Here is a 144,179-nt window from a genome sequence, read left to right on the forward strand (position 1 = left end):
ATCCTTTCCTTTCCCCCAGGGCATCCTTTCCTTTCCCCCAGAGCATCCTTTCCTTTCCCCCAGAGCATCCTTTCCTTTCCCCGAGAGCATCCTTTCCCCAGGGCATCCTTTCCCCCGGAGCATCCTTTCCCCCAGAGCATCCTTTCCTTTCCCCCGGAGCATCCTTTCCTTTCCCCCAGAGCATCCTTTCCTTTCCCCCGGAGCATCCTTTCCTTTCCCCAGGGCATCCTTTCCCCCGGAGCATCCTTTCCCCCGGAGCATCCTTTCCTTTTTGCTCTCACGGAGAGCTGAGAGCTGCAGCAGCAGCTGCTGAAGAAGGAATGGGCCGGCAAATCCCGCAGCTGTGGGTGGCAGCAGCTCGCAAACAAGCCGGGTAATGCCCAGCAAAAAGAGGAGCTGTGCTTATTGCACACCAAAGCAGAGGTGCAGCCTGCGGTAAGCTGCCGCTGGGCAGTCAGAGGGGAGCGGCTCTCTCCAAAGGCTGAGAGCGGATTTAAAGAAGCGATCGGTCGGGAAAAAATATCCCATGGGTGCTGTGAAAGCTCCGTGCGAGCCAAGCACGAAAGTAATGAGGTGTGCAGGAAAGGGAGGGGAAAGGAAGTGAAGACAGGAAGGACTGGAGTTGTGGGAAGTGTTAAATAGAAGAATGAGCCATGTAGATGTGATTTAGGCTAGAGTGGGAAGATGTCAGAAATGTTGTAGGAAGGCTCGGATTTTCTGAGCTCTGAGAAGCACTTGAGAGTTTGCTGGCTTTCGGTGCTTCTCACAGATTTCCCTGTAATTGGGGGGAACTCGGTGAAAGAGGATCATTGCATCCTGTAAAAGGCAGCGTCAAGAGCTGAGTGGGAATATTTTGGAAGGACTTACTGCTTTTACTGGTTGGGTTCTACTGCTGGCTTTAATTGGGAAAGCTTCTCCTGGAAGGATGTCTCGGGAAGCTGTCTGCAGCTCTCCCTTGCTGCTGTACTGCTGGGCAGGAGGGATCTGGGGAGCACTTGTGTCCCCCACTTTCCACCACCGTGTGCTTTCCAGGAACCTGGAGCTGACCAGGAAATGAGGTTATAGCATTCAATTCGCTGGAAAGAAAGCATATAGACATTTGACCCTTTGCTGTATTTTGCTCAGCACAGAAAGCAACAAAAGCACAATTAGGAAGGAAGAAATAGCCTACATGGCATGACCAGGGTGCTGATAAATAGCTTTGGAAATGCAGTTCTTATTGCAAGTCAAGATAGAAAATCCAAATAATAATTGTATACATTGATTTAACAATGCAGCTATATGGGTTTACAGGATAGTATTGGAGAATATGAAATGAAAATCCTTGACCAGAATTCAGAAAATTATAGCATCATCAGAAGTCCTTTATCTACAGAACTGTAATATATAAACCTGTAAATTTTAGTGCCCCTTTTTAGAATTTTCAGCAGGTAATAAATAACCACCTTATGTTGTGGTCTCGGCAGGAAGAAGGAGAATAATACTTGATGGCACTCTAATCTGAGAAATCATAAAAAATGGGCCTAGGAAAAAAAATGTATATAACTGTATTTTTTTTTTTTTTCCTGCCAAAATGAGCTTTCTGGGTAATAAAGTGATACTGCAAATTTCTCGAGGTGATTGCCATAATAAAATGGCTTCCAGAGCTTATGTGCTTTTAGGGAATGACAGAAACTATCATTTGATGTAGTACCAATGTTAGAAGACAGGATTGTGCTCTTGCTTTGCTAGTGGTGGTGACTTAGAAGAACTGCCTCAGTTGTTATATCTGTATAATGGGCATAATATTTCTCCCCTATGAAAAAAAGTGAATTAAGTCCATAAGAAAAAAGATTCCATACAGGAATTGGACTTCATTATTGCTCACAAGCCTATTCTGAGAAGGTTTCTCTTTAAGCCTCCCTACTGAAATGGGATAGAAGCAGAAATGTGTGCTTTGGGCATCCTAACAGCAGAAGTTTGGGAGATTTTTGCAGTAACTTGGTGTGGTTTGGCAGTATGAAAAATGCAGTGTTGGAACTCCCAGTGCTGCATCAAGAAGTCTGTGGCCATGCCAAAATGCAGCCTGATAGAAACACATTTGGCTTCTTACAAATGTCTTCAGAAAACAAAGAGGAATGAATTTTGCAGTGGCAGTTGCACTGCTCGTTCCCTGCATGCTGGATTGTGGCTGCCATCTGTCCTGAGGTGGCAGAAGTCAGGAGATGTTCCATGTTGCCTGATTTGTCTAATCTGCTAAGGCTGGGACTGTCTGAGAAGCTGGAACCTGATGCAGCTCGTCCAGCTTTTTATTGCTGGGTGATGAGATAGCATGTCTGTGATCTTTCTCTCCATGTATAGAGGATGCTAATCATATCTTAGCCATCTAAAAAGCCCAGCATAAATTTCTTGAAATACTTGTGACGTTAGAAGAGAGGTTTTCTTTGTACCATTTGGTTGCCAAGTGTGGCATTAAGCAATAATAGCTTTCAGTCTATGAGAGTGGTAAAAAAAAATTTATGAAGTGGTTTAACCTTTTTGGCTATAAAAGCATTGAGACTTTGGCATCTGTTCCAGTCCCACTTAAATCACTGGAGTTTTTGAAACAGTAATTTTGTTGTTGTTGTTGTTTTTTTGGGAGGGTATGATGAGCTCCTGCTTGTAGCCATGGCTTCATTTGTCCTACAGATCTCCGTGTGTTTGACAGCCAGTTGACAACCATTCTTTGATCACGATTTTTTGGGTTTTGTTTTTCATTTTTCTCATGAAAAATGAAAAACAGGGACAAAAAAAAAAAATGTATTTTCTCTGTCACTCACAGCAAAACAATAGAAGCCTTGCCTGAAATTAGGAATAATCAGTATCCAACCAGTATCCATTGTAGTTAAAACGTTCTGGAATCATGTTTCTTGGGTTTAATGCTTGATGCTATATTCATTTTTTAGCCTTAGTCTACAATATAGGCACATGAACACACACACACACACGTGTAAAAATGGGAGTAAAACTCTCAGTTACACAAGTCTGATCTTGCATTTTGTGAACATGTGGAATGATGATGAAAAGCCCATAGGTAACTGGGATATGGACAAAATGCAGAACCAGTACTCTGGAACTGGCAATACAAAAAGCATTTTCTGGAAAGAAAAAGCGTGTCCTATTCTCACCCCAACTTTTGGCAAATAATTTTTGTTTCAGCATGAAACAGAGGGATAAAATAGTACTTATTTTCACTGTGAATAATGATAAATCTCAGGATTGGAAACAACTTCTATGCCTTGTTTTATCTTCACTTCCTCAAACCAAATTAATTTGATTATATTGTGGAGCAAAATGCTGAAAATGTCCTTTTTAAAAATATATGGGAAGTAAAGTAAATAGAAAGCAAGCATGTGTTCCTTTTTATTGTATTTTTATGGAGGTTATAACCACAGCTATTTTCCCCCAGATTTAATCTGAGTTCTTATAAGCAGTTACTCTTATGGAGTCAGTATGGACCAGATCCAAAGCTGTTCAAGTAAAATAGCAAGATTTCCAGTGATTTCAGTGTTCTTTTGATCAGGACCTTAATCTTTTAGAAAATGTTAAGCTTAATAGGACTATTGTATAAATGGTGCTGATGGAATTCTCTTTTGTGCCTGAAGGAGAAGAAGGTGGAGATTTACTAAGTGGTTGTCTGTAAGTACTGTTTTACTTCATTCTGTTCCCTTCCCAGCTGTTTTTGTATATAAAAAGTTAAAGCAAATCCCTTTTTAAAGGTTCGCTATTGTGTTAAGGTACTTAAAGTTTAATGTCTTTGTGTCAAAAAGCTTTTATGAAAGAAGATTTGTCCAGGCATATCCTGTAATAAACATCTGGAAACTGCAGGGATTGGCCTATGGTGGCTGTATAGCAAGAATAGAGTTTAACTAGCTGGCTTTACATCATCATTAATTTCCCCTTGGTTTTTTGTTTCGTTTTGGTTTTGTTTCTTGCTTTGGTTTTAGTTTGTTTTATTTTGTTTTGTTTTATTTTGTCTAGTCATTTATTTATTTTTTAATCTGAATATATATGTCCTATCTTGGTCAAAAGGTCTTAAATAGTCTTCTGACTGGCACACAGCAGAAAATTCCTCATCTGGGATTGATGCTGGGAGGGCTGTATGAAAGCAGATTACATCTCTGCATGATATTCACTGATTAATTGTTTGAAGAGCAAAGTTTCTCATCTCTAAAGACAATTTCCTTTAGTACAAAATATATATGAAAATGATTATGTCTAGATTAGTCAAAAGAAAAAGCGGCCACAGAGGTAATGGGCAACATTTGTATGTGAGCCAGAAGTTTAATTAGGATTTAGCAAAACAAAAAGTTAGAGCTTTAGCCCATCTGACACAAACCAGAAGTGAAAGCCCTTAAACAGTTTGGGGGATTGGGGGAGGGAATTTCAGGTTTTTGCAAAATGAAAAAGGAAAGACAATGAATAGTTTCAGTAGTAATGATGAAGATGGGAAAAATTGCAGAAAATACCATAAAAGAATAAAGAAACAGAAGTTTGCAAAAGTCTCAGAGGGAAAATTAGGTAAGGGAAGTTCTAGCAAAAAAGAAGTAGAATATGAAGTAGTAATTCCTTAGCTGCATTTATAGTCCTGTGAATGAACAAGCAAAACCAAAATCCATATTTTGGATGTGATGATGCTGAACAGTAATGATCTGTAATAGCAACAGTCAACATCAAAGTTCTCAGATGACAATAGGAGGCTTTAGAAAATAATTTTAAGCGTATGACTTAATCGGTAATTCTTGGAGAATTATTATCACTGGCAGTCCAGGAACAGATTAATTGAGTGGACAAGCAGAAATAGAGTTCTCATCTCCCCAATTTAGCTGCACTTACCTAAAGTGCAGCTTGACTCTTGCAGACGAAATGGGGCTAGGTCAGTCAAGGTGAAAGAGAGGGGAGTGAGTCAGCCCTTGGACAGAGGCACACATCTGGATTCACACACACAATCACACAATCACACAATCACACAATCACACAATCACACAATCACCAGGCTGAAGAGAGCTTCAGGATCATCGAGTCCAACCCATGCCCTAAAACCACCCCAGCTAAACCCTGGCACCCAGTGCCACACATCCAGTCTCTTTTTAAGCACACCCAGGGGTGGTGACTCCACCACCTCCCCGGGCAGCCATTCCAGTACTTTACCACCCTTTCTGTAAAAAACTTTTTCCTAATATCCAACCTGGATTTCCCTTGGCACAGCTTAAGACTGTGTCCTCTCGCTCTGTCACTTGCTGCCTTCAGTCTTTTGGGCAATGGAAATGGCATTTCCATGTGCCAGCAGTGCTTGCTGAAACCATAAAAGGTCTCCCAGAATCCCAGCACCACCAAGAGTACCGTGGAGAAGATGCTGACCAAGGACCCAGGGGAAGGTGGTTCACCTCTGGACCTCACTGTCTCTCAGAACTCCCTGTGACTATTCCCCACAGGCCTTCCAGCAAAAGGAAGATTTTAATTGCTTTGAGAAAGAAAATAAAGATGGAAATGAGAAATGCAAGTGCTTACAGATACTTGCAGGTATTCACTCTAAGTGCCTTTGTTCAAAAAGTCCCCAGCCCTATTTCAGTCTGAAGGAGGAAAAAATTTGCTTCTGACACATTTAAAACTAATTTTGTTCTCATTTGTGTGAGAAGATAAATTGTGATGCTTATGAAAGTATTTCATTTTAATTGTGTATGTTAAAATATGTTAAGCATACAGGATGGTTAGATTTAGTCCTTGGAAATTTTATTTTATTTCTCTATGTGTTTCACCTGTACTTCCCATCTGTATAACCCACATATTATGAATCTGCAAACAAAGCCTCACTGTATTTCTCTGCTGTCTCACCTCTGTTTTTACTGAAGAGGCCTGCCTTAGGAGGTCATGCTTTCTAAGCCCATAGACTCATTAGCTCAAACTGCTAATAAAGCCAACTAACGTTAATGATGGTGTTGGTGTGTGGTTCACAGAGTGGATGCAGTCTGTTGCAGCACTATGAGCAGGTAGCAGGTCTTCCCAAGTAGGGGTCATCTATAAATAAAATTTCTCAGACCAGAACCATGCAGGCCTGTGCTCAGTGCTCACATGGAGCTTCTCATCCCATCCATCATAAATCTTCTAACAGAAAAGGGCGCAAAGGCATCATCTCAGTTTGGGTTGTGTTTACCCCTGTCCAACCTATGGACTCGTGCTTTTTTTTATATCCAGAGTCCATAGTGGGAGAAGACTGCAAGAGGCATTAACAATGCCCTTTTTCCTTTTTCCCAGCATAATTTAGAGGGGATTAGGGGTGTGCTCAGGTGAGTTCCCTGCTCTGAGCATGTGGGGAGCTGCCATCCCTTGTCTCTCCCCTTCTCTTTTACTGAGGTCCTTCTAAGGCATTTTCTTTTTCCTTCAATTTTCCAAATGTGATTGTGCCATCATTTTATTGTGTCCAGAGGTGACTTCAGACTTACATGGTTTGTGTTCTCCTCTCTTTGCTGGCTTGACAGGTTATATGGAAGCCACTTGTCCACACAAATGCTAAAATCAAGTGCCCTGGCTTAGCCAGTGGGGAATAGGCTTTGAATCCTGTACCACTTCCAGGTGCTAGAGCAGACATAATGCATGCCTCGGGTTTGATTACATATTATATTATTGATTATATTTGATTAGATATATGCTGTAGGATCAAATTCTTAAGAGAATTTCATACTTAAAATCAATTGATCCAGACAACTCTTTTCATTAAGGAAAAAAAAAGTCTAAAATTCCTATTTGAAACTGACTGAAACGAAGTTTAGTTCTGGTTTTCACAGTTCCTGCAGTTATGTGAAATAGTGGAGTTCAGTTTAAGTGATCATGCACAATGTGTTTGCACGTTGTTAATTTCAAAATCCAAGGCTTAATGTTAAATTTAGAATTTGAGTGACCTAAATAGACAAATACAAATTTTTTATATACACCAAATTTTTCACTTGCTATGATGCTAATGCTTAGATACCTTATTTAATGATAGCTAATACAGTGATACTGATTTTGTCCCTGCTGTGTTCATTATTAACCCCAGAAGGCAATGGAAATTTTATTAGAGTATAATATATCAGTACTGGATAGTAATACTGTGCCTGACTATGTTGTGAAAAAAAATGAAGAAGGAGCCTGCAAATATTTGTAAGTTAATTGCCTGACTTGGAAACTACTAATGTACATGAATAGCATTTACTCACAGAGATTGTCTAGGTAAATTCAAAATCTGTCCAAGGAGTAGTTGTGAAACAAAGCCATAAATCACACCTTTATGGCAAGTTTAAGAAATGTTAATGAGAAGGCACCCTCAAGGTATTATGGAAACTTGAGAAGTTTTCATGAACAGTATTTTAAAGTCATGTATCATTAAATAAAGGAACTGGTCAAAATTTAAAAAGAAAGACCCAGAAGTTAAGGTTAGTTTGCCTATATTAAAAAGAATAAATCTGGAGCTGCCATCAGCTCATGGTGGCTATTTACATTCTACCTGACAACAACAGCCACAATGTCCACGTTCCTTCAAACCTAGCACACCATACTCAGGGGCTGAGTTTTACATGCCCACACATGGGGTTTCATTTATTTTTGTGGCTGGAGCAGAATCAGTGGGTGGGCCATCACCTGAGCCATGAAGGAGCCTGGCACTCAGCAATATGGGGACAAATGTTATTGGGCCTGCCTTATGGCTAAATGAAAATTATCCACCAGGGTTTCAGCTGTGCCTTGGTTACCTGAGCAGTGAGTTGGGATAATGGCACTAGAGTGAGTAGCAGAAAATGATAATCTGATGGCCCAAAAAAAATTCCTGTCTCAGAGAAGGTGATTTTTTACATCACCTGCAGATCATCCCGGTCTGGGATGGTTAATTGGGGTGCATATAGCCAGGTGCAAAGAATTTCTGCAAATTGAGGAGGTCATGGCCGAAGGAGTCTTCCAGGAGGGTGACTGTGCTTTGGAGGATGCAGCAGCCTACGTGCAGTTGCAGTCCTTTGTGGACCCTGGTGCAGTGAAAGAGGTAATCCCAGTGGCCCTAGGGAATAGGAGAGGATGAATGTTGATTTTTGAGCAGGGTTAATTTCTCCTGTGACCTGAGGTGGGCCTCTCCAGCCCCATTCTGCATGCTCAAAGCCTACCAGCACCAATTTCAGCACCTTCTGTGCAGCCAGCCAGGGAGGATGAGTTGACATGTGTGGCAGGACCATCGGGGGTGCCCAGTGGGGCTGTCCTGCCAGTGCTGCAGCTAAACCTGGGTGAGGCTGTGTGGTGGCAGGTTCCATGGGCCTGTGTCCCATGGCACGATGTCACAGAGGGACACCCACAGCAACAGCTCCTGCTGCATCCAGTGTCTCTGGAGAAGCCTGGGTGACACCAGGACTGTTGTCACCAGCATTCTGCCCTGCAGGAGCTGTCCTGCTGCCAAGGAGTGGAAGGAGGCTGTGGCAGAGACGCTGCTTGAGAAGTGTTGAGGAGGAGGAGAGGAGCAGAGGGGTTTTGCTGCAGGAAAAGCACCTCTTCCCCAGCTGCTGCAGTGCAGCAGAGCGAGGATGCAGAAGTACCTGCTCTATAACGCCGTGGAGCCAGGCGAGCTCCCAACCCTCAAGGAGCTCAGCACCATAGGTAAGGAGCACTGCCAGTGCCAGGATCACACGGAGACAAGCTGTGGAGTGCCTGAGGATGGGGCCATAGGTGGGACCCCTCTGGAAGGCACAGACTACTGCAAGGAGAGCCCTGCTTTGTTGTGCCTTGGAGCTCGAAGGTGCCTTTGGTAGCTGTGATGTGCCACCCTTAAGGAGAAGGCAACACCTAAGATTAATAGATGTGTATGGTAGAAGTGATATCTAAAGACCACTTGCTTTTTATATATTTTTCATATGTATGTAAGTCTATAGATTACTATTACATAGTTATATAACTCCCTTTCTCTTAAATTTTAGAGTAATAAATTAACCACATAACAGATTCCTGAAAGACTGTTTAGTCTTATTTTCAAGAAGAGAATCTAGAAGTAAATTTTGTTTTTCAATCAGAATCTGAGAAGACACAACAAGAAGTGGAGCAAAGAAGCCCTGGACCAACTCCAATGGGGCACTGTCCAAGGAAAACTTACATAGCAAACTGCTCTTCTAATTGGACAAAGTTTGTTAAATGTGATGAATTTATAAAATGGTAGAAATCTGATGCCAGGTGTGTCCGTGACCACCGGGACATCTGGAAACCTCCAAATAAAGGCCTGCTTTTTATTTTACTATTTTAACAGTGTTGCAAGGGTTTTTCTCTTATAATATCAGACAACAGCAGGGAACAACAAAAATCAGAGGGTTCAGAAGAACTCACCATGTTTTATTTAAAAAATTACACAGTTGGCATGGAAATGTCTATGTTAGTCCCTGACTTACTGCTTTATAAGCACATGGATATAATTCCAGGGTCCTGGGGGCTCTGACCAGGATTGGTGGGGTACCTTTTCATAGATAGGTTTCTTGCTTTCTACACAAATTAGTTGAAAAAACGTGTGCATTCTTTCACACCTTTTGGGAAATGGGTCAGAGGGCTTTGGGGGATTTTGTGGTCTTGATTCCCGCTGTAATTCATGCCTATTTCTTGGCCTCTTTCCTGCTCTTGTGCTGTACTGTGTTGTGCTTATCTCCAGGATCCAGAACAGGGGTGTCTGTCCCAGGAAAGTGCTGCTCAACTTCCACATGGCCCATTCCTCCAGCCCCCTTTTGTCCTTGCCCACAGGGTGTTGATACCAGCAACCCTTGGTTAGCTCTACAGCCATCAGCTATTTATTTATTTACTTATTATGTAAATAAATAATGTGTATTGTGTAAGTACATATGTGTATGTATTTAGACATACACATTTTATCCATCCACAGTAGCCCGGGCAGTGTCTAAAAGTGGAAATCACCTTTGCAAATACAGCCTCCCTTTCCTCTCCAGGCCTGTCTTGGACACAGGGCAGGCTTTGAGCCTGGGGCAGTCCAGAACACAGCTGGGCAGCCCCAGTCAGTGAGAATGCTTATTCCCAGCAAGAGAGAGCTTGAGAGCACTCCACTGTCACCTGCATGGGTAGCAGCATGGGGGATGGTGGCCTGTGCTGACTTCAGAGCACGGTATGGCTTTTGTTTGCTTTCCAGAAATCTGCAAAGTCTGGTCTGGAATGTCTCGGCACATCTACAGACAGCTCTTGAAGAAGAAGGTGAGTCTTGCCTCTGGCATGTGCCTCATCCTGCCTCCCTGGGGCTCTGGGGCAAGGCTCAAAGTGCCATCCCCAGGGCCATTCAAGTCATCTGGCAGCCTCCTTACCTGTGGGCAGCCCTTCCAACACTTGCTCTTGCTCGTGCTTTCAGGCAGTGGAGATTGGAATTGGGAGCTTTGCGGTTATCCCATCACATGCCAATGTGGCAGAGGGCAAGGTTTTGCCTGTCGAGAGGCCTATGTTCATTATGAGCAAGACTCTGAAGATGTTTTACAACCTTGAGGGTGATGAGACCAAAATTCCTGGTAAGAGGATGGGATCCTTTCCTTACACAGGCCTCACATTTTGGCTCGGTGCCAACACCTCTAGCATAGCAAACAGACTCTTCCAACCTACAAAGTACTGGGTGTGGGCACAGATGTGATAGCACAGCACCCTGCTCCTCCCTGAGGAGCCAGCCTCCTCTGCTCAGCTCCCCTGTGCTCCAGCTGGGTGCTCACAGCAGGAGGCAGAGCGTTGCTTGGCCTTTCCTGTCCTGTGTCCATTCTGGAGATGCTAATGAAGGCAAAAGAGGAGCTCTGCCTGAGAGCTGGGTGCTGATGACCTGTAGTTTCTGAGTTGGCTGAGCTGGTGGTGAGAGAGACGCCGTTCCTTTGTGCTTGTTCTCTAGATGAGATGCCTGTTGTTCAGCCAGACTTTGAAGAGATTGCTGCAAAAACCCACTTTCGCCAGGAAGTTGTGGAGCATTGTGTACAGGAGACCCTGCTTTACTTTGCTGAGGCCCTCCGAGACAACAAAGAGGTGGAGTTCACCTTCAGGAGCATCGGTATCCTGGCTGTGAGAACAAAAGCAGTGAGCATGACCTTCTTCGACAGCTGCCTGCTGGAGATGGATACAACAGGAAACATGCTGGAAGCCCTTCTCGAGGTGAGCTTGTCATTTCTGTGGGATTCCTCCTCGTGCCTTTGTGGCAATGTGCCGTCCAGACGTTCCAGCTGCCTTGTCTGGGCTGTTGTCACCTGGCTTACCACACTCCCAGTGAGCTAGCCCAAGTCTCAGGAAGGAGTGTGAGGCTTTCTGAGAAGCAGCCTTTGTGTCTTTGAGCACCCAGGTGGTTTGCTGCCATTCTGAGCAACCAGCACATGTTCTGGATTTCTGCTGATGTATTGCTGTTCCCTTCCAGGACCCCAACATGATGAGCATTGTTGCCTTTCCAGGCCAAAACAATTTTAGTCGGGTCAGTCAAGATGAGGTTGTCATGCTGCCAAGGTGAGCAGGATGGCTGCTACAACCCTTAGCTCGTCAAGCACCTGCTCAGACACTGTCCTGGGGGTACCCTCCTGCCGAGGCTCCTTTCCAGCCAAACTCAGGCAAGAGCAGCCATTTCACAGGAGAGCTTCTCTCTCCACTGCTCACTCCTCCCTGGCTTTGGAGGTTGCATGTCAGAACTCAAAATGTCCCTCAGACATTTTTGGATGTTCCGGGCCCAGGTCAGAAGCATTTGAGACCCTGGCAGGCAGCTGGAAACAGCTGTGATTTTGGGTTTGAGCCATGGAATGATTTACCAACATTGCAGAAAGAACAAGAAGTCACAAAAGTTTAGATATTATAGTAGAAGTAGTCACAAAGTAAAAGGAAGAATTTTTGAGTGCTGTACAGGGGGTTTTGGTTTTGTACATGGGGGTCAGAGGGTTTAAGATGGATTTGGGATTTGGGCCTGCCCTGTCCTCCCTGTTTCTCCTTCCTCACCTCCATGTTCTTGGTGATGTTGGCACTCACAGATTGGTTTAGAGTAGAAAAGCACCATTTAATATAGGTAATAGGTATTGGGAAAAACTGTAAACATGTAACACGTAATGTACCATATAAAAGATAGAAAAGCACCATTTAATATAGGTAATAGGCATTGGGGAAAAACTGTAAACATGTAACACGTAATGTACCATATAAAAGATAGAAAATCACCATTTAATATAGGTAATAGGCATTGGGAAAAACTGTAACCATGTCACACGTAATGTACCATATAAAAGACAGCACCAGCCCTGGCGGGGAGAGAAGAAGCAGTCGGGGTCAGAGAGGATGTCAGGGTGTGTGTGTGTGCCTATGCCTGAGCTGTGAGCAAACCACAGCAGCCCAAGGAGAAAATCTTTTAGATAACTTGCAATAAACTGCCTTGAGACCCAACAACAGAGACTGCTGAGCCTTTCTTTGGAAGCTCGGGTGGGAGGAGAGATTTCTCCACCACACAGAGCCACCCTGAGCTAGGGATTGCTCCAGCAGTTGCAGATGAAGTGGCCATTCTGCTTTCAGTGTGCCCCAAGAGAGGCAGCAAGGATCAGCATATGCATTCTGTCCTCCAAGGACTAGGCAGTGCCCCCCAGAGCTGTGTGTCAGCCTCCAAGAAAGCCTGCTACCCCAGCTTTACCCAGCTGGTGCCTTCTTGTTCCCAGTTTTGTAGCCGAGACCCCGCACCAGCCATCGGCCCCGCCGGTGTCCCTGAAGCCCAGAAGAGAGTCGGCACCTTGGGGTGGGGGTTATCGCAAAGGTATGTCCCAGCTGTGAGGAACCTTTTCTGGAAGAGGCTTTGAGCTGTGGGGAGCCCTTACAACCCCAAATTCCCTGGGATTCCTCAGTACCTCCCAGTTCTTCCCTCCTGCTGGAAAGGTATAAGAGGGAGATGAGAAAACCATGCCCGAGGTGGTGGGTGGCTTGGTGGGATTCAGCTCTGGAGCAAATCCAGTGTGGACAAAAGAAAAGGGCCTGCCTGGAACTGTGACTCCTAGGAGTGGCAAGGATTGTCAGTCAGCCTCTGCCACCCATGCTGCCCCATGGTCTCAGAGACTGTTTGCTCTTCTCTTGCAGTGAGTGTGCTGGACCCAGTGTTCCTGGCTCGGCGGAGGGTTTCTCAGGCCAGTCAGCAGTCGGTGGACGTGGATCACGCTAGAGATAAGGAAGCTGGCCACGGCGGGTGAGCCTTGTAGAGGAGTGGTGGGGCTGAAGGCACACCTCATTATCACTTGTGATAATGGGTGATGATACCCTTGTCTGGAGTGCGTGTGCTGATGGCAAACAATCCTGGAGACACTGTCCTGCTGGACAAGTTACTTCTCTACTTACTCTTCCTGAACTGCTGGGTGGTGCCAGAGGACAGGCTGCCATCCCACAGATTCAAGCTCACACTCGGCTCTCACAAGCCCTGCCTGTCCTTTTTAGGTACCTGCCCGTAATCCATGAGAAGACCGAGATGATGCTGAAGCACCCTGCATCTCCAGTTCAGCAGGGGCTGAAGGTCTCTGCAAGCACTTGCCAACGCCCAGAAGCGGTAGGTGCATCCTAGGGTTTTGCCAGTCCTGTATCATGGCTGGGGGTGGCTAACGCTGCATGTGTGCCTTCAGAGGGTGCATCCCCTCTACACTGAGAAGGAAGAGAGAGAGCTGCAGCTGCTGCTGGCATCCAAGCGCCATGAGGTGGAAGCAGAAGTGTATCACAAATACTTTGGCAACCGAGCGACCACCAAGCGAGGACAGGTATGGCACACCCTGCACAGTCCCAGGCAAAGGACGTTTTGCCTTTCTGCTCGGTGGGAAGAAAGTGGCCTAGCACAGCAGTGGTGCCATGGCGGGGGCTGCACGGGGGTCTGCTGCCTGCAGGGGAATTGTCCCCAAGGGGGAATTATCCCCGAGGGGGAATTGTCCCTGAGGGGGAATTGTCCCCAAGGCTCGGGCTGGAGCATGCAGCCAGAAGTGGCACGGGCTCTTTGCCCTCCTTGAGCCCAGCCCTGCAAGGCTGAAGTGCTGAGAGGAGCCCCAGGGACTGGTGGCAGCGCTTCAGCAGAGCCTCCTCTGCCTCTGCAGACCTCCTGCCCCTACGTGTTTGAGGATCCCTATCGCCCTTCCCACGTCTTGAGGAAGGCCTACGCCGAGAGGCTGGGTGCCTCGGGGCGGCAGGCAGAGCCCCAGCTCTCCAGGAAGGCTCTGGAAGAGTAAGTGAGGCGGAGCGAGGAGCCCCAGCAGCGCCTGCAGAGCAGCGGGGTGGCCTGGAGCACCACGGCCACCAGGCTCAGGGGCACTGGGAGCCCGTCTGCCCAGCCACAGAGCTGAGCTCTGCTGGAACGTTCCCCCCGCAGGCTAGCCCGGAGATCCCAGGCTGTGAGGGGAGGAATACCAGGAAATGGCAAAGATTCCCAAAATACCCCTAAATACGTTGGTCCAGCTCTCTTTATTCTGTGGTGTCCATGTGGAGAGCGGGGCAAAAGAGAGCAAACAGGAAATGTCAGGGGTCTGTACAGACTTTGGACAGGGTGGGCTTCCCTGGCTCTCCACCAACGCCATTGGGGCAGGAAGGAGGGTCCAGGATTATCTGATCAGAGCCACAGTGCCCATGAGCTCACCGTAACACTCTTCCTGCTGTTTCCCTCAGCAAAGGTGTGCAGACGGGCCTGCAGGAACGCTGAGGAGGAGACTTCCAGCCCTGCCAAGAAGCTGCGAGCAGCCCTGCAGAGACCCCTGGCACAGCCTTCATCCCTTCCACCAGGAGAGCTGCCAGGAAGGGGTGCCAGGGGCAAGAACTGCCTTAGCTAAGGAGAATGTGCCAAATAAAGGTTGCTGGCTCCTGAGCTGCGCCGGAGTGACCCTTATGATGCCTTCATCCCCTGTCTTTGCAGCCAAGGGGCTGGGAGAGCCCACTGCAGAGCCCTGGTCAAAAAGCAAATGGGCTGGAGGTGCCTGGCCCTGCCAAGCAGTCGTGACAGGCTGTGGGACTGAAAAAGTGGTGTCCTTTCCAGGGGAAGGGGCATGGGGGCTGCAGAGCACAGCTCCTCTGCATCCAAACCTGCTCTGTAGGGATAACCACAGGCCTGTGCCTGGCCATGGGACTGCCAGGGCACCTTTGTTCAATCTGGCAAAAGCCAACTCGGTGCTACTTGAAGAGCTACTTTTGCACAGAGAAATGTGCTTCAGTGAAGACACTCCTTATTTTAGTCCATGGCTGACCCTCAGGAACAATACAGTGCCTTCTTAGGAGAAAGCTTATTCATGTCAGGAAGAGAGAAACTTTTGAAAGTGGGCAACTCCTTTTTATTGGCAAGGTAAACTGCAGCATGAACAAGGAATCTGCAACCTGGAAAGGTAAAAGAGCACTAGCAGCAGCATTTGCAACTGTGCCAGACCTGTCAGACCCTGGGGTCTGCTGAATATCATCTTCCTTAATGCCATAGCTAGTGAGATTAAGTGCAGCCTCAGCACATTCGCAGGTCTCATGGGAGCAGGAGCCAGACTGGCAGGTTTGGAGGTAGATCTTCACTCTGTGGACTTTATTACAGGACTTATCCAGGCACGGAGCAGACAGAAAACCTTTTGGGCTTCCTTCCCATGTTCCCAGGCTTCCCAAAACATAATTTCCTGACTCTGCTACTGTCTGGCAGCACGTCCACAGTAGCTGGTCTGTAGCCAGCAGTCTCTGGTGGCATTGGCAGCTGGCTTAGCTGGCTTGACAGGGACAGAGGTGACACAGGGCTGTGAGAGCAGGCTTAGATATTTGAAGTCACATTGCATTTTGATTGCAAACTTAGGTGATTAATTGGTTATAGGTGTAATTTTTCTTTTTATTTCATTTTTTTTTAACTACCAGGGCACCGTTTCTGTCAAGAGGCTGAGGGGAGCAGGAGGTATTGGGCAAAGGTGAACTGCTTCAGCAAACAGCAGCTCAGAAGCAAAGCAGTGGGACTGGGGAGCTGGGAGCACTTTCCTAAACCTGCCCTGCCCTGCAGAGGGGCTTGCCCCCAGGCAGGATGCGCTGGCACTGGAAGGAGGTGGCTTCCTGCCCTTCCCTGTCCCCCTCGCTTTCCCACCAGCGTGGGAAGAAGAAAGCCATGACCTGTAAAAGAGAACTAGCAGCTCCTCAGACCCACCTTTCCTAGCTGAGGAAGGAGACTTCAGATCCCATTCATGAACTTCCAGCAGCTGTGTGGTCCTGTGTGCCAGTCGCAGCTGATTTACAATAGTGGTGTGAAAGACTAACAGGTTTGCGTTCAGCTAAAATGATGGACGAGGTGTAAGGGCTGGCCATTTGCCTGCTGCTATCACACAGTAGAACTTGTAGAATTTTCAAGTGTAAAGATGGCCAGATTTGTTGGTTTTCTAAACCTTTTTAGCATAATGCACCCAAGTTCCTCAAGTGATATGTTGATATGTATTGTGTATATGTGATATGTATTAATTTTCAGCACAGAGGAGCAGCCAGAAGGAGCAGAAGAAAGCTAGTGTATTTAGAGTTATTTTCACTCTTGTGCCTTGAAAAAGAAATCTGTAGGACCATAAGAGTATCTTAGCCAGCTTTTGCTGGAAGATGCTGTGGATGATTTAAAGTAAGATAAAGGTCTGATAATTGACTGTCGTATTCAGTGAAAATACTTCAACATTGTGGTTTAAAATTGACACCTGCTCCCACAAAACTGAGGCAGGGCTTTAAAGTGAGCTGTGTGTTTAGCCAGAAGTCCAAGAAGGACTAATAGCCTCTGGAATACCTTGGGAAGGTACAACTCTCACTTTGGTGGAATTTAGTGTAGTAAGTTGCTGGTGAAACCAGTTTTGCTTTGATTAGCATTTTGCTTCTGATGATCAGCTCCTTGCTAGGGGGCACAGAGTCTCAGACCCTGGCCTATAAAATATTAGATTGTCCTTTCAGAAAGGTGCATATTATTCTGCTTTCAAGCAGCTAATGTATAATTAGCATGCTTACCTTATTGGCTCTTGGTTTTTCATGTCAAGTGATTGAATTATTGCCTGAGAATGTTACCTGTTCACCTAAACAAAAGCCTTGCGCAGTTAAAAGGCAGGCATTCTTTCAAGATGTGATTGCATTTTAAAAAAAAAGTAGTCAAGTAATCCATTACCAATAGAATATGGAGCAGTAACCCTTGCTCCTAAACACAGACAGTAATCTAACCAGAGCTGTAAAAACTGACTTCTTGAACAACTGGTGAAACTTCTAATCCTTCTGGGGAAATAAGTATGTGTTAATTAAGAGCCAGGATTCCATGAGGCTTATTAGCTGTCTAGCTGGATCTGAGAAGCAGAAGGCTGAGCAGAGTTTAACTAAAATTTAGAACTGTTAATTAGCCTGCTTTCTTTCTAGTCTCCTTTCTATTTTCCTGGTTTTGGTTTGTGTAGCACACTTTGAATGACCCGTGAGAAGCTCCTGCTACTGTGCTTCTGACATGATAGCTCCCAATTGTAAATGCTGTACTTTTCTAGCTGTGAAAGAATAAAGCTTTAAAAGAGCTTGGCTGCCCTCAGCTACAAGCTGGCTTGTTATGGATGAAGAAATGACAGAAAGTGGAAAAAGCAGGCTGGCTAATCTTGTTAAATTGGCTGAGTAATGTTGCATTCACAATATGTGAACTCCATGCTGCAAGGCACAGATGCTTTAATAAACTTTACATGACCTGTCTTACTTTAGCACTCTTTACAGGGCTCAGAAAATATTTGATAGGTGCATGGAAACCTAAAAATGAAACCGCCTTCCTTACAGACCTCTGTTTTGGGAGTTACAGATATGGGAATTTGTGACTGTGCAAAGGTTGTGCTTCTCTGAGGCATGCCTGGGCAAGATAAGGAGGGAAAGGTAAAACCCGAAACCTGTTTTATTAGGCTCAAAAGTTTGTTAAACAGCAATGTGAACTCTTTCCTGATTTTTGCACTAGGATATTATGACTCAGTTTCCATTTTGGTGGGGTGGGGTGAGGGGTGTGCTGGCATGCAGTGCAAAGCTTCCAGCGATTCTGATGTGATGTGAGATGAACTGAACAGCTGCTATTTAACCTCAATAGCCCCTGAGAGCCCCAGTGAAACAATTTTGAGCCTGATGAGTAGGAATGGTTTGAAGGTCTATTGTAAAAGAATTCTACTTGAATTCTATTTGTTAATTTGTTAATTAGAATTGTCAGAGCCTGCTCTGTATTTCTTACAATGACTACCACTTCATTCTAGGGGTGTAATGAAGCCCTTGAGCTAATTTGACTTCTGGCTTCAGTCCTTTTATATTTTAATGCCCCACTTTTAGACGTTTTGTTGTTCTACTCATTGCAATGTTTATATCTTCCTTTCAGTTTGTAGTGTGTCTCAACTAAGACATTTGCATCAATATAAATTCATTTGCCTAATACAGATGCACTGAAAGGGAATATGCATCAGAATGACTAATCCTGGTAACTTCAATGGGTCCACACCAGTAAGGTGTGCCTGTATTTTAATTCAGAAGTTTGGTGGGTAGAAGCCAAGTGAAAAAGGGCATTAAGTGTGATGTAGATAGCCCTCCAGTTATAAATGGAAATAGTACTTGGATCTGTAAAAATGTTCTAATCATGCAGATTAGAGTAGTTGTGCTGTATGATTACAGCCCTATTGTACCAAGCATTTGAGAGTGATGAGGTTTTTTCTCATATCTTTAGTTCTTTAGTTATTACCTCACTCCTTTAAAATACATGGAAATACATGGGGGTTTTTTTGGGGGGGGTTTTGTTTTTTGGTTTTTGTTTTTTGTTTTTTTATTAGGAGTAGCCTAAGAATATCTCTTAAATCTAAATTTGAGGAGCCCCTGAAACAATCAGATGCTTGGTCCTAAATGGGACAGTATAGGTATGCATTAGTAAGAAACTCAAAAGCTGTTACAGAGAGCACTTATTGTGTGATTCTTTTGCCAGTGTTTGAATTCTTCCACTACTAAATCTTGGGTTTGTTTCTTGCTACTACAGTAGCTTTTCTGTCAAATACACTTCACAGCATTCTGATCTGACACCCACTTGGCAAGGGTTCCTTGCTTGGAACTAAACTATATACCTCTAGTTTAATTTTGAAGGTAAAGGTTTGTTTTATAAAGGGTCATCCTTAGTCATATGCAGATAAGTGTCTTAGTGTCTTAAGTGGTGTTGTTTTGAACAATTAAATCCTCTTATTTTTAATAGAGGAAGAAAACTACCTTTTACAAATATTAGAAGACTTATAAGTCCAAGCATCTTTTAGTGATTGTGATTTGGAATATATATCTGCTGGAAAGAGTTCAGCTTGAAGGCACCTCACCTAATCCTGTTTGCTTGACAAACATCTGTGCATGTATGCCCTATTGCTTACTTTGCAGGATCTTTTTTTTGCTACCTTCCTGTTCTGCCTTACCCTCTGAAAAACTGACACTGAACTTTCTGACATTTTCAGTCTCAGAAGTTCCTCAGTATTGTTGGAATTGCCGGGATATAATTTATTCCCATTTCCCAGTTACAGGCTCCTTTATACAAAGTGTAACTGCAGGCAAAGGTACTGCATTGTTTAGAACTGATGCAGTGAGAACAGCACATTGGTAGGGGCAATGCACACTGACAAAGGTAGTTTTAAGATTACAGCTGGGTCAACAAATAAAGCTACAATAAATTTTAATGTTTTGAAGAAACACCTTTATAGTGGTAACAGCTGAGCTGTAGATCTTGGCAGGAAGCAGATGGTTAGTTTAAAAGATGGCAACAAAAGATTATTTTAATACTGCAGGGGGAAAAAAAGTTCTTTTTGAGAAAAATACTAATAACATGAATGCCTGGTATTGTGAGGCACCATTTAGAATGTGTACAGTTACTTACCAGAATGTAACAGAAGGAGATACACAAGTATAGACCTGAATATGGAATGGGTCTGTACAACCTTTGGGATGATCTTAAGAAAGACAAATTAGGTCAGTGTCCTGTAGTTCTGTTATTTTATAGTCCCCTATGTTGCAGGATAAGCTTGGCAGCTGGTTTGGGTGATAGCTGATGTACTTAGTGAAGAGCTATAGAAAACCATGCACCTCTCTATAAATGGAGATACTGCTTCTGTAATCACAGAATCATATGGTAGAGTGCTTTGGGTTGGCAGGGATCTTAAATATCTTGTTGTTCCAAGACCCTGCCATGGGCAGGGACACCTTGCACTAGACCAGGTTTCTCAGAGCCATATCCAACATGTCCTTGAGCACTTTGAGAGATGGGGCAGCCACAGCTTTTCTGGGCAACCTGTTAAGGGTCTCACCAACCTCACAAGCAAATAATTTCTTCCTAATAATTAATCTTAACTTACCCTCTTCCAGTTTAAAGCCATTCCCCTTGTTCCTGCCACTGCACACCCTTGCAAAAAGTCCCTGCAACTCTCTTAGCCCCTTTGGGTACTGGAAGATCTCCCCAGAGCCTTCTCTTCTGCAGGCTGAAAACCCACAACTCCTTGACCTCATCGGAGAGGTGCTCTGGCCTAATGAGCATCTTGCTGCTGCAAACTTCCATTCTGCATTATTGCCTCCCTTTCCCTTCTGTATGTGCCTGTTTGGCTGTAGGGCCAGCTGCAGGCTGTGCTTTGAACCATCTCATTCTTTCTCAGTCTCCCTGAGCTTCCACTGCCTTCTCACTGCCCCACGCAGCTCAGCCACCTGCAGGTTCTCCACCTGGGCCAAACTTTCCAGGCAGGTTTGCTGCCTCTCCTTGCCCAGGAAAAGGGTCTCAGTGAGGTCTGCTCTGTATCTCTCTCTGGCTGCAGGCATTGACCACGGGAAGGGTACATGGTGCACCTTTCCCTGCTGCTTCAGCCACTCTCGGTGGGCTGGTCTGGAATTGGTGTTTTCCCTACTCAGTGAAAACCCCGTGTGTCCCTTGTGAAAAATTCTGGAATTGGTGTTCCCCCTGCTCAGTGAATCCCCCGTGTGTCCCTTGTGAAAAATTCTGGAATTGGTGTTCCCCCTGCTCAGTGAATCCCCCGTGTGTCCCCATCCCAGACCTGCCCCAGAGCAGTTCACCTCAGCAAGGGACCAAACTCTGACTCAGCTCCAGGCTGAGCTTCCTTCAAGGATCTGGAAGGAACTGTATCAAAAGAACACTATAAAACCAAACTCCTCCAGCTTAAAGTGGGTTAAGGAACACGAGGCTTGCTCTCCACACCTCTCTTACCCACTTCAGCTAACTGCAGTGGAAAAAAGTGTACCTTCAAAGAAGGTATTAGCACAAGAATCCAGACCGACTGTGAGTGTCCTATTCAAAAACCTTCCAAAGACACTGTGACCTTATTTCTGTAGCCCTGGCATGTTATTAATTTGCTTGGGATTGTACCCTGTAATTCTCTCTGCTGAAGCAAGCTGAATTTCTGACTCTTTCCCAGCAAATTGAAAGTGCCCTTTCAGGATGTAAGGTAAGGACTGACCCTGTCTGCTTTTCAGACAGAAAAGAGAAAGACAATAAGTTTCATGAGGTAGCTTTTGAGTTTGGGTTGCAGCATTACCCAAATGAAACCCCCATACTCATCTGAAGAGATGGCCTCGAGAGTGGTGGGCCCCTCTCTGTCACACAGGGAGTATCTCAGAGGTGAAATCTCTCTGCTAAAAGGAGATTAGGACATGGAAGCACACCTTTGTGTACAGCTCCGTGGGGGTGTAATCCAATTTATAAGTGCTCTTCCCAGAAAGAAAGCAGGCAAATCTTTACAGGTTTGGTATACAGAATAACTGAACCTGTGTTCAGGAACCAAACCTGTGTTTGGTATTCAGAATAACTGACCTAACACTTTTTTAACTCTTGCAAGCTGAAGTCAAACTGAATTATAAAACTGGAAATCCAATTAAGCTGTTTGCTTTTTAATGGTTAAATGGCTTAAAGGCTTTAGAGAAATCAGGAATTTGTGAAGTACAAGTTATATACTGTAGTTAAAAAATGCTATATCTCTATCCCAGTTCAGATCAGATGACAGATACATTTAGCCTCTGTGCCTTAATGCTACTGCATATGAATGTGTATGTAATACTCAAAATATGTGTTCAATAAAAATTGAATTTCAGTTAATATCTGCATTAAAATCATGGACCCATGATTGATAAATTGTTCACCTTTCCTGTCCTCGGAGATGCACAGAAGAGAGCCAGTGATGATATGTTGTCAAGGTAAAACGCCTTTGATCAGAAAAGGGGAATTTTGGGAGTTCCTATTGCAATGAATAACATCAGTGGGATGCTCACCCCATCAGGCAGCTCTGGAAAACAAGCTTTCAGAAGGTCAGCAGCTCGTGCTTGTAACCTTGCTGCCATTTGTCTGCGAGGATCTCTCTTCATTGGAAACCTGAATGCATTTATTAGGATTGCAACGAAGAGAAAGTCTGAAGAGAATATTAAAATACTTGCTATTGTGCCAGGAAGAAATTATTTGTTTTGGCAAATAGCAGAGTCCACAGAGCTGTTGAAATGAAAGGTCATTTTCAGCCTGCAGAAGAAAATAGGATATTCTTGTGAAAGAAAAGAGGAGAGATGTGTGTGTGGGGAATTGAACATTGTTTCTGTTGTCCTTGCAAAGAATCAAAATGTTTAGAAGTTAACTTTTAAGTTAATTTTTTTAACCTATAATGACCAAACACGGTGTGCAAGCAATCCTCCAGCCAGACACAAGTGGGGTTTTTTGAGCTGCAGTTTTTTTAGCTGAGTTTGGAGACAGAGGCAGGATGAATGTAAATGCTCTTGTTTTATCTATCAAGTTGATATGAAGTTCACTAAGGCTATTTTTGACTGTGAGGGACTTCTTGAATTGAAGAAGATAAGACACCCCACTTGCACTCTGTTTTAGGACTAGAACTTAAAATTGCAGTGGAGAAAACAGATATAACTGTTGTGCCCAATTTACTTTAATAGGACTGTGAAGTTGTAGAAGTCTGGTCTTTTGCTGTCAGTGGCAGAAAAAATCTCAGAAATGTTCTTTGGAAAATATTAAGTTTCCAAGGAGGAAATAAAGCTGGGTTGTCCTTTTGGTTGACTTATTTTTTCATATATATTTTTACATTATTTCTAAGAGTGTAGGAAAAGTTTTTCAGGTAAGAATGGTTGGTTATAAATTGATGCCTTTCAGAGAGAGAAAATAAATTAATGCATCCTTTTTCCCCATATAGGTGTATGAGGTGTGCCTGCCCATAGCAGGGGATTTGGGACAAGATGATCTTTAAGGTCCCTTCCAACCCAAACTGTTCAATGACATCTGACAGAAGCAAACATATTTTTATAGAGAATATCTCACATATGTTTATTCTCCTAAAAAACCCTTTTGGACCTAATTTCTTTTATCAATGAACAAGGGAGAAACATGCCAGGAAATCAAAGCAAATTTCTTTCTCAACTTTGCAATGAAGTTGAAATATAACAAGAGAATTGCCAAATGCTGTTCTTGTGTATATCAGTCTCTAAACAACAACATTTTGAGCCCATTAGAAAAGTCTTCTTAAGTTTATCTGGGGGGCAGGGGGTGTCCCTAAAATAGTTCAAGATAGTGAAATGGGGCAGTTAGGCACCAAAATTTTCCTCTGAGAAATTTAGTGATACACAGTGTTAGGGGATATGTTGAAATCTGGTGTTGTAGATATATTCTAGTTCAAAAGAACACGGACAGAAATCAACATCGAGACTGTTGATTTCATTGTATGAATAAAAATCAGTGAAATAAAAAAAAAAAATCAGTGAAATCAAAATGGGTGCTAGTTGAAGCACTTCATTTCTTTGTTTATTCATCTGCAGGTGAACAACCTGCTGTTATATCGATTTACTAGATGCGGTTGCCCTAGATTTATTGATATATGGGGTATACCAGAAATCTTGGAATCTTGTAGCAGCTTCCCTTTATGTTTGAGTGCAGTTTTCTATGGGTAAATGTGGGTGTTTGGGGTGAAGGAGACAGGGCTTGAGTCTCATGAGCAGTGCTGGGACGGGTGGGCTCTGCAGGCGCTTGCCAACGTTGCCTTCATGGACTTGGGTCCATCAGAATTAGAATTAGATCTTCCACACTCTGCAGAAGATCATCAGCAAGCTCCTTTCTTTGCTTTGAAATGTAAATCATCAGTGCCTCAACCACCTGCATACTAAACCCTGCAGATCAAATGAGTGTAATGCTGGATTCTCTTTAAGTAACCTGTCTTCTGAAGAGTGCTGTTTTGTTTTATTTTCCTCACCATATACTACTCTTTCTGCTGTTTCTTGATTTATCCTTTCCAACCTTGTGTTGGTGAAACCTGGCAGTCCTGAAAAAGCTTTATTTTGTTAGTAGGTTTTTGTGGGCACGCTATACATAAAGGTCACTCAAACACAGATTTGCTGTTCTGCATTTCAGCTTGACACTGTGTGGGTTCCAGATTTTTTATGTAAATGGTGTTAGGATAGTATATTTATTTCCAGCAAAAAGACAGCACAATCAATTTAAAAAAGCAAATGCTGCTGCACTTGATCACACACTTTCCTGGCTAAAAATAGCAAAGAAAATGCTGGGAGTTGCTAAATGCTTTCAATCCTCACTCTAAGGTAAAATTTCAAATTAGGATTTTTTTTCTAATTTAGATTTAACAATCTACTACTTTCTGGGCTTAAGTATTTTGTTATATGATAAAATAGTTAAATCACAACCCTCTGGAAATACTGGCTGAATATTTCTGAAATTAGCAGTGTATTTTATGAAAGAATTATAGGGTAAGATCACAGGAACTCTTGTTCTTTCTGGTTTTTTTTGGTCCCCCAGAACTGTGTTTTTGTATCACCTGCTGAGCGAAACAGGATCTCTAGGTCTGTAATAGACTTTAAACTCCAACCTTTTGGTATGTAAGAGAACCACCTGGCTAATCTAAAGACATTCTAGAATAAATAATGATTTTTCTCCTGTGGATTAGCAGCAACCTTTATAGAGGTTGTATGCATACTTTCTCTTCAAGGTTATTATGCTAATTTAATTATTACATTATTTTCCTCATACTATAAACACATATAATAATCCCATTTATTTTGTTTATTTTAAAAATACTGAAATGCTCACCACAGGATAAAAAATGAAAAATACATCACTTCCATCATCTTCATTCTGTGTGCTAATGACAATGAATTTGAAGTTACCCATGCTAACTTTTCTTGGCTGTAAACTGCTACTAGAAAAAGGCAGTGGAAGCAGGGTTGGTATTACCTTGAAGTAAAAGAACTATATGTGCTAGGGAGAAAGAAACATTACATAGACTTTTTTTTTTTCTCCTTAAATTAATATTATTTTTCTTTTATTAGGCTTTCCTTTTAAAAATGAGCTGTGTAATCAGTAATGTGAATCTTAATTGAGTATTCTTTTGTCTGCCATGATAATTTTTTGCATGCTGTAATATTGGCTATACTGTTCTGAAGGTTGTTCTGACTTCAAGTCCTAAGTAAAAGAACTTCTTACGGAGGGCAAGATAACCTTCACGTGTACCATAATTGCCCTTGGATTTCTATGCGCCTTAAAACTCTCACTAGAGTAAGATTTTCTTTCCATCTGTCATTTTCATGGGGTTCTGTCAAGTGACAACTTACAAACTGATTTTTTTCTTTTTTAAGTCTGGGAAAGAAAGCTGGAGAAAAGCCTGCACAGGTCCAGGCACACAGGCCTTTCTTGTTTGGCTCCTGCAGCTGCATCCTGAACCACCTGCCTGCCAACTTCTCCAGTAAAGCTGTTTTTGGGGCTGCTCCTTAACTTATTCCTCTGTATTGTGGGCAAATTGGGAAATCTCCTTTGCAATGTGGTGGGTCTACACCAGGCAGTTAGTGAAGATGGAATTTGGGCTCTGATGCTACACACCCTGCTCCCTTGAGATCTTCCAAGATTAAAACAGGATGCTGAACTCTCAGAATTAATTTTTCTTTTTCTTTGATTCTTAATATACTCTTAATATCACCTTTTCAGAAAACCCCTGCAGTTTCTTCCCCACCTTGTGTTCACATATTGGTCTGAAACTTGCTAAAAATTCTAAGAGAAAACAGTGAAGGGAAGCAAAGCATAACATGGTGTTTGAACTGTGATAGCAAACACAAATCTCTAGGAATATTCACACAAAGGGTACTTTGTCCCTTTTTCCATTTGTTGCTTCTATTTTGCTTTTTTTTTTCTTAATTTGACATTGTATTGCTTATGAAAAGATCAGAATGAGTACAAATACTGTGTATTTAGATGTATTTCAAATAAATTTGGGATGAAAATCTTATTTTAAAAAATGTCAGGTACTACAACAGGAAAATTGAGGTGTGGAACTCTGATTATGCCGCTTAAACAAAAGGTTGCTATCCTTAATTTATTTTTTTTAAAAACCAACAGCACAATAGTGGCTCCTATTGATTTGTAGTCTGGTGCCAGACATTATTACTGCTAAAATATAGTCCATGTAAAAATCAATGCATGCATACTATAGTACATTAATTACTGTATAGCTTTTGCTTCCCAGCTAGGTGCTTACTGATTCAATATTAGGGCTTCACGTGATAGAGATCTAATGAACCTTTCTTCTGTAATCCATTATATAGCACTACTGCAGAGCTAGAACTCATTTGCTCACACACTTTAAACTTTGTGGTAAATTGTGTGATATTGTTGCCTCCCAGGCTTTGAAATTTTTCAGCTTGTCCGAAGACAGAATATAAAATCCCAGAAAATAATCACCACAAGATCAGATGAGCAAGTAGAATGTACATGTGGCTGAAATGAGTAGCTACTAAAATCTATCATTAAGAAAAATACATTTGTTTGTGTATATTAAACTGTGCATATGCTTTTTCCTGTATCCATGCTCTATTACAAATTCCACCAGTAAGGATTAGACAGATATACAATTTACACATTTTGGTTTTAAGTGAATGGTATGCTTTTACAGAGGTCTCTTTGTATAAATCCTCTTGCATTAATGCTTGTTTCATACATGATTTTGTAATACTTTTGAAGCAGTTTGTTTCAAATGGGCATAAATAGCAATTCATGAATGTACACAAACTGAAAACATGTATTAAAGAAGCAAAATCTCTTGCTTTCCTGTAAATAGCTGCCCTCTCAGGAAGTCAGAAAATGTGTTGCTTAGGGTTACAGCTGGAGTTAAAACAAGTAATCAAAACATATTTTCCTTTTTCTGAAATAAATGTAGATGGAGGTGATTTTGACTTGGAAATAGCTGCAACTTAAAAACACTCTGCTGCACAGACCCTAAACCCGATGTGTTTAAATCTTGTGAAGCCCATTTTTTTCTGATGTGAGTGCTTTGAAACTCACATTTATTATACATTTTAAATTTGTTTGACTTAACTCTTTGAGCACCTGCCATACTCACACATTTTATGTTACATGAAAATAGTTTGAATGATGCAGCACAGTTCATCATGTTCTTTGTGTGCCCTGATGTGATTATTCACAAACTAGATATTGAAAACATTTTGTGAAGCCTTACTAAAGGGAGAAGCTGCTTACTATGTTCAATTGAATATCAAATTTTTAAGAAGTAGAAAGCATGGATTTTAGTTTAAGGAGTTTCACAGCTGTGTTTTCTCCATAATCTCAATATACAACCTGTCTGGTGTGCTCAGTTTGATATGGTGAAGGCATTCACTGCCAGCATCCAGCACTGAGTATTTCTGTTGTTGAGTTACTGCTATGCACCTTATGTTTTAACTTTCTGGTCCAGCTAATCTTGCTAGGGATATATTTGCAGTAGATTTTGCTTGTGTCTTCCACTAATTGATGCCTTAAGGTTAATATAAGTATGTTGGAGTTTTTGGGCTTTGGGTCTGGGTTTTAGGGTTTTTTTAAGGAATGTCATAATTTTTATTTTTTTCTGGTTTTTTTTTCTTTTTTTTTTTTTTTTCACACTGGCTATAATGGAAATTCCCTACACTTGAAAGATCAGCAAGTCACTCATCAAGTCTTCATTAGGTTATCTTGTTTTGGGGGTTTTTGTACTAAGTTTAGAAAGAGTAGAGATGCAATTTCTAATGGGGAGAACTGACCTAGAATGACACTAAGATCTAGGTAGTGCATATGTGATTCATCAGCACATTATATTATTTTTCTTCTAGAGGTGCCTGCATTTCTGCATTCATTCTCTCAAAGTCAGTGGTATCCTTAGTAATGTCTTTAGTGCAAGCAACTTGTTAGCATTTTCCAACAAAAAAAGTTGTCCTTTTAAACACTTCTTAATTCTGAAAACCCATTTCATAGCTGGATGTTGACCAGTTATGTCCCTAAATTAGATGTGTTAATTACTGTGTTGTCATATAACACAAAAGTAGCAAATGCATTTTTTCAGGAGTAAAATTCAAACTACTTTCCTTGTATTTCAGTCCTTTCAAGTTGTTAGGGAATCAGAATTAATTTGCAAATAGTATTTTCTCTGCAAGGCTCTCTGGGCCTAAAGTCCTTCAGTCCCTACTTGCTCATCAGGAATCATTGTATGAGCAGGTTTCTTCACTCAAGGCCTTGGGTTTGGTCTTGGCAAAAAGGACAGGATCTTCATTTCCACTTCATTAGACTAGTGTGCCATTAAGCCACACGAGGAAGGAACATGTGCTGTCAAATTCTCTTGAAAAAATAAAAAGAAGAGCAGGAATTACTGAAAGGCATCACATTAGTCCTTCCTTATTAGGCATGTAATGAGATGAAACTGCTCTATGAAAAGTAGTAAAGAAGGGAAGAATCTTTAATGTACATATTTAAAAAAATATAATAATGTCTGTATTTTTCTTTTTAATTTATGGCTGATATCATCGAGTATATTCCCATACAAAGCAGACTAGAAACTCACTTGAAATTTCACAGGAACCTTTTTTTTCAGATAACATGCTTTAAAAGGCTGAGGTTTGAGTTTTTAAAAATAAAAAAAATAGAAAACAAAACCCCCTAACATGTCAAGAAAGGTTTGCAGATGAAATAGTTTTTTATCCTTCACATAATGGGAGACAAGTGGGAGGAGCTGTGGTCACCTGAATTGTGATTTCTCTGCAGTGCAGTTGTGTGTCCTCATAACAAGATCACAGATTCAGAATATAAAATTATAGATTAGTTATGCATATTTGAAAGCTGTTTCAGAGACTTGCTAAGCTCTAAATTGTGGTGGAGCTGTTTCAACAATAATTCAGAATTAATTTGCAGAGTTTATGAAAGCTGAGGTTGACCCAGATGCCATGAAAACAAAGTGCAGATATCTGCAAATACCACAGTGCAGGACATTTTTAGGTGGAAGCTTTATAATTTTGACAGTGGATTTAGACTTTAAATCTACATTGTTCAGTGGTTTTCCATGGGTATGTTTGTTCATCTCTACTTCAAATAAATATAGTTACTAAGTAGAGGTGAATTTATTCTAGGAGTAAGAATTAATTTTGGCTCTTTTTTCATCAATGGCAAATAGCAATTGGGGCTTTTTTTTAGAGGAGAATGAATTTGAAGACACTTCTATTATCTGATAAGAGTATAGTTTTGTGAATGGTATTAATCTCCCCACAGGTTCAATATTTGTCTTGTGAGTCCATGAAGACTCTTTATGCATTTTGAATGATGGCTCACATTGATTGCATTAAACTGAATAAAATGACATCCTCAGTATTGTGTCTATCTCCTCCCTCTACCTTTCACTGACTGTACAAGTTTCAATTAAGTTGGAGGTTGATATAAGATTTTTTTAAGCTCCCTTTTAGATATTGCCATAGTGAACTAGATCATTCCCTCTTGTTGAGCAAGGAAAACGTTAATCTGTGAAGAGAGATTTTTTAAAATGTGTATGATTTGAGTAAAACAGACATTGCCTAGCCATATTACAGGCACTCACAGCTGTTTAATTTTTATTATCTTTGCTTTGAATTCACCTATTTTTCTTTTAAATTGCAGTTCAAATGTTTGGAGAATTTGAACATATAGTTAGATTTCTCTCACAAAAGAAAAATTGGATTATAGTTCTTGATGGTAGGTTCTCCATGGAGCTGTATCACAGAATCACAAGGCTGGAAGAGACCTTCAAGATCATCAAGTCCAACCCAGCCCCAACACTTCAATAAACCATGGCACTGAGTGCTGCATCCAATCTTTTTTAAACACATCCAGGGATGGTGACTCCACCACCTCCCTGGGCAGCCATTCCAGTACTCTATCACTCTGTAAAAAACGTTTTTGTAATAGCCAACCTATATTTCCCTTGGCATATTTTGCATTCTATGACTTAAACAGGCCATTGCATAATTGTACATATAATTTAGTGTAAAATCTGAAGTCTGTCATATCATGCCAACACGGCCACAGCCTCTGCTGGCTTGGTCAGGCTGCATGGTCTAAGCAGTCACACCTGAGACAGCGCTGTAGAAAATTACTGCAAAAGGGAAATATAGAAAAAAGGGTTTGACAAACAAGTGGGTAGGCTTTTGTAGTACCTTTCCTTGTTAAAATTTTCCAAAAATCAAAACAATCCACTTATTTTTATCCCAAATAATTTCTTCCTATGTGGTCTTTTTCCTTTCTCCCTGACAACTCCTTTGATATCACTTGATCCACAGGGTTTTGGAAGTGGGCTTTTTTGTGTCATTGTGGCCCATTTTGTTTACTGCATCAATGGCTTTGTTATTAATGAAGTGGTATGGCTAGGGGGAGTTCTTGAATGCTGATTATTCCAACAGGTATCTACACATATTGAAATAATAAAACATCTGGGAAGTTTCACTTTTAACTGGCATTTTAGAATTTATTGATGTTTGTACTCTGTTACTTGCTTGGAAGATGAAAGAATGTAAATTTCTAAGGGGTTAGATCTTTTTTGTGGTTAATTAAAACAGAATAATCGAGTTCAGTTGATATGAAATTGTTCAGTTTAGTTGGTGGTCTGAACACCTCATTCAGGATTTTACAGCCTGGTACTTGGAGCTGTAAGAAAACAACAAACATAAGTTTGCTGGGTCAAAAAAGCATGTGGAAATAGAAGTATAAAATCTGAAGTATGTGAGCAAGTGCTTCCCAGAGAAGTCCCTAGAAGGAGCATTTTGTGTTTTATGAGTCCTGAGGTGAGGATTATTTCTACTTCTTGTTTCAGATATTTACAAAATTTTATACAGTTTCCTCCCATTTTTTTTAGCTTTTTTGTTGGTTCCCCCCTCCCCTTCTGTTCTGATGGCTAACATGTTTATCTCTTGCTGTGTTGGCAAATAACTGCTCAGCAGGCAAATGCCTAATGCAAGAATTGCAGAAATTCAGGCCGATGACTCAGGTCTCCACAGGACAGCATTTTCTCCACTGTCACTGCCCAGTGACAATTGATATTCTGCTTTCAGAGGAGAATTACACTCTCCTGTGACATTGCTGCACGATGGAGGGTTTGGTTTTAATGGGATTCTGTTGCTGTGGGAGAATGGTCATCTGTAACTCAGCATAAAAGGAAAATAGGGATTTCCTGATCAATTTTCTTACTACAAAACAGGGATGCTGCACAGTTTTCCTTTCACATTTTGAGAGATAAACCCTCAGGGGTCGTGGGAATTTAAAAAAAAAAAAAATTGTAGTTCCATAACAGTTTTTTTTTTTTTATCTCCCTCTTTCACTGTTTTTGGCTGAAGACAGAAGATGGACTTGTGAGGGACAGAGCAGCAAACATTTTTTGCACATCTTACTGAGATTGAGAGATTCCTCTTTGACCACTTCAGAAGGAAAGAGTGACTGGGAGAGGCTTCCCCACGTTGGGGTGGAGTTTTCAAGTCTTGCATCCACATTTTGCTCTGGATCTTAAAGAGGGTAATGGAGTAGTAAACTGGCCTGTATTTATCTTGGATTTATGTATTTAACGCACTAATATATACCTCAGGACATCACAGTCCTCTTTTGGAGCATGTCTTGCTATGAATAATTAGTACTATCAACGTCAGGATTTTGTTACAAATACAGTCTTGTTGCATTTGGTCATTGAGATAGAAAATGTTTCCAAACTCATGTTATGATTTGATTTATCCCTGTTCTCGAATTGCAGGCTTTTTCCAGTGGTGCCTGAGGCTTGCTGGGTTAAATGATGTCTGAGGAAGGCTTCAGCATTCACTGCTTGACTGCTTTATATGGAATTAAATGAGCTTAATGATACAGTATTACGAGTAGTGATGAGCAAAATAGAACTACAGTGTACAACAGTGATTAAATTACTGTATTTTTCTTAAGCTAAAGTTCTACATCAAGATTTATAAGTTGATTAATGTTAGTCATGCATGAAAGCCTGTCTGAATTAGATTCTCAATGCTGCTATAGGTTATGCTTAGAGAATTCTGATACGTGTATAATCTTTGAGGTCATCTTCAGTAAGATCTGATGCAAGTAAATTAATATGGAAGAGGTTTTAATTCCACTTTTTTCCCCCACTCTAAAACATTTAGGAAGGGTGCAAATATTGCCACTGTCAAAACTGTGCACGTGTTATAAAAGATGCACTATTGGTGCTCTTCAAATGCCAGATGTGGCTGGTTTATGTGGTTCAGGAGTTGCAGCAAGGATATTAAGATCATTCAGGTGTTGTATGTTCGTGACCTTAATAAACACATGACAGCTTTTATTATCTGAAATTTCAAACCCCAGTGTGAAGAAGGGAGGGATGGTGCTAAGTGAGGCAGAAACTGGAAGGGGTTGAGCTATTTCTTGTTTGGTTTGCTTGTTTGTTACAGCACTACTCAAGCATAACTTTCTTCGTGACCTTTTAAATGATTTGGTACTTGATGATGTACTTCACTTGAGAGTGTGTCTCTAGCCTTGAGATTTAAAGTGGTTGTTGCAAAGGAATTTTGATGTGCAGGCAGTTAATAGACTTTGATTCCATGGAAATGCTGTGGGGCAGCTCAATCATTTGGTTTTTGATACTGGCTGCATTGTGACACTCCAGTTTCACTGGATTAAAGCAGCTGACACTTGTTATGTGTTGACTGCTATTTCCTTTTTTGTGTTACTCCTACCGACCAACAGGTTTTAATTCTGTTAATGCATGGCACTACTGTATTTTGTATTTGTAAATCACTTTCTTGCATCTATAGAAAAACCTTTTTTTTTTTCTGCTTATGAATCTTTTGCGGGTTGAGTCTGACTTTTAAACTTTAGTTCAAATTTTCTTTGAATGTACCTACATAATTCTTGATTATATCTTACTTGCATGCAATTTATTTCAGACATTCCTACTATTAGCATTGGTACAGATAATTATGAGCCAGCTAACGCAAAGAAAGGAATGGATATGTGATAATTTACCTTTCAAAAAAGTCTTCTATTCTTCTCTTAAACCTTACACTAATAATTTCCTCTTTCAGGAAGGGTGAAGTATTCCTTTTTTGTAGTTTTTATTTTTTCTTCAGAAACAATTTCCAATTCTATATCTTAAAGAGCTCCCATTGGGGCATGAACTAATAAAATAAGTATTATTTCTTTTCAGTTGTAGTGCCATTTCTGTAATAAGGTATGCATATGCATCCCCATCTGATGGCCTTTTTTTTTTTAATGCTCACTTAAGAAAGATTTGTTGAGTGGAGGATCTGTTTGTGACGTTCCAGTTGAGACTGAAATTTCAGTAGAGTTATGGGCTCCCGAATACAGACACCTATTAGGAAAATGCTGACAAACATATTGCAAATATATTTAGTAAAGTGCTGAGAATATCCTACATGCTGCTGCATGTTCTTGTTGTTATTTGTACAAATGCAGTATACAAGGAGAAAAAGGAATCTGTCACTGTAAGATATTGCTTCCAAGAAACTGCAATAACTAACCTTTTTCAACACTTGGGAAGAAATGAAGATAGCAGTTAATTCATCTCAACTATGTTAACAATAGAAACACACATAAAAATAAATCTCATTCAACTCTAAGGTGCCTAAAATTGACATTATAGTTTCAGACCATCACATGGACAGCAGCACAGGGCTTAATTTAGTTGGATTGTGTTGGAAAAGGCTGCTACAAGACACTCTGGAGCAGATTGCCCAAGAGCCTTAAACAGCATAATTCCTTTCAGCGAGTGGGTGGGAAATAGCATCACTGCTGACATGATTGTGTTTTACACTTGGCTTGCACACACGCAGGTGTTGGCATAAGGTCCAGAGCAAAACAAAGGATGCTGTCTTGAGAAGTGGTAAAAAGAAAAATAAGATGCTCAGGATGGATCAGGTAAATGCTCAGCTAAGAGTTTAGGACAGGTAACTTTGGTTGAATATAAAATATTTTGTTTATAACATAACAAAGTACATCACTTTTTCCATATTAGCTTAGTGTGCATGAGGAAAAAATGTAGTCCACATGACAACTGACTTTGGTACTGTTTTCTTTAAGGCAGGACATAAGAGATCTGGATTCATACTGGTTCTCCACTATAAATCAGCTTAATCTTGCTCTAATTGTTTTCTTTTTAACATGACTTTCTCGAGGTCATCGGACTTCTGCTGTTTTAAAATCACTGAGAGGGTGAACTGCCTTCTATATTTGTCTCTCAGCTTCTCTTCATTATGGAAACCTTAAAGAAAACATAGCTATATCTTCTACTAAAATTCTGTTAAAACTTTGAAAATATAATATCTAAATATGAGAAATGTGAATGAAACTTTGAACTGGTATGGTGTGGTTTTTAGTTTTTAATTAAAATTATACTTTCACCAAGTTTAAAAGAGTAGGAAAAACAGTACTATATCAACTGGATGGCCAAAAGTGCTAGGGGAAAAAAAAAAGTGTAACAAAAAGATCAATTATATTCTTTGAGGGCTTCAAATTCAGATTATTTGCCAGTAAATGTCGATCAAGTCAGCCACAGCAGATTGCTGAGACTTTCAGCAAGCCTTCCCAGGCAAGCTCCTTGGCACACAAGAGTCTCAAGTCTGGTGCAAAGTAGCTCACATCCCCACACCAAAAATGCTCACCTTGCACAAACCCATATTTTCTGTATGCCTTGCTTCCTTGGTGGTGGAAGGACCATGGAGAAGGTGCAGCCAAAAGGCCTGGGACAAAATGAGGAGTAGCAAACAAGCCTGAGTCAGAGTTTAGTCTTCTGTTTCCTACAGGACTATGCCTTTCAAACAGGCCAGGGGAAAGAAAAATAAAACTGTGAAAGAGAGTTCAGATCACAAGTTCATTAATTATGAGAGGTAAAGAATAGATAGCACACACTTCAGTGAAGGTGCAATGACCAGTATAGACCATTACGTGTGCACAATGCAAATTGCCTTGAACCCTGTGTGAGAAGTAGTGAGCTGTTTCTGAAGGAAAATAATGAATACACTTTAGAAAGGTAGTGACATGCCTATACATCACTGAAACGGGAGGCAGAACACAAAACAAATTAATGATTATTTGTAAACGTAATAAGGAAATGTCAAGGACAGCTAGTGCACCAGAGAGTATATGAATGGGAATGGAAGAAAAGGGAAAGCCAACTAAGGAAATGACAGGAAAATTACTGTAGTAATCATTATAACTGTATATAAAGAGAATTTAGGATTAACAGAAAGACTAACAACTCTTGGGTTTCTAATATTCTGGGATATTTGTCAAAAACTTAAATGTTGTAATTCTCTACTGTCCAGAAAAAAGCACCTTTTAGATGGTGAAAGTATGGAAAAAGAAAAAATATTTTGTGAACCTTGACTGCTTGTGTGGATGTGGGTATAGAACCACCCAACCTGTGCGTGAAAAAAAAAAAATCACAAATGCTAATGTTAAGCCTAGTTTATTAAGGTTTTTTATTTTTTGGCCAGTGGCCAAGGCACTGTTTTAAAGTGTAGGAAAAAACCTCACAAAACAATAGTCCTAGCTTTTCTTCTTCGGAGGAAATGCTGCGTGTTCTGCTACTGCTCATGGTAGAGTATCTCTGATCTCTCATGTCTCAGGCTTCTTGGGAGAAGAACAGTTGCCAAGACTGGAAATCCACATACACTTCCTCCCTTGTATTTTTTAAGAGTCCTTATGTTACTGTGGGTTCTTGCTTTTGGAAGGGGAACCAAAAGATATGCTTTTGCATTGGGAAAACTACATTTCTTTGCAACTATAACCTTCTCAGGGAATGGACCAAGTTTTGCAGTCTTCTAAAATAATATTAAGAAGAAAATGGTATTTTAGGACTGCTTCATTTTGTCCTCACCAGAGAAGAACATTTTCTTCCCCATTTGAAATCACAAAGTTTGTAAACTTTATCTTTTCTGCTGTAATATAAATCTTTAATAATGAGGTAAGAGAATTTTTCCAATTTGTCTGTTTCCAGCCCCAAATTTCAGCTGGCTCTAGTTATAGCCTAATGAAATTCAAATAGCTGGACTGAAGGTTAGAAGGGCGATGACACAAGAAGCTGATATTAATAATGTATGTGAGCAAATAGACTTGCAGTAGCGGTTCCAGCAGTGTGGAACAAGTTACAAAGAGAGGTCTGTCTCAATATGACCTGCACTAGAAAACAGGATTGAAACTCAAGGTCTGCAAGTTTCAAAGCACAGCTTTCCTGTCTGCTGAGCTCCTGTCTAGTAAGAGCCATCCCCCGCTGTGCAGCAAATGCCCACATCATTTCATGACAATCTGGCCAAATAAGCAGTTACAGATTTTCCCCCTTCTGAAGCTGTCAGCCTTACCAAGTGTGATGTGGGACTGAGTCAGGATCTGTGCTTGATCGTTTGTCACAGTGGAAATAACCAGTTTTTGTACTGGTTCGGTGACGAAGCGATAGCAAATATGTGAGCTAAATTACCCCATGCTCCAGAAAACATGAAACTGCCTCGTGTTTTATGCTTCCTTAGCACAAAAGGGTTTGTAGTTCCATTAACTGAGCATGGATTTCCACCTGGCTAAATGATCGTGAAATACAATATCAAGACTTGCATGCTACTTTAGGTTCTTCTTTATTAATAATAATACTAGTTTATTTTCAGATAAGGATTTCCAGCTTCCTGTATTGTTTATGCTGGAATCTGTCAATGACCTGAAAGGAGGATAATCTTGTCTGTCATCTTCTCTTGAAAGTCCAAGAGAAATGAGCGCATCAGATAAAGCTCATGTCTTACATGATTATTTTTGTGTCAAGTTTTGGATATACACCCATGCCATTTTCTGGAGCTATTCAGCTGAGGCTTCATTGGTAACATAGTCTTCAAGTCTTCTTGAACTCCCCTCCTGCTCACGCTGCTCACTCCTTCCCCCTCAGGATTTGTTTGTGTCAATTTTTCTTCCAAACACCTGACAAGTGTCTTACATAGTGAATTAAGATAAAATGGTAATTTTGAAAGTGCTGAAGTAGTTAGCGTACTTTGCATTTTGATAAAGTCCTGCAGAGATTAAGAAAAAATTGGCATTTACTGGGGCAAGCCTAGAAATTAAGTGATGATCTTTATTAGTGGGCAACCATTCTTCAACTGGCTTCGATGCTTTCCAGACTTTATAAAGTGACAAATCAAGCCAATTCTTGCACAAATAACACTTGAACAGAGTATTTAGTCACTGTTGTCAACTTTGATCCATCAGATTTTGATGCAGGTAGTTGATCTGATGGGAAGTACAGCCTGTCTTTGCTGATAGGAAAAAAAATATAGTCTTCCATTGCAGCATTCTCCCAAAAGCCTTATTGGTTCTGTTTGTTGCTCAGTGGATTTATGAGGTCTCTGTTCCTAAACCAACCTCCTGAGTCAGCACTATCTCCTGTAAAGATGAATGATGCTGCACCACAATAGAGACTCTGACCCGAGAACAGCCTTGCATTGTGTGCCACCAAAAGAGCAAGTGCAGTCTCTTAATGCTTTTAGCTGTATAATTTCCTCAACAGTACTCCTGTTACTCTGTGCCCCTGGACAGGACTGGAAGAAGATTATCTGCCTTTCACAGAAGAAAGCATTACAAGTATCAAATGTGTGCTTTTTTTTTTTTTTTTGGTGATGTTATTTGGCTGTTCAACACTGACTGCGAGGTGCCTGCTCCTGTGGATGTAAGTAATCTTTTTCAAACAGTAACAGTTAGATTGCCAATTTCCCTGTACTTGGTTTATCACCAAGTAAGATTTTCTGGAGTGTTAACAGCATCTTATAACAAGCAGCTTGTTCTGGTATGTCTGCTGCTTCTCCCATGCTAGACAGTTCTTTGATAGCTAAGCCACTATTGAAGGAGAGGAGACAAGTCACTCTTTCTCTCATCCCTTTGTTTATAGTTAATTTAATCCAGGAAAGATGTTTGCTTATTTGCCCAGATGCAAAAGGCAAGCAGGGCCTAGCATCTGGACTTGCTCAGACACTTACAAGCAGTCCCCATTTAAAACAAGATGTACATGTCCCCCTGGTCGATCTTCATGGTCTTCTCCTACCAGACTTCAGCACATTTCTTGCCCTCTGGGGAGCTGTGTGGGCAGATGTGTCATTGCTTTTGGCATGGTGGTGTGCTGAGATCATAAATCCTGCTGAGAGGAGCCTTCAAAGCTCAGGTGAAGCAATTCACCTTCTGTCACTATCCAGAATTTGGGAATTTTGCTGGCTTGCACTGCAGCCCAGTGCATGGACAGAGGGAGTATATTAAGGCATGGTTTCAGCTTTTCTTGCATAAGAGAGCTGTTGCAGGGGCTTTTTGGAAGCAGCTCTGGTTCAGCAGTAGCTCCCCAGGATCAGGTGCTGTTTGCAGAGGTGAGAAGCAACACTTGCTTGGGATGTGAGAAACACAGGAACCATTAGCTTTCAGTTGTTTCTGAACCATTCTGCCCTTCACTAGTCATCCTTGATGTTCTTTTCTTATTTATCTTTGTTAACTTGCTTCATTACTCTTGTACTTTTTCACTGCCAGTTGTTTAAAGATGCTTTCATTCATAGAAAATGAAAATAAATTCTGAATTCTCAATGTAAGATTTCCTAAACTGATCCTGGGATACAACTCTCAAAGTGTCTTTAAAGATTTCTCTCCTGCTGCCCTGCTGCTGTCTTTGCTCTGATGTTTATTCTGTTGGTGAGGTTGAAGCCTCATTATCACTAAGGAGTGAATCTCAGAGTTTATGATAAATAATTTTGTGGAAACCTCAGGCCAGCAATAAACAAAAAAGAAAGCAGAACTTTAGGGGTTGTTGGGAAACAAACAACAAAAGAGTACACCATGTATTAATCCCAGGTTTGTCTGCATTTCATTAGATACCATATGTAGCACTGGTTCCTGCTGTTTTGAAAAGGATAGAGTACATCAGCAATAGGTTCAGAGAGGGACAGCAATGAAATGTAAAGCTATGATCTAATTTCTGTTTACGAAACAACTAAATGTGGAAAATCAGTTTCACATTTGGAGAGAGATGATAGACAAAAATTACATATGGGTTCAGAGTATATTTTTGAATCCACAGGTATTTTTTTTTCTTTAACTGAGGTTAAAGAATATTATTAAAGAATAAATTAAAGAATAATAATTTTTTACATGCAATGAAGAAATTCCTTACTATGAAGATAGTGAGGCACTGGCACAGGTGACCCAGAAAAGTCTCATCCCTGTAAATATTCAAGGGCTAGTCAGACAGGACTTTGAGCAACCTGGTCTAGTGGAAGGTGTACCTGTCTATGATGGCAGGCTTGGAACTAGAAGATCTTTAAGGCCTCTTTCAACCCAAACTATTCTCTGATTCTATAATTTTTATTTTTTTTCCTAGAGAGAAAAAAATCTGGAACTCTCAATGATTATTTTTTGTTCCTTTGATGATGTTGCGTTACATAAAGGGAAGTTTGATAGAACAGAAAAAAACTGGCAATTTAAAAATAAAAATACTAACCAATTACATATTGGCAAAACCAGCAAAATTTAAATTGGGTAGCTAGTTGCTATAGCCTCAGGCTGGTGCATCAAGTAGTTTGATAATTATTTTCCTGCTTGTCAGAAATGGAGAACTGCTGAAGGCAAGCTCTGTACCGTGTAACACACATGCATGAGTTCCACATTTGTACCAGCTCACATGCTGACAGACTGCTCTGGAGAAATTAATGATGCCAAACTCTTACAGCAATTGTCTTCTAAATAGGGCTGTTAAATAAGGCAAGCCTTGCCTTGAGATTGATTTGTTTGTTTGGGGAGGGGGGAGTGTGGGGGCAGGAATCAACTCTGATTGGGGTTATATTTAAAAATTTTCCTCTGGATTTCTGAGGAACAATTTTAGGAAAGTAATTTTTCCAGCCTCAGCTTCTCAGCACTAAGTGAAATTTTTTCTTTAGTTTCAGAGTGTGTACAATAAGCATATCTTGTGTTTACATTTGGAACCAACTAAACTAGTTTCAACATATCCCAATTCTGTTCATCTCCACAACCCACGCCATTCTCAAATCTGTCTGGTAGCTTTGATTTACACAGACATTTCTAAATAAATTGAAATTTAAAATCTGTTTTTTTTCCTGTTCTAACTTCTTTTGAAGGAAGATAGTGCTTTTGCTTGAAAAGTAAGTAATTCTCATCGACATAGAACTACTGGAATTGCAAAGCTGTTCAATATTTTTGGGACAGGATTGTCCCTTCAGCCTTGGATTCCTCCTAAAAGTCCTTATAAAGAAATCCTGTTGCACCACTGAGACTCAGTGCATCAGGTGAGGTTTGTTAACAGGATTTAATGCTTTTAACAAACCAAAATTACATTGAAATCCCTAGCAGAAAAAACCCCACGGTGTGTAATGCTGCAGGTCGTGTGATGTTGTGCAGCTCCAAGTGTCAAAGATAACAGCCCCGAGGGCTTGAGATGCAAAAGCAAGACAGAACAGACCTGGGTCTGGGTGTGACCTGCAGCATGCTCCCTGGGAAAGGCTGGGAGCTCTGCAACCAGTCATTCATCTATACTACTTAAAAACTACTTTTTTTTTTTTTAATATTGCTTAATTCATTAATTACTATAATAGCTTACTTAATAATGGGGTAGTGAAACTTGGCCTGTTTATGCCTATGAAATTGAAAATTGCACGCTATGGCATACCTGTCTGCAGCTAGGAAATGTTTTACACTGTTTGTGTTATTGGATTTCAAAGATTATTTATTGAAATGATGATTTAGGTTGCGGCACTAGTTCTTAATAAGGCACTAAAGTAATGCTGCTAATTAGAGACTAAGAAAATGGGATTAGAATCCAGACTAGGGATCAGAGTTTAGAATGGGTAATTTGGATCTGGTATAGCCTGAAAATTGCCAGGCTGTCTCTGTAAGTCTTTAGCTCACGCAGCAGGGTGTTCAGGGTGTGTGCTGGTCAGAAGCAGCAAACAGCGAGTGGGAGGGCTGGGAGGAGGGAAGGGACCCATGTGCAGCTGCTCTGAAACCAATTCTGTGCAGAAGAATCCCCAGCAGGTGAGCCTGGCTGCTCACATCGGCGTGCTCTCTGTGAATTCAGGGAGGGAATCAAAGTCCTGCTGGATTTTACCTGTTTCTACCGTGTTTAGGAGCAGGTGTTGAGGACACAGTTCAAAGGATCTTGTGGACAGCCTAGGTGAAATTTGGGAAGATGATCCCCACCATTGACTTGTTCAAAGAGGCAAAGGTTGTGCAGAGAGAGACCGGAAAATATTTTTTAATGAAACAGGTTTAGGGAGAAAAGGAGAAGGAGAATGGAGATTCATGAGAAAAACATTTTTTTCTTCCTCAAGTAGGATGTAGCATATGAATGTAGCGATTCAGAAGTGTGTTCAATTAAAATGTGTTGTTGGAACTCAAATGATGTTGGAACAGATGAGTTTTTAGAAAATTATTCCAATACCAAAAGTTTTAATTATCTGTATGTGAATAAAATGCAGCCTTTTCTCAGTCTCTTTTATTAAGGAAGGAAGTTAAAAAGAAAGTCGTAATTTGGTTAAATTAATTGAAGCACAACCACTCTGCATCTGCCATGTCTCTACCATTTTCTACTAATATGTTTTTAGGAAACAAGTTAATTTATCCTTTCAAATGTGTAGCTTGTCTAACTTTCCAGGGAAAAAAATGTGTATCGTGCAGTGCATGTACTGAAACAAAAGGCTGTTGAATCATTATGTGCAGAAAAGCATCCCTCAAACCAGCCACCTAACACCAAATCCTGTTGACAAAACTGCTGAATAATTTCAAGGGACAGTAATAATTTCAAGGGATGACAGTAGCTGTGGAAAAGTTGCTCCAATCCATGGTGAATAGCTGCTGGTTTGGGCAGTACTTTCCAGTGGGAGGTCTGGAATTGGATCTCAATTTCCAGTGTGATGTAGGTGGGGAATTGGACACCTGTGCCTGCAGTACTGGGGCAGTCCAAGGGATGCTGACCAGCTGCTGCTGAGCCAGAGGGAAATGCTCACTGTGGGAATGGGCCTTCACACTCCTGTAAAGCTAAAATTCCTCCCAGGGATGCTCTTTCATTCTTGTGACTGACAAAACAGAGATATTTTCTGGATATTGAGGTATAGTTTGTTTTGTCTCACTTTGTTTTGTGTCTTTAGTAGATTGAGAGATTTAGGAATGCAAGCATCTGCTCCCCTTCCTCTTTTCCACCCTTTCCCCTGCTTAATTCACCAAATGTAGCTCACTGGTTAGCATGCTTTTGCAGGATGTGAAATCAAGGTGCCAGTTTCTTCAGGAAGGGAGTTATCCATTGTTTGTTTGTTTGTTTTTAATTTTTTTGCATTCTGAACTATTTTGCTGAGTTAGTCTGTGGTGTTTCCTAGCTCTTGAATTTAATTTTGTTATGAACAGCAGAGCAACATCAAAGATTAATTGGGCCAAACACACATTGCTCTCCCTTCCCAGGGAAGTGTCCTGATTATGAAGTATTAGTCTGCTTCCTTCATTTTGTTCTTCAATGATTACTTATTAATATGACTGAAATTACTTATTCAATATGAAATGAAATGCATGCTTTAAGATGCAATCCTACATAGCTACCAAATGACAAAGTGGTTGGAGCTTTCTCCCTCTGGCCTATTGCTTCTTTAGTTATTAGACATTATAATAGTTTTAATAATAGGGTTAGGCAATAATTCTGCCTTAGAGACGTCCATTGTTTAGTTTTTAGGATGACTTCCCAGGCTGAGGGTCATCTTTACATTGGTTTCCTCTAGCAGAGGATAATCCTGACAGTACAGCATCAGGATGAAAGTGTTTCTTGCTTTTGTTCAGCTGTGTCCTTCACAAAATGAAATCATGGGTGAAGTATCTGTTGACAATAATCAGGTTTCTCAAGAGCAAAGTGAAAAAATTATGCCTGGCTTATGCTTAGCAGAGGAAGACATGAGAGCTCAGAGCAATTAATGGGAAAACATGAGCTTCCTGCTGCAAGAAAAAACAATTTATGGCTTTTTTGGGGGATGTTTCAGCTGATCAGGCTTATCAAATAAATGTTTTACTCTTTACCTCCTTAAGGAGATGACATTATATACTTGAACACCATTACATTAAAATGTAGCATTATAGGTTACTTTGAGTACAACTCCTTGTAGTGTTTTCATGGAAATGACCTTGCTGAGTCATATCTTTCTCTTCAAATATCACCAAAGAGACAGAAAAGCTCCTATGAAAATTTGCATGAAATTTCAATTCCACCAATGAGGTCCATTGCCCTTAAGAGTCACTGGAATTACAAAAATTCTTTCCAAACATAGTAATGGTGGAAGCTATGAATCCTGTCCCCTAAATATCTTACATTCAAAAGAAATCAATTAATGCATTTCTGATCCGGAAGACATGCTGTTTTATTAATTAGTGTACAAGGAATTGTTAGGTTAGATGATTATGTTTAATTAAGCATAATGAAAGTAATTAATATAGGTTCTGGTTTTAGGTGGTTGAGTTAATAATGCCATTAAATGCTTCTGTTGTGATACTGCTTGTTCTAGCAGAGAAAAAAAGTTTAAAAGGAAAGAGGCAAAATTGTTTTTTCTTAGTTTCTCTTTCAGTGAGCAAAATAATTTCTCCGCCATTGTAGCATATGCAGAATAGTTTACATTTCTTTTGTAATTGCTAATTCTTATAAGTATTAAAATACATTTTAAAATTTTGCAACATATCCTTTAAAATATTTAATTACAATGCGGTTGCAAAGTACTAGTCGCAATAAAGGAAGTGTTCTTCAAAGTAAGCAAGATTTATTTACCAAACACCTCATGCTCTGTTATGAAGGTCTAGAAAAGGGCCAGTAGCCCACAAGAAATAGTGTTTGAAAGGAAGTGGTTCCAAATAAGGATTTCCTCTGGGTGTTCCCATGTCTTTCTGGCTTCTGTTTTGTTTTGAGGAGGTGGCACTGGAAAGTTGTTTCTCATGGATTCACAGAGGGTACTTTTATGCCTCAGAGCTCCTAAGCCACCAAATAAAGAAGAAACTTGTGATGAACCAGCTTTGGAAGTATTTAATTTCTCTAGTTGTATTTAAATGAGACAAAATGAAATTTTGCAGCATAACCAGTTGCTGTCATAACTGTTTTCTGCAGGGCTTTTTACCTCACAGAATGGACTGCAGGGGTTGTGGGGGTGATGTGTTCACTTCCCTTGGATGTAAGTTGTACTCCTAAGGTTCATAAGGCTACACTGATCCAACACCTGAGAACACTCTTAGCAGATCAATCTCTTCAGAAAATGCACTGGGCACAGTCTTAGAAAAGAGTTGGCAGAAAACATTTCCCCGCCCTATATTAAAAAGCAATATATTCCTACTTTAAAAAGTCTGAGCAGCAAAATCTTGACTTAAGGAACATACAAATTTGAATTTTGGGATGTAACTACATTGGTATGTAGAAATAGGGTAGACAAATATACCAGCCAACAACAAAAAAACCCCAAATTTTTCTCATGGTGATTAATCCTGCAAGCAGCCTGTGCTTTCACAGACCCAGTAAAATGCAGACCAAATGCCACTTGAACAATTTCTATTTGTTTGACATTTTAATGAGAAATATTTCAGCCTTTTCTGCTCTACAGATAGAGGTACTGCATCTCTTATCACTAATACATAAAATCAGACTTGATATACTTTAAAATAGAAGATAAAAGTGACCTGCTATCCATGCTGATATGAGCTTTGTCTTCAGCATCTGCTTTAAACATGCATCTGGTTAGAGCAGTTGCCTCTGTATTGGCTTAGAAGTGGCAAACGACTGGAGCTTTCCCTTTGCCTTCTTGTGCTGTGCAAGAATGAAATTTCAGCCTCTGCTAGATGGATTTTCCCACAGCTGTTGCCAGCTTGCAACACATCTTTGTGTTGTTGCTGCAGCTGTGGGTGTCCTGTCGCTGGCTCAGTGCAAAGCATCACTTCAGTTTTTCTGTGAAAGGACAAGAAGTGCTTGCATGTACTTTCTTTTTTTGCTTTTGCTACTTGAGGAGGACTTGTGATGCATGAACAATAAATGTCTCCAAAAGCAACCCTATCTCAAGCGAGCTGTTGCTGGAGAAGTTCTGGGGTTTTTTTTAGGAATGATCTGTAACATGAGCTAATCACTTTGTTTGTATGAGGTCTTTTCACAGCAAAGCCAGAAAGATAAAGCCCTGAAGCAATTATTGTACATTTTGCTGCTTCTATTCCCTCTACATCCTTGCTCTCCCAACAGAGACCATATTATGCTCTTTTTCCTTACTGCTGAGAAGCTCAGAACTATGATACTGCTCTAACTTTATGAGCTTAAAAAAGTGGCCAAAAGACATGCAAATGAGAGGCAGAAAATCTTTTCCGTACTGCACAAAGTGTACAAAATTATTCTGCTATAATTGGGTGGTTGAACCGAAGGAAGAAAGTGGTGATTCAGAGATAAAAGTGGCAGAAGCACACTCTTGTAGATGCTGCTACTTCCATTTTTTCCCCATCCCAGTCAGGGGGAATTGGCAGCAGAGGGATGGAGCTCAACTTTGTGCTTCACGTGTGATATTTCTGAGCAATGCCAAGATAAAGTGCTGCAGAGAAGTCTCTTTTAATGGCACTCACTTCTCTGATGCATCCCAGATTTCATAAACGTCGGATTTGCTGTCTTCTTGGGTTTACTTTGAAATGGTAAGACTGGAAATCACTATGCAATGTCTAATTCAGCTTTGAGGGTTTTTTTCTTTGTTTAAGGACACAATAAACCTGTAATTATAGCAAAGATGTTTTTGTTATTAGGGAAAGATGGGGAGAAAGTATTAAATTGTTGTACCAAACGAAGAGATAACAAGAAAAGACACTGCTGGAAAACCTACCCAGGCTGTTATGTTATAGAACTGCTTTTTTTCCCCTTGAAAGATATTTGATAAGCTTGTGTCTTTTACACAACTAAAACACTGCAAATGCAGAATTATAGTATTGATACTGAAATGCTTAATATCAGATGAAGATACTGATTACTACATGAAACTTAATTTGGTAGTATGTATACTGGTGGGATCTTAAATGGATTTTATTTTAATGCTGTCATAAAAAAGATATAGATCAGTGTCTTTGATCTAATCTCTAAAAATTCCATCCTCAAACTCTGTGTGTGTTGCACACTAATTTTTTACAGAGAAATCCTGTCTCTTCTCCTGTGTGTACATCATATTAGAAAAGCAATGAAGGTAAACTCTTCAACAGTTCCTGTCTGCAGACCAGTCCTTGGAACTTCACAGCTGGCATTCACTCCTTTTTCCACCCAAAAGTGAAACACAGCAGCTGCATTGCAAGTTGTGATGCTGCATGACTTTCTCACCACTTTCACTCTGAGACCTGTAGTCCCCTCAAACAGAATCATTTCCTACTTCCATAAGATATATTAACTATGGTTTGATGTTGCTTGGATCGACATGGAAATTCACTTCAATATCCTGTGATGCAGAAATGTGCTTGCATAGCAGTAACGTAAAAATAACAAACCTTGCCTCTGATTCTGTCATGAGAGACTCCTAACCAGCTCAAGAGATGTGTTGCAGCTGCATGCCACCAAAGCCTGCACAGCTGAGGAGATGCTGCAAAATGAAGTAAAACAGGAAAGAAATCAGAAGTACTTCAATTACCTGAGTTTGTGACACTAAGGTGGTGAAAGTAGCATAAAATGCATTAAATGAGGTCAGAGACATGATTTCCTTGAAGCTACTTGGTGTGTCAGAAGTATTTTAAAGAACTTTCAGTGTGCCTTTGACATTGTTGAAATAATTTAAGTAGAAAAATGCCCAAGATTTCTGGTCCTTGTAACTCAATATAGTTTCTGCAGAGCCTTGTGAATGACTCAGATGGAGGATCTCTAAAATGGGAGTCAGAGGAGGTCCTTGGTGTCTCTTTTGACAACCAAACAAGATATGTCCAGTATAGATGTTCAGATAATTGAAATTCATTATGCATCTGTAAAGGTGACAGCACAAATCACCATTGCTAGAGTCTACAGGCTGCAGCCAAACCCTTTAAAGGTCTCCTCTCTCAGCATGAAAGGTTAGTGTAGTGTTCTGCAGGGTTCTACATCTATCTTTTATGGTGTCAACTGCCACAGAACTGAGAAGAGATAAAAAAGGAGGAAATTTCATTAGAGGAAGGGATGGGGTAGGACAGCTGGTGGAGGAAGGTGGAAGAATTTTCCATTTGTATGCAAGGAAACTTTTGAATCAAAGGGTCAGTGCAACCTTTAAAGGAGGATTTTTTTAATTGCACAGTGAAGTTCATGCAGCAAGAGACTTTTCAGAGGTGATCTACTCCTCCTGGGCCAGTTTTTATGCAGACTGAGCAAGAGCATCTCCAGAAGCTGGGCTGGCACACGAGCTTTGTATACTCATCTCAGGTCTTGCCACCAGCAGAGACCAGGGCAGTGATGTGGTGTTGCTGTTGAGGAAGGATGGGAATGAGAAGACTTTGATTAGAAGGTTGCTGAGAGTAAAACTCTGGTGTATTTAAAATATATTGCTTTTTTATATAGAGCTTTGTGAAGACCAGCCTTATTGGTCTTGAAGTGAAAATAACTTATACTATTGGTGTAAAGTGCTTGATGCACAGTGATAGAACTTAATTATAAATAAGGTGAATAACAAGAGAGATAAAGAATTATTTATAATTTTTTAGCTCTTTCCCAGGCTTTTGTTTGGTTGGAAACTCTTAGTTTCTCTCTTTGACTGAATCTGAGACCCACAATGTGGAATTACTATTAAATATCCTTTGTTCTTCCCTGGCAGCTGCCCAGAGGCCATTAGCCCACGATGGGAAGGAGGAGGACGTGGCAATGGTTTGAGTTGTATGTTGACAGAAGGCACATAAACAACTCTTTATTTCCAGAATCTGCTCGGGTAGCTCTGAATATATCCTTCCTGTCATGCAAATTATGATCGTGAATCTAGGGAGAGAGGATGCTGCATATTGATGCTTCTAAGTGCCCCTCTTCACTGTTTTGCCCTCTTTATCAAAAATAAGTGTAATTTAAAATTGAAATGATACATTAGTGAAATTTTATTAAATTTAATTTTATCTCATTTAAGATAAAATTGCTGAAAGTTAGATTAACATTAAAAAATGCATAATAAAATATTTAAACTGCAGAAGTCCTTAGGGAGAAGTACTATCATAACCCTCCTTTTCCTTCTCTTCTACCCATCCTTTCCCCAATGATTGTATCTCGCGTACTCAGATTCTTGAAGAAATGATGCACTTGAAAGAGTAACAGGCTTTTCTGAATGCCAATAACTGTAAAAACATGCATTTGAAAATGGGGAAACTGATATGTAAAGGTTCAATGAGTTCTTCAAAGAACAAATTAAGCTGGTGTTAGTCATTATGTCTCATTGCTTATATCCATGGAAGTGGGTGGATCTAGCATCCTCCCATTCCTAAATAAATTTATAGCTAGACATCTAACAGGAGCAGCTGTAAATGCAATATTTACAGTTTAGGGTTTTTTTGGGGGTGAAAATCTGCATACCACAGACTTGCACAAATGTAAGCAGAAGATAATCCTTCATCAGAATTAGTCATAATGATTGTGAAGAGTTCTGAATTTTTATATTTCTCCTGTCCCTGTGGTGGTGAGTTTCTTATGGATAAGCTGATAGTTTCAGTTTTTAGATGTTTCAGGCCACCATTTTTTATACCAATGAGTAACAGAGGTTGTTCTCTGGCAATAGTTACCTTTATCTTTCATTAATATAAAGGTTTGATGTGCCATTAACTAAAATTCTTGAGGTGAAAATTTATTTTGCTGTTGTCTAAAGCTTTGAGTATGTTAAAGAAAATTTCTCTAGCTGTCTATTAGAATGAAAAAAATGCTTGGTCAACATTGTGGAATACATTTTGATTGCCAGTTATTTTATAATTGCATTAATATTGTTCAAATTATTTTAGAGCAGATTTAGGGTTCTGCCTTTAAAATCCTGCTTGCAAAAAAAGCAAATCAGTGTAAGGAAGGTCTGGCATGTTTTTGATATAACTGAGCCTACCACTCATTCTCCCTTGGTTGGCTTAGGATAATTATTTGGACCTAGTCTGACTGCAGATCCAAGATGTGCATAAAGGTTCATAACAATGTGTGAGTTAATCTTTCCTTCTATGTTTTGAAGCTCTGAATGCTTCTCTCTTCCAAATAAAATTATTTTAAGCAAAATATAAAGAAATCAGACAGCCATTAGCATAAATTTTAGAAATAGCTGTATTATTTAATTAAAATATCTTTCTGTTTTGATGTTTTTTTCAATGTTCTTCCTATTTCATAAATGTTATAAATTGTCATTTAAAACAACCCAACAATAAAATATTTCTCAGAGGAGAAAGGACGAGGCTTGAGGACTATAGTACTTAAAATTTGTGATTTAGGAGAAGCAGTGATTATTCACTTGAGGTCAGGAGTCACTCAAAAGGCATTTAAAAATTCAAGAAGGGGTGAGTAAGAGTGAAATTCAAAAATGAGAGCTTTATTAATTTCAGTTTATATATATATATATATATATATGTATATATGTATATATATGGTGTTTTTATTTTCATGTGGCTGATATAGAAGCTGAAACCTCACAGGCTTAAATCTTAGCTCTTGCTTTTGTACTGAAGCCCAGTGTATAGTGCACAGTTCCTTGCTGGCCCAAACTGAGCACAGCCCAAGAGCACAGCTTTCCCAAGGCAATAGAAAGGGAAATCCATGGCATGCCAGCCAGTGCTACTCACTGGGATGTGGCAAAATCCTAAAATACAGGATTTTGTGGATTATTTTGAAAATATTCAAGTTTTCTTTTAGCTTTCAAACTTCCTTTGTCCTCCCTGTCCTAGTTACTCTGATAGTAGTGTTGTATTCCATTTATTATTTTTATTTTGGGATTTTTTTTCAGAAGGGATAAGTTCAAGGTTTACCAAACCACTCTTTATCCCTACATCTGTTTCCTTCCTCAAGTGAAACAACTGGTAAGCTTTACATGCCAAGAAGACAGTTTGAACATAATTGCATCAAAATGTGCCCTTTCATCAAAAAAAGCTAGTTTAAAAACATTTAATCATGTTTAAGAAAATCAGTGTCAATCTTCATCTAACTTTTGTAACAGGAAAAAAAATGAATTCTAAATTTTGTTCATTTATTTTAAGCCCATATTACTGTGATGGCTGCTCTGCAAGTGGTGTGGGATATCAGTTTTGTCCTCAGCAGCCTTGATTATATGGCTTTCTACTTGGTTCTTAGAGTTCAAACATCACAACCCAGATTACCAACAGTTACTGCCTCATTAATGCCTCCTGGTTTGCTACAAACTGATGCTGCACTGAGGAGCACAGAGGCAGACCTTGCTTTAGATGTTTCATTTATATTTTTGCTTTCTTTGGAGAATTTGGTGCATACCAAATTCTTGCCTCTCAAATTGAATGCACAAATTGTAGCTCGGAGGAGGCAAGGCTGGAGCTGCAATGCTTCCCCATGGTCCTGTGCCAGGCAGGGCTTTGGCAAAGAAATTAACCTGCAGACACTTTTTATTGTGAAATAATGCCATTCTGAATCAGGACTTATACAGTGCTGGAAAGAGTAGTTTGCTTTTACTTTTTACTTTTTACTTTTTACTTTTTACTTTTTACTCTTTTATTACTTCCTTTTTCCTTTTTCCTTTTTCCTTTTTCCTTTTTCCTTTTTCCTTTTCACTTTTCACTTTTTACTTTTTTTTACTTACTTTTTCCTTTTTCCTTTTTCCTATTTACTTACTTTTTTACTTTTTTACTTACTTTTTCCTTTTTCCTTTTTCCTTTTTCCTTTTTCCTTTTTCCTTTTTCCTTTTTCCTTTTTCCTTTTTCCTTTTTCCTTTTTCCTTTTTCCTTTTTCCTTTTTCCTTTTTTCCTTTTTCCTTTTTTCTTTTCCTTTTTCCTTTTTTATTTTTCCTTTTTTTACTTACTTTTTCCTTTTTTCCTTTTTCCTTTTTCCTTTTTCCTTTTTCCTTTTTCCTTTTTCCTTTTTCCTTTTTCCTTTTTCTTTTTTCCTTTTTCCTTTTTTTCTTTTTTTTTCTTTTCCCTTTTTTCTTTTTCGTTTTTTACTTTTTACTTTTTACTTTTTCTTTTTCTACTTTTCTTAGCTGTGCTTGTATTCTTCTGCCTTTCTTTGTGAATTTAGAGAAGAAGACACAAACCTCCACTTCCACCACTTATGACAAATCAGAGCAGATTGTAGAATGATGGGATGGTTTGAGGTACAAGGGACCCTAAAGATCATCCAGTTCCAACCCTCTGCCTTAGACACCTTCCACTAAGTCACATTTAATAGACTAGTTTGGAGAAATGTCTCAAAGGTGGTTTTTTTAATTTTTTTATTTCATTTTTTTTACTGGAACTGTTTCATTCTGTTTCTGCTCTTCACCAGTGCTTTAAGAATGCTCAAAGCATTTTGAGTCCACAATGGAGAGATCTTTCCTTCCTATGCATCAGCTGCTGTTTGAGGTGTAAATAAGTAACTTTCAGCCTTGACTGCTGACAACTTTTCATGTAGGTACAACTTCATTACAACTGTAAATTCCTGAAATACAGGGACCAAAAACCATAGTTTTATATTATAAAAGAAAATTCCAGCAAAACTGAAAACATGTGCTTTTGATTCTTGGAAAATGTTTAAATAGTGGAAGGTACAATTACACTTAAAAGATTTTAGGAGGCTTTTTGAAGAAAATTTCAAAGCTCAAATGGAGACTTGAGAAGTTGCAGTCCTTTTACAGAAAAGGCTCAATATATGCATAGAAAAGTGTTCCTTGTTAAACATAGCACGAGCAAAGAAATAAACCCTTATCTTGTGCCACTGTGTAAGATGCCATTACATTACACTTCAAGAAATGACAGCAGATGAATGAAAGGAAAAAACTGGAAGAGCCAGAGATGGCAACCCATAAAAATTGTGCAAGGGAAAACGGAGTGACTGAGTTAAAGAATGAGGAAATAATTTCTTCTCTAAGCTCATGCATTAAGAGAAAAAGAAAATTTGAATTGAAACTCAACTGAAGCTTTTCAGATGGCATAGCCCATTTTACCTTTTTTTCAATCTAGACTTCAAATAATAGTTCAAAATGAAACATTTTAAAATGCTGTACTTTACATTTTAGACTAAGGTGAAAGCAAAGGATGGAATTTCTAGCTGTTATCTTGGCAGCTCTGCTTGTTACAGCTCTGACTGTGTTCTCATGTTAGATGACTATTTTGAGATTGCAAAGCAATGTGGAATGAGGAGATAACTTGCCTTTCACAAAAAATGTAAGGCAAGAACTGAGACAAAATTTTAAAACAACATCTTGAAAATTGCAGGCCATTTCAAAATTAGAAGAAAAATATCAGGTTAATTTTTCACTAGTTTTTCAGAATTACAAATAACTTTTTTTCATTTTTTTCTTTTTCTTTAAGGAAATTTTAAAAATAAACCTTGCACCGCTCTTTCAAGTGTATCTTCTGCTTTTTCTTGCAGATCAAAATTGAAATTACATTGAACAAGATATTTTGTCATGAGTTAGTGGCCTGGATAACCTTAATAAGAAGTGGTACAGCTTAATAGAAATAAACGGTCTTTATTCTCCAATCTGTCTGTTTGGAGGGAATAGAGGTTATCATTTCAATGCAATTCCTACATAAACTAAAAGTTAAAAAAATAAAATGGTAAAACTAAACTAAAGAAACTTAAAGTTCACCTCAGAGGAAATATTTGTCAAAGCAGCATCAAAGTCTGCAGTGTCATGAACTGATACAGAGATTCTTTCCTGAAGAAAGGCATTATATGAGATGTCTTTTCCCCTCCATGCCTTCTTTGAAATACTTTACTTTCATAAAAGCTAGAGGTCCATATTTCATTTCAGGGACACACAACCTGATGTCCATCAAAAGTTTCCATATTTTAGATTAAAGCAGAAGTTTTGAAAGAGGACACCTGCTCATATTTTTTTTTTTTCAGCACCTGCATGGTTTTATTTTTCCTTTAGTCCTGAGAATCACAGAATCATTAAGATTGGAAAAGATTTTTAAGATCATCAAGTCCAACCATCAACCCAGCACCACCACTGTGTCAACCACTAAGCAGAGTTCTCAGGTGCCATATCCAAGCATTTTATTAACATTTTCAAGAATGGTGAGTCCACCCCTTCCCTGGGCAGCCTTTTCCAGTGCTTGACAACCCTTTCCATGAAGAAGTTTTTCGTGATGCCTGATCAAAACCTCCCTTGGCAAACAACTTGACACCATCCTGTATTTTGGTTTTAGGCATTCTGGAGCAAGGAGGCAGTTTTGTTTCCTGCTTCTACCTCTCTTGGTGGTGCACTGCACTAAGGTGTGCTGCAAAGTGGGCTCTGAGAGGTCCCGTGTGAGGAGCAGTGTCATTGCAGAAGGCTCTGCAGTGGTGCTAAGAATGGCTTCTCTGTTCTTGTGGCTTCCAAAGCAACACTCTGTGTGCCTGTGTGTGTATTTTTATATATGTGTGTGCGTGCAGTGTGAAGATGACTAAAAACCTACTCGCCTTTTCTTCAGTAAGGATGTACTCAGGAGAAGGGGATGTGAATAACAAAGTGCCCAGCCTTTTGACAGGCTCTTCCCTGTCCCCCAGCCAGCCTGCAGAGGTGATGTGTACCATGCTGTGATGCCAGATGAACCCTTGCTGCTCTCTTCTTCACTCTCAGACACACACAGAAGGGTTCTGCCTGAGCACAGCAGGACAGGAGATGCTTGGGCACAGCTGCAGCTCTTGCTTCTCCCACCTTTCCCAAGGGGGAATCCCCTGCAGCACTGTCCTACCAGAGTTTGCCTGAGTAATGCTTTTCTCTCTGAGCCATTTGTCTTCTCTCCTGTCTTCCCAATGGACAAAAGAATTCCCAGGTAGAATCTCTGACCCTTGGTTGCTTGATTTCCTCAGCAGGTCATGCTTTGGACAGCTTGGCAATACCTGCACATGCAGCAATCTTAATTAAAGGTGGATTTATGCAGCTGAATTCAACAGTTTTGGTGAGTTCCAGTCTCAATCTGAAACACTGTATTTTGGCTTTACACAGAAGAATTGGTTTATTTTAATGTTCATTAAAGCTAAACTGAGAAAAGGTCTGGGTGGTGTGCTCAGAAGACATAGGCAATATCACATGGAGAAAGGGAATAGGGCAGTAGAGATTTTAGATCTTCATAAAAAAATTCAGTTTTTTAAAAATCTATTCAAAAGTTGTAAACGCAAGTTTAAAAGTTTTTGCATACACAAATTCTCTGAAACACACATTCTTCTTTTTCAACAGCATTCTGGCTCATTAGTTTTCTTAATACTTAAATTATTTATTCTGGGAAACTCATAACTATTTTTTTTATTGCTGTGAACAAGCAGATAGTGAAAGATTGCTTGAATTTCATGACCAGCATTGCGTGGCTTTTCAGCCTTAGTATATTTAAATGCCTGAACTTGCATTAAGTTTTTTGGCTCAATTCCATGACACATCTCTTTTTGTTCAGAGTGGCCAAGTTTAGATTTTCAGAAGGAAAGCCAGAAGGCTTTGGAGAACAGGTAAAACTTGTTTCTTGAGCTGACTAACTTTGCATGAGTTTGAAAGAGGTTTAAAACCTTTGTGCTTTAACCCAAATCCAGCTTTCAAATTCAAAGTAAGTCCGTCTAATTGGGATTTGGATCAGACAGGTGAATTTCTGTCTTTAACATTTTTATTTATACATGACACTACCTTCTCCTTTATCTTGTTTTAGGTAAAATTAGCTCTGAATAAAACATTTTTATCACATCCTGAGGCTGCATGTTTAAAAGAAGAATAAAATGACCACCATGATTTTCAGTCAGTTTCTTTAGCTGGAGCTGGTCTCTTAACTTCCAACTCATCAGTGAAAGAAAATGCTCCAAATCTAAACTATTATTTTAACACTTCTTTTCCTTTCTTTAATAAAAGAAGTATCTTGGCATGAGCTGTGCTTGCCTCTCCCAGAAAGTCTGTGGCCATGTGATTTATATCTAGACCTGTGAGGCTTCCTAACAGCTGCTTCCTGAAATATGCACAAATAATTTACAGCAGCCTGTGATGACTTGTTGAATGGTGCATTTAACCACCTGAAGAAGAGATATTTATGCAAGCCAGTCATGTAGAGCATGTCGCAGCTCTGGTTTTAGGGAAATAATTGTAGTTCAACTCATCATTGTGCCAAGTTTACATAGTAATTTTAGAGACAGATTTAAAGAAAAGAGGGTTTTGGTACAGTTAAGTTTTGTGCATGTACTTGCTGTATCTACCTGGCCCTTAGTCAGTGAACCTCTGTTAGAAATTAATATAGTCAGTACTGGCCTAAAGTACTTTCTTTTGTTGAAAGGCTTTGCACCATCACTTCGTTTTGTCAAATCTGAGTGAGTGCTCTTGGCTGTCTGGCCTAAGGAGTTTGCTGCTTCTGAAGGTGCAGGTGTCTTTGTACAGCTCTGTGCCCTGTGAGACTCCCTTCTCTGGAAGGAAGATGGAATTTTGCACAGCTCTCAACCAAGGTGACTCTTGCTGCCTGTGTCTAGATCACCCAGAGCAGTGTGGAGAGTCTTGTGGCTGGGCATTCAGATGTAGTATCAATTTCTAAATTTTATTCTCACTTCTAAAGACCCTGTGTGCCTCTCGGAGATTTTGTAATCGCTTATCTACCTTGGACTCCACTTACTGCCTTCAGAATGGTCTTTTCTATTCAAAGGTTTTATAAGATAAGAACTGAGATAGAGATAAGAAATAGAGAGATGGAAAGGCTTTAATTGGTTGCTACTTTCTAGTGTTCTGTATTTCAATGTGTATTTATAATATGTCTCTCCAGTCTCTTTGTATTTACTCAGGGAAATATTTACTCTCCTCCTCCTCCTCCTTCCACTCCATCAGAAAGCCAGAGTATATTCCAAAGTCTGGAACACAGTAATTTGATAAATTGATTGCTTAGCCAACAATACCTACTCTGCAAATGGTTCAAAACATTTGTTTTATCACTACATAATAAATCAGTGACTGAATACTGGAAAAGAGCTCCGACTACTGTAGTTACTGCGTCCCCTAACTCTTGGAAACTGCACTATCAAAATTTAGATAATTCAAGTTGCTGAGTAACCTCACACTGTGCACAGGGAGGTGCCAGGAGGCAGCAGCAGGGGCAATAGCAGGCAACAGCTTTGAGAGGAAATATCTAAAGCTAGACATTAGGAAATGCTGGGGTGAGAAGTCAGGGTCCAACTTCCAAGAATACTGTGCCCAGCTGAACTGGAGGTTCCTAAGAAGAAAGTGCCCCTTGGACTCTATGCCAGATTTTTGCCCTTCTGTGACAAAAGGAATAATCTGCATCCGTGGCCTAATGTCCCAGTGGAATTTTTATAAATGTCAGTCTTATTTGGTGCAGAATTTAGATTTTTTTTGCTTTCATTAAGAATATCAAAACACCACGCTCTGTGTGCTCGGAGCCATCTGCCTTCTTCTAAAGCTGTTTTTAATCTTTAATCAAAGGTTAATAAGTCCAGGCTTTGGGCCATGAAGACTGTGGAAGAGGAAAAAGTGCCTACAGCATTCACCAAAGACATGGGAAAGTGAGGTTAAAGCCAGGGACCTCAGATATTACCAAGTGCTTTTCTACTCTAAACCAATCTGTGAGTGCCAACATCACCAAGAACATGGAGGTGAGGAAGAAGAAGGAGGAAGAACAGGATCAGCCCACTTTCCTCCATCTTAGAACCTCTGACCCCCATGTACAAAGTAAAACACCCCCTGGACAGGTGCTAAAACCCCCCTGTACAATACTAAAAAAATTTCCCCTCTATTTTGCAACTCCTTTTACTATACTATCTAATCTCTTGTGACTGCTTGTTCCACCTCCAAAGTTGGTAACTCATTCCATGGTTCAAACCCAAAATCACAGCTGTTTCCAGATGCCTGACATGGTCTAAAATACTCCTGACCAAGGCCTGGAACCTCCAAAAATGTCTGAGGGACATTTTGAGTTCCAACAACTCCAGACATAAATCCTACCCTCTCTCTCTCAGAAATTCTGTAACTCCAGACACAAATCCTGCCCTCTCTCTCAGAAATTCTGTAACTCCAGACACAAATCCTGCCCTCTCTCTCAGAAATGCTGTGAGATGAGGTCCAGGTGGGTGCTGTGATTCAGGGCTGGGCTGCAGCAGGCAGGGATGCTGAGATAAGCCCTGACACGCCACGCTGAGGCTGGGACCTGCAGTGTGCCACCACCTCTTTGCAGAGGGGAAGAGCTTTTTCCAAATTTTCACAGAACACCTCCCAGATGGTGGCTCTCTACCTGTGCTTGCAGCCACCCACTGCTGCCTGCCAGGATTTAATTTGGAGGGGTGTTCCTGCATCTCTGAGGGATGTATCAGTATCCTGGATGTGCCTCCAGATCCCAGTTTTGTTCAGATTTCCCGGGGAGAGGGCTCCTCAGGGCTTTTCCCTTTCACCTGGACATCTATCCAATATTAAAGTCCAGTCTCAGGCTGAACAGCTGCTTTAAAATTTAGAATCCACAAGTTATGGGACTAAATAAATGTAAATTTAATTCTGATTGGAGCTGAACAGTCAGGTTCCTCTCTGACTGCTTTCTTCATGCAGAGCTGGGGCTGAGCTTTCAGTGTCCATAACAACAACTTTCCCTGCAAATGGTGTCCTAATTCTGTCTAAAACTGTCCTGGGGGACTTTGACAGCTCCTCTGAGTTCTTTTTGCTATTTCTCTTCATCTGTTCCCCTTTATCCAAAATTCTTTTCATGATGCCAGTCTGTTGGAAATACAGTTTTGATGGGTTATTTGAATATTAGCTACTGTTTGAACAATTCCAGTCCTGTTCTTCTTGGGTTACTGCAGAAGTGGTTGAAGTACTCAAAAAATCATTCAACATATACATATTCAGAGGAGATTTTTATCTTTAGAATATTCTATATAGCTCTCTAACACTTGGCTGATATGAATCATCTGATCATTGGATTGTTTTTAGGTGAATGGAGAATGTATTTCCATTTCTTTTCCCTCCTTCCCTGTCCCCAGACATTCAGAACTGGAGAAACCAAGTTTTCTTAGAAAATGCCCACAGCCTGAGGGTTGGGCTGTTTTCCTGGGAGTTAGAAATCACTGTCCCAGAGAGAGGAGTTCACAATTTCAGCAGAATTAAAAGCTGATTTTTTAGTGTTAAAGGGTTCCTGAAGCACTGGAGTAAATTTAGGACAGCTTTTTTCACCTCCCCATTTCCTCCAGGTTTGTGTGTTGAGAAATCCAATGTGAAAAGATATTTTGAGATCACCTAGCACATAGATCTGTACCAGGTGGAGGCAAGGTGACAGATGAATCCTGCTGCCTGTACCCCTGGAGCTGCAATCATACTAGCCTTGATATCAAGTGTGCTTTTATATCACTTGTGCTAGAAACAGCAACAGCTAAGGAATTTTAAGGCAGCTCGTGAAAACTACCTGTTTTGATATTGTTGAGTCTCAGCAGTACTCCTAAAATGTTCTTTATTTGCCTGAAAGTCTCTTGTGATGCATCCCAAAAATTACCTCTGGGTTTATGCTGGATATATTTTTTTTAGTTTGGGTTTTGTTTTGGTTTGGTTTATTTATTTATTTATTTATTTTTATTAATTGTGCTCCTACCTGCAGTTTAATGTTAGCTTTGAGAGATATATTTGGTGGACTTTTTTCCAGTTGACATTTAAATCTGATTTCACACATAAGATTTTTTTACAGTGATATGGTAACCTAAGAGAAATTATTAGATTTCATAACTTATTGAAGTAAATTATTACCTAGCAAAAATACAGGAGTCATTTGCTGTCCATAATAGTCTGTAACTGATAACTTGGGCTCCAGTAGAAAAATAAACATGATTTTCTTTCCTTTTTTTCCTTTAATATTGATGACAACTAGGATCTCTATCATAATTACCTATGTTTGGAACATAGAGGAAAATATAACCCCTATTCACCAAGACAAATAAAAAAGGAGATAGAATAGACTCTTTTGAGGAATGAAATTATTTTCCTCTTTGGCACAAGTAACAAGCAATTGGAGAATATCATCTGCCTAACCATTGTCAAGTTCTGTAAATATCATGACAGACACAATCTTTAAGAGTAGTTTGAAGAGAAGGACAGCTGTTGCTTTGTGAATACTCTGTTGTTTTTGTTTTTGTAAATGCTACAAATGATACCATAACTGAAAACAGAGATGGAATATATCACTTGATTGTTCATCCTTTCAGTACTTTTCCTCTGTCAAGGCCCAAGTCCCCAAAGTCTGCTTTTGGGGAACATATGTCATCTGCCAAAAGACATTTGAAATCCAAAAGCACAATAATGTTTATCTTTGTTTTTCAAAAGTAAAACATTTACATTTAGGGGAAAATGCTCCTTTTAAATACAGCATATTCTAACTATGACACTAAATTGTTTTTCTTTCCCCAAAGAAGTTCAGATGTTTTAACATTTGGCTATAAAATCTATAATAAAGGTATATTTTCAAGTAATAGAGATTTCTCAAATTACTTAAAAGCTAGAATGACTAGAATAGGATCACCAGACCAAGAATTTGGGAAGTGTTTGTGCCTGACAATAAAAGCAAACTCCTAGCAGGGTTTTCTGCTGATCCCTGCAATCATCTCATGTCCATGACAGACAAGGGGGAATGGAATAGAAAGATGAGGAATGGCTTTAAAAGGAAATAGAATATGTTTATTCTATTATATTCATCTTTCTGCATGTAAGAAATGCAGTTTTTCTTGCATACCTCTGTCCTTGGAGTACCTACTTTGCTTTAAAGGCCAAAGCAGTGGCAAAGGTAGTGGATGATAGATATTCATTGTCAACTACCATTTGTTATCCACTAGCTTCACCAGAAATGTCACCCCCAAAAGATCCTTACCTAAGTTTAATTGTGAAAATTATCTTTCTTGTTCTGTCCCAAGCTTGATGTACTTTTGAGGTTATTTACTATTAACTTCAACAGGAAGAAGATTTCACTTGCTCAGGTTTGTCCTTTTCAGAAAATGCTTTATATTAAAACATATCTATGTTTGACTCTCTCTATAAGATATATATTTGTCCTTTGCAAAATGCGTGTTAAATTAAGACATATCTAGGTATGAATGCATATAGAATATCTGTACATAAAACCTTACACATATGGTAATGTGCTTTAAAATACTTTGAGTGAGAGCCTGGCTGTGTGAACCACTTGTGAATATGGGCATGAATTATATAAACTGCTTCAAAAAAGGTGTTCAGGCCAAGTGAGAGCACTGACTACTCTCAGTAACTCACAACACTGTTAGGATGCCAGAGATGTAAAAAGTGCCAATACATCCAAGATGAGAAGAGCAGCTGCTCATTTTTTAATGCTGCACTGCTCTGTCCTGGAGAGAATTCCCACTTTCAGAGCAGAGCTCGTGACTGCAGCCCAGCACAGAAAGGTAAAACCCCTCAAGGTGTGCAATTTGGAGCAAGAAAAGGGAAATATTTTTCTGAGATTATCTGCAGGGACTGAGGTGTCCTACAACAAGATCAGCCAGTTTGGTTTTAAGATGGGACTGAAGTTTTAGATAATTCCAGTCTTCAATTTTGCCTGAAACTGAGCCTCTTAGAAAAGCAGTAAAAACAATCCAGCATTTAAATTTTATAGATTTGGTGCCTCCCCAGCCGCGTTATAGTAATTGCTCTGAGCTCTTGACTTTGTTTAGCTGAATATTTGTTAACAATATAATTTTAAAGTAGTGGATATCTTGCTGAGCCTTTCAGCAGATAGGTGCTTCAGAGCTTTAAGCATTTTAAAAAGCTCACATGGTGCAAAAATGCCCAGTGCACAAGCTGCTGCTGCCCTGCTTTCACAAGGTGGTTTAAAGTGCATTTTAATCACCTGCTATTCATTTGTTAACTCTGGGGTGAAGCTAAACTACAATGTAGGCATTACAACTACCTCTGAAATATTTAATTAAGTTCAAATATCAATGTCTTTACTTTCCTTATGTTCAGAGAAGTCAGATAATGGGAATGGAGAAACTTGAAATAACAATCTGTTACTTTCTGAGAGCTTCTCTCTATCCTCACTGATGAGATTTGCAATGTAGTAATGCTGCAATTTCATCATTATTTTGTAATCTTCTTAAATGAGTGTCTCATGTTGGTGCAGGCAATCACAATAACTGCTTGAATAGGATTTGCTGCTGAGCAAAGCTGCTTGTGTTGCAAAAGCAACTGGAGGAATGCACAAGCAAAAAAATCCCATTGGGCAAAGTGTTTACTTTCCCATCGAGTTTACAGTGAGTCTCGAGAAGGGAATTTAGTGGTGACTTCACCCATGCTAGCAAGATGTCAGCAAATTGTCAAAGAAGGAAATAATTCTCTAATAGCAGCTTAAGGCAAGTTCCAAACCCAAGGAAATTGGTAACCACAACACTTATTTAATGTGGAAGGCTGTCATATTTCCGTGGAGTGAAAAAGGAGATTCCCTTGGCTTTGCAATGCTTCCTGCTCCCATGGTCTCAGCCCAGAAGAGGACTTGAGGTGGGGGAAGCGTGGTGTCTGCCTGGCAGATGGCAGCTGATGCTCAGGAGTGTGTCCCAGGGGCTCTGCAGCTCCTCTTCCCTCAGAGCTGGCAGCCAGGTGATGGGGGCAGGCAGAAACCACCTCACCAAACTGTGCCTGCTCCATTTGGACACACTTGCCTTTCAAATGACCCAATTGCCCTTTTATTTTTTAAAGAAAATAAAGTTTCTCCATCCCAAAGCCAGGCTGGATGGGGCCCTGAGCATCCTGATCTGGGTGACATCCCTCCCTGCCCATGGAGGGGAGACTGAAACTGAGATGATCTTTGAGGTCTCTTCAAATCCAAACCCTTCTATGATTCTTTGATTAAGGCTGTCTCCAACCCAACCTTTCACTAAGCATTATTTATTCATGCTACAGTGCACTTATTCCCTTCAGATGAATATTGCATGTTTGGTATGTTTCATCCTGTTGAAATCTTGGAGACTGTTCATATGGGTAAAGTTATCTGTGTGAGTCTGTAGCTACGGAGTCTGAACATGGAATTGGATCTCTAAGGTTCACAGTTACTAGGCATTAAACACCACAGTCCTAGGTTAATTTTTAAAATTCTTTTTTTTTCCCCAGAAGGATATAGCAATATTATCAGCACAGGGCTGTTGTATCAGAGTTCTTCATTTATTTTCCTCTTCAAACTCAGGCTAAGACAATATTTCTACTCATTACATCTTTGCCTGTATACAACCTGCTTAATTCTGCCTTTGTTCATTTTATCAGAGATATTGATTTATGATCTGGTGTCCCTGGACTGAGTCCTAATTCAGGCTGTTGACCCTGGGCTAATTGCTCTTCTGGTTTCAGAACTCTGTAAAATCTGCCTGGAGGTGTCTCTCATTTAAAAAAGCCAAGATCACAGCTGCTGTACAAGTATTAATGTTAATGGAGTAGTACTCATTCCTCTTCTGGTCTATTTGAATTCCAGATTCCTAACAGCAAATATTTTATCCTCATTTTTATTTGCAGATTTTTGAAGTGGTGTGAAGAAACAGTGAGAACTGTTATAATCCTTATTAACTTCTTTAGAGCCTTATGGATATTCTCTAGCTATTGAAATAAATAACCTCTTCCCACTCAAGTCCTACTCAAGTCACAACTCAAAATTTATTCTCACTAAAAGATTCTTTTTGAGTGTTTTTAAGTCAATGATTCTTGATCCTTCATTTTATATTTAATTTTTATGTGTGAAATAAGTAAAATGATAAAGAAAAATTACATGTTTTTCTCCCAAGCACCATTAAAAATATATTCAATTATTACATCTTGATTTTTATAAATATGAAAATATATGCTGATTTCGGATAGGAGTTAACATCTGCTAATAACCATTGCATTCAAGCATTTTTCTCACATTATGTTTATGCAATTAATGTTGCAAAATTAATGTTGTGTTGGAGCTACAGGGGCTGGAGGGTGATTATGTACCAAGATGTGTGATGGGTTTGGAAATGCAGCTGCTCTGCCCCTGTACCTGTGTGGGCAGGTGCTCTGCTGGAGCAGTGTCAGACAAATTAAGGATTTCATCATCATCACACCCCTCTGTCACTCGCTGCCACTCGCTATGTAAAGCTGATTAGCTCCTTTTTGGACAAAACAAGATTCACAGCAGTGGCTCGGGAGCTTGCATCTTAGCACGTTAAAAAAAAAATAATTTATTTGAAAGGAACAGGTTTTATTTTCATTTTCAACTCCTGGAAGTAAAATTGAGTTTTATTTCTACAACCAATATTTCTGTTACTGACAGCAGTTCCCATTAATTCCTCAAAGATACCTTAAGCAACAGTTAAAATGAGGGATGATGAAAATTTGCAGGGAGTTTGCTTACTTTGTAGGCAGTTTTACTTGCTAAAAAATGTACCTAAAAAGCAGGTAAAAAATATATGGGCACCATTCTTTTATAAATCCAGGGACAGGATAAGGCCCTTAAGGATTTTAGTTATTTGAGGATCACCTCCTGAAAGCACTTTCCTAAATCAAACTTCATTTTGCCAGTTAGGAAACACTGTACACTATTTCAGTATGTACAATTAGGAAATACTGGGAGATAGGGGAAACAAACAAAAAAAAAAAAAAAAAAAACCAAAAAACAAAACAAACAAAAGCTTTTAAAGCTCAAGAATCAGAAATCTTGTTGCATTTCTAAGCTGGGTATTAAATACTTGTTTTTAGAAAAGTAATTACAGATACATCACTGCCTGATCTTGGGAGCTGATTTTTGTGTCTTAAAATGCAGCAGCTTTCACAGCTAAATACTCTCACCTGGACCTTCTTAAAAAAAAAAAAAAATATAGAAACTTAAAGGGGATGAAAAGGAAGAGGATGTGTGTCTTTTGGGAGTGATGGATATGAGGACAGTACATGGGAGAACACACAGCAGCAGACATCACCAGCTCTGAATGAATACATAATGGAAGGTAAGAATGTGTTAAAAATTAGACCAATGTATTTTTCAAGCTAATCAGGGGTGTTTTATGTTAATCTAGTTACTGAAGATTTGAATATTACTTGCAAAACTAGAAGATTATTGAACATTAGAGTTGTTCAGAACTGATTTCTTTCCACACTTTATCTGCTCCCTTCCTCTCCCCTCCATATTTATGCTGACATTAGGCTCTCCACAACTAGACACTAAAAAAAAAAACAAAACCAAAAAAAACCCAAAAAAAACCCCCAAAAAAACCCCAAAAAACCCCTTTTATGAGAGTCTGCAGATACACAATATTTAATTTTCATGTCTGAAAGTCCTGGAAAATTCAGGAGATAGAGAAGGGGAAGATTGGTTATTTGTTATTTCACAGCTGGAAATGCGGGTTTTCAGAAGGAGCAAGCATTGACAAGAAACAAACTCCAGTCTGATTTGACTGTGAGAAAGTAAAAGGTAATCACTGCTAAATGTAAACTACACAATTATGACTGTTTTTAAGCAATAGTCTCTCAGTTAATTTTCAGCTTTTGAGAAAGAATGGGTGGCAGATTTAAAGAAAGAACAGGGCACAGCGAAAGAAAAAAGGACAGGCTGAAATTAATCACTTAAATTATATTTTGAAATTACTGTCAAAAAACAGGTTGTTGATAGAACACTCATTTTAGCTCAGACTAGTAATTTCAAACAGCTGAAAAGAGATCTTTTGAATACACCTTGAGCCCTTGGTTTGACTTAGAACATGCAAATGGATATGAAAAGTTGTCTGCCGTTAAAATGTCAGAAAGCTCTGGAAAAATGCCAGCAATTTCCAACAGGACACATAAAAATATAAGCTGTAGGGTAGCTTTGTAGGTATTTCTAGTTATTTAGCAGTTGGTAAGTAAAATATGCCTTTTTTTTGCAATACCAAATTTACTAGTCTTTGTTACAAACATTATTTTAATAGGTGTTTTTTCAGCGGTTTTTGTTTCTATGGGTGTACTTGCAGCATTTTCACATCAGGAGATGTAGGGGGAACAAGAGATCTTGGTGGAAGGGAGAATCTTATTTATGCCAAGGGGAAGAACCAAATGCTTCTTCACTGAGAGGAGGAGGTGGGAAACAGGACACAAGACTCAAATTGTAATAGTCCATAAGAACTTCAAGAGTCCATCTGATTAACTTCTGTAGCTCATAAAAATGTGTTATTTGCACAAGTTATTCTATTGTCAGGACATGGAGACAATGATCTCATTTTCAAACCAAATGAACTATCACTTTTTGTACTTAAGTACAAGCCACTTCAGAGGGGAAAAGCTATTTATGCCTGCCAGAAAACACAATTGACTCTGAATTAGAGAAGAATTAGAGTTGAAAATAGTGTAACTAAAAGCAAGAGACTTGAATTCAAATGATATATCCTTACAAGGAGCAGGTAGTCCAGTCCTGTTTCAGTTTTATGGACCAAATTTGAAGAAAATCTTTCTTTGTTCAAGTTTTCCCAGGAACTGGCAGTTCAGGTTAATGGTGTTCATGATTTGCACAAGAAACATTTTCACCTGATCACAACTGCCAGCAAAAAAAAAAGCTTCCTCCCATGAATGAGGAGTGAGACACTAATGAAATGCTTAATCATAGGCCAGGACTGTAAATTGGAATCTTATACAGAATGCAACATACTTTATGGTTTTTTTTCTTAGTAATATTTTTTTAAAGTACTGCTTGATAATTCTATGAAAGTAAAAATATATGATGGAGTAGGTATATTTTTATCAATATTGATTGAGGTAAAAAGTAGTTCTTGGAAATCAATGGATTTTAGAAAGAAAATGAGCTACTTCATTTTTTTAAGTATTCTGAACTGTAATTGGGAATGCTGACTGCAATTTTTTTTTTTAAGAAAAAGTTTTCTTACCATTTGTATGAATTTATCTGGAAGTTTTCATAAAGAGCAAATAGAATTAAAGTCTGAGGTACAGTAAATAACCTCCTTAACATCTACACAATTATATGGAAGAGCTTTCAAAAGAGTGCATTACATTATATATCACTATGCTGTTTTACATATTTTCTAGAAGCATTCAATTTTAGCTAATGGTTCAATTCAATCTCCAGGTCAAGATGATGCTAAATCTATTCTGATTCAATACAAAAGAAGCCAAAGCAAAAATCCCCTCAGCTCCTGCAGGGCTGGAAAAGTCTCAAAGTTCAAAAGTCATTGTGTTTCTTGTGGCAGGATATTATAATTGGGAGAGATGAGGTAGTGAACTCATGCATACCATTATGAGAGGTAATGTTTTCCAAAAGATCATCAGATTTGAACTATTACTTGTAAAGGAAGAATATCAGACAAAGTCATTTTGGTCACAAAGTGGTTGCCACAAGGAAAAGGAATATGAGGTTTAACAAAAAGAAGAGAAAATGGTTGCTTGCTTTTTTTATATATAAGGGGAAAATCCCTATTTTCAGTGAAATTTAGCAGCTAAAAGGAATGAAAGAAAACAGATGCTAGAGAGGAAAAAAAGAGTAAATGAAACTGCATATGGAGAAAAGAGTAGACAAGCAGAAACACTAATTTCTTGATTATGAAATGGCATTTAATATTTTACTTGATTAAAGTCCTTGATAGATATCTTGATTATATGGCTGCATATGTAATATAGGAGGTCTTTCCTCTCATGACAGGGAAGCAAGGATGAATGGATGGCTTTCAGTCCCAGTGTCATCAGTATATAATTTAAAGAATAAGCTTTTGACTGAGGAATTTGTGGGCAGGGATAAAGTGCTTATTTCACAAATTTAAAGTCATAATGCTTCGTATCAATCCTATTGTTTCTCATCAGTTATATGGACATTATTAATTTAGATTTTTTTTTTTTTTTTTGGAAAAGATTTTGTGTTTGTAAAAGCACTTGCTGTTCCTTAGGGATTTCATGATCTCATCTGCATTTTGGAAGCATTTAACAACCCCTTCTTTGCTTTGTTTGCCATGTAGCATTTAGATTTGCAATTTCTCTGGAGCTTTCTCAGTCCAGTTGCAGGCTCTGTCATATTCTTGACAGCCGTGGCTTTTCTTTCCCACGTCTGGTGGTTTTGTCACATTTCTTGCTTTGCCCTGCTCCCTCGGGGTCCAGCGAGCTGTTTCACTCCTGTTCCTGGGGATGCTGAGAGGGAAGGGATGCAGGTCCTGCATCCTCCCTGCCACCATCACCTTTAGTCCCGAGTGCCGTGGCTGGCAGGTGTGTGCCTGCCTTAGCCCGGGACTCGCAGCATCACCCCGAGCACACAGCCCAGAGTGCTGAGCTTCTGTCTGAGCTTTTCTTTCAGTTTTTAGCTTGTAGAGTTTTCAGATTCTGTTCTGCTTAAGCGTGTGGGTCTGGGCTTCTTATGAGGGGATGGTGAGCTCTATTCACAGAGTGGGAGACAAAGCAATTCCTTCTCTGTTGGAACTCAGAATGTCCCTCAGACATTTTTGGATGTTCCGGGCCCAGGTCAGAAGCATTTGAGACCCTGGCAGGCAGCTGGAAACAGCTGTGATTTTGGGTTTGAACCATGGAATGATTTACCAACTTTGCAGGTAGAACAAGTCACAAAATTTTAAATATTATAGTAGAAGTAGTTACAAAGTAGAGGGAAGAATTTTTTAGTGTTGTACAAGAGGGCTTTAATACCTATACAGGGAGGTTTTTACTTTGTACATAGGAGTCAGAGGTTTTAAGATGGAGAAATGTAGGCCGGTCCTGTTCCTCCTCTTTCTTCTTCCTTGCCTCCATGTTCTTGATGATGTTGGCACTCACAGATTGGTTTAGAATAAAAAAACACCATTTAATATAAGCAGTAAGTATTAGAGAAAAACTATAAACATATATCACGTAAGATATCATATAAAAGAGAGCAGCAGCCAGGGGCAGGAGGAGAGAAGAAAAAAGCAAGAGTCAGAGAGGATGTCAGGGTGTGTGTGTGCCTCCGCCTGAGCTACCAAACCACAGCAGCCAGAGAAGACAATCTTTTAAATAGCTTGCAATAAACTGCCTTAAAACCAAACAAGAGATTGCTAAGTTTTCTTTAGAAGCACAAGTTGGAGGAGAAACTTTACCACCACACGGAACCCCTGAACCAGGCCGGGGCTCCAACACTTCTCCAGCTGGGAAAAAGGCCAACTGATCCAGATCTCAGCCCAAGAGCATAAACAACATGGACTGAAGAAAGAAAACAAGAAAGATGTGACTTCATAACCTAAAGCTATAATTGGACAATTAACTCCAAACATTATTATGCAAATGGACCAGAACTTATAAAAGTGTGCGACCCATGACCGCTTGTCCATTTTGGGTTGTGCTGCCCAAGGTGGATCTTTTGAAGCCTCCGAATAAATCCTTACTTTATTCTTTAAACTCCAGCCAGTCTCTGTTCTAGGTCAGCCTTCAGAAGGCATCGCTGTGTGCATGTGGAGACACAAATTTAGGCATTTTTAGAACACAAAGTCCATCTGGTTATTGTGTTTTGAGGCAGCATGTGTTTTTAGCATACGAAGCCACATGCATGAGTTTCTGCCTGTATCAGTTATTGCCCTGCTGATGGATTTAACCCGAATTGTACATCCAGATATGCTGCAAATAAAGGGAAAAATAGCCTTAGATCCTGTCAGGCTGTTCACATGTTGATTTCAGGCCATGTCCAATACTTCATAAGAGCATTTTGATTCCTTACACGGGTGACTTGTGCTACAGTGTCCTCTCTACTGCCACCAGGGTTTTCCAGGCAATCATCCATACCCATGTGCAGCTCTGCTTGCATATTTTTCTCTTTGGAGGATTTTTAGTTTTGAATATTTTTTTTTCCATTTTTGTCTAATTTTTGAAACTATTTTCTCCCCTCCCCCCCCCTTTTTTTTTTAATAAAATTCTTGTAGAAATAGAAAGTAAGGACCATATGTCTTGACTCTACCTCCTCTTGGAATTTCTATCAGGTGAACACCTCTGGAGCCAGGAGTGGTAGCTATATTTGTTCTTGTTTATATCTTTTCTGTACTTTTCTCCTTCTTCTAATATTCTTCCTCAGAATTTTGAGGTAACTCAAAATAAAACAGGCTTAGAATTTGCCAAGTTGAATGAGTCAAGTTAATGCTTTGAGAAATATTTTATGTAGATTGAATGCCAAACTTTTTGCCAAAGTTTTCTGATTTTCTACAGTTGCCACTAAAGTTCTTATTGTTGTTTTGACCTCTTGAGAATATTTTTTCAGCATTTCTCCCATGCCTCTAATCAGAGTCCATAAAAATTGAAAAACCTCTGAAAAGTCTCATAGTGCGAATTCTGGGGCCTTACAGGACTCTATGCAACTTCTGTGTGCATGGTGCAAATCAGAACTTTTCCAGAAATTAACAAAAAAGAAATTAATTTTCTTTTTTGTTTCTTTGAGAAAGATTAAGTAATGTTGATAAATTAAAGGAGGAAAACAATATATGTATATAGATCGGTATCTACCCTGAAGCAGCACAAAGAAATCCTAATATTAGGAAGCATGATCCTGAAGGAAAAACTTGCTAGAGATGAGGCAGTGGTTGGGGATGTGGAATTCTTTCATCAGAGGTGTGCAGGGCTGGGCGTGTTGTTGGGGAAACAAACGGCTTTCAACTCGGGCTCCTCAGAAATGTGTGAAATCAATTATCCTTGAAAAGGTAATAACAGGAGGGAAGAAAAAGCAAGAATGCATTGGTGGTGTCTCTGTTGTGCTGGAGAAGCAAAATTTTTCTTGGTAATGATAGGCCTTGTCACTTCAAACAAAAGGGTGTAGCCGATTTAAGCCCTGAAGGTGTTTTCTTGCTTGTTTAGTCACAGCCATTCCATATTCCCACTTTAAGACATGGATCACTCCTTTGAAAGTTTTTACAAGAGCTGTTTTCAAAGCACTAAAGATCTTATCATCCATCCACTGAAGGTGATGCTCACATTTCTTGAAGATTTGGAACTGGCTGAAAATAAAATAAAATCAGGTTTCTTTCCAGAGCCATTAACAGACAGTTTCATTGTTTATTTTATGCTAATTAACCCAGTCACAATATAATTCACAAAATCAATTTGTCAGATTGTATAATAGCCTGTGTAATATTTACTAATTTGGTTTTATAATTTAATTATTTTTATAGACTAGGAATGCCACTTCAAAGGAGTAAGTAATATTTAAGAGGGAATGGGATTTTTGCCTATCATTACATGCATTTAAATTTTATTAAAAGTATAAAATATTATACTTAAATATTTCACATGAAGTTTGGTTTTACACAATATTGCATATGGCAAAAATCATGTGTTTTTTTCCAATTCAAATAACTGTGTCTTTTTTAGGAGAGATTAGCACCTAGATGTTGTTTAGTATTAAAGAATGAAAGTATTAAATAGCCAACAACTATAGGGATATAAGGGTTTTTTTCTTTTCTAAAAAATTTGTATTCTTGTTATTTAACTTGGAGTGTCTGTGCTTGTTATGAATTAAAAATTCCTGAAAATATTCGTGGAAGAAAATTATTAGACCTAGTCATCCCACAGGTCAAAAGTTTACGAACTGGCCTGGGTGTTTTTCGAAATATCCAGGCTGCAAATGTTCTCAGTGATATCCACATTTAAAAGAAATAGCAGTAAAAAAGGTTTATGGTTCACTGTTTTTCTGCAAATTAAAGGAAACTGCATTGCTTATGGTCCAATGTTACAGGTACTATTTTCAGGATGTGCATATTTTCTAATTTCTAGTTTCTTTTTGCCGCTCTACAAACCCAGGTGGGAGCGAATAGCAATAAGTGAAAAAGGGAGGAAAGGCAGTTTAGGCTCTCCCAGTCCTGTGGCCATCACAAGGTATGATGCTAAAAGCAGGTGGGTCAGTGTGAATAAAACATGCAGTGTTTGTATAATCCAGCAGCAGCAGTTTGGATGGGATGTGAAACCTCAGAACCCGAGACAACCTGAGCAGGAGGAGCAAACCTGAAAATGCCACCAGGGAAAATGCTCGGACCAGCCAGTATTCTGCTGGTCTTATCCTTTCACCTTGCACCAGGGCTAAAAACTCCAAGGGATCTTAGTCCCTGAGCCCTTTCTTGGCAGTGAAACTCCCATAAGGAAACCAAATTCTATTGCTTGGTCATTTCTTAGGAAGCAGCATGGCAGCTGGAAAACTGATAGTGATTGTATTCAGCCCACTCCTTCCAGCTGCTGGAAACCTGGACCAATACCAGTTTGAAAGCCACTGAAGTGTGTGTCCTATACTTGTGTCCTGGTGAAGATACTAAAATTTCTCAAACCACCAAAAATATACCTGGTGCATATGAAGACAGTGGTAGCAAGTGAACTGGGCATGGGGGAGGCAAACTCCCAACATGGTGAATATTGCTGCTTCAGTTTCTGTGTAGCTTCATCAAGAGAAACAGCGTGAGAGAATGCCATCCATCAACATCAAGATTTTAATACTTGATGGATTGAGCAGTAGCAGTTTAAAATGTAAAATTACAGCTCATTTTCAAGCTGCTACTAATTGTAAATCAAACTCTGAAGTGTTCTGTTGGAACTGTAACTGTGGATGAGAATCGTTATTGTTTTCAATTTGCCACTTTCATTTTGATAGGAAGATATATCATAAAGCTTTGATTTTTAATTTATTTTTATTGCCAAATGTTTATTATCATGTTTGTCATTTTGACTTGAGCATCCTGGGAGAGAATTTTATTTTTAATGGTTATTTAGTAAAAGAGATTAAATCAACCTTAAGAGCATATTTTACTTAATTTCAATCATGGTTTATTGCTCAGAATATATTTAAAAGGATATGCATGATTATATGAATCATTAGAAATTATGTTACCAAGGAAATGACTTAGTGAACCTTTTCTTCAGCACATATTTGCTTTCAAATATTACCAAATGGGGGCCAGAGGGCCCAAGTATGAGATGACTCAATTAAGTAGGAACTTTTCTGAAGAATAATGCAAATGTTGTGAGCACTATTTTTAAAAACACCTGGAATCTAAGACCACTCTGTAACGACAATAGCAAGCTGTGAACTCTCTGAAGGAAAAAGAATTGTACTTTTCAGGCACTGGTGAGTAATGCTGTGATGTTGATAATTTTTAGCCATTTGAACAAATCCACTTTTAGCTTAAATAGTTTGAACCCCTGCTATGCTGGAAGATATTGGAATGCATCTGAATGACACCTTGTTGACCTTAAGCAGTATTTTATTTTAAGAACATAGGTTGGTGTTTAACATCAAATTGAGCACTTGTGGCTCATGGGCAAGTTTGAGAAGCTTGAAGTTTGGAAAAGAAAGGTATTTTCAGTCCAGAAATTACGTTTTTTTGGGGATTTTTGGTTCAGTTGATGAGTTTTTTTGTTTGTTTTTATTGGTGAGGTTTTTTTTCTGACACTGAGAAGGAGAAGAAGAGAAGAAACTACATAGCAGATAATTCAATAGTAGGCAGTGGTTTTGAGCCAATGAAAGAGATTGGAAGCACTTTTAGGTACATTATTACTTCCTTAGGTTCTGCTGAAACACGTAATATATTATGAAGATGTGTTTGAGCACATGATTATGATCCCAGTTTACTGTTGACATAAACTTTGGGCTGAGAAGGTGTTAATGATTAGTCAACAGTTGATATTTTCATGCAGTTGCTCTTATTTTTAAGCATCACACCCTCAATAGCCCCTGCAAGTTAATGCACTGTGAAAAGACCCACCTAAATAAATGAACATTCCTTTCAGATAGTTTTCAAGGGACCTAATATTTGCAACTACTATGTAGAATATTGAAATAATTTAGTCAGGGTGGAGAGGTATCAACGTAGCAGCCACATCCACCAGTTTTACTGGACATCAGTGTGACTTCAGTGTTTCTGGTCAGATGAAAGGACTTTGTCATGAATAAAATAACCAGTGACAAAATTTTATCTGAAGGACAGGTATTTGATAATGTGAACATAAACCAAATAGAACTGCAGAAAATATGGTACCAGCATGTTCTGAATACACCAAGGATCAGTGTTACAAGAAGTAGAAAAGACCAAGAATTTTGTGTTTGGCCCAAAATGTGCTGAAGGTTTTCCTTCTAAAGCTGAGCACAGACATTTCAAAATGAAAGTGCTAGGTCAGCCTGGATTATACAGGATTTAAATTACTCATCTGCAGAATATTTTATTTATTCATGAACAATTTGTTTGACATGTTTTTTTCCTTCTGGTCCTTTTAAAAGAGTAGTCTGTATTTTTTTTAAGTTGGTTTATTTTAACATCAGCTGGACAGACCTGCTAGGTGTCATCAAGCTCTCTGTTCTGGTCTCAGCAATATCACCCCATCCTTTTCATAAACAGATCAAAGATCCTCTGACTTTTATTCCATCCTGTTAGGAACTTCACTGCTACAGAAATTAAAGACATTCCTCTTACAGGCAATTATTTTCTTTTTTTTTCTTCCATATGGTGATTTTTTTTCTGATTTCAGAAGTATTTCTTCCTCCTTGTGTTTCAGTCTCCCAAATTATTTATGAAGGACAAATATGTGCCTTCACAGACTGTGTTTGAAAAGGAAAACATAATTTAAAAAAAAAAATATATATTTTTTTTTTCTTATCAGCATTGCTATTTTTGGCCTGAGTTTTATGAACCTCTGTTGATATAGCTATGCTGAATTCTCAAAGATAGGTTGCAGGTCCATGCCAGTCAAGGAACATCTTAAACCAGATCATTCTGTATGCAGGTAAACCTGTGGCGAAACAGATTTTTGGTGACAGAATTAAAAGCATTTCAACACTCTGGTAACACAATATTGTGTCTGATAACACCACAATCGTTCTGCATGATTTGAACTTTGTGTCATAGGCATTGACATAGCTGTTCCAACAGTTTTCATCTGGTGGCTCCTGTTTCTCTGTCCTTTGTAAGAGAACTGAGTGTAAAGGTGTTCACAGCTCCTTTCAGGGTCTGGCTTGATGTGTGGTTTGTAATTATTGCGGTTAATGACAGGATTCTTTATGCCACGGCTCGTGCATTTAACCTCTACATTAGTGTAGGTGAGATTCTGTCACAAAGAAATTATTATCTATTTAAGTGCTGTGAGTCATATCAGTGAGATAATACCGTGGTTTGTAGTACAGTACAATCAGGCAGCTTATGAACAGGTTTGTTATGAAGTGAAGCCAAACTCGAGTTATCATTGAGACAACAACAAGTTATCATCACCTCGTGTTACTCTGCCCTGTGCTGGGAGGAGAACTGAGCAAAGGCACACTAACAGTGCTGCTTGGGGAGCCTTCCTGTGCCAAACCCCTTGCTGAAAGGTGCATTTTGTGCTCAACTTAAAAAACTTGCTTGCACCCCGATTACCTGTGTGGAGGTGGGAATGTTTTCCATTTTTCCATTTTCCACACGTGGCTGTGCCTTGCTGTGCTCGCTCTGCACGTTCCCTGTGGCTACCTGTGATTGTACATCAGATATATGTTTGTGGAAACCATTGGCACACTTTCAGGATTGTACTTCTCGTTTAAATTAGTTGCTGTCACTTTGCACACTGCTAGTAAATCACTTCAAATGCATTGCTTGTGGTTGTGTTTGAGACAAATCTTTTGTTAAGGGATTAGTGAGGCATCTATGCCATTGCCACCCATCAGACAGTTATAATAAAGATTTTTCCACCATAGATCCATGAGCCTTCTCCTCCAGGGATAGCAGGATAGCCAAGGGGTGTCTGGAGCAGCAGGATGATGGGATAGAGGAGGGATGATGCAAAGCAATCCCCTTTCTGACACTTGGTTTTTCATGGAAACTTTGCAGAACAGCTGTCAGAGATGGTATTTCATCTCAGAGCCAAAAGCAGGACCAGGGGCGTGTATAAACAGAAGTAATTCTAGTTTTTGATAGGTAGAAAGTATATCTGAAATCTGCCTTTAAACAAAAATATGGTGTTTTCTTACTGATGACACGGGATCTCTGCTCCTTTTTTGTCTTCACAGAGAGTGCATGTAGGATAATATGTATTATCCACTCTGGGATAAAGATTTAACTTACTCCAAATTGCTTCATCAAGACACTTGATTCCCAATCTCCTATTTGTAAACTCAAAGTATCTTATGAAAATTTAAGTTGCACTGGACTGAATGCATATGCAAACTCTATCTCAAAAAAAAAAAAAAAAAAAAAAATTAAAAAAAAATTAATTGCCAAAAAGATCAACTGAATTCCTATGAAATTTTTCTGCAGAGGAAATTGAAATAAAATATTTGGTTTTCAGAATTATTGTGAAAAAAAAGCAAGACTTTAAGAAAGAGAAACATTTATATCAATTATTTTTTAACAGCTTTTGAATTGCTACTTTTATGTCATGAAATAATTTCATGAGTTCTGCACCATACAACTCCCAACACACATTTGAAAGAGAGAAAAGAGAGGTGAAAGCTGATGTTATCCAAGTGAAGTGAAGTGCAGTTTAGTTTAATAATTGCCTCCAAGAACAGCTCTTCTTAATAACCTAGCACCATTTCTTCTATGCATAAATATACATAGAGCATGTGTAAACATTGAGCTTGATGACCTCTTCAGCTGGTTTCAAGGTTTTCCTTAGAAGAGTGAAAATGTATGCAAACTCTTGTATATATTGAGCTAAATTTTGTTAATCACAGATTAAAAAATCCATTTTTTCTCCTTGGTTGCCTAGAAAAGAAGCTTGAAGTGAAATCTGTGGGCAGAAAGAGCAGGATGAACAAAGGTGATGTACCAGAAGAAAGGTTGTCCTTTTCTTACTACTACAAAAATGACTTTTTCCTATTATGCATCAAATTAACTTAAAGGTAACACTTATTTTTATAATCCTCAACATCTCTTAAAGTCTGTGGTAGTCATCAAATAATTCTTATGCTACCCATTTTAAAATATCAAGCATAAATTAGTGTTTTGGACTTAAAGCTTTACACTGACAAGTATCCTTAGCTTTTGGATTAATGCTGTGGTCAAACAAGAGCAGAAAACCACAACAACTTTAAATAAAAGTTGCTAAAAATGTTAGAATGCTTCTTCCTTATACATCTTACTTTAAAAAAAAAAAGGCAGTGTAAACCTAAACATTCTTCATTTTTCATAATAGTCATGTCCTCAATCCAGATTAAGGAAATACAGCAGATTAGGTAGAAATCTTAAGGAGAAAGGAATGCATTACAAGAAAGTGTTGTTGAGTTCAATGTTTACAAATGCTCTCTGCATATTTATGCATATAGTAAAAGGGGAAAAACTATATATATATATATATATATATATATATATATATATATATATATATATATATATATATTTACACAAGAACACTTCTGTAAGGCTATCTAGGAACTGAGACATTACCATTTTTGTAAAACCACATGACAACACCAGAGCTCCACAAGCCAGAAAATGCATCCCAATTTAAATAGGCAAGTTCTGTGTAAAAAACTGCCACCAAAGCAAAATGAAAAATCCTCTGAGTCAAGAAACATTATGAGATCTGCAGGTCCATGAAAAAAGGTGCAGGAAAACACGACATATTAGGTAGCAGAACTTCAGGTCTGATAAGGAGAAATAATAATTGAATCTCTCCATAGATGCAGCAGCTCATTCCCTCAAAAAAATAGAAAAATAAAACTATTTTGAGCTATCCAGGTAAGTTGCTACACTTCTTCACACAGTATTGCTCCAGAAAAGCTAGCTACACCTTAGACTGATTTGTGCAAGGTCATTTTCACCAATTTTAAATCTTCTGGTGTGTGAAACTCCCCAGTAGAGGGGTTTAAGAAAAACCCATTCCACTAAGTATTCAGTCTGTTCTTGAGAGAACTTAGCCTAATAAATATGCAAGAAAATAGACAGCAATAAGGAGATCTGATAGAGTAGGAAAAGATTAAATGCTGTCTGCCCATGCTTGGATTTTGGTCAGAATTCCAGTAGACACAGAGCCATGAATCTTATGGAGAAACCTGCAGCTCATCTATTTATCTAATTTTATCAGAAGTGTTATCAGAGTGTGACTCCTAAAGAGGGAAAACATTGATCTTCTCTAAGACTTTACTGAGGATCATCTAGCAAAAATACATATAGTCCCTCAGGTGTTCTGCACTGACATTGCATAGAAGAGGAAAAACAGAGCAGAAAATAACATTTATTCCGTATCAGAGTGCTGTTCATGAAGCTCTGTGTTTATGAAGATATTTAATATGCCTAAGTGCCATTGATTTAGGAGTAAAAATCAACTCTCTGGTGTTTTGTGCAGTCTGAAATATGGCCTTGAAAGCTGAATGGAGGAAAGAGGTTGATGGCTATTGACTCCCTGGCGTCTCCTAACATGTGCAATTAAGGAGGTCACAATAAGGGACAACTGCAAGAGCTCCTGGCCTTTGCTGAATTCACAGAGGGCTCTGGCCAGGTCACTGTGCAGGGCCATTTTAAAGTAGAATTCTGTCAAAAAAAAAAAAAATAAAAAAAAGAGGTCTAATGCAAAACCATTGATTGATGCTATTTATTTGAAAACTAAGAATATGTCTGATTGCAGAGAAATATGAGCACGATGCAAACACAGCCAAGGAAATCTTCAATGTTTTTAGAAAGCTTAATATCCTGGAATAAATATAAACTTTTGGGGAATAAATATTAATTTCTACTGGGAAAAGCTTTTACATGGAAGAAAGTCTAGCTGCGTGAAGATATTGTGTAGATTGGAACAAAACAAGATAAATATTTGGTCCTTCAAGAGACTCCTGCCTTAGAAAGAGAAGAATTTAATTTATGACATCAGGAGGTATTTGTGGGCCATTGTAACTACAATTTCACCTACAGATATTCCAGGGGGCAGGGCATTTAAAAGCATTTTTCCTTGAGTTTTCCTTTTCCAGGATCCTGAAGTTCCCTGCACTGTGCATGGGAACCATGTCTGCTGAATGAATGTGAGACTAATTTATTCTACTCTGTATAATCTTATTACTAAAATAACTTCTGTATTACAATTAATATTGCTTTTAATGATTTTTCAACTAATTTTGGTATGTGCTGTCACTTTCTGGACTTCATTTCATGTGAGTTTTACTGATAATCTTTAGAGAACAGTTTCTTTGTCTCTCTGCTTTTATTTTCACCCAGAGATTTAAAGATATTATTTCCTTGCTACTTTGATGGTTACCTTGCAGTAGGGGATGGCTCCTGCAGTCACTCCTCTGTCTCATGGGCTTTCCTCTGCTAACTTTTCAACTATTTAGTTTTAACCCACAGTAAGGTTGTCTAAGTTTTCCTCTTATTGTCCCAAACAGAACACTTTAATTCACTGGAATGGGAATATCATCTGGCCTCATCCGCTCCTCATTATTTCCCATTATTTCATTTTGCTGAGATTTGCTTTTATCTTTCTTGCCACTTTCTAGAAGCACTCTTACATTACCTACCTACTGAATCCCACTTTGGTGCCCTCTGTTCTTTCTTTGATTGATGCATCTTTCTTACAGATTTTCTTTGTGTACTGGCTACTTGGGGTTTTTTTTGTTTGTTTTTTTTTTCCTGTTTCTTCCTGTCTCCTTACTGAGGACTTTATTCTTTCTTGCCAATTTAAAGTCCTTTTGCCCAGACCCATTAGTTTTCTTTCCTAGAAAACTGGTGACTGCAGCCCTCAAAAATAAATTATCAGTGCTTTGAAGCCTCTGCTTTGTGTTTCTAAGCCCCCCACCTTCTAGACTCTGATTTACTACCACTTTTTCTGGGAGTTTTGGGGTTTATTTAACCTTGACATTGGCAGTGAATCACCTATGACATTAAGCAGATTAGACTGAAGCTAATTATGCTGTACTTTGGGAATTACAAACCAGAAATTGCTCTGATGGATTTCCAGGTCTGGGGTTTAATGAAGCAGCAGTATTTTCTGTGGCAGCACCTTAAGTGGGAATGTCAGGGATCTATCCTTGCTCCATGTCTCCTAACTTCCTGCCATCATTCCTCTGCATTGGCTTCCAAAATTTGCTACATCATAATAAATGTTTGCTATCTCATGTGCTTTAAATAAAGATCAGAAAATACTGCCTAAGCAAAAGGGGTGAGCTGAGGCTACTCAGCCAACCTTGATTTTTTTTTTCATTCCCCTCTCTCATTGTCTAACTTGTGAAACTTTTCCTTTGCAAATCTGTAAAATGTTATTTTAATGTAATTTGTGCCTAACATATATATTATAGATAAGTCTATCTAATAAGCAGTTTGGAATAATATATGTAGATTTTTCTATTTTATATTCTTTTCCGTAAGTGAGCAGAGTGGAATTAATTAACTTGATATGGATCTTTTTCAGTTTCTTCAGTAACCATTCACCAAAGAATGGACTTAGGAGTGTATTTATATGGTAAATGTACTGATACTGCTTACTTTAATATAAAGTTCATCTTTTTAATGCTTTTCCATATATACATATTTGGCTCTTTTGGAAAGGGACTTGTAATTCAATCTTCTTTCTTCTCATTTTAGCAGAATTATTACTTACAAACTAACATAGATTAGTTGCAAGTATTAAAAGAAGGCTATTTATTTGTGTTAACACTTGAAAAGTACTTGAGCAAGCTATTTATTAAAAAAGAGTGACATTTGCTATAATACTTTAAATAGTAGAGACTATTGAGTTGTGGTGTGTTTTTTGTTTGGTTGGTTTGGGTTCTTTATGGGGGAATATTTAAATAAAAATTATTCAATGAATGCATATGAGAAAACCTGTTTGATAGAGAGCTTTAGTAATGCTTAATGGGGTTTTTGCTTTCCTGAGAGTGATAGCACAGCATGTAGTATATAACTGGCTAATGGAGATTTGCCACTCAAGTAAGTCAATCAAAAATGTAATTTAGCTTGAAACTCTCATGGAAACAGATATGCCTCTTGTATCTGTCCCAATTAAATACAGCGTGATGATGATTGCATATGTGTTACTAATAGAGTTGTTAAGAGAATTTCTGATAAAGCTTTTGGTGGGGATGCAAAAATGTAAGTTTTGAGTCTTCTGAATTAAAAATAAAATCACTGACCAAATAGGATATTTTAAAAAAATTTGCAAATGGTCTGTATCCTTATTCAAAATGCTTTTCATTTTGAATATATTTAATCCAGAGTAAAGCAGTGTGGGGTCTTGGTTTTTTTGATCTATTTCCTTTTAAAATCATTAATGAAATCATCATATTCTAAAATAGATTTGTGATTTTAATTAGAGAAAAGTCAAGAATATCAAGTTAGCAACTATACCACCTTCTGCATCTCTGCAAAGTCTTCACGAGGGTGATGTTGGTGACTCTCATAAGGCAGAAAGAACATCTACTTTAAGCAAGACCAGTATATTTACCTCAAAAAGCCCTGGCATTTATTTGAAGTATACCAAGCATCCCTGGCATGGTTCCAGCCCTTCCCCTGGCACTGAAGTGGCTCACTAACCTTGAGTAGAGAGGTGTGTCAGAGGTGAAGCTTTACCAGGTGATATCAGCCTGAAAAACCTGAGACTACACAAAACTTTGGGCATATTTTCCAAGCATTATGTGTCTGTCAGAGCAAAGCTATCAGAAATTAATTTTCCTATGCCGTTGATGCCTCAGGTTCTAGCTTTTATGTTTTTCAGATTCTGTAGTGCTGAGGTCCATAAGAGGGGATGGTGAGCTCTCTACACAGAGCAGGGAGACAAAAGAATTCCTTCTCTGTCTGGGAACAAAAGACAACTGATCCAAATTTCAGGCCCAAGAGCACAAACAACATGGATCAAAGAGAAAAGCAAGAAGGATGGGACTTCATAAGCTAGAGTTATAATTAGACAATTAACTACAGTATGCAAATGGATAAAAACTTATTAAAGTGAGAGACTCAATGACTGGTTTTCCATTTTTGTGACCATTTGGGGTTCACCTGGGGTCTAACCCTGGCTGGACTCTTGTGCTGCCCAAGGTGGATCCATTGAGGCCTCCTAATAAATCCCTGTTTTATTCTTTTACTCCATCTAACCTCTGTTCTAGGGCAGCCTTCACAAGGCATCACTTCAACAAAATCCCCCTGTAGATACTCCAGGGACAAAATCAGATAGCCACTAGCATGGCCTTCTACAATTAATTTATGGAGGTAAAATGTGTACCCTAGCCAGAAGAACAGTATCTCAGAAGACTGCATTTCTGATTTTCAGCCCTGATTCTTAAGGAGCAGCTACCAAATATAGTATATTCACAGCTAACATTCACAGCTGCACTTGGCATTAAAAACCATCGAGATGTGACCCTGATAGCTGGCCTTTCTCTCCAGCTGGAACCTGTGCCTGACTTCTCTGTCCCATCAGACCTCCTGAACTGATTATTGCTTTGCTTGCTGATGTTTCCCTCTGCTTTGCTGGTACCATTTCCTTTTGAATTGGTTAAATAATTATCATAACAAATCTCAGCGTTGAGTTTATTTGCTTTATTTTAGGTCTAAAGAAAGATTTGCACGCCCCAAAAGCTTGTCTGTTACACCCAGTAAGTGCAAAAAAAGGAGAGAAAAAGTCCTCGCAAAGTTTGACTTTTTTTGAAGCATAGGTGGAATATGTGTATTTCCCCAAGATTACCTCTTAAACTGCACTTCTATAAAATGAGTACTGCATATCTTTGAAAATTCATCCCAGTTTCACTGTATTCAGTTAAATACTTTGTACAAAACACAAATCACTTTCTGGTTGAAAAGATTTGATGATGAAAACTCATTTGATCCTTCTAGGACAGATTGCAGCAAGTTTATGATGTTGCTATTTTTTTATGTCTTCTTTTTGCTTTTGTTTACAGATGAAATAACCTACCAAGTTACAGCTGAAATGAGCAAAACAATTTCTGTAAAGTTTTGACAGGATAAATACTCCTGTGATTGAAGAACTATAGGTGTTTACACATCTCTTTTAAATTTCTAATATCCTGTGTCAATTAGAATGATGTGCATCTTTTAAATACACGGTGAGCTCTGTTTGGTGTTTTGTTTTTTTTTTTATTGTGTGTCTATACCTACATATAGAGAGAGTCATCATGCTTTGTGCTTATTATACAAAAAACTGACTTGGGAATAAGGGGAACACAGTCACAGGTGAAGCTGGGAAATTACTGTTATTCCAGTTCATGATTTAACAGTACAATAGTTTGATTTATGACTTACAATAGTTTGTATTAATTCTAATTAATATAGGAAAAAATCATAATGCATTTATATTGCTTCTCAGGGGAAATAAAAAATCAATTCTAGAAATATTCTGGTTTCAAAGACTGTCAGCTTCAGCGTTCCTGAAAGAAAGAGATGGGCTCAGAATGAGCTGTCAGCACCCTGAAGTCATAACTGGGAGGCACATGGTCTTGTCTTAGGGAGCTTCTTCCATTTCCTGGGAGAAGACAGATGATAGTCCTGCCCTCCACAGACTTTATTGTTGGAAGTTTTTTTGAACGCAGCTCAGGTGCTCACTTTTGTCCTTAGTTGCTAACCATTCACTTTTTGTTCTCGAGCTGGGTTTGTCTGGACAAAGGAAGGCTGAAATCCCATAGCAACCTCTGAATTGCAGCTGTGGTTTCTGTCAGAACCCCTGCACCTCTGGTACTGTTCTGCACAGGTGCACCCTTTTGCACTTCATTTTATTCTGGAAACATGAACAGCTGCTCGTTATCACTGTAAACCTAAGGAAATCTGAAAAAAATGTAGCTGGTAGTTAGCTGACCACCAGGCAACTGCTATCACAAATACTAATATTTTCTGGATTGTTTTTTTTTTAAGGCTAAAATCAGCTCAGGTGAATACAACCAATACAAGTCCTGAGACCCTGAGCTGTCAGGTGAGTGGCCTTTAGTAATGGAAAAAATTGTTTTGTTTATCATAAAGATGTTGGGAAAGTTCAACCAAGCTAAAGCAAAATAACACTGCAGAGATAAGGTGACCTCCTGTGAACTGCCTGTATAGCAGAGATCAACCTCTGTCCTTGTTCAGGTCTAGTCAATTGAAAAAAAAAAAAAATAAAATAGGACTTTATCATATCTTCCATGTAGTTCACTTATCATATTGTGATGCTGGTCTCTAGTATACTTGTAATGGGTGTGTGGAAAGTATTTTATAAAACCAAGTTCACTACTAAATTAAATCTAGACATTTAGGAAGAATTACTCCAGCAGTGAGAAAACAGCTGCCAGTAGTGTCTTGGATAACAAGACATGGGGATTTTAAAGACTGATTTTACTTGTTGAAAGAAGTTGACAAATAATTTTTAAAAAAAGACAAAAAAAAAAAAATAAAACCACCAAAATCTTCTTAACCCAGATAAAGAAATCCCAACCCCAACAGAATTTTCACAAGATGTCAAAGGTTGGACTTGATGATCTCGCAGGTCTTTTCCAACCTAACTGATTCTGTGGTAGGGTGACACCAGTGGGCTAAAAGAGGACAACTTTCTTCTAATGGTGATTTTTCTGCCACAAGTTCCTGTCTGTAGAACTAACCTGTCCTGTGTGATATGCAGCCTTTGTTTCAGAAAAGAGAGAGACCTTTAGCATGATCTTTTACAAGAAATAGCATAATTGCTGGGTAGGATATGAAGGGGGTTAAGTTTTTAAGCAACCACGGAGTGAATGGGAATGGAAAGTAGATAGTGAAAGTCTTAATCTTTCATAAAAGAAAAGCCTTACAGTTTTGAAAGACAAAGACATTTGTGCTAGAGCTAAAATGGATCTGGAGAATAAGAATAGCAATAGCTGTGTGACCACAGTTAGAATATTTTCATTATTTTTCATTACCCACAGGTAAAGTGCATTTGAAATAAACCACCTTGAGCTTTCAACAGAAAAATACCATTTGTTGTCTCTGGGTCTTCTGCAAATCTGCTGGTATCAAGCTTAGGAGACATGCTGTGCTGACATTCCTTACCCTCTGTCTCATACCATTAGTATCTTAAAAGAATTTCTCTGGCAAAATAAACCGTAATTGCAACTGTTCAGTGCCCACCTGAGAAAATTACTTTTACTATTAAAACTGAATGGCTCAAAAGGTTTCAGCACATTCCTTTTCTACCACGTATCTGAACAAGACCTACAAAGGAAGGGAACAGTCAGGAATAGCACCTCATAGTACATTTATATGTAAGCCAATCAGGTTTTTTTCCTTTAAACCTATTAATCTTCTCTGTTCTTATGCACTTTCTTTGTATCTCTCTCCTTTCTCTTCCTCAGTGCTGTTGTGTGACTTCCAGATTCTTTTAATACCAGTGTAACATCAATAAGTCAGAATTCATTTTTATTTCCTTAATAAAGACCTTGTTTTTAAGTGTTCTCAGCATTACAAATTAGAGTCACATTTTCGCAGATGCTGAGATTCTTCAGCTTTCCGTGCCCTGGTTTTGAAAATATTTTAAATGCCTGTGTGGTTTGCCTTGGAGTGTAAATCTGTCCCTCAAAGGAGGATCCTAAAATTGAGCATCCCCATTAGTGGCTGTTTCAAGGCCAGCTTTAATAAAGATGTTCCTTTCACAGAGGTTTTAGAAGAAAGTGCCATAGAAATATGAAAGCTTTCTTCTAATAGTTAAAAAAAACTCTAGAAAGTAGCCATGAATTGCTTCCCCCAGCACCACCTCCCTTGCTCTAAGAAATTCACCTGTTCCCTGAGAAACTTTGTAGTTGGAGGCCCATTTACAGGAATAGTTCCAGCCAGTCCTAATGATCATTCAGAAGAGCAGATGTAATAATGGTTTCCAGAGGGAGATGTGTTTGGGCTCCTAAACTTGCAGATGGATAGTGCTTTAAGAAAAGCAGGAATCTGCTCTCCTAACATGTTGTCTGAGGATGGAGAAAACCACGTGAGCTCTAATTTGCACTGCCAAAGCAAAAGTCATGGCAATGAGGGTGAAATAGCACTATTTTAGGAAATGCTGATTTCCATACCATTGTAGAAAGAGAAAATGGATACAAAGGATTCATGTCAGTAGTGGCTGGTTTCCTTTTCCCTTTTTGAGGCAGAGAAAGATCAAAACCCCTGAGGGAGGCCAAAACCCCTGAAGGAGGCCAAAAGCAGATTTCAGCCGTTTTGATGTTTCTCATCATGGCTGGAGGAGAGAGGAGGAGCTGCAGAGATCCAGGACTGTCTTTCTGCTGTGTTTGCTCTTAGGGCAGCTTAGCTGAGAGGCTTTGGTGTGGCATTTCCATCTGAGCAGGATAAAATATGTGTTTTGGGGATGGTAGGACTGTCCCAGAGCTGCATGTGCCATGATGGTGCATCTTCACTTGACCTTGCTGGGGACAGGGCAAGACATAGAATCATAGAAGGTTTTGGGTTGGAAAGGACCTTCTAAAGGTCAATTAGTCCAACCCCCTGCCATGGGCAAGGATGCCTTTCACCAGACTAGGATGCTCAAATCCCTATCCAGTGTGGCCTTGAACACTTACAGGGTAAAATTCATCTGAGCAACCTGTGCCAGTGTCTCACCATCCTAGTAGTGAAGAATTTCTTCCCAATATTTGACATAACTTCCTCATGACATTCCTCTATGTTCTATCACTACATGCCCCTGTAAAAAGTCCCTCTGTGGTTCTCTTGTAGCTCCCTTCAGGTACTGGTGGACACTCTAAGGTCTCCCCAGAACCTTTCCAGGCTGAACAGACTCAGCCTGTCTTCAGAGGTCAGGTGTCCCATCCCTCTGACATTTCTGTGTCCCTCCTCTGGAGCTTCTTCCACCGGTCCATGACCTTACTGTCCTCAGGAGCTCAGAGCTGGATGCATTACTCCAGCAAAGTGCCACTTTGCAGGCTGGCAGGTGACTTCTGTGGCACCCCAGCACTGGCCCCATCAGCGTGTCAGCCTGGCACAGGATCACTGGGTCTGTGTTTTGTTGTGGGTCTGTTGCTGTTTCTTTGTTGAGGCAGAAATTCTTCCCATGAAACATCTGACTGCTGAGCTCTGTGTCCCAGCTGGCAAAAGAAAGTCAGCCTCTTATTACCCAGCAATGAACTGTGTTAACAGCTTGTTAGGGTTGAAAAACAACCAGATAATTGTACATCCACAGTTTTCCCTTGCTCTATTAGTTGTTGTGTCATGGCATGAAATGAGACACTCTGTCCTTGAAGGATCTTGGGCTAGTATTTTTTCACATGCATACAAATGTGCCAGAAAATTACTCTGTCATAGTTTACATAAGTCTGAGTGGGTTGGAATCTACTACCAAAGCCTATGTGCCTTATGCAGCTTTAAGTTGCCCTAGGATGTGGCAAGCACATTTCTCTCCCTCTCAGGATTTTTCATAGAGGAGCACAGAGAGAAATGAAAGAGAAAATTTCTATTTCTGCTCCTTGTTTTTCCTATTTGGAATGTGTTTGGAGAATTGTTTACCTGGGGTGATTGCTGGGTTGGATTCTGGTGAGGATTGTTTGAGCCTGGTGGTCAATCCAACCCACCTGGGGCTGGACTGGACTCTCAACAGAGGATTTTGAGTTGAGTGAGAGAGTCAGAGAAAGTAGTATGTAGTTTTAGTATCCTCCTTTTATATAGTATATTATTATAGCACAGTTATAATAAAGAAATCATTCAGGCCTTCTGAATTGAGTCAGACATCAGCATTTCTTCCCATTGGGTTCGCCTGCATTTACAATACTAGGATATCAGAAATGTTTTTTGTGGGGATTGGAGACAGGACAAACGAACTGAGGGAGGACCAGAAGCCTTGTGGAAAGGCACTGGAGTCCAGGCAGGGTGCCCAAATTGTGTCTGAAATGGAACCGCATACTCGGCTTTTGTCAACTGAACCCCATCCTAGGTGCACACACAAACAATACACTATAGGCACAAACATTATTGTAAGCTTATGTCAGTTCTGATGCAAAACAACAGCAATTATTTTCTGATTAAAGTACCGAGACACCAAGGGAATTTGCCACAGGTAAAATCACTACAAGGCACAGTCCTGACCGCAGTTTATTTCAGCAGCCCAAGCTGCTTCTCGTTGTGGACTGCAAAGCTCTTATTTCCCAAAGTACCCAAAATGAGTCGGAACATGTTTGCCTGTGATGCAACAAGGCGCAGTTCATTGCAGGAAGCTTGGGAAGCGCTCGGCTCGTGCGCTGCTGACCCAGCAGGGGTGGGTCGCTCCGAAGGGAAGGGGAGAGGAGGACAATCCCTGTGTGGGAACCACCTTCAGAACAAAACCTGCAGCTTCAAAGCAGGGGGAAAAAACCCAAAAAAAACAACAAACCAACACAGACCAACCCCCTGTAACACTTCTAAAATGTTATAATGAATGGAGCGAAAATAACGTGCCCATTTACATTTCTTTGTTCTTATTTGCAGTTTGACTTAATGTCAGGAGATTGCCAAAGTTTCAGCATCAGCATCTGCGCTCACCGGCTTCAACAAGACTCAGAAGAAAGAAAAGAAAGAAAAAAGCAGTTTATCTTTTGTAAATTACCTGTGTCATGTGCAGCTTACATACAGGGGTGTTTATGTATGCAATAGAGAGTCACTTTTAAGCAGAGCTGCAGCTTGAGATGTGTTTTCCAAATTGGAGACCTGGTTTTGGGCCCAAAATTGCTGAATACTTCAGTGCTAATGCTCTATGTCTTATGCAGCACCAAACCCCTCATTAATGTGGTATCAAAAGAATGAAAGTGTGTCCTCCCCACTAGCTTTTACTACTTTAATAGACATTTACTATAGTTTTAAATAATATTTGTAGCAGCAGAGATCAGCAAAATTCCCATGGTACAGAACCCTTTTAATTTTGGTCTATAACCAACTTCTGTAAGAGTGTTTTTACCAGAACTTCCAAATTTCTTTTAAACACAATATTTGAGGTTTAGATTACATTATTAGCAGTCAAACATTTTTTATTTGTACTATTTATTATATCAAACAGACAGAGAAGTGTTTTTAACATCCAGCTGTGCTTCAATTCAGTCTTGATTCGATTAAGGGGATCTGTTGCAGTGTAGAACCATTAGCTAAGAACTTTTTAAAAAAGTGTTCTTCAGGTAGTCTAAGCTACTAAATTCAGATAGTCTTTATAAAAGAGCTGCATTTTATTCCTTTTGTATGATATTCTACCATAAATTAAGATGAAACCTCTTGGTCTGCAGCTCCTTTTCTTAATAGTTCTTCATGTTTGAAAAACATCAACTCATTTTTATTTATATACGGACATTTATATTCATTTTAACTAGTGAGGACTTAACATCATGCGTTGCAAAAGTATAATGAAAAAATATATTCTTGACCACCACGTCATTTTGCTTTGAATTTCAGGGTCATTTTCTTTATATATTATTATATGAATCATCTCCATTTACAATCATAATAAAATGCTTTCTGGTGTTCTCAGTCTCAAAAATTTATGAAAATAAAAAAAACATGATGCAGGCACAAAAACACAGGTTTCTGAAATTGGAACATCCTGTACCATTACTTGAGATAAAGTTCTTAGTTAAAATTTAAAATATTGCTCAATTTTTTTTCTGAGGAATTTATTTTGGGATTTTACTGTTAACTACACTTGAACTAAACCTATTCCTGTGAACAACAATATTTTAAGTATTTTAAAATGCTCCAACTTTAAATAAATTGATGACCAGTGAGATCATCCCTAGACATTCAATAGCAATGGTGTTACAGGCGTGTCACTGAGAGTGATAATGATATCATCATACTAACAAGCAAAGTATATTCTGCATGACTCACTGCTGCTTTTTTATAGAAGTTTTAGCTTCAGAAATGAGGATGTGAGTTGACTGGGTTGGTGGATGAGCACAGAAAACAGAGAGACAGAAATATTTTTAAAAATCCATTTAATTTCTAATTTTATTTTTTCCTAAGTTTCAAGATGCTGCATGAAATCCAGAATTGGCACAAACTGAACAAGTAACACAGTAATTTTTCTTCAGCTCTTCTATGGAAGTAAGTTTTAAGACATGTTCATGGATGGCAGTTTTACTCAAGAACCTGACAAAGGGAATCTGGTAAAGCAGTTGCTTAAGAAGGATTTATATGTTTATAAATATGTTTATAAATATGTTTATATGTTGCAGTAAATGCTTCCCAGCTTTCATATTCTAATTAATACTTCAAACTGCTGCTTGAAAAGCAGTAGGTCATTATTACATTGAGACATGGTTTTAGTTTGTTTTCTTTCTGGTGCCATCTCTTCCAACTCTACAGGGATATATATATATACACACACATATTATATATGCATGAAACATTTCCCTTTAATTTAGGCATATATATATTATATATGTATGAAATATTTATTTTAATGTGTTGGTTACAATCATCATGCAAATGATTGTGCTTATTGCAGGACACAGTTCACTGAACTGGAAAGAGAGGTGATTTTGTCCTTTGGAGCTGCTCTTGGTTTATTAGCTCACGATGCAGAGTGTGCAGGCACCCTGTGTGGCTTTATGGAGTGGGAAAAGAGCAAACAAGACAGACTATTTGGGCAACAGCAGAATTTGAAGAATCTACACAGGCCTGTCCTCCTTTGCCCTGGGTTAATATCGAATGCATTCGACAGCAATGCAGAATAGGCTTGGGTGTGCACCTCTGATTATGTGGCTCAAAACACTGCTTTTATTTATTTTAATCCTATGTATTAGCCTGAATGCCTCATGTGGGCTACCAGATCACTGCAAGTGCACTGAATTCATCGTGCAGCTCTTCTGCTACAGGGAGAGCTGACAGACAGGATTTCCCCCCATCTTCTCCCACAGAAACTCTGAGCAATAATCTTGTACTTGCCTTGGTAATGGTGTGTGATTTTTCCCAGACACTTAAGCTGCTATAAATCAAGCACATGTGTGTCAGAGGAAGACATAACCCTTTATTTATGAATGTGTTGGAAGAACTGTCAGAAAGGGATATTGATTCTGGTTTTATACAGGGAACTAGTGAGAATAACCAATCAATGTAACATAGGGACAACTTACCATTGTTATTGAATATTTAGGTTGTAGGGAAGTGTTGCGAATGTATTCACTGCAAAAGCTGAAGTTTTCTCCTCTTTTGTATTAACATATACAAAACTGGTAAAAACATGAAAAAAGAAACATCTGCTATCGTAATTCATGATTAATAGTAGCCTCTATCTTCAGTCATGAGTATTCCATGTGCATAGTGAAACTTGGTAGAGTTTGTCATTAGAAATAATCTGGAAACCAAAATAACTTCAGAAAAGGAAAATGCCAATACCTTTGTGTGTAAAGAAAATGTGATAGCCATCAAAGAGACAAAAAAGATGTAAAAGGGGAATAGGTCGTGTAGGAAGTTTACCTTTGATTAGCTCAGCAGGAAGGGTGCAAGAGAAACGTGCAAATGTTGAACAAGTCAGCTACCACTGCTGAGCTAGGGAAAGCCTTGGCTGCTTCTCTTGGCTTTGGATGTCTGAGGTTTGCCCTGGGATATCCTTGAGCAATGGTCAAGGAACTGGCCAGAACCAAACCAAGTTCATCCATGTAACTCTAGGGAGCACTGCAGTGCTGGAAATCTGATAAAGGAGAACCTAAAGATGAGGTTCTGGCAGTCCAGACTTATTTGAGAGTACATGAATCTTTAAACAAGAACAGCAGTCATTAAAATTAAAACTTTATTAAAAATAAAGTCCTAAACTGAGCTATAACATTTTGCTGCTTTGCATTTCCCTGTTCTCTTAAAATAATATGCTGTGATGTTTATTACAACAGTATTCTGCTTTTTTATTCCGTTCTTTGCACCACTAGCTCTAAACTAGTACTGGCAGGAGGAAGAATGGGGAATGGGAAGTGCTCAGGTGCAATTTTCAAAGTTGATGGAGAGGTTTGTTGCTTTATTGTATTCAAATTTATTTTCAGACTTCTTAAAGGTGGCCTTAAAAATATTTTTGGTTTGCTAATCTAGAAATATACTGCTACTAAACTTCAAGGTAAAATACCAGGCATTATATATGTAATTCCTAATATGTATTGTACTCAGTCAGGCCCAGTTGTCCACAAATGCTGTGACAAAAATTAAGGGGAAAAAATTAGTAAGTGCTACTGCCACTATTTACTGAAACAATACAAAACATAATTCCGTGACTTGATTTACCTCTTTTTCACATCTGAGTTTTGATTCTATATATGCTCTTTTTCTTTTGAATTTGACAAATAAACACATTCCAAATACTTTGTGCAAACTATTTCATATTCCCTTAGGTCTGATCAGGGTGGCTTAGTGACCCATGACTGGCTTTATTTCAATCTTAGAACCATAGAATACTGTGTGCAAAGAACACCTCAAGGATTATCTGGTCCAACACTTTCTTTTCTTTTTCTTTTCTTTTCTTTCTTTTCTTTTCTTTTCTTTTCTTTTCTTTTCTTTTCTTTTCTTTTCTTTTCTTTTCTTTTCTTTTCTTTTCTTTCCTTTCCTTTCCTTTCCTTTCCTTTCCTTTCCTTTCCTTTCCTTTCCTTTCCTTTCCTTTCCTTTCCTTTCCTTTCCTTTCCTTTCCTTTCCTTTCCTTTCCTTTCCTTTCCTTTCCTTTCCTTTCCTTTCCTTTCCTTTCCTTTCCTTTCCTTTCCTTTCCTTTCCTTTCCTTTCCTTTCCTTTCCTTTCCTTTCCTTTCCTTTCCTTTCCTTTCCTTTCCTTTCCTTTTCCCTTTCCTTTCCCTTTCCTTTTCCTTTCCCTTTCCCTTTCCCTTTCCCTTTCCTTTCCCTTTCCTGTCCTGTCCTGTCCTGTCCTGTCCTTCTTTCCTGTCCTTCCTGATATAATTTATATATTTCTATTCCAGTTTACAATTTGACATTAAGGGAGTAGAGCACCCACAGACTTGCTGGCAAGTTTTTTCTGGAGGGATGAGGAGTTCCAGAGGGCAGAGCCAAAAGTGGCTCTGAAGGATGGTCTGGGGTGCTGCAAGGCTCTTAAGGGCTTGGGAGAGAAATGTTATATTCAGTCTGACCCTGCAAACTTGGATTGAGCCCTTTGGGCTGCCCTCTGCTGCCTTGGACTGCTGGAACCTTGAATGGGCAACAAGAGCCTTGGGGAAAGGCATATTTTTATTTCTCAATACATTTTTCACTCCATTCACTGGTGGAGGGAGGTTTCTGCTGTAAAACCTGCTTTTCTCCCAGCAGCAAGGAAGGCAAAGTCATCAGCCAGGCTCACTCTCTGTTTCAGAAGAGAAACTCAACTTATTGCCACAGACCAGTATCACTGAGGTAAAGATGAGTCTGGGGAATCCAGATAAATCTGTTCAATCCTAACTGGAATTTCAGCTCAGGCTACGGGGATATGAACTGTCAAACGCAATGGATCAGGCCTGTCACTTCTTCCATCAAAACCAAAAATAAAACACAATTCTTGTCCCATTATTTAGTTTCAAACTCTTTCTCACAGTGTGAAGAAAAATCAGAAAGCAAAGGTTTTATTATAATACATTTGAGGTGTAACTGATTGAGTAAACAATGTATTTGACTTCTTTGTCACAAAATAGCAAAAACATAAATCTAATGAACTTCTTAAAAATTGTATTTGTTGAAAGGATGAAAGTATGTAATTAGAAATTGATTGGTGTAGCAATGAGATTAATCTGAGGGTTTAAAATGCTATGGTTAAAAATTAGTTTTTAGGCTATCCAGTCATCACAAAATAAGAGAAAATTATTCACACAGTCTCAGTTTGCAACAGCAGTCCTTTGATGGCCAGGATGGAAATAAAACATGTAAAGTCCAATGAGTTAACAGCAATCAAAGTCCAGCACTTCCCATGAAGCCTTCTGCTGGAATAATAATTGTAAATATAAACAAAAGATGTGAAATGGCCCATTACCTGTTGTATCTTCTGCTGGACCATTATTCTCAGTTCTCTGGTCTCTCTAGTATCTCTGTGCCTCAAGAATTCAGAAATAACCTCATAGATCTAGTTCTGTATTCTTGCCAATGGAAGAAATTACTAGATTATTACAGAGATTGCATTTTATTTTGCATGTTTAAGGAAAAAAAATTGTTACTTTTTAAGTGATGTATGATTTTTAATACTTGTTTTGATTACAGTTTCTTGAATGAGAGACCTTTCTTACTCTTTCTTTTAAGAGAGATTTGGAGGGAAAATATTATGTCTTTTTAAAAGAGAATGAAGTCAACTTCTTTGGGTTAGAGGTAATTTCATTTGTCTTTTCACTGTCAAAAAGGTCATTAAAAAAGCCAACAGGGGAAAAAAATCCTTAATTATCTTAAATGTGAAAATGTTCTCATATTTTGTTTGAAAAATATGGGGTGATAAATCTAGATTCTCTGTGAGACCCAGAGTAAATTGGATTTTATTGTAAAAGCAATGGATTTTTTTTGTTCTTTCTGCCTTGGAGAGGATGAGTATGTCAGTAGATCTTTTTGACCTGTCAAAGCTGATTATTACATTCAAATTCTGCATAAACACGTGCAAGTTAAGAAGAAATATTAAATTAGATACCTGAAGAAAACTGATGCAGGAGAAGGGGTTGAGCTTTATATTTAGCACCTAACATTTGTGAGTCTTCATGCTTGATGAACTTACATGAGGTTTTGAAATGTAGCAAATCTCTTCCCAAAATTAAGTTATGCTTTTATAAATGTCATTCTAGCAAGGAGCACAAGCAGCTAACATAATTTATTTTCCATATTTCACCACAGGAGAAGATTTTTCTTCATTGAATTTTTATCTGTGCTAAAGAGCTTTCTCTTTTAAGTGACTCAGTACCCCAGTTTTATTGTGCAGATAAAGGAGTTTGGTTTGTGCAGCAAAAGCATTATTCATTTTATTTTAGAGGTAATTTTAAAATATGGACTGTATATTAATATAGCCTATTCATTCTAAGTGACACATAAAGCAGGCTTATCTTGACTTGGCTTTTCAATGGTGCAACATTGTTATATTATTTCTTCATTGTTATACCAGCAGCATACTGGACCCATTTTCTTTACATCATCTGATATATATTCTTTTTTTTTTTTCTCCCTCTTCCTAATTCATTGTTTAATGTTAAATAATGTGTTCTGGTATTTTCTCCCCAGATCTTTCATGCATTATTTCTCACTTTCAAAAGGTTATACGGCCTGATTATTTTAATTTATTTCTCGCGTGCTAAATATGGATCGGTCCTGAACTTTAGGCTGCTAAAATTTTGGACTAGAACTTTGCATTTAAAAGAAAGTAGGTAGGGAGTGACACTAAGTAGTTGAGACACTCACTTAAAATAAGTTAGATTAATGGAAAATTAGAGTTTTCTGAATAGAAATGAGCAGAAATAGAAGGGTATTACAGAGATTTGTAACCCATATATGTTCTAATACTTTTTCAAATAGTAGAATGTAATATGTAGGGAATTCATTGAATGCTATTAAAAAAAAGTCTTTCATCATCTTATTTGCTCATCTAATTAAAATTAAATTGCTGTGGGATATCTGAGGATTCAATAGAAATGCAAAAATGAAATCAGAACTGCAAGAGAAATTAAGATCAATCATGTGTTCCTCCTACCACAGAAATTATGTGCTATATGTGATCACTAGTCAACAGCCTAATAAACTTCACTTACTTCTTTATAACACTGGAATTTTATTAGAATGTGTAATATATCTTGAGATATGTAAGGTATGTTTAATTGTACTCAGTCACACCTTTTAATGAGATGGAAGTTCGTAGCCATCCATTTTTATTTGTTATTAAAGTGGTAGGACTGCTGAATTAATGGAGGTTAATAAAAAATCCCTAATGCCTTAGTCAAACTTTGCCAGTGCTGGAGATGAAGAATTGATTTAAGTTGTGTTTGCTATAGACACAGATAAACTCCTTAAAGGGCACATTTTCATATTCCTACCTATGAATAAATTATTGTAAGGAGAACAAATGATGCAGACTGTTATCTCTGCTGGGCTCTGTGATCATGTGGGACATAATGAGCCCTTCCTCATGCAGCCTGTACACCCAGGCATCACAGCAGACACAGCAGGAATTTGGGACTCAGTCTCTGATGTGCTGGAATTGTGACGCTCTTACTTCGAGGCCTCCTCTAACCACGTATAAGATTCACTAAACAGCATTAAATTCAATTTGGGATCACCTTTAATATTTTTTTTAGGCCATATTTTTAATTTCCTATCAGTACACTTTTATTAACAAGCTTTGAATGCTTTGGGTGATAGATTTTCTTGGCTACATGGTTACTTATGTTTTTTTTTTTTTTAAATCAAATGTACTATATGAGAACTTTCAAATGTTCTTTTGTATGTGCTCCTGGGTTGTTGTTTAAGCTCTTTCTGACAACAGAGATTATGTTTTGTGACATAGCATTATACTTTGTAATGAAATATACCAAAATCTCCCGTATCTTGTCAGAAGAAAGGCTCATGTTGCCTAATTTTCATGTTTACCAGAGAACAACCATCAAGAAGAGAAAAATAAATAAAAGGAGGGCATGCTAAAAGTGATCTTTCCTTCTTTTGCAGTCCTTTTCAGGTTCTTTCTAGTCTTTTCCTGAGAAGCCAAGTGTTGCTGCAGTTGATGTACTGTGAGATAGCACAGTAAAAATGTGAGTTTCACATCTGAGCAATGAGGACAGAAGTGCCCTGCAACTTCTGTCAGGGCCCATGGATAAAGGCTTATTCCTGTGAATCCTAAAATGGGGCATTTGCTTAATTTAAACAGCATATGCCTGGTAATCTTTACACAGTCTTGAAAAGAGAGTTAGTGCTAAATAAAGGAAAACTGACAATAATTTACTGTATTTTATTTATTTATATATTTATTTAATAACTGAGTGTTTTAGCTCAGTTCAGTTCTTCAGCAGTATGGTGATACACAAACCTCAGCTCTCACGTTTTGCTTTTCCCTCTCCTACAGCTACCCCCAGCTCCCAAACTCTTCCTCTTTCTCACATCTGAATAGAAATAATTTGAAAGACAGCTTTTAGCAGCCTGTCTGCATGCTGCTGTGAGAGGCAGGGAGGATGGAAGGCATGGTGCTCTAACTGTACCAGTGTGTTTAAATTGAGAGCAGCTGACAAGTAACTCAGGTGCTAAGGTCTGGGAAAGAGATTTCATAAAAGTTATCAAGGTTTATGTCACCTCAGATCAACATATTTTATTGCACCTGCTCTGAACAAGGATGTGTTTTTGCACCCACACTACCATTGTGTCCAAGAGGCACCTGAATACCCCCAGCAGAAGCTATTGGGTGAGAAAGAACATGAAACTGGGCTTGGGGTTTGGCATGCTGGGCTCATCCCCAACCACACCTCTTGGAGCTGAAGGGGCTCATCCATTGGAATGCTGTTCTTTCCCTCTCTACACTCCTGGATGTTTCAGTTTATCCTAGGGGAACGGAGTAGAAAAAACTGGTAACAGGTACAACTGTGGGATTTTGGTTAGTTGTTGTTTAGTTCAGCACAAATAGCTGTGAAGTTACATAGCTGTGAAATGTCCCATTTGGTTACAAAACAGTGAATATCCTGCTACCAGTTGTTGAGCTTGATCTAAGTACATTTATGTTGTTCCTATTAATTTTCTTTATTTCTAGGAGGCAAAGGTGATATTAGCATTTAAATTAAAAAATATTTGTTTTCCTGATTCCTTATTATTTACTGTTCTATGGACTCATTTAAAACTACTAAATTGTTTTTCCTCATTTGGTCTGTAATTTTCTCAACCAAATTTTATTCCATAACATTTGCCCTTTACACACAGACATTGCCCTCAAATGCCGGAGCCTCATCAAAAGCACTTTACAAAGTGGAAATAACTTTGTCATTAGAAAAAGGGGAATTGTGTTTTGAAACAATTCTTAATTTAATCTTCAAGATTATCAGCACCTTTCATCCTTATGTATGTATTTGATTTCTGGCTGGAATCTTCAATTATATTCTCCCAAAAAAAGGTGAACTTTCTAGTGCCTGCCTCAGTGCTGAGTTTGGGTTGCTTACCCAAACTTTGTATAATACCTAGTCTTTAGGTCATGTAACCTTCCAAAGAGCTGCTAAAAATGAAAATATAAAGCACCTTCAAGCAAAGATGATTTAACATTACATGACAATAATCATCTTACCATTAGAAGAATTATTATTGCCTCTGCTTTGAAAGATAGGAAATATGATTCCTTGTTGTTGTTGTTGTACTTTGCTCTCCTGTAACAAAAACTCTATTTTGGACATATTTTAGTCAGCTTTTGGTGCAGAGCCTAATGTTTCCTAGTCAGAACATAAAGATGCAGCTGTTCCATGTCTGGGCTTAAATATGAAGCTCAGCTTGATATATTGCTTTAAACGTGACAAGAAAATTAAGACTCAAAAAGCTTGACATACACAAAAGCTTTAGAATGAGCTGTATAAGAATAAAAATATAATACATCAGTATATCATATGTAGCTAAGTTATCCCTAAAGCTGTCTACACTTTAAAAATACATGGAGTATTCATAACACATCAGGCATCTCTTTGCAAATCTATATGATGCTGTAAACAAGATATTATTCCACATATTTTGGCTAGATTTTCCTCGTACAGAGCCTAATGATTACATGGTAAATTATATAAATGGTTACTACAGGTTACATAATAATTTGCACCACAAAATAATTCTACACCACAAAATGCATTTCAAAGTCATTTTCTTGAACAATGTAGATTAGAGGATCAGAGCTGCTCAGCCAGTCCCAGTCATCTTGTGCTGCACATTCCACATCAAAAACAGGTTGGGGAGTCTTGTGTGGGCTTTTTTCTTTTCAGTTTTGCTTTGAACACTTGAGGTGAAAACCTTGTCCTTTTGAAGTCATCATCAGGAGTTAATCCAGCATGAAAATAGAGTCTACGAAGATTGGATCCCAACAGACCAGGGATTTGTGTCTCCCTCACAAGCCAGTTTCTTCAGCTTTTGTAGATTGAGTATATATAACTTTTCAAAGTGTTTTCTTTCTTTCTTTCTTTCTTTCTTTCTTTCTTTCTTTCTTTCTTTCTTTCTTTCTTTCTTTCTTTCTTTCTTTCTTTCTTTCTTTCTTTCTTTCTTTCTTTCTTTCTTTCTTTCTTTCTTTCTCCCTTTCTCTCTTCCTTCCTTCCTTCCTTCCTTCCTTCCTTCCTTCCTTCCTTCCTTCCTTCCTTCCTTCCTTCCCTTCCCTTCCCTTCCCTTCCCTTCCCTTCCCTTCCCTTCCCTTCCCTTCCCTTCCCTTCCCTTCCCTTCCCTTCCCTTCCCTTCCCTTCCCTTCCCTTCCCTTCCCTTCCCTTCCCTTCCCTTCCCTTCATTAAAAGTTAAATGAAAAAATTCAGTTTTATTTAATTCCACATCTAGTAACAAAAAACAACTTTTACAATATTAATCCCTTGCAGAGGGCAACTGTAGCTCTTCTACCTTTATATTTCACTATTTTTTTGCTATTATTCCTCTTCCTTTGCATTTAAGAATGAAAAGTAAAGGATTTATTTTCCTGACTCATTCTATCAAGGAGTTACCATAAAATTGTTGTCTGCAGTTGTCCCACATTACAGCAGAAAGTTTTTGTCCAATGTCTGGTGAGGAGAAAGCAAAAATCCCCTCCAAATCCAGCCAACTTTCCTGAAGAGTCAATAAGAAAAAATAAACTGCAGTCAAGAATTCCATTGGCACCCCCAGGTTTGATTGAAGCAAGGCACATGATAGCATCCCAAATGCACAGCCATTGTACTCCCAAAATGAAAATTATAGGAGAGAGTAAGGGGTAGGTCAGACAGGAAAAGAGAGAGGAGTAAAACAGAGCCTGCATTACTTGCTGAAGATGCAAAAATCTTTCTGCAGAGAACTTCAGTAAGCTTGTTGCATGGCTGGGAATCCAGCCAAGGAAAAAACAAATTTCTGAGAGTTCACTGACTATAGAAAGATAATTAAAAAATAGAGGATGTGGAAACCATTACAGGAATAAAAATATTGGAGTTTTTTTTTATGTCTTTTGTCATTTTCTTTTTATTTGTCACAAAGCAGGTTGCCTCTATTTCTGAAGCCGTGGTAGAAAAGCACAGAAAGCACAACCATAGCACAGCATTTCTTTGACTGATATTCTTTCTAATATCATGAGAAATCAGGTTTTTCCAATGAAAAATGCCTCAAACTCTTCAAAAGCTTGTGGTTATGGAAATGGAGCCACAAGAGAACAATTTGGACTGAAAATTATGAGAAATTTGTCAGGAAGCACAGATAAATCTTATTGCTGCTGAAGATGCACTTGATATTATCAGTCTTGTAACATCTGTGCTTCTTTTATGTTGAAACCAACTCTTTGCCTCTCTCACTTTTGCAATGTGTTTAATTATTATAGTGAATATTAACTCAGGGTGTTCCTTGTCTTCTCCTATGGCTTATTTTTTCTCCTTGCCATTTCACCTGATTATTGCTGCTTGAGTTCTGTTTCCCATGATGCCAGATCCTTACTGGCTGTCAGTGTTTATTTCTAGAGTAAAACTGACTATGTATTTTATTTACAAGTTTTGACCTTACTGAATAAGTAGTGCCAAATAAAAATGCATTTTTTTATGGAAGAGATCATCAACAGTGACAACATGGATAAGAATTTTTTCCCCCTAAACCCAGATTTTTTTTTTTTTTGGCCTACTTCTGAAAAGAATTCATGTCTGTTTATTAGGCTACTCTACATGATAATAACATTTTTCAGTACCAAAAGCCACATAAAATTCCAAACACAAGTATAACTCTACCACCAAATGAAACAAATGAAAACAACCTAATTTTCACAGAAATTCATATGAGACTTCTGATGAATCTATATTACACTTGTTTATAGGAAAAAACCCAAACAACTGCACACCCTCTCTGTCCCTTTGACTGAAAAAGTCTCAAGGCTTCTATGTGCAAAACAGCAAACGAGATTATTGAAAATGTACCTGTCATATTTACTTTGATAAACATAAAATCTTATTTGAGCAATATATTAATACAGAAAATAATTTTTTTCTATTGCTATTTATTTGTTTGAGTGTTACTAGAATTTTAATACAAATGTTAGGTTTTTCAAGAAAATAAACCATAAAGAGCTTGTGAAAAATCATTACAGTAATGGAAACCATTGTTGTATGTACAGTAAAAATCCATTTTTCTCCATATGTTTTATACATGGATTTTAAGAAATCTTTGTCTAAATTTACTGTGGAGAATCTAGTTTCTACGGCAAAGACCACACTGGCTATATTTATGTAATACTTGGGTATTATTTGTTTTGTAATATAAGTTACTGCAGAGGATTTGTTCTCATTGATTTTTGTTATGTACAATAGTATTTACATTTATAAGAATGGTGAAATATTTCTACAGTCAATTTTCAAACTGTAGACCTAGCCTATTTATCAAAATATTTTCACGTCTTCACAGAACTTATTTTTCACTAAAAAGCAGAGGCATAAATGGACGTTTAAGGGGCAGCTGCTTCCTAAAATTATTGAATAGCAAGAGAAGCCACTCCAACATAGTCACAGAAAGGAGGAACTTTCAGCAACAGGAGCAGCACTTTTGTAAATTTTTTCTTGTCTTTCAGGTCCAAAATGCCTCCATTTCCCCGAATTCCCCACATGGAAATTTGATTTTTCTTGAATACAAATAGTATTATTATTTATATTTTAATTAGTTCCTTTTTTGGTCCCATATTTGTTGTCTTAAACAATTCCGTTGGTCTGCTTCTATTCTCAGTTTTATGCCTTAGCAGTTATCAAAAATAACTCATGAAGAAATATACTCAGGAAATATGACAAAAGGTGAACATCTTTGCTTTTCTTCCTCTGCTTACCTTAGTTGTGTTTGTTTAATACAAGAGATCAGTGGGGTGAAAAAATGCTAAGGCCTACCTATGGCTTCTAAATGTTTAAAACTTTGGTTATTCCTCTCTCCTTCTCTGTCTCTCTCCCCCTCTTTTAAATTTATGGGTAGGCAAATCTCTTAAAAATTAAGTAGAAAATATAGTAGTAACTGTAAGAAAAAGAGGTGGCAAGATATTTATTTTTGGTGGACAAAAAGCCCAAAAAGAACTTTCCATTGTTTCTGTCACACCGTGTTGTGCATGGAAGTGAAGAGTAACAAAAAAATACCCTTTGAAGTGCTCCATTTTTGTTTTCTAATTTTGAAAAAAACAAAAAAGTGAAAGCACTTTTTGTTTTTCTGTTGTCATTTCTAAATCATAACTGCTTACAAGGAACACTTCTCAGCCATAGATATCCAGGTACTTAAAATGGACATTAGTTTTTCCTTTCGATATATTAGCAACCTAAAAAGAAGGGAAGTGACAATTCTCTCCTAAAGTGACCTGCAGAGTCAAAATATTTGGCATTTGTGAAAGTTTTGAATTGTTATTTGCCTTGGTGGATGATAGGCAATAGTAATGGTTGACTTGGAGCCAGCAAAACTTTAAAATGAGAGTAATTGATTTGCTTCAATAATAATCAAAATTAATGCCTTTGTTAAAAGTTCTTGAGTGCTCAGGATGTCCCCTGTTTTGTGATGAGTGAATGTCCCCAGAAATCTGTGTGACCAGGACTGTCAGTGTAGGAAGGTAGATTGGTTAATTAGAGATTTAAACTGGGAAAGAAAGGATCCTTGAGAATTGAGGAATGACATCTGAGAGCTCACTTATCCATGGTATAAAGGGCCAGTGCAACATTTGCCATGACAAATGTGTGTTATTTAAAACAGGAAAGATAAATATTAATCCATCAGCAATGCAAAAATTGTGGGGTTTTTTTGTCACTTCAGCTAATGAAATTGATACCAGAAACTGAAAATAAATATAAAAGAGGTTAAGACAACATTATAAAAATACAACTAACTGTCTATATCATCTTTAAATTACAATTATAAATAATAAGCAAGGCACAATCAGTTTAACTAGAACTAATAGCAAATGCACAGGATATGCTGCTGGTGGATAAAATTTGGAAGTAACCTCAGAGTGAAACTGTTCCAGAAGGGAAGGACAGAAAAAATTTTCTCTGTCTTTCAGTTCTCATGGAGTTTTTTTCAAAACGCAAGTATCAGTTAAGTGTCTGCCTGCTAATGCATAATTTATGGAGAGGAAAAGATCTATGTATTTAATTGAATTTATATTGCAAGGCTCTTGCCACGCAACCAAAAGTTCTTCATAAACCGACTTCCACTTTCTTCTCTAGAAAGCTGCATCTCCTCTCCTGCCAGAAGAATGGCTGGTGTATCCTGAGGCACATTTTGCAGCCATTTGGGATGACCTCTACATTTTGGGGGCAGAAGCTGTGGCAGGAAAGGGGGATGGTACTTCTTGGGGGCACACTAAGGAAGCATAGAGGGAAAAGGAGGAAAACCATAGGCTCAGGACCAGCTGGACGGGGCATTTTTGGAAGAGTCTAATGTGTTAGCCTGACTCACTGTCTTTTCATAATATAATATCTTCAGCTGAAGGAAAAAGAAAGAAATTTTAGAAAGGCTCCCTTTGGGGTTTTTAGAGCAGCTCAGCCTTTGGTTGCTTCTTTAGGATGGCAGTGGGATAAAGAGAAGCCAGTCCCTACTCAGACCTTATGGGAATGAAGGATCTGGGCTGAGCAGTCTCACCTGAACAAGCTGGAGTCGGACACCTCATTGCATATCTCCTACTGAGAAACTGTTGTGGGTTAGTCTCTGCCTAGAACTCAGCAAAATTGCATTTTTCTTCTGGGTGAACACAGCATCTGCAACATCGAGGCATTATGTGCTGTAGTTAGGCAAGCGCACGAATGATTCTATATATTTCTTTAAATTATTATTATCTTCTAGTCTGGTATTAGATCTGCAAAGAAATACGGATAACACTTTACCATCTATGTGATTTTTCCTCTTCATTTCCCCTTTAATTTCCCCACACTTCTTTGAGGGTGTTCTGTATTTAATCTTAGAGCCAATAAAAACTTATTTTAATGCTGAATTTTTCCCAGTAATTTAAGAATTTACATTAAGTAGCACCACTTATAGTGAAGGAGAATATATAAAGCACTTAGTGAAAAAACTCCCTGTGGGTCCATGAGCAAGTTCCTTGTTTATTTTTTGTCCTGAACTGAAGTCTCTAAAAACTCTGAAATCAGTCTACTGTACCTAAGCAGGTAAGGAAGCACATTTCATTCCCTTCTGTATAATTTACAGATGTGCAGATTTGAAGATCTGAAAACACCTAGACTATAAAACACTGGCCATTAAAATTTCACCAAGCTATTGGTGCATGGAAGTTGTACTCAGGTGGAAGGGCATACATAGAGATAAAAAGCCATCAAATACTGTGAAATTCCCTGGTGGCTTGGTCCTTACTGACTAGGTATTCATTGACCTATTCCAGTGCTGAAACTTGTTCACTTCATTTTGCAGCCACTAAGCCTTGCAATATTTAAAAAATACTTAAAAATGTGTCAGTATGCTCTACCTTGGAATATGTATTACACTTACAGCAGCTTTTTATATGGAAAGATTTAACTCTGGAGTTGGTGGGTTTTATTATCTTTGTGACTAATTTTGACAAGTATATTGTTCTTAAGTGGGCTGGCCTACAGTTCTTTTTTTTCATCATCACAGTAAAAATTACACCAGGGTGTTTTGAATGTGCCCACAGATCTCCCCCTTACTTTTCAATCTAGAACCATGAACCAGCAACATGTGCTGTTGGCATCAGACTTTTGGCTATTGCCCACTGAAGGTGAAAGCTAGTGTATTTTTTTGTTGTTGTTGTTACAGAATTCATATCCTTGAAAACTTAGAAAAATGTGAGGGTAATTTTGAGTTGGTAATAGAAACTTACTATCCCTAGACATTTACCCAAAACATACCATGTCAGACCATTAAGTTATCCAAGAATAATTTCATTAAAGGTTCAGAAATTTAGTGAGCTTGATACATCATCACTCTTTCCCCCTTACATCCTTTTCAAGACAAACATTAAGTTCAGTACAAACAATTCTACAAGAAAGCTCTTTGTAGAAACCCTCTTTTTATTTAGAGGAAAATCACACCTATTATGCATTCCAAGTTCAGTTCCAAAAGGAACATTACTGTTCCCAGTGCTAGGTAGCATCAGCATGTCCAACACGTGTTTTAGAGAAGGAAAACTTCCTATTTTCAATTGCACCAGAAGATGGCAATAGTAATTTTTAATAATCAATAGCAATAATAATTTCACCAAAGTAAGTGAGAGTTCATGAGGAAAGGAGCTTGCAAGATGGTTTCATACTCTTTGGGTTAACTTGCAACTCTACTTTCCAACTTCAATCAAAATTTGAGATGTAGAGAGTTAAGATTATGGATTTAAATATAACTATTCAAGACAATCTGTATTTATTCTGCTTTTAAAAGTACAGTGAAAGAGAATATTTGGAAACTGGAGTACTTAAATCACTATTAGCTGCAGAACACTCTGCTTCCATCACTGGTGTTTCATCTTGCTATGACCTGCCCCTGAAGGCAAGGGTAACAAAGCTTCTTGTTAATAGATCCCTTGGGGCTGAATAGAGAAAAATAAGAGTTGGCTTTATCTCTTCCACAACCAATCCTCCCTCTAGGAAATATCTTCTCTTATTGTCCATTGAGTCTCACTGCATGGCTGATAAAATTCCATCATCCCACTGGGAGATGCTGCACCCAGAGGGAGGAGCCAAGCATTCCTACCTGGAGATAAATCTGAGATTAGGAACACTACAGCAGCCTTTTTCCACTGGATTCCCAGAGGAGCAGCTTTCTTTCCCCCTGGATTCCTAGAGGAAGACCAGACCTGTCTACATAACCACCACTGACCATTCTACAGGATGATTTATTTCAACAGAACCACATCTGGCACTGCAGGAGCACTGCAGCCACCATTTCAGTTGGACTGCTGCCAACACCCTGACCCACAGTCAGTGACTCTGTAAGTGGGGTTTTTTTGTACTATTGCGTTTGTATTGTTAATTTTCCTAGTATTATTATATGTATTTTTAATTTTCCTATTATTATTATTGTTAATAATAATAATAATAATAATTAATAATAATAATTTTCCTATTCTATTCCTATTATTCCTATTTTTCCTGTATCTTTGCCTGAGAGCCCCTTAATTTCAAAGCTATAACACCAAATTCAATGGGTTAATACACATTCAGGTTTGGGTGGGAATGCCCTGGTACCTGTCCTGAAGGGGAATTTTACACCTGAGCCAGCTGTGTAAGGCACGACACTGCCATGATAAAAAGCAGTATCCCAGCTCCTCAGGATGTGTTACTTATTGGCCTTCCCCCATATCTGGCTCAAAGCCTAGCTTGTTAATAACAAAGGTTGGTTTATCAGTCACTACATATCCAAAAACTCCTCCTCCCCTTTGGTTGGTGATGCAAACCTGGCCTCAGCAAGGCAGCCTGATGATTTTGCAAATGGCTGATTGGTTTTGGTCATTAGCCTTCAACATTTCAGTCTCTCACACAACTGTGTCTCTTTTATTTTATTCATCCTTATTTTGAGGAAAGTCGCAGAACCAAAGTCTACATTTCAAGAGAAATATGAAAATCCACCTGACATGCTGCAGATCTTAGAACATGCAGAACCATTTCAAGCTTTTTATTAGTCCATGTAAGAGCATGTGAAAGATCGTCTTGACATTTCAAAATTGGTTCATAAATTCTGCTGCATATGCTGTGATTTGTGACTGAGCCCTTGCTCAGCCCTTAGTTTACTGTGTGCTGTAATGACTTTCACTCCTGATACACAGGTAGCAGTTAACAACACAAGTGGTTCCTCTGCTTCCCTAAGGTGCAATTACTGTGATTGCTGTTGGCTTGCTCAACAGCAACATCACTAAAATTCTTGGGTTTGCTGATAATTCCTTAATCTGGCATCCTGAGCAATCCTAAAGTGCTGAGCACATCTTTTAACAATATATAAATATTGACTTAATCAAAACCATAGCTCAGGGTGTCTTTCAACATTAAAAAATTGCTGGGAAGCAAGATTGGGTTAAAATATTTCATCCCCACTCATTGTTCCTGCCCAAAGCCATACTATGAAGAGAATTGATCTGGGATCCAACTAAACAATTTTCTTCTTAAGGAAAAAAAATGACAAATGTGTTATTGGATGGCCGAATCCATAATCTGCTGTGGTTGAGGGCTGCCCACAGAGGTGGTTGTTTCTCACATGTAGGAACAAGAACTGTGCTGCTTAATGTTCTAAAGCTCAGATAATATAAATAGAATTGAGATGTCTGTTTCTTCAGGCTTGCACCTCTGTCTGATCCCCATCACTATTGTTGTGATTCCTCTTTACAACCCCTCAAGTCCAAGAAGACATTTCAGCAGGTGAATTAAAGCACCAATCTGCATTAAGCCACCAGTCCCCATGCTCCAGATTTATTTTCTGTTATGGAGGTGCCAGTACTGAAAAAAGGCTTGTGCACTATATCTCAGGCAGGTGCAAGTGGCTTTGCCTGTGCTAAAAGCTGATTTGTGTATGTGAGCACAGCCAAGGGCACAGTAAACCCACCCTACCAAGCAAAGCTGGGAGGCAGAGCACAGATGTCTCAATTTGGTGCCTTACAAAGTTTATGGTCAGTAGCAAATGTGTCAGGGACCTCTCCACATCTGCCCACATCTGTATTTGCACCAACACTGTCCTTCAGGTAGTCACACAGTGGTAGGGCACAGGGTCATTTGATAGGAAAGCCCAGACAACAGGCTGGCTAAAGTCAGTCCTGAATTTTAAAATTTCATTGAAATTGCCTACAGATGTTTTAGGGTAGACTTTTCCTCAATTATTTAACTAATGCTATAGAGCCTGTTACTGAGAAGAACCACTTTGATCTGGGTTGTGTACGAATAGCCAGTTTCTTTGCATCAACACTTCCCCAAGCATGCCTGTAAATTAGACATTCAAATATTTAAGATCATAGCAGGCTGTAAAATAAAGATGTTTTAGAATGTACTGTATATTTCCACAGGGACTTCACATAATCAAAGTAAAAGTGCTGGCCCAACAATTTGACTCAAGAGCTGGGAAGGGAGAGAGAGAGTAGAGGTATTGGTGTCAGCAGGGGGTTCATAATCTGAATAAACTTTCAAATGGAAACAGTATGGAAAAGCTCTGTACCTTAAGGGCAGAACAGCTTTATTGTATCAAGTAGTTTATTTGGTTTGTTATGGCTTTCTCTGCAGAACAAAATTACCAGTGTCTGCTGGCTAAATGGAAAACACTTGGATCATAAAAATATCAAATGAATCTCTTTGGCAACCACTAAAAATCTACACATGTTTATGTAACTGTTATTTTTCTTCCTGTTATATGCTGTCTGGAAATATAGCCTGAAGCTTCCTTAGATCTCTCAGAAAGAACTAACATTCAGATCCTTGCTGCAAAAATACATTGCTTAGTGCAGGTTAATTTTTATTAAGTTCTTTGAAGGTTTTTATTCGCTCCCTCGTAATGATTTTTGTATTAGAAGAGCTCCACTTATTCATAGCAAACACAGATGTTGACAGGAAAGCCCTAACATCTGCTTTCCAGTGGCCATCAAGCTTTGGTGAATTAGTAAATATGGAACAGATTGTGAATTTGCTTTGAATGCTTTAAAGTGGGAGTATTTAATACCTGCCTCGGAGCTTTTGGGTACCAGAGAAAAAGTGAGCTGCTAATGAATTTCTGATTGTTTAGAAGGCTTAAAAAGCAGCACAAGGCAGCCTGCAAATGTGGGATTTCCCAGCTTCTTAAAATGAACTTTTGTATAGTTTCTATATAAAGGAAAAAGGCAACTAAAGAGAATTATTTCTGCTCACAGAGGTAGAGGAGGCCTTTTCTACAAGGTGATAGATGTATATCTTTCTTGCATAGGTCATTTGTCCCCAGAAGAAACCAAATCTTTTCTGCAATTTATCTTTAATCTTTTTTGTTTAGTACTATTGTTTCCCAGCAGATACAAAACTGTTCTGTGACTTACAGATATGATCTTGCCTTTTGTCTAGACAAAATAATAAGCCAAACACAGTAGAATCATGTTAGACACCCACTGATTTTATTAAGGTCAGTTGACAGCATGGCTCTAAATTTAAGAGAAACTAGTTTGTTGGGTTTTTTTCCCCCACAGACTTGTTTAAATTGATTTAAAAGCTCCAAATGATTAATATAGCTACTAAAAATAATTTTCTATGTTTTATTTCTACTACAGGATTTTCCAGCCACTTGGAGTCCTTTCCACAGAAGTTGTTTCAGTGATTTCAAGTAATCCTGTTTTTTATCTGATGCTCTTTCTGTAACCCTTGGTTTCTCCACAAGAATTTGCTCTTTCACTGCAGGCATTTGCTCAAAGCTGTAAATTTTATATTTAGAAAATATGTTCTAGAAAGATCTAGACTCACGGAACATCTACATTAATTTTGATGTATAGGAGCTGTTTATCCTTAGAGAAGGAAGATAGGAGTGTCAAACTTTGAAGCAATTTGAAATCCCAGTTCTATATCAAGATGTCCACTGGTGCTTGCACAACCTCACATGGGCCACTTAGGAAAGTTGCTTGCAATGTGATGTCAAATTCTGAAACAACAGTTTTGATCAAGGGCCAGCATCTCAGCACCCGTGTCTTTCTGCAGTTAATGCATATTGTCCAACTCTTCTGCACCCTAGTGTCATTTTTCCCAAATAACTACTTATTTTTGATCTCCAAGGTGGTTCATTTTTTTATGAGGCTTAGGACAAGACTTCTCATTAGTGTTGATCAAGAAGACAATGGTTGGGAAACCAGGTAGCACCTGGCCTCATATACCCCAATAATATTACTCATCAAATTTATGAGGACTCTGATGCTTTTGCCATTTTGATCAGAAAACTTTGTGAGGAGTATGCATTTTAATTTTCCGTTTGCGAGTGCAGTTGCAGAGGGATTCTGGGAGGGTTAGTGAGCTGGAGATCAAAAGTGTGTTCTGTCACTTAAAATGGAGCCATGTGCTGCATCTGAAAGGCAATCAAACCCACTCTGCCTGGTGTCCTCTAAAAGGCAGAGGATCCCTTTAGAGAGAAAATGCCTTCTCCCTGGCTCTTGCCTGCTTTGTTCTGGCTTTTGTGATCTTCATTCTCTGTGTTCCCTCAAAAATATCTCTGTTTCTGTGATTTATAGATCAAAATACATTCTCTGATGTCGCTGGTGCTTGATCCCTTAACTGCTTTGAACACTTGAATTAAGGCTTTCAGCTCGGGTGAGAACGTGACTGGATGCCAGTGGAAGTTTTTCAGCACAGGCTTCATTTTCTACTCCACCCAAAGCCCTGGAAGGAGGAAGTCAGTCACACAGTCACCATCAGGAACTGTAAGTAACTCTGATTTTTGGACTTACCCAACAATTATAAAAATAGACAACAGGATTTTGAAAGCCATGTGCCAGTTTAACCATATCTTTATCCAGGAGAGACACATTTCTAGAAAGGTATGGGTGACGAAAAGCATTTTTTGGAAAATCCTGCCATTCAAAGTGTAATTCTGCATCACTTCAAGTGGCAGATTTTGCTGGTATTGGAGGAAAAGGTGGATACAATTTTGAAGTTTTTCTGTTATCTAGCATGATTTTGGCATTTTCTCAGTTCTGCGTGTTCATTCACAAGCTAAGAGGTCTTCTGTTTTGAAGAAGGTTTAATGATTGGTTTAGCTGAAAATAAATTATATATAGCAGTATGTTACACTGTTGATAGCTAAACCAGCCTGTCTTGTGTCCTCTGCTAAAGGTCCAAAAAGAAGAGGACCAATAATGTAACAACTCTGTCATTTGAAGCTTCTGGTTTTATTTTTTTGCTTTTGATGCAAATTTTACTAAAGGAGATCTTGTTTCTCTAATCATCTATAACAACATTTCCAAGTGAAAATGGGCAAACCCATTTTTTTGGTTGTAAATTAGGCAATTGTGGTTCCATTTCATTAGCAAAACCTGCCTACTTCCAAAAAAAGAAGTTAAATATTTGGACCTGAATGCAAATATTATATCCAGAGATATAATTTCACATTTGTTATTTATTCAGTGCACAGCAATAATTTCTTTAAACTGCAGTAATATCAATGCAGTTCAGCTTCATTTTCTCTTCGCTCCCTCCCCTTTTGCTATTTGAAAACTAGAAAGGGATAAAGTGGGGCAATTGCATTTTGTAGAAAATTGCCTTGCTGATTCCATATTTACAGCCTTTATTAACCTGACAGGGAAGAGTGGAATATCCAGCAAATCAAGGACAGGGTTGAAAATGTCAAATCCCATCATTACCAAAGTACATCAGGTATTATTAAAAGTTTGATAGTTCCCTCTTATGACAAGTACAGTAATGAGAACAGAAAATACACAAAATTAATTTATTTTTATGCCAAAAATAATAATGAGGTGAGTTGATTACATCCAATTTGCAATCTCAAACTTGTCATTTCCCAATGGACTGGACCAGTAATTTTAGGAGCTTAATTAAATCAGTGGTAATAATTCCTCCTCCCTTCCCCCATCTGCTTGGAAGAGGGAAAATTTAATAGAAAGGCAAGAGGATTTCCACAATAAAAGTTGTCTTAGGTTTGCATTCAAGACAAGGATTAAGCAGTTTATTATATATTTTTATGCTCTTGAACACTGTTGTTTCAGAACTTGTGAGCTAATATTTTGAAGAGACCTTGAGAATTGTTTAACACCTTCCTGAAGGTGAATTACTTATGCTGGATGGGAAAATCTTATAACTTTATTGTTTCTATAAGCACTATACATATGTCTTATTTTCCTAGAATAATAGTAGAACAGTTTTCCTGTATGCAAAATATTTGAGGATGTGATCAAATAATACTCTTTGGCCTTAATATCTGTTCACATTGTAAACTTCTTGGTGCAGAATAATTGAAAGGTTAATAAAGTAACTGGCATCCACTTCAAAATCATATTCAACAGCACTACACAAGCCTCCAGAAATTAGTATTTTAATTAGTCATTTAGTCGCACCCCTACTTCATTACATTTCTTCCCTGATATGTCCTGTAAAACTGATGTTTATTTTATGCAACTAATAACCATTAATTACAAATTAGGCCATCTCAGTGCTTTAGGCCTAGCAAACAAGGGGTACAAGAGAAGACAATTTAATTCTATCTCAGATTTTCTGAAACATCTATGAAATTTATGTTCCTTAAAAGATAACTCTGTTAGTGTCATCTCCATTTGATTGTTGCTCATCAATATAATATTTTTTTCTCATTAAGATCTTCCAATCAAGATCAGCTTCTGAGTATAAAACTTAATTTTCAAGGTCTCTTAGGTTTTATATTAGCCATTTAGATATCCTAATTATTATATAGATATTTGTATCTGATGGGTTTTTCTCTTAAATTCATCTCTTAGAAGATGGACACAGGTTAATGGAAACAACCTTAAAAACTAAAGTGCTTGGTCACGCTGCTTAAGTAGGAGGTGGCAAAAAGTACTTTATCAAAATTTATTTATATCATCAGTGTTAATTATATCATCATCTACTGTGGATATGTCTAAGGAGAATCCTTACCAACTTGTTCCAGTGCCATTAGATACATAGTAAAAAATCTGCAGGAAAATCTGTGGACATATTACTGAGAAAATTTGTAAATGACATTAAGGCTGATTGAACAGTAATTAATTATGAAGATATTTTATATATATAGAAAGATATAATTTGCCTTTTTTTTTTTTTTTTTTGGTGTTTCTTTTGGAAAAAGTTTTTTGGAATGGCCAAATGCAAGTTTGCAAGATTGAGAGCAGAGAATGTTGGGCAGTCCCTTCAAGTTGTGAGATGATATCCTGGGAACAACACTATGGAGAGGGACTTGTGGTCACAACCAGATAAGAGTCAGCAGTACCCAAGCTTCCAGAGGTGTGTTGCATCTATGGGAAGATGAGCTTTGAGTTGAAAATATAAACTAAGAATAAAACTAATGCAAAAAACATTGAAGGTTGTTCCAGCCAAAATCATTGGAACATCAATGGTGGCATCGTTGGCGTGCAGCTGCCAAAGCCACCCAGATAAACAGAGACAATTCAGATCCCTGAGAGTTTCCAGCTGGTGTACAAGGTAGGACTCTCACAAAACAAGGGCTTTCCAGCTGGGAGTTTCTTCTTGTGAGTGTCCTTCAAAAGAACACCTTCAAAAAGAAGGCTGAGGGTGAAGAGAAGTGGATAGGGAGTAGCTGCCCATGTTTTGTGCCCTGGGAAAGGCACTGGCCCAGGACCTCGAGGTCAGGGAAGGTGCACCCACCCCAACCATCAGAAGAAAAGTAAAATTACTTAGTTGAGATAAGAACAATTTAATCAAAACAATGTAGAAAATAATAATAATATTAATAGTAGTGATTAATAATAACAATCGAGTAACTTGATGTTACTGTCTTTCCAAAACTTGACTCATCAGAAGCTCCCCAGGCTCTCCATGGAATGCCTGTGGTTTAGTGCTTTTGCCCTAGCTCCCCCTTACCCATATGCAACATTTTTTACCTCTTATTGTGCTGTCACTGTGTTTTCATTCTCATTTTGTTCTCATTTACATAAGCCTGCTGTTATTTCTCCCCTTTAATTGCTGCTAAAGAGCCTCCTCTTACACTGCATGTAATGCACACAGAGATTTTCATCTGGCATTCTACTTGCCATTTGCAAAACTCCTACAGCAACTTGTAAAGATTGGATAAATTCTGAATCTTTCTGTGCAATCCACTGTTTGGGGTTGGAGCTGTAACTTTCAATTATTTCAATAAATTCATGTGAACACTTAAATAAGGTTGTAATAAGGTAAATAAAATAAGGTAATAAACACATAACAGGTTGTGAGAGTACACCAGGACTTAAATGAAAAAAAAAGTTAAGCTTTCACTTATCCATTAACCCTCTATTTTCCTGGGAGAAGTTGTTTCTGTCAATATTTTTATTATGACAGGGATGAATGGGAGAGGGAGATGAAGTCTACTCTAAGCAGATGGTTGTCAAAAACTCTACAGGGAAACAGGCAATGTAAAAATAAATAAGAGATGTTCCTCCATTTTGTAGTTACAAACAGTGAATAAAAGTTACATTACAGACAAAAGGAAAATGGTAAAAAACTCAGTAACACCGGAAATGAAAAAAAACCCAAAAAACAGCAGAGTTGCTGAAAAGTATTTTGTAGACAAATTTCTGTGGTTACCCTAAGACCTTTAATAGTCAATGTTGATTGGACTGAAAATAACAAAAATATGAAAATAATAAAAAACATATTAGTTTAATTGATAATCTCGTCTTTGAGATATTGAAAGGAAAACTAATTTTTACAAAAAAGAAAATATTGTCCTTGCTTCTGAGAAATCAAGTGTCTGTCATGGATGCAGAGGCAAGCTAAGGTGAAGATAAGTAAACTTATCAGATAAGCTGCTATCATCTGATTGCATTTGATTGTGGGTGAAAATCTAAATGTTCACTTGATCATTTCTTTCCAGTTAGAGAATTCTTGTTAGGCCACTCCCTGATTCTTTCTGGAAAATCATAGATTGGAACAGCATTTTCATATTTGATTAAAGGAATTTCTAGATAAGAGACATGGGCTAGCTATTTGTTATGTAATTAAAAAGTGCACAGGTTCAACAGAAAATTGAAGTACTGGACAGGTATTTACCTAGCAGTCTTTTAAAAACAGTGTTTGCTTTGCAATCTTCATCTGTATAAAGATGCATGTGTTTTGTTTCACTGATTATACATGGGAAAACAATTCCTCAGTGGAAGTTTTCACAGGCAGATTAGGACTGCACAATCTGTTTGCTTGTTTAGCTTATATATAGATATATATTATCATTGTGGTTTTTATATACTCTATAAAGAATACACATAATGTATTGCTACAGTAATTGCTGATTATGCCAATGTGTGAGAACTCTACAAAATCAAAGAAAAATTAGGTTTGTTTTGTTTTTTCTTGGATCACTTGTATTCAAATTTAATTTGGAAGGGTAGCATTTCCTTGTGGAAAAAGTGTTTTAAATCCAAGGTGTGATCCTAACTAGTACTTCAATTACTAATGCAAGAAGTAGAGAGGCATCACTTTTGTATAAAAAGGTATTGATGTTCTAAACTCAGAGGTTAATTCGAGTACTGAAATGTGCACACCACTTTGGCAGTTTAACAGGTACTTTGAGCCCTTGTAAATTGGTTTATACTAGCAAGCATAAAAATTACAAGGGTTACTAATCTTCATGCTGAAATCATTAAGCTAATTGCCACCAACTGTTTTATTATCCAAGCATATTAAGGGAAATGGAGTTGCATCCTGGAGCAATGAGTAAGACCTGAGTAGGTGTGTACCAGCCTGCACTTTAAATGACATGTTGAAAAATGCAGACTGAAGCTCGTGCCTGTGCCTGACATAACTTTCCCACTGGTAAACTTAGAAAGTGTATATATATATCAAGTGGAATATTCTCTCTGCAAGCAGGTCCATTATTTCTCACAATATAACCACATCAGAGCTCCTTTTCTGGTATTTTTTACTAATTATTGTGCTCCCTCTCATTTGATTTACGTCTCTTCCCTGCATCAGATAAGGCTATTATGTGTTATTATTTTTTCAAGTCAAAACTCCACACTTGCAAAATCTATTTGTAACACTGTAATTCGAGTCTTCCAAAGGAAATGAACAAATCTTGGATGATTCTCTTTTTTTAATTAACGCTGCAAGTAGGGTTTTGATTTCCTTCCTTTTGTGTTTAACACTGAAAATATTTCCCATTCTCCCAAAAGGAAAGTGCAAATGCCTCCATGAAGGCTGTTGTATAATTCACAAAATGTACAAAAATTATTCTGAAAGAATGAGTATGTAGTGCTACATTTTACACCAAATATGTGCCACTACCTCTCTCAGCACAGTTTGACAAAATATGTTCACAACAACAGGGAAATAATTTCTAGCCTTTTTTCTTTTATAATTAATAACAAAGAAAACGTAACCTGAATTTCCAAAAACATATTTTAAATTTTTTTAAAGCAAAGAGAGCGCCTTTAGTGATTAAAAGTAAGCATTTGTTTCAGTAATGGGATAAACGTTGTCAATAATAACATTAATTTTCAGTTCTTGTATTATTGCAATCTTTTTATATTAAAGGCCAGGTGATGATAGGAAGCCTGTCAGGTAACTTTAGCAATAAAAGCCATGACAACCAGACTAGGCAAAGTGAACATCATGAGGAAATAAATCAGAAAATGAGGCTTAATATGTAACCTGTATATATTTAAAAATTGCCTTTTGTGTGTTGGGCCCTTGTAATCAGGACAAATATTCTGCATAGATGGGGATTAGAGGAGGGAATTAGAGGAGAATAGTGAAAAACAAATAATAACGAAGAAAACTTTAAACTGTTTAGAATAATTGCAAAGGGGATGATTTTATTGCACAGAAAAGCAGCAAACTTGTTTTAACAGCCCAGCACATCTCCTTTCAGGCCCATACCTCAGATACTCTTAGCTCCCCACAGATGAATCACAAAAATGAAAGGCAAATAATCTGTGGGAAAGCAATGAACTAAGTCAATACAAATAAAAGATATAATTTCAGGAAGTTTTTGTTGGTTTGGGTGAGTCAAACTTGTACACAAGACTCAAATTTCTTCTTTTCCTAGCATGCCCTCAGGTGGCTACCATAGTGATTCCTTCCCAGGGTGTTGTGCTGTTGCTTTACAACATCTGGGGGAAAAAAAAATTTTTCACCAATACATTATTCTTATAATGCAAACGTTTTCAACATTATGGTACCAGACTTTTAAATTGTTTCCTTTCCCCCATACATTTCCTCTGTATGTCAGAAGAAATTCTTTTTATGGGAAGCCCCACAATGGTATTAAAGGCTCTCTCAATGGTATTAAAGCCCATGAAGCTGTCAAACACAGGAAGATTATGCCAAAAAAAATCTTCTGTACACACTGTCATACCCTTAACTGGTGTAAATTGACTTAGCCTCATTGACTTTAATGGCAATATATTTGCAAAACACTTATGTCAACTCTGAATCTGAACCACTGTATTAAATCCATTACAATGTGAGATAACTACCCAGGGACTATATTTACACTTTAGATGTTCCTGTGTAAATACACAGGGAAAACATTTCCAGGAAGCTCTGCATTTAACCATTAAACGACGACCGATTACTCTGTATTTCATTAAAATTACCTTCTCAAAGAACTAATGAGAGGAAAACAAACAACCCTTAGAGTTCATATTTGTGATGGGTCTGCCACACATTCACAGATTCACCCTTGAAGTCCTGCCTCATTGAAAATAGTTTTTGGGTTTTTTTTTTTTTTGGCTTAGTGTACAGTGCTCAAGCTTTCATTCTCACAAAGAAAAACCAAAATACAGATGTATAATATTATGAAGCTCAAAAACATAGTAAAAACAATGGCTCCCTGGAGTTTTGCAGAGGAGCAGGGAACACAGAGGTTAGTTTTTTTGGATGTGACACCTTTCTTGTTTTTGTTGCAGCTTTTTCATTGTAAGGGATGTGTACAAGCCTGGTGCATTAGTCTGATGTTGGGAAAGAACATGTAGTTACAGAAATGTCTGACAGATGGGAAGTGCCTGGGGGATCTGAGGTCAGAGGATAACTGATTGCTCATACATTATCTAGAAAAGTAAATAAATAACTGACATTTTAGTCTCTGAAAAATCAGTGAAAAGCCCACAACTTGCCTGCTTTGGACAATATATGGATTCCTGAACACAACTGCTCAGAGATGGAATTGCACGATCTTTCTATTAGGAAATAAAATATTGATTGCTGCCAAATTGTAACTATTGCATGCAAGTTGGAAACCATGAAAAATACAAGCAGTATAGATTTTTACACAGTAAACAATACATTAAATTTCTGGAAAGAACAATGGTCCATTTGGATTACATGACAATTTGGAAATACAACAATTTGGAAGTTTCTTATTTCTTACAGAATGCCTATGAAACTTAAAGTAAAATGCTTCACAGGGAAGCACTCTATTCAAAGGGATAACAAAAGAAAATGTATGCTAGCTAGATGACAGTTTCCATTCTTAAAAACAATTAGAACCTGTACTGCAAGTCATATCAAACATTCCAAGGGCTGGGCTTGGAGTTTACAAGGGCAGTTCACAATCGTAAGTGAAGAATAAACTTTCGTCTGTACGTACTTAAATTGAACTGGAAACTCTTGCTGTGCTTTTCTTTCAGTTCCCTTTGGATTTTCTCCTCCCATGACCCTCTAGGAACATGGGTGACAAGACCTGTGTGTTCAAGAGCTCTACACAACATCTGTGAGTGGAGGAGAAGAGAAGGGGGTGGGTTTCACACCATTCCTTGGGCAGTGCTGTGTTGCCCCTGTCAAAGGACGTTATAGTATGGGATGTAGTTTCCATTTGGTAGCAAAATAAGAAAAATCAGAGTTTTCTTCATATGAAATAATAGCTGCTGCCCACTCTAGCTGCAGGCTCAGCCTTTCCTTCAAAAGCTGCCTGCTGGATCCTTCTTTAGTTATACTTACACCATTTATTAAATGAGGGCTGGGTGATGCACGGTAAAGCTCTAATGTGTTGTTATGGGTTTTATCTTTTTCCACTGAATATCTGACATCCATGATATATTGGTTTGAGGGAATAACTCCATTTTTAAGTCAGAATCCCAGCTGGGTTCTCATGTATGAAAAGGACATTACCTTCACATCTTAAACCTGTGAGTTTATGCTGATAGTTTATCTTACCCTGAGACAATGGTACTGCTGAATTTGTTACTGAGTGTCCTCACAGCACCACGAAGTAACCAGGTTGCTGAAGACCAGGGTCAGAAATTTGTGGCTGTTTTTACCTCACATCTTCTAGGAAGTCGCCGTGCTGAGACCATGCAACAGCCTGTGTACAATTCAGTGATTAAACACAATCCTCTGCTTTCCTCATCTAGCCAAAAATACTTTGCCCTGGAAACTCCTGCTGGAGTGACTCATCTATATCAGAGGATACAAGAGTGGTTCTGTTGCAATGCCCAGGGGTTTCTTTCCTTAAGTGTGTCATATGATTTTTATCCTTGAAATTTGAGGAAAGAAAAGATTGCTGACCCAGTTCACATCATGCCAATGTCTAAGCATCCCATTGTCCATGACTCAGAAGCTGGCTTTTTACTGAAGATAAGCTACTAGTAACTCCAGGTTATCATTATTTATGTGATTCTGGTGGCTTATGGGAAAACTGGGTGAGTTGCAGTTCAAGTATGTTGTTGTTGACAAGTTTCTTTATATAAATACAATACAGACTAAATAGCTGAGTAGTGGCATACCAGAATTTATATAGAGGTTATTCTGCTCCATTTCAAAGTGTGGGGCTTTCCCACACAGCACTTACCACAGACAACTTTAAGAAAAAAGAATAAAACTGTCATATTCTTCTCTGTTATAATTCCACCTGTCCATTTCAAAGGAAATATAGGCTTTATACATGCTGCCAAAAGATTTATAGCCTGAAAACCTTCAGGCTATATATTGAGCTGAAAAACTTTTAAGATACTTTTAGCTGCATATGTAATTATTAACGTACAGATATAATTCTAGAAAATACAGTGAAAAAAATCATACTAATTCCAGATGCAAAAATAATCAAGTGAGAGAGTAGTTCTATCAATGTCAGTGTCACTTTTCATGTAAAAATCATACTAATTCCAGATGCAAAAATAATCAAGTGAGAGATTTTTTCTATCAATGTCAGTGTGAATTTTCATGTGAAAATGTAAAACTGGGTCTTCAGTCTTTCTTTCTCTTCTTCAGAAGTACATTCGGCAAGTTGTTGGTGAACATTCTGTAAAAATAAAATGTATTTCAGGGCTAAAATTCAGTATGAACTTTATTTTAAGGTGTCATGCAGATATTTCTAGAGATGGCTGTGACAACATTGTTAACATATTGATTGTAAAATTAATACTTGCAGAGGAAAAAAAGAAGGAATTTTAACTTTTGACAATTTTTGGTTCATACTATAAATTACCAGAATATGAGAGTTTTACACAGCCTGTTTCACAAAATGAGCATTTTTTTAAATAATTCTGAAAAATAAGAACATAGGCTTAAAGGTTGGTTTAAACATAAAGGTTGACCTTTCATCAGCAAAAAAAATACTTCAGCTTTGTTAATGGTATTACAATGTGAAAAGGAAATTTTACCAATATTATTTTTTAAATCCATTGATTTGGCTTAAGTTTCTTAAATGATGAAATGATATCTGGGATTTTTAGTTGTTTGTTTTTCTGGCATTATACTATACCTTTCATTGTCAAGAATAACAAGGAAGAGTAAAGGTTGCAGATAATCTAGTTTATTCTGAGTAAAATATAGCCTGAAGGTGGGCTTGTCTTTCAAAGAGGGGGAAGAAACAACAATTAAATGATGGTTTCAATTTACTAGGCTGATTAGAAGTAATTCAAGTACTTCAAGTGATGTAAAGCTTTAAACATATTGATTAAATTTGCATCTTTTAATTTTGAAAAGATCATTTATGTGGAGTGTAGCCTAAACTTCAGAATCTTTTACTACTTAAGTATTGATTTTTAATATGTCAAATGTACTCATTAAAATGGATATTTTGTAGATTGCATTTTAAATAATATTTGCTTGCATTTTAACCACTGACATCAATGCTATTTTGCAGAATTTTATAGGTGATCACATGATACTCCACTAGACAAAGAAAAATAAACAAGCAGAAGAGCAGAAGTAGCTGCTTTCAGTACAGAAGTAATAGAAGAGTGTGGCACGTAACAGAAATGCAGAAAACCTCCAGTTTTGGTTGAATGCAATGGTTCTGGCATTGCATGGTATTGACTGCATCCAGTCTTTAGTTCATTCCATAGCAGAGAGCCATGAAAAAATGGGGTGAATAAAGTGACTTCAGGCATTGTGTCCCTCAAACTTGCAGTCTGACAGAGCTGTGCTATGTATTTGACACTTTTTCAACTGGGTTCTTGCTCAGCAGCACCTGTTTGGAGATTCTTCCTGGCAATTTTGGGCACTTTAATCAGCGAGATACACTCTACATCAGTTAATCTTGGAAATTTAGACTGTTTTCCTCAGGACAAAGGCAGCATAGTAAAATTTGATTTGTATTTGACCTTCACAGATCCTTCACATGTTAAACAATTTGTCTTCTGAAGTTCAATTTCACCTCTCCTTGGAACCAGAGAGTTGAAGTCTACACTTATTTTTTCAGCTGACCGAACACCTTTCAAATTATGTAATATTGATTAAAATGTTGTTATCCTTATGTGAAGAAGTAAGACAGTACAATTGTATCAGCCTTATAGGCAATCAAATATACGTAGCTGCCATTGAACCCAGGGCTCTTCCAAGAGTGATTCCAGTCTTTGGAGGAAGAGAGGCTCTCAAAGGAGCTTCTAAGTGTGTAAAGTAAGTTCTTCAAATATACCTGTCTTTTTCTAGTCCTTTATCCTTATTGTAACTGTCTTTTCCAGTCCTTTATCCTGATGTTCAGTGCAGAAACAACAGACCCTAGAAATCTATTATATGGATGCAGCATGTTCCCTATAGGCAAGGACAGTTTAAATGAATAAAATATAAATGAAATCTATATTGCATGAAAAATTAAGAAACCTGTTGCTCACCATTACACAAGGACATAAGAAGAATAGGATCTATAAAAAGGCATAGATCATCTAATGAAAATGAGAGTGGACATTGGCAGTGATCATACTTTGCTAATATTATCTGAAGAATCTTACTGTTATTGAAAGATTTCAATAGGGGACAGAGAATAAAGACATAAGGGGACACTATTAGTGGACAAGGAATAATGTTATAAGGAAACACACAGCAATTCACACAGAGAACAGGTAAATAGTAGAGCTTACTGGAAAATTAAAAATGTTCTTTGCTTCTGAGCTGTTTGCTGGTTTGGTGGCAGTGATTTAGATGTCCTAATTTAGTGTAAGATGAATTAAAGTTACTCTAAAGGGCATTCAGCCAAGTAGTCTGAATGTCCATGCCTACATTGCTCAGTTCAACACTTGGCAGATGGAATTATCTCCTGCAGTCCAAAGGAATTGAGCAGAGATCCAAGACCACCACTTCATAAAATTATACAAGCAAATGGTGAACATGGACTTGTGACTCTAAAGCCCTGCTTCTATCACTGTACACCCTTAAATTGAGTTGCTGTGGTCTTAGGTGGACCTCAATATATTTTTATGCTCTGTTTAAATGTGGTTTATGTTAAAACAAATGCCAATATAAGTTTTTTTGCTGCCAGAAAGCACAAACTGGAGATTTCTGCCTGAATGAGACTCCGGCTTCTTTAATATTTAGCCTGAAATTATTCTTCTTTAATGAAAGGGTTTGGTTGAAGGCTTTGAGTACATAAAAATGATACATTTCTCCCAATCATAACATTCATTATTTTCAATCTGTAATATGCATATTTCATTTTTAAAAATACATGAAAATGCTCAAAATCCTTGATTACTCAGGAATTATGTGCAATGAATTTATGAGATAATGTTTTCAGACTTGTCAATAAAGCCTAAACCCCTGCTGTGCTGAAGCTTATGTCATGTGCTGCACACACATTTCTGGCACAAAAATATGACCTGGTTTTACCTTCCTATATTTAACTCTTATCAAATGGGTCGTTTATCCTATACTGAAAGCACTGAAGGACCAAAAAGCAGCAACTGATAATATCATAATAAAATAGAGCTGCCGGTATTATTTAGATTGCTATTTAGAGCAAATAACAATCTGTAAGTAATAGAAGAGTCACATGGAGCACTGCTGCCTTGGGAGCAGCCTTTGGTTAAATGGATGTGCTCTTCCAGTTATGTGATTAGAGGTAAACATTTCAAAGGGCTAACAGCTATATTTCCGTTCTTGTTCAGCACCTTTCAAAAACTTTTTCTGATTTCTGGTAGAAAACAAAACCCAGTGCATGTCTGCTGAGCAGAGAATTTAAGCAGCTGAACATATTTCCCAGAATTGAATTGCAGATGATTAGCAGATAGAACTTGGCAATAGAATCACTGATGTGAAAGGGGAAATGTTTTCCAAGAAAGCAATATATTCGGGACAGGGAAGGGATTTAGTAGACACAGCAAGGATTATTTCATTTAAAGCCCACTGTATAGTTGCACATTATGTGTGATGCTCAGCTGGTACATCTAATTTGTGACCAACATTTCACCTATTTTATGGAAACAGCTTTGGCAGCTCCAGCTCTCCTCACTCTTATGACCTCACCAGACATCAGGGGTTCAGAGACCTCTCAGGTTTTGTATGCTGATAATTTTGCAGGGGAAGCAAAGCAGCAAAAGGAACAAGCTTCAAATTACATTAAAATACACCCAAAGCAGTGTCATATATTGGTATGTTTTATATCCAATCCTTATTTTTAAATTGCAATAGATATGCCTAATATACTAGACATTGAAAAGTGATTGTAGATGCAATTTTGGCTCTCATTTTCATAAGAAGAGAGCCCTTTAACTTCCTATATCTCTTACTAGTGTACCTTACTTATAGTCTCTCTTTATAATCTATGTCTGCAGTCACTTCTCTGTTTTCTTTTTCTTCAATCACACACAAATATTTGTGTTACATCAATGCAGGCAAGGCTTCGATAATTCTGTCTGATAAAGATTTCCTCTTCTCATTATGCTGCTTCTAAAATTCTAACAAACAAGAAATACTGTTATTTAGCTGGCTACCAGGCCCAAACACATTTCAGTGCTTAAGCAAACACAGCTGGGAACATGAAAACTATAATGAAGAAAGAAAAATACAATTCTGATATAAACAAAGCTGTGTTTCTTGCACTCACCTTAAATTGCTACATATGAGTTAGTTACACTTGCAAAATCATATTTTTGCACTGCCATTAGGCACACTTTTAGTCATGACAAACTTTTATAAATTTTCCATTGTTTTAGCAGTTCTCAGTGCAGACACCAAGTAACTGATCTAATTTCTTAGAGTAGTTCTTTAATAAACTTGAATCTAAGCTTAGGTTGTCTAAATAACTGCAGCAAAATCTTGTTCTTCTAATGTCAAATGATTTTGTGCTGCAGAGTTTAGTGGATAGGTGGGTATAGTAAAAGGATTTAAGAAAATGCACAATATGCTTTGAAATGCTTGATATCATTGATGAGTATTTGCCAAGCTTTTTTAGAATTTCTGCATGAATTCTGGAATGGGGACTTGAGGCGGTTCCACATTAAAAACTCACTATGAACAGAGTTGGAAAGATACCTGAAACAGGAATTATTCTGTAAACTAGGGCTACTCCCCTTCTCATCCCACCAAGAAAAGTGTGAATCCAGTTTTCTTCTTTTGAACATGTAGAAATTAAAGTGTTACAGGAACACTGTATGAAGGAGGCACGTAGTATGCAAGCAAAAGAATAAGAATAATTGAATGTACCTTGAAAAAAAACCCCAGTAATGTAGAGAATGATGAGTTGGAGATTTTGTATAAAGCAATTCTCACAAACAAGGTGGCAAGCAGCAGGTGCCCAGAAAGAAGGGATATTACACACTAGATAGTGGAAAAGCACACATGCATATAATTTTTGTTTTCCTTTCAAAAATTCTCTTTTATTCTTCCCCTGGTTTGTATTAAAACCTGAGCCATGTGAATATTGCAAATAAGAAAATGTTGCAGAGTAATGTTGATTCAGTAACACTTTATGTGCTCATTAGCTGTGTACATTATAATTGAACTCTCTTATGTGTGACAGCCACAGGAATGCCAAATGAATACATTATGATAAATGCTGATATGATGAAAACCAAATTAATTGCTAGTAACTGAACGTTTTCCATTTTCCCAGTGAAATTTTCCATGCCATTCAAATTTTGATTTTTTAGAAATAGGGTTTGGAGCAGCGATACGAGAGGCTTATTGTATTACAATATAGAATATGATCAACTGGTGCTAAGTTGTTCTCTGAGGCTTCATGACAATTTTGTTGACATTTTAAAAGGAGGAGAAGGTAAAGAAACTATTTTCCTAGAAACCAAAAATAAAGGAAGCATTATTCACTTGCATCCCTTGTAAGATTTGCTAGACAGAGGTCCATGGACACTAACCAGCCATCACAAGGAAAAATGGGGATAACTGCTAAAGCAATAAGTCATTTTTCATTTTGCAAACCATGGCTCTGGAGTGATGGGAAAACAGAAGTAAAGTAAAAAGTTTTATAGTTGTCATGCTTGGATTAAATGCTGCTTGAATAAACAAACAAAATGTTCATACTTTAAACACAAGCTTTGTTCTTTATTCAAGTAAGCAATGCTTCTACCAGGTTTCTCAGGCTTCAGGTAGTATTTATTTGCAGGGAGCAGTTGTCATTAATGCTACCTTGCATGCACAGTAATTTGTTTTATAAATGGCTGGACACAAATGGAGCTACTCTGGGGAGTATTTACCAGTGACTGAAGAGTTCAGCAGCCACGTCTCTGATGAAGAAAACATAAAACTAAGACCACTTCTACTGTGCTTCTGGGGGCCAGAAAGGGCCTGGAGAATAAAAGGTTAACATATGATACACTATGTGAGGTTATTTTTACTGTGTTTTCATGAGCTACACTAAATGTCCTGTGGATCACATGCCTGTGGACTAGTTGATCTCTTCTGACATAGCTTGCATGAACTTCAAGAAAAAGAATACAGATTTGCTCCTGAGAGCAGTAACACCAAGCTGTTACTCCTTCTCTTTTACTTATCTTGGAATTAAACATCTAAATTGGTCTAAAAGATTATAGGGTTGGTCTGTTTACATTTAACACAAGAGTTTATAAAAATGAAACTACGTGAGAAAGAGTAAGCAGGTGGCTAGCTAGGTATTCCATGGGAAACTGCTGTAAATTAGGAAGAAATTTGTGCTCCATAAATAACTGAGTGGCTGCAGAGAACAAGAATGCCACTCCTCATGGCAGCAGCTGAAATGTCTGGTGATAATGAGAGAGGAAAAAAACCACTGGGGTTCTCAGGCAGAAAGAATGAAAGGTCAGACCTGGACACTTCTGTGCATTCCCCCTGCCTTCCCTTTCCCCTGCAGGAAATGTTCATTCTCAGGGGTTGTTCTGCCACACAAAACACTGAGGTGTGTGGGGATGAAGGCAATTTTTGCCCGTTTTCTTTGACACTGGGTGAATTTTAACTGCAAATGAAAGAAAGCACTTTGTGTTTCAGCCTATGAGGCTTTCAAAGTACAACATTTCTCTCTTTTTGCCCTCACTTCTCTTGATATGCTGTCTGAATTGCATCTCTACCATGATATTACTTTGATAGTTTTTCTGCTTTTGTCATTCCCCTAACATATAAAACTCACTCTGAGAGCTTTTCCATCATCCAAAATACTAATTTTCTGATGTTTTCTTCCTATGACCAATGGAAAGCTATGAAAGACCTCATATTAGGTTATTTTCTCCAAAAACTTAGGGACATAAGGTCCTTCAAATAAAGTTGAAAATCATCCAAGCAAGAATGTTCATGACAAAGGTGGGTCCAAGTGAGTCTTGGAATTCAGTGAGTATGCCCAAATTAGGAAGCACCTGATGGCTGGACTTGGAGGTCTTTTCCATCTTTTCTGCTCTTTTCCATCTTTTCTGATCCCTGCCATCTTGCTCGCACAGAAGAAAATCAGTCTCATTTTGACTCCCAACGACAGCTACACAATTCCATCAGATAACACCTATTTTTTACTGCAGATTGCATCTTTTTACATTCTCAAAAGGAATTATCCTGAGGGAGATGCAGTCTGAACAGCAGCACAGAGGGACAGAGAGATAAGCAGATGCTACAGAATTGTTTTATAAAGGGGAGAAGGACTTGAGGTGCAAACCTGTCCAAGGACACCAAAGCTCTCTGCTGCTGAGCCAAACCTTACCCTTCCCTGACCTTGTCCTCTGTCCTGTGCCTAAAATCACCTCTCTTTTCTTATGCCAAGTCCATGCATTTTTCTAGCACAGTTCAATTTAATCTCTGATGCACACTGTGGTGTTTTGGGACCCTGCAGTTACTGGTGGGCCCCAGGGTACAGGAAAGGTGCATACCCTGGGTAAATTTGGAAAGAGCAACATTTATTTATACACACGCAGACGAGCACTTGTAAACTTCCCCTGCAGTTATTTTTGTCTGCTAGCACAAATTTGTCAGCTGCAGAGAGGTATTTTGGTGAGCTGAGAGGAGGATGCTTTTCAGGGATGGAGCAACACTGGCATGGACCAGAGGGCTTCCCACTCTGAGGGATTCTGGGGACAGCCCAGCATCAGCTGGGCTCCTCCTTCAGTCTGCATTTGAGCCTGCTGCTCAGCAAATGCCAGCAGTGCAGCCCTGATGGACTATTAGGTCTCCACTAATAATATTCATTTAATATTTCAGGTTTTTCTCTTAAAAGGTGACGGCGTTTCACTCTATGGGGATCTTTTATGTCTCCAGGCAAACAAAAAGTGATCTAAGTAAACAAGCCAGAAAAAACTGGGGTATTCTTTGCTACATCTAAATGGTGGTATTAGTTTGTTGATTTTTTTCCCCAAGAAATAAGTAGCCAGCTCTGCTATCATGATTTGCAATATTGATTCAGATATTAGCAAGTCTGTTAATCTCTAAATTCCATGCTATCATTTTTCCTATTAATTTACATAGAAGGAGCTTAATATTAATGCTCTCACTTTCACTATGCCATATAGAAATTATGAGAAAGATTTTGACTTAGAATGTACAATATTATCCACTTAGTCATAACACTAAAGTCATGACTTCTTGTAAATAAATGTTAGTGGAAGCTTCCCTTCCAAGATGGTATTTTTCATAATTTTCTCTTGTGTGTCAATAATTTCTTGGTTAAGTATGCTAAAAAACATATAAACTGCTTTTGAGAAAGCCGTGTTCCTATTTGCAAAATGAAGACCTTTTGCCTCCCAGATTAAAACTGGGAGGAGGAGGAGGAGGAGGAGGTCACTCTCTTCTTCTTTTAAGCTCAGGAGTTATCACAGCTTTATGTGCAATTCATGAGTGAGCTCTAAGGAACCAATAAAAGCCCATTTTGTGCAGACAAGTGGCAAGAGGTGGATGAAGATGAAGAATGAGCAGAAGCATAATTTGCCAGCACACCTGATGTCACAACGACACTGATGTTTCTTGGCTCGTGCATCACCCCAGGTGGAGCCATATATCACTTCACTTCCATCCAGCACAAGGGACAGTCTGGGAGGGATATTTTATTTTTAAGTCACTGCCTCTCTGCCAAGTTGCTTTGGGGGCAATGCAATTACATGCTTTTCTGCCTGTGGGCTTGGTCTCAGCCAGGCACTTCTGCATCCAGCTAGGGATTCAATCGGTTCAGGATTACCATAATCAGAGAAGTTTGTCCTGTATCTGTCTGTCCTGTGCTGCTCCACCTTTGCTGGAGTGGAGCCTGTGGGTAACACCACCCCTGCTCAGATTTCTGTGACAAGACAGGGGAGCTTCAGATTGCCTATTAGGGAAAATTTCAGCAGCAGCAGAGCGGTCAAACACTGAGACAGGTTGACATTTCCAGGGGTGAAATCACCCTCCCTGCGAGTACTGAAATAATGTGTGGATGTGGTGCTGAGGGACGTGCCTCAGCAGTGCTGCTGCTAGGTTGATTTTTGGCCTTGGTGACCTTAGAGGTGTTTTCCAGTCCTAATGACACCATGAAATACCTCGTGCCTCCTACAAGGTGGCAAGTGGGATTTTTCCCTCTGTATCACAAGGGTGCACATCAAGTCTCTTTTTCCAACTGTGGCAGATGAAAACCTTGTCTAGGTACTCTATGCAAGGCTATTGACAACTAAGAGTGGCAGACTGAATTTCAGATGTTCTTAGAAAATCTTAAATGTTTCTTATAGGTCTGACCTTGTGCTCCTTTCTCCCATAAATATTTTTTTTTTTTTTCCTCCTAATGGAGCCATGTGGAACTATGTCCAGGAACAACACACATGATTAAGACCTGCAGGCTACGTTACTTTTTGTAATATTACCAGTTGCCCGTATCAACACATATAAGAAAAAATCCTGATTTATACTGAGCATTGAATTTTCACAGTAAGTCAACAAATCTAAGTAGAGTCAGATCTCAATTACTTGCACCCTTGTTGATGTTGTCCACAACATGTTTTTTCTCACCTTGCAAAAATCCAAAAAGGCATTCAGTTTTCAACACCTCTAGGCTTTGTTGTGACATAATGGCTTAGTTTTGTAACAACAAGATGAAATATTGACTGTCGTGGAATTGACTGTCAAACTGAACTTTGTGTGGTTTGTTTTTTTTACAAATTAAAGCATTTTCAGCTCTGCATACAACACCTGTGTTCTGAAAAATGCATAGTTTGGAAAGTCTGTGTAGTGTGACAAGAAAAAGACTCTTCCTATTTACTGTGATTAAATTTAAGACTAAAAAGCTACAAGTGCAAGCCTCGTGGGACAGGTGGCTCATCTGTAATACCAGCTATTTCTACTGCTTTTATGTCTGGATACCAAAAAAAGAAAAAAAAAAGGGAGAATGAAGTGTAGTTTTAAAATAATCTAAACATATTACGACAAACAACAGCAAACAACAGCATTGATTATGTTACTCATTTCTCTGCAAATCTCAAGTATTAATAAATAGCCTCTGTTAAATGTGTGAAGAATGCAGTCACGTGGGTAGCTCTTGGTATTAAATGTGGACAGTTCTCTAGCACTATACCATGATTTTCCAAAGCAGATTTCTTGGGCGAATAAAATAAATGAAAAAAAGATACAAGAACTTATGGCAATCCTCCCAAAAACCTGCACTTACAATCACCAGACAAAAGGCATTTTTAGAGAAGAGGACACTGAAAAGCAGTGGTTTATTGCACATCATATGCTTGAGCCATCTCAGCTTTTTCACAGTAGGAAATCTGATCTGGAGCATATGGTAAATTCACATGCAAAAGCACGACAGACTTAAAATGGCAGTTCCTAATTAGCACCTTATTAGTGTTCAGGTTCTGGCAGTGTTAGCAACAGCATGAAATATATGGCCTAGATTTTTGCATTTAGGATGGAATTACACCAATTTAAACAACACATTTTGTGAAATTTGGATTGATTGAAATGGCAACAGAGGATAGCATAGATCTTCTACAATGCAAAATTGCATTAAGCTTTTGAAATCCTTGAACTTTTGGGAAAACTGTGTGCACTAAACAAAAATCTGTGTTAATATACTACAAATGTTCCACAGGCTGCATTTCCTTTTTCCACATGCAATTTTCAGACAAAATATCTAAATTTGCCAGAAATTTGCCAAAGATAATTGCAGCGCTGTTGTTAAGAGTTCTCTGTGAGCAATCTGTATTTAGTTTACACAAAGTAACAGTCAGTGAGTAAAACAGGAAAATTGTTTCTAGTTAGATTTGTGAAATATTATTTTTTTAATATTGATTTTATCAAAGCAAATATTAAGTTACTTGTGGTTTGGGCATGTCATGCAGACATGTACAGACTAAGAATAATGGGATGAGTAGGGATGGAGAAAAAGCTATTACCTTACAGGAAGTGTCCTGAAAAGTACCAGAAAGCTGGTATTGCTTATAACCAGAAATACTTGGTTTGCCTGAATGGTTTACCTGCTAGGCAAGCCTAGACTGCTCATCTAAGCCACCACAAGGTATATTCCACCTTTCCATTTGACATTTAAATAAAATGTTAGAGAATCGCTGTTGACAGAATTATTGTAAACAATGGCAGAGAGATCAGTCTGCCCAGCAGCAGGCAAGAAGAATGTAAGGGTTTGTTTTTTTTTTTTTTTATGCAGCAACCACATTAGAAAACTGGTTCTACCAGGAAACAGAAAATTATATTCTTGCTGAGTGAAACCATTACACACAAGCTTCCAAACACTAACCCTTTTGGGGTATTGCCTGTCTATTTAAACCTAACCCCCCCAACTATTTGGCACTCTTTTGCTTAGCCAGAATGCCTGCAATGATTCAGGGTGGGGTTGGGATGGATTTCCACCAAACAGCAACCAGAGGGAGAGTCCTGAGCTGCAAACCTTGTATATCACTCTTTAGGGAACAAAGAATAAGGTAAAGCACGTGCCTTACCTGAAAACCTAAATAAAACCTAAACAAAGAATAAGATAAAGCACTTGGGCTGCCTGAAAACCTAATTGCTGTTGGCACTTCTGCTGGTTGCTGCTTGATCTCCATGAGAAGCTGATGGGATGAGACAGAGCAAAGAATTGACAAGCAAAGGCCACCAGAAGTTGTATGTGCCCCTTTGATTAAGTAATAGCTGCTTCCATTGATTTGCATGAGGTAAAACACTTTGACAGAGTGAAAAAATACCAAACAAGAGTGCAACCAGTTCTTTTCTTAGTAGCAGTGGGAGGTCTGCTGCTCTCAGGAATGAGTTCTGTAGTTCTGGGTACACTAAGTGAATTTTCAGAAACACATGAGGAAAGGTATGTATTCAAATCAGCACTAATAGTCTTTCTAACTTATTTAATGCCTGGAACAGAGTGAAAACAAAACTGTGAAAATCCCACCTGTGATAAATTAGGTGTCTGGCTATTGTTTCTTTTTTTTCTTCTGTGGTCAAATTAATGTGAGCAAGTGCTACCTGCTTCTTGTTTCATCTTTTGGTTTTTGTTTGGGTTGGTTTTTTTTTTTGTTTATTTTTTTACTTGAGAGGAAATGTCTGATATTGGCAATTTTTGTTTAATTCCATAGGTGGCTATAGTAAAGAATATCACTTAAGTTCCTTAAATTAATAAATTTAGGGAATATGAGCACTTCAAGCACAAGCTATTTCCTAAAATAGCAGCTTGAGTTAGCAAAGTGAGTGTTATGGAGATGAAACGATTAAAACAAAAGATTAAAAAAAAAGTCTTATTACATTTAGAGGTTTGAGTATTCAGCAAAAATGAACACAGAGGCTGCATGTTTTTTCATTAGTTTCACTAAAATGTAGTGTGCCTAAGCAAATTAGTTAAAGCTGTTTAGAGAATTAAATATGACTGCAGGAGGATAATTTTAGTGTTTAATCTCACACAGTCATGCCAAGCTAATTTTATTCTCCCTTTTCCCTTTTTAACTCAATGCATTTATATAAAGCCATGCTAACTTGCTTTCCCTCTTTATAAATATATATGTATATATGGAGACTGACATATATATATTTATGTATGTAATGTGCATATATACATGTACAAATATTTATAAAGTTATATACACCATCATCTGTAAGACTAAAATACAGAAAAATATCTCAACTATACATACTGACTAGAAGAGAGGGAAGAAAAATAAATGTCAGATTTATGTATTTGGTAACACCTCTAACTTTCTACCAGTGAGTTTCACCATGCTTAGGGAGTAAGTTAAAAGAAATCAGTTATGTGTTCTGACTCAGATCATTGAAAAAATTGATATGTCTCCATTTGAGTAACTTGCACTTTATTATTTGTGCTATGACAGAAGTTAAAGTGTGTTTTGTTCTTGATTTCAAGGCTCTATATTAATAAACATTGCCTCTATATAATATGAGAGGACTGAGGATAATCCATGCCCTGTGAGTAGGCAAGAAATTTACTGTAATTTCTTTTAATGGACATTCTCAATTTTCAGACCCCAGCAATCATCAGACATGTGATCTGAAAAGAAGAGGAAGATATAAATAACAGGATTTCTTAAAAAATATTTTATTATAATTTTGTTTTGAGGTAACGGAGAAAATAAAAATATTTGCTCTTCTCTCTGGAAATCTCACCTGAGGTTTGTTTATTTGTTGTTGTTTTGGTTTGGTTTGGTTTGTGTTTTTTGGTTTTTTTGTTTGTTTGTTTTTTTGTCTTTTTTTTTTTTTTTTTTTTTTATTATTATTATTATTATTTCTTTTTAGTGTTCTCCCACACATCCAAAATAAGAATTATCATTTCTGGTATCATCAATAGAACATTTGTACAGGATTCCTACTATTATACAGTAACCATAAAGACAAAAATATATCTGAGGACCTAAATTGATCATTATGTATACAATAGATATCAATTTTATGTATATAAATAATAATACATATAAATAAAAATTTATCTAAAGTAGTGATCATTACTTTCTTGCTAAGTAGGGGGATAGTGACTTTGAATGTAAGCTGCAGGATAAGAGCATGTAGCACCTAAGCAGGCTGTACAAAGGAAGAAATGACCAGCAGAAAACTTCATTGCACAGCAGAATCTGCACATTTTGATGTTTCTTTCCGATGAACTAATAGAAAAAAGTTTTATTATTCAGTCATCTCCTGTTTTCTACATGCTGTGTTTCCTGGGGGGCTGCATGACTGACGAGGGGCAGCTGTGGGGCAGGAGGGACAAGACTTGCTCTGCCAGTGGCAGTGGCTTAAAACCATCCTGGGATTCTTTGATTAGAGGTTTGGCTTGCATAGACCCAGCCTTAATGCTTTTTGTAATATGAAGTGACAGCTTTGAGAATTTTTTTTTCCTCAAGTTGGTGTTGTTGAGGATGGGGAATTCAGCTGCAGCGTGCAGATGATGTCCTTAAACTGATCCTGTGATGTCCTTGAAGAGTTTGTCGAGGAGGTCAAACTTAATTAAATATAAAGAATTAGATGAGAAATATGTGAGGAATCTGCTGAATACTTTTTCTACCTGAAAACTTGTGTTTTCTTCTAAAATAACTCTTTCTAGTTTGATGCATGCACACCTAGCAGTGGACTAGGGAAAGTAAAAGAATGCTGGCTGCTCCTGGAACAAGCCATCAGTATAAGGGAAAGAGCAGCAGCCCTCAGCACAACATGAAGAAAATAAGAAAACAAACAGGCTGTAGTGATGGGTGATTTCAATTTCCCAGTATGAACTGGGAAAACTGAAAAGCATGGCACAATGAAAAATAAAATTATAGAAGAAATAAAGAGTTATTGACCTGTGGTGTCAGAGTACTAATAGGACTTGTCCCTTCCAATCTCAGCAAAAATGTGCAGTTAGTAGATTAGAAACAGCAAAGCCACTTGGTTCAAGTGACCCCATGATTAAATTCAATATAACTTAGAACACTAAGCCAAATAGATCAAAACCCCAATATGAACTCTTAAAGGTCTATATGGAAAAAAAAAAATGGAGAAAAGAAACAATAATGGAAGGTGTTTCTTGTGATTAATTAAGTTTTTTTTCCTAGCATTGCCAAGATGCAGATTTCTTGGGTGAAGGAAGATCTGAATGGGGGGAATTAATCCTTACAATCTGATCATTGTACTTTCTGTGAACTTTATATTAGATAAATGTGTTATATTACTGAAACCCTGCTAAAATTATTGTGCGAGATCCTTAGTTACAGCTTTACCTGAGACAGTGGGGACAAATATCACTGTCTATTTATATCCATTTGCTAATCACAGGAGGGCTGCTTGGATTATGGCTGTTCCTCTGTCAGGTGATTTAACCTCAGTCCTTGACTACACCAGGGGAAAGCCTTTCTAAAAGTTTATATTTTTTGTCTGCCATTACAGAAAAAGACACCAAAATATAGGAATCACACTTGAGAGCTCCTAGACAGGCACTGAACGTGGTGATGCAAATGTGGAATTAAAGCATTTGTGTTATGTCTCTTCTAAAATAGCAGTGTAGACACTTGAGCCATCTTTGGTTGGATTTTAAACTTAGTGCACCTCCTTGTTCTGTCTCATTAAAAAAGTGCAAACTGGAAATAGGAAGGAAAGGAGAAGTATCTGTTTTTCAAAGAATATATCACGAATGGTCAAAATACTTAGATGTGACCAGAACAAGGAAGTACAGGCAAATCTTGGCAGATGATTTATTCACATTCTGGTCAGAGATGGAAAAAAATCCACTTCATTACGATGAGGTTTGGTGCTAAAGCTGCAGTTTTGTGCACTTTGTTGTATTTGTGGTTCTTCAAGCTTCAGTCTGCTCCTCTAGACACACTGATAATTCATTTCATCTTGCAATGGCATTTTATTTTTTGGGCAGTATACAGACTATTCCACTTCCACTCTCTCACTTAATTTTTACGCTTCTGTAATCATTTGTGTTAGCAGAAAACTTAATGGAGATGTATAAATCACAAAACCCTCCCTCCCAAGAAGTTGGTGGAACTTTTAGCACTTAAAGTCTCTTTAGAGGTACATTTTATGCAAATTTTGGAACTCAATCTCAAAAAATGTCTCCAGGTAATCAGAGATTTTCTTATGGTTTGTCCAATATTTCAATGAGTGTGGGCTGTGGATCGCTTTATTTTTGTGGTTTTTTTTAATTATTTTTAAGTATTTTTTACTAGAAAGTAGTCTCTTGTCTTAATTTGTATTTTTTTTTTCTTTAATCCACATTATTTAGAACCTAGTAACTTCCATTTCCTCAGTACAGTATTAGAGTCAATGCCCATAAAATGGAAAAAGAAGGGAGGAGTTAAACAACAATTTAGAACTGAGAGGAAGAAGTATCTTTGTACACTAGAATATAATGGAAAATGCTGACAATATCAAATATTAGGACATTATATCAAAAGTAAATGTTCACCTCATTTCTAAACTTTTCTCATCAGACATTTTGAAATATTTTTAAAAATTGTTTGAAAAATAAATGGAATAGAAGAAGCACTTCAGTAAAAAACTCAGAGTATATAACCTTAGTATTAGATTACTTGAGCATAAGGGTACAAACTGGGATATCCTGATTCTTGGAAAGGATAGATTATTGCAGGAAAGGTTATTGCTCAAGCTGGATTGGATCACCTTTTCACTGACCAGAATTGCTGTTCAGCTCCCACAAAGGGCTGTGGGTCAAAAGTGTTGGAGGATGGCTTTGTGCAAATTTATTTTTCATACTAGAGTTTTCAGAGCAGCCTTTTAGAGCTAGCTCTGCTCATTGTGTTCTAACTATAGGCTATGGCAGAGCAATGCATGTCTTAAACCTCGTTTTTTATTGTCAGAAAAAAAAATCTGAGCTTAAAAAACAATGAATCGCTTTGAATGCTGTCTTGGGGGTTGTGGCAAGCGTTTGTAAGGACGTACCTGACAGAGCATTTGTTCCATAGCTCACAGGCACAACGAGGTTGAGAGCTCTCCACTTGCTCAGCTGGTGGCCTAGCATCCAGATCAGCTAAAGGATGACATTTTTGGAGTGCTACATCTGCAGACCACATCCAACATACATAATGCCATATGGCCACCAAGTGGTTGTGGACTTTTTATTTATTAGGTAAGTTACCAGAGCTAATATTAGGTATGAAGCAGTTTATATGCCGTCAGAAGATAAAAGAACCCAAAATAATAGAAATAAGATGAAAACTCAAAGGAATTATTCTTATTACTGTTTTTTACACAGGTGTGCAATGGGAATAATGAATCCTGTGGGGACAGCCAGCTCAGACTTCATCCTGAAGGAATCATGCACCCAGACATGTTTGGTTAGCCCTCAAATTTGCAGGTATGGCTTTTCCCAGCAATTCCCCATGCCAGGCAATGTCCCAGTATCTTGTACTAGCAAAAGGGTAAAGCTGGCAGCAGTTGTCCCAGCTTTAATCAGCACCAAGTTTTACAGCTGTTGTATCCAGCTGCAGTCCTGTTATCCAAGAATTTAATTTATCTTCCCTTCTTCCTCCCCTTTAATCTCTCTTGAGTAACCCTAGTGCCCTCAGCTATAAACATGGATATCCTAGATATCCCTCAAGTCAGGGAAAAGTGATGCTATCACTCTCACCAGCCCCATCACCTTTAGCCACAGCAGTCCTAAATTCATGCCTGACCTCTCTGTCAGCATGCTAGAAAGCACCATGAGAAATATTTGTATTTTACTTCTTTATATTTTACCAGGAGTAAAAATGTAATAGCTTCTGTTAAACCAGGAGTTGATATTTTAGTCCTTTTTAAAGGCCAGGATGTATTCTGACATTGCTGGGCACCTTTTTTTTTTTAGACCTTGAACCACAGTACCTGCCCTGATACAACAACGTGAGATGGGATGCTGGGGGATGCTCTGGTCTCAGACATTTGCAAGTGTCTGCTCTGAGCCTGAAAAGTGTCAGACCAAAACAGCCTCTCAAAGTTTCCCAGTGAAGGACTTCCAATTACCAATTTCTGCTTCTTTTTCAGCAAATGCCACAAAATATAATGCACACTCTTTTCCCCGACCCCATGAAGATACCCTTCACAACGAAATATCAAATTGTCTTCTCATCTCTCTATCTCTTTTGTTTTGGTTTTTGGTGAGTTTTTTTTAGTATTTTTGTTTGTTTGTTTTATATTTTTGTTTTTTGTTTGTTGTTTCTGGACGGAAACCAGCATGAGTTGCTCTTAACAAACTTAGCTATCCGTAGGCAGGTGCTAGATACTTGAGTTGTTTATGTTTAGGTGCCTACAGGTGCTAAATTTAGGTGAAAGTAGGATATTTCTCATTCATAAACACCTGAAATCACCTCTGTGCCAACTTTAGAATGACAAATCTGGCCATAAATTCAATATAATCCATTGTGAACATCTATCTTCTCCAAAACACTGGAGACTGTTATAAAAATTTTGAGACTTGATTTGGAAGAAAAAAGGCCATGAGCTAAATAATTTGCAGAATCCTAGATTCCTAATTTTTTTTTCTAAAATAGGATGGAAAATTTCTGGTTGGTTTGGTTTTTTTTAATCTCAGAATTATTTAGGAAAGGTTTTCTGTTTCTGATAGTCCAGGGGAATTAACAGCATTCAAACAATTCTCCATCTACAGGGCTAGACACCAGTTGCAATTATTAAAAAAATATTTGTAATTGTTAATTTATGCCTAAGTACAGGTAGCTTCTCATTAAATCAGTGCTTTACCATTTACCCATGTTAATTGTTTCCAATTTCTGTGATTTTTGCATAGTAACTAAAAAGTAGTGTATTCTTTGGTTTTGAAAATATTGAGTTATCATAGCAAGAAGCATATACTCAGCCAATGGAATATATATGTATTTGAATCAGGACTGAACTGAGTCTAAAAACACACTTATTAAAATACAAATAACATATAAATATTGACCTTATTCAATATAGTTGAATATAGTCCATGTTGTATTGATTGATGTTTTCCTTGAGCAATAATTGTTTTGAAAAGCATGAGATTGGTGTATTTTGTTTCCTTCATTTCAAAGAAAATTATTTTGATTAGAGTTGGCCAAAAATCCCGATTTCTATCTGGGAAATTTTTGTATTGCAGCACTTAGCTTTTTCCCAAATCTGGTGAGACTTGAAAGACTGAAATTTTTTATCAAGCGCCTGGGGAAAAAAAAAAAAAAAGGTGGAAACAGTAAAACATCTTTTTTTTTTTTTTTTCTGTGTGATTTCAATATTAAATTGCATTTTCTATGCTACTGATTTTCCCCAGTGAGTTGCAGTTCAGAAATCTCATGGAATCATCCTCTTTCCATGGCTCCCTGAACTGACAGCATCTCCCAGGTGCAACCTGCATGAACCAGAGTGGAGAATTCTCTAAGGGAAACTTTGATTGACAAGGCCATGGGGGACAAAATGCAATAAAAGAAGAGTTTTCTTCAGGACATGGGTGGGAGAACACCTTGGAATGACTTGCTGCTTAAATGAAATAACAGGGAAGGAAGCAAACATCATTCCAACATAAAGAAGTAGAATTTGCTGGAAAAAAAAAAAACCAACAAACCAACTCGTTTCTGCAAGTGATACAACTTAAAAAATTATAATGGCAGAGGAGAACGATGGCACTGCAGTGGTTTGTCTTTTGTTCCTGTTTGCAATTTTTCTGGTCACTGTGATATGCTGACACATGGGTTTGGAATCTTTATACTAGATGATTATGGATGTTTTGATTGAGTAGTTATGAGGCTGGATTTTTCTGACCTCTGCAAGTATAATAAGATATTTATAAGATCACTGCAACCCCAATGATGTTATTAATGTAGGTGTGCTATATACACAAGTGAATTATAGTCCAATAAATAGAATAAAATTCAGTGTAAAACAAATGCTTTATAGCTTTGCATGCATCTATGAAATAATGCATGGATGTGTTTATGAAATGGAAGGCTTTAAAATGCATTCTTCACTTCTTTCCCTGATGCACTGGTTTCTTTATCAATTACCACCATATCCTCCCATGCCGGGGAGACTGTGAAGAGGAAAATCCTAACTTTTGCTTTGTCTCAGGGAGAGAGGCAGTAGCTGTTACAAGGGGTTTTTTTCTGCTGAAGAATAGATTTCAGTGGAAAATTCCTGTCCAGCTCTAGCATTTTTGGATCAGTATGCACAGTGGTTTCCTGGAAGGCACGACCAGCACGTGTGAAGCCTGAGCCAAGCCTGGGTGCAGAGGCAGCTTCCAGTGTCCTCAGCTTTTCCCAGCTGTGAAGCAGCTTCAGGAAACACTAATTAGCTCCAGCAGAGGAGTCCACTAGGATTTCTGGTCTCACTTCAGGTTTCACTTCACTTTAATTTGATATTAAGTATCTAAGGAAAACATGTCCTTTAAGCTATGCTCAGTGGGCAAAAGGTCTATTCAGGAGCTCAGGGGTTTTTTCCTGAAGTCTTTAATAGATGACAATAGAGAGGTATTCATATATCTCTTTTTAAGCAATGGAATATTTTTTTTTAGTAAAATTAATTCTGATTTTTTTACAGTTTTATGTATGCTGACAAATGCACAAAACACCAGACGCTTAAAATTACACCTGTCCTTAAATACTGTGTTTGTTGGATAGCCAAGATATCCCAGGAATAAAGTGCCCATGTGTTGGAATCTGTGGTATTTAAATGATCCCGAGATTGTAAAAGTCTCTGTCTGTCAGCCCCGCTGCCAAAGCAGAAGCCATAATTGGTCTGTGCTGGTTTCCAGGTTGTTTATTCTGTTTATCTCTCACATGTTCTGCTGCCCTGCCCAGCTCTGTCCTGCAGGGCAGCGTGTGGGGCTCTGCCCTCAGTGGGATGTGACAAACATTCAATACCAGAAACTCCCTGGGCTGCATTTACAAGAACGTGCCAATATCTGTCACCTACGTTGGACAGTGTGTCCCCAGCCTGAACCAACAGAAAAATGCCAACACCACAGTGAGACATGGAGGGCATGAAGAAGGAGAAAAAGGACAAGGCACACCCAATTTACTCCATCTTGTCCCCTTTGGACCCCTCATCTAGAATCCTAAAATTTTACTTTTGCACCTGGCCACACTTAATTATTACTGATATCAAACCCTCAGAGCTGGTAATTCATCCTTAAGATTGAAAACTCTTTTCCATGGACAGAGATCACAGACAGTGTCTCTGGGGGCTCTGTCCAGGGGGGTTCCTGACCCCTGCCAGGGTCCCAGGGCAGCCAGGGCAGCCAGAGGGAAGCCCTGGGTTCCCACACCCATGCTCTGACTAAACTGAAATCCATCATTTCAGAGCTCTTGCCTTGCCCATCTCTCCTGTTTGCTCCACATTACCCAATAAATGCATGGCAGGATAAAGGTGGTGCAGTGAGCAGCCAATTCCCAGCTCCAGGTGCTTTCAGGGTGGTGGCAAAGCCCCTTGCCATGGCTGTATGACTCTTTTTCTTAAGTGATTTGTCCTGTGCTTTTGCACTTGACTAATTTCATGCTGCTGGCAGTTGTTCCATTTAGTATTCCATTTGTATTTTCCATTCTGTTCCTACCAAGATGTGTACCTTCACCAACATTACTGCTAATGATTTTCTCTTCTTCTCATCAATAAAACACATATTCTCTGGAGTGGCAGTAAGTTCATCTGTTAGAAAATGCATTACTGTTAATAAGACAACACAAATAAGGAGGAAAATTTATTTCAGCCTGGCAACGGTATCATCACTTTAGTTCTGCCACTTGTGTGTATGTTGGGGAGGAGGAGTAGGCTCTCTTCTTCCTCTCATTTTCAACAGAGATTTTGTGGTTCAGTTGCCAGAGCTAGAGAGAAAATTTCTTTCTGTAGTATCTATTTATAAAATGTGTCAAACCCAGGAATAACAGATAATGGAAGTATTTTTATAGGCAACATGAAACACAGAGTGTGAGATGAGACAGTGGGGCTTGCCTTTTGGTAGCTGATTTCATGCTCACCTTTGCCTACTCAGGATGTCCATCTCTCTCTCTCTTATCATGGAACAGAAGCATTATTTAGAATAAAAGTTTCCCCACGTGCAGGACTGCTGCAGAAGTTGGTATCCCAGTCAGCAGCAATGCTGGGCTCTGGCTGCACCCCTGGCTCTGACTGATCACACAGGTTTGTGCATCAGTGTGCAGTGGAACCACATCCCAAGCACACAATCGTAGCATGGGACAAAATGAAAAATTTCGTGGCACATTTTGCTTTCTGTGTGCTCTTTGGTGAATGATACATGAGCCCGTAATCTTTTTTATAGTCAAAATTTCTACTGTGCTTACTTGTGGGCAGCATAACCTGAACAAAAAATTGTCTATTGTCTGTGTTCTCTCTTTTGGACAAAATCCCTAAAATCTACAGAAATGTTTATTAGTCATATAAATCCCCAGCTTTTACGAAGTTATTTAATAATATTAATTCACTAATTTATATACATGAGGAAGAAAGTAGCCTAATTTGCCAACACACAGTGGGCTGGCACTGTCCCTCCCATGCTGCAGTGGAGAATTCAGTCTCCAAAGACTTTCATGCTTGGGACAGGTGTTGGGTGGGTTTGATTTTTTCCTTGCTTCTCTGCCAGCTCTGCTTTTCCACCTCTCTGCAGCAACAAATGACTGTGCACGTGGCTGGGCGTGAAAGTAGAAATAATAGGTTTTGTCAGTTTGAATTTTCAATTTTTTTTTTTTTCCCTAGGAAAAACTGCATCTTTTTCTTGGTGTAAAGTTATTCCCACAGCTGCAGTCTCTGGTGTGTGTGTGTGTGTGTGTGCACATTGTGTGGGAATTGCAAGGTAATAAAGTGCTGGGCAGTCACTGGTTGTTTTTTAAGAAGCAACCAAACAATAGTGGAGAGTTTGGGTAGGAAATGGATGCTCCAAGGGTGCTTGTTGCCAAGGCTCTTTGGTGTCTGTGATCCTCAGCCTTGGCCACTTTTAGTAATGTTGAATTTTTCCTGCAAGATGACCACTAGTAAATTAGGACACTTTCAAAATTAATGAATGATTAAACTGGTTACTGCACGGCAGTGAATAAACACCTCTGGTCATCTTTGTTTTCCAATAATAATAAAGAAAAATAGATCTTCCCTACTCTGACAATGACTCAAGGTCATATTGTAATATCCGTGATGACTTTTGTCTGTTGACATAGATATCCTCAGTAGACACAAACATAGATAGCAAAAGAAAAAAAAAAAAAGGAAAAATAAATTGCCTGTAACACCTTTAAACCAGAAAATATTGCAACAGAGCACTGAATCTGGAGGCTGAACATGGCAGATCCCTAGAATATAGATCATAAATATGATAATGTGTAAAACAATATAAAAAGACAAGATTAAAAAGCTCATTTGACTATATGCATAAGAGAAAGAAACTACATCAATATTTCATTTATTAGTCTTATCTAAAACATATTGACTTACAACTAGCTTGTGTAAAAAGAACATAATTTTGTTTAAGTACATACTTTCAGATGTTAATATAACCACTCTCCATATGTTTCCACAATAATTATAAAAAGGACCTTTCAGTGCTGAAGACTTTGCCTAGAAATTGTGCCAACTCCTGTAATTCCTCAAGTATGTGCCTTCTTTGGGGACATTAATTTCAATACTGATGGGTTTTCTTAAATAAAATTCATATTCATAAAGTAATTCTAATTAATTCCTGACCCTCCCAAAAGGAATTCTCCCTTTTCCAAAACCTTTCCAAGGTAAAAGAAATACCTTTTAGAGGTACTGTAATAACTCTCTGAAGCCTTTTTCTTTGCTGAGAATATCTTGCCAGTATTTGTCCTGAGCATCTAACTCAGACTGCACGAACAACTCTAAGCTCTTTCACAAGTCTTGTCAAGAGAGTTTTTTGGGACCTTACAGAGAGTTTTACTTTCACATTACTAACTATGTTTTTTTTACCTGATACTTGAGTAGAAGGAACCTCTTACACCCAACATGACAAACAGAAATAGAGGACACCACAGAAAAAAATTCTGTCTGCCCTAGCTAAAACAAATAATGGGGGAAAATTAATTAGCAGAAAATCTTAATGAAGAGTAGTGGTAGCTGAAGGCAGTGGTTGAACAATCTGCAGTGTTACTATTGGTCCCATGTCTGTTTGTGAGGACAGTGAAGGCTCTGTGCCATCAAACTGATTAAATCCTTACAAATGAAGTCAGAAGCAGCTCTGAGCAGGCTGTAGAAGTAGTCTAAGAACTGGATGAAGCTGGACTCATTTGAGATTTCTTTGCTCTGAGTGGCTGTTGAGCAGGAAAATGCTTATAAGTCATTGAACAATCACTGATGTAATAAATTCCTAAAAACCTCATTTAAAGAATTAATTTTCATATTTTACTACTCTAGTTACGTTGAAATTTATATACAAGTGAGTTATGTCTGCTGTGGGAAACAGCTTTAAAATTTCTAGTCACTTTTGCATTTAAATTCTTAACCATAAAGTTACATTAATGTAGTTGCATTGAATATTAAATTGATTTAAAGGTATTAATACTATATACAATATGCACTCTTTACCATGTAAATATCTTAATGCAGTAACAAAATGCATATTGGAAAATATTATTCACATTCTTGATACAATATTAGCTTTTTGCATTAATTCCTGATGGCTTATTATCATTACAGCAAAATGACTCAAATGGAATTCTTTATTTTATAGAAGTGTAAATGAGCTCTGACTCGATTGCTGGACCTTGTAGTGTCACAATATGTCTATTAATTTTGAGTGCAGTGAGTGAGCCCTTATAAAACCTCTTACAAAGTAGCTACCTCTGGCAAATGTGTTGAATTGAAATTATGAATGCTTCAGTACAAAAAAAAATGATGTGGTCTTGTGAGCTAGAATAAAAAGAGTCCCAAACCTTAACCTTAGGGAAAAAAAGTGCAGTTCTAAAACAATTAGGTATTTACCAAAAGTATAGCATCTGGGGGATCAGTAGGAGCATAAATGAAGTGGCAAGCCCTTTGAAGGCATTCCCTGTTGTCTGTCTGTAAATGTGCCAACTTTGTGCTTAGCTCCCTAAAAGGACAGAAGATTATGTTGTGGCAGTGCCAGCACCAGTGAAAAACAAACCAAGAAGAGAATAAAACAGTCAAAAACTTTATCAAATATCCTACGTGGCTCTACTAGACCTCCATTCCAGCTGTGGTCACCCAGCTTCTCTCCTGTGTTGTGGTAAGATGTGGATAAAATCCTAAATAAAGCCTATCACCTCAGATATTCCATCCCCCTCCCTCCACCCATCATTTATTTTCCCTTTTTCCTCAAAAAATTTTGAAATTCTTCAGGGAAGAAACTTTTTGTCACCTTACCACCTTGCCCTGATCTGGGCTGAACCTGAGTGCTGCTCTGACCCAAACCATTCCCTAATCCAGCATTTTTACCATGGGCAATTCTTTACAGAGAAAATTCTGCATTTTCAGCAATTGTAAAGAATATTTCTCTTCTCCAAAACAACAATTCCCCTACCATGAGAGTAGTATGCACTTTCACAATGAATGCAGTTGGTAAATGTTGTCAAAAATAGATTGTAATTTTTACTGAAATTTTCCGTGCTAATGCACCTTTTATGCAAAACAATCACTACAATATTTTTTTTTCCTAAATGCACCTTCCTTATGCAGAGAGTGTTAATGGAAACATATTCTCTATTGAAAAAGGTTTACTATTTGTTTATAAAATCAGCTTCTTTAACACAGATCTCTTTAATGAAAATATATTGTAAACATAAACTCTTTACAACACATTATAAAATATTTTTCTG

General features: G+C 38.2%; 1 protein-coding gene and 2 long non-coding RNA genes across 10 annotated transcripts; all 3 read left to right on the forward strand.

The window, feature by feature from the left end:
• The first annotated feature begins 6,572 nt into the window (after positions 1-6,572).
• LOC146767729 (uncharacterized) lies at positions 6,573-41,823 on the forward strand. 3 transcript variants are annotated; one of them, XM_085578449.1, is made up of 11 exons: positions 6,573-8,029; positions 8,417-8,631; positions 10,154-10,215; positions 10,367-10,520; positions 10,886-11,142; positions 11,399-11,484; positions 12,669-12,763; positions 13,081-13,186; positions 13,432-13,540; positions 13,614-13,745; positions 14,073-14,770. In XM_085578449.1, the coding sequence occupies exons 2-11, from the start codon at positions 8,559-8,561 to the stop codon at positions 14,202-14,204; spliced, it is 1,206 nt and encodes a 401-aa protein (XP_085434575.1). In that variant the 5' UTR covers positions 6,573-8,029; positions 8,417-8,558; the 3' UTR covers positions 14,205-14,770. The 3 variants fall into 3 exon arrangements, with proteins under 3 accessions (XP_085434575.1, XP_085434573.1, XP_085434574.1); XM_085578447.1 differs by lacking the exons at positions 6,573-8,029; positions 8,417-8,631 and having other exon boundaries at positions 9,182-10,215; positions 14,638-41,823; XM_085578448.1 differs by lacking the exons at positions 6,573-8,029; positions 8,417-8,631 and having other exon boundaries at positions 9,182-10,215; positions 13,614-14,090.
• A 12,221-nt stretch (positions 41,824-54,044) lies between these two features.
• Positions 54,045-91,471, forward strand: LOC116183557 (uncharacterized). 3 transcript variants are annotated; one of them, XR_014954984.1, is made up of 5 exons: positions 54,045-54,322; positions 64,145-64,322; positions 82,118-82,282; positions 83,085-83,142; positions 87,630-91,471. It is a non-coding gene; the product is annotated as an uncharacterized LOC116183557 (long non-coding RNA). The 3 variants fall into 3 exon arrangements; XR_014954982.1 differs by lacking the exon at positions 54,045-54,322 and having other exon boundaries at positions 61,947-64,322; XR_014954983.1 differs by lacking the exons at positions 54,045-54,322; positions 82,118-82,282 and having other exon boundaries at positions 61,948-64,322.
• Positions 91,472-130,087: 38,616 nt separating this feature from the next.
• On the forward strand, positions 130,088-139,060 carry LOC146767730 (uncharacterized). Of its 4 annotated transcripts, XR_014954988.1 has the most exons (5): positions 130,088-130,744; positions 135,345-135,508; positions 135,635-135,736; positions 136,226-136,514; positions 137,663-139,060. It is a non-coding gene; the product is annotated as an uncharacterized LOC146767730 (long non-coding RNA). The 4 variants fall into 4 exon arrangements; XR_014954985.1 differs by lacking the exon at positions 137,663-139,060 and having other exon boundaries at positions 130,205-130,744; positions 136,226-137,330; XR_014954987.1 differs by lacking the exons at positions 130,088-130,744; positions 137,663-139,060 and adding an exon at positions 130,761-132,056 and having other exon boundaries at positions 136,226-137,330.
• Positions 139,061-144,179: the final 5,119 nt, after the last annotated feature.

This window comes from Lonchura striata, chromosome 4 (genome assembly GCF_050655825.1).
Source record: "Lonchura striata isolate lonStrDom1 chromosome 4, ASM5065582v1, whole genome shotgun sequence".
In the NCBI taxonomy this organism is placed as follows: domain Eukaryota; kingdom Metazoa; phylum Chordata; class Aves; order Passeriformes; family Estrildidae; genus Lonchura; species Lonchura striata.

What these genes read in the sequence shown, in the direction of transcription:
- LOC146767729 (XM_085578447.1), top strand. Translation starts at nt 10,132, where the DNA reads ATGGCTTTTGTTTGCTTTCCAGAAATCTGCAAAGTCTGGTCTGGAATG. An exon ending in GAGGTTGTCATGCTGCCAAG is followed by an intron (nt 11,485 to 12,668) that starts GTGAGCAGGATG and finishes TCTTGTTCCCAG; the next exon opens with TTTTGTAGCCGAGACCCCGC. An exon ending in GGGTGGGGGTTATCGCAAAG is followed by an intron (nt 12,764 to 13,080) that starts GTATGTCCCAGC and finishes CTTCTCTTGCAG; the next exon opens with TGAGTGTGCTGGACCCAGTG.